This window comes from Microcaecilia unicolor, chromosome 1 (genome assembly GCF_901765095.1).
Source record: "Microcaecilia unicolor chromosome 1, aMicUni1.1, whole genome shotgun sequence".
NCBI lineage: Eukaryota > Metazoa > Chordata > Amphibia > Gymnophiona > Siphonopidae > Microcaecilia > Microcaecilia unicolor.
The window spans coordinates 762198068-762342246 of NC_044031.1; the positions used below are offsets into that span (position 1 = coordinate 762198068).

The 144179-nt window shown below is 45.6% G+C and overlaps 2 protein-coding genes across 4 annotated transcripts in view; one reads left to right on the forward strand and one right to left on the reverse strand.

Annotated features, from left to right (window-relative positions):
• The first annotated feature begins 10388 nt into the window (after positions 1-10388).
• On the forward strand, positions 10389-106356 carry LOC115459926 (methionyl-tRNA formyltransferase, mitochondrial-like). 3 transcript variants are annotated; one of them, XM_030189765.1, is made up of 10 exons: positions 68407-68963; positions 69051-69384; positions 80210-80419; positions 85647-85769; positions 88945-89047; positions 92319-92394; positions 94352-94443; positions 100375-100456; positions 100542-100609; positions 105774-106356. In XM_030189765.1, exons 1-10 carry the CDS (start codon positions 68750-68752, stop codon positions 105963-105965), a joined length of 1494 nt encoding a protein of 497 aa, XP_030045625.1. In that variant the 5' UTR covers positions 68407-68749; the 3' UTR covers positions 105966-106356. The 3 variants fall into 3 exon arrangements, with proteins under 3 accessions (XP_030045626.1, XP_030045625.1, XP_030045624.1); XM_030189766.1 differs by lacking the exons at positions 68407-68963; positions 69051-69384 and adding an exon at positions 10389-10696; XM_030189764.1 differs by having other exon boundaries at positions 68407-69384.
• Positions 106357-126116: 19760 nt separating this feature from the next.
• The window catches only part of LOC115460690 (uncharacterized protein HI_0077-like), an 86249-nt gene continuing 68186 nt past the window's right edge, over positions 126117-144179 (reverse strand). Inside the window, exons 9-12 of the mRNA XM_030190457.1 lie at positions 132353-132431; positions 131803-131956; positions 130290-130394; positions 126117-126592 (exon numbers count right to left, since the gene is read on the reverse strand). Coding sequence (XP_030046317.1) covers positions 126551-126592; positions 130290-130394; positions 131803-131956; positions 132353-132431 — 380 coding nt within the window. The 3' untranslated portion in view covers positions 126117-126550. The remainder of the gene's footprint in view (positions 126593-130289; positions 130395-131802; positions 131957-132352; positions 132432-144179) is intronic.

The window sequence follows — 144179 nt, forward strand, 5'->3', positions numbered from 1 at the left end:
GTAGGTAGATTTGTATTTGAGGCCGTTGCAATCTGGATAATGTAAAATTAAATAGGATCGGGAAAGACTGGAACTATTTCTGGGTGGTAGATCTATAAGATTTAACATGTATCCAGGAACTTCACCATAAATGATCCTATGAATCAAGGTGCAAATTTTAAAGGCAATACGTTCCTTGATGGGAAGCCAATGTAATTTTTCTCGAAGGGGCTTGGCAGATTCGAATTTACATTTTCCAAAGATCAGTCTATTTAAACCTACTCTTTATGAAACACTAGCACAAGAGGGCCAATAACATTTACACCAGTCTGCCCTGCTGAATAATCAATGCGTGGACTTGCTCACACTACCCACACCCTGCCCATGTGAACGTCCCAGAAAAAGTACGCGCCATGCAAACTGCGCATGTCCATTTACACTGGTTGGTATTTCATGAGGTTATTTACCAATCTGCCGTTTCTGTGCCTTCTTCATGGGCATCCCTGGGATGTGGCTTACGCTTATCTGCATGCTTTGAGATTTTATGAGTCTTTTATCTCTGGAAATCTAACTGCAAAATGAACAGGTGTAAACGAGGTGCTGGTAATTTTCCTGTGGTAATTTGCAAAGTGAAAGGGTGCTGCAAGCTTTCACTTTGAAAAATGGGGCCAAACCCATGGGCAATTAGAAAAATTACCCCTAAACATAAGAAGAATATAAGAACATAAGCATTGCCAGACTGAAGGAGTGTACAGTATTCAAATTGCACATTTAATATGACATGCTACAAAAGGTGGATAAAAGTACATAAGTATTGCCATACTGGGAAAGACCAAAGGTCCCTCAAGCCCAGCATCCTGTTTCCAACAGTGGCCAATCCAGGTCACAAGTACCCAATAGTAGCAACATTTCACGTAGAACCCCAAAGAATAGCAAGATTCTAGAATTCTAAAGAATAACAAGATTCCATGCAGAATTTCAAAGTGTAGCAACATTCCATGTGGAACCCCAAAGAGTAGCAAGATTCTAGAATTCTAAAGACTAACAAGATTCCATGCAGAATTTCAAAGTGTGCAAACACCCACAGAAGGTGAGCTCTCCACAGGAAAACCAACGATAGACAAAACACACAGTGGATCCAAAAAAAGCCCTCTCACAATGAGTGTCTTCCTGAACAAGGTCTTTATTAACAGTAGCAGAATTGACCCGACACGTGACGTGTTTCGGCCTTGAGGCCTGCGTCAGGGGTCTATAAAATGATATACATAGAAATGCATAAAAATACAAATGCAATTAAAAACATGAATAAAGAAACATGAACACAAAAATTACATTTTTGTATACATATTTAAATTATATTTTTATTAAAGATTTAGCCTTACATAGAATGCAAAAGTAAACACATAATCAAACAAAACCCCCCTTTTAAAAAAAAAAAAAAAAAAAAAAAAATTCGTTATTAAAAGGCAATACCTGGAGACAAATTACAGAGTTACACAAGTTCAAGTTCAAGGCGTGCTATGTGGCTCCTGACAAAAAAGGTCTAAACGAGCCCAGGTTTTCAAAACAGACCTAATATTTCGGCGTCTATGAGCCAAAATTATTTCATATTTTCTGATCACGCATACATAACTCCACCATTCATTATAATTCAGGTACACATTATTTTTCCAATTGGAGACAATTAAATGTAAGGCAACAGCTAGCAGTATGTTATACAATTTCTTATCTGACTCCAGAAGAGGGATAGTAGGACAAGAAGCTCGTAAGATCACAACCTCATACGAGATCGCAGTGGTCTCAGGCAAATGAAAGATACGACACATTTTTGCCCAAATTAATTGCCAGTAAGCTCTGACATTTTTACAGTAGAAAACCATATGTGCCAGTGAGCCATCTCTTTCCTGACAAGACCAGCAGTTGAAGTTGATACTCTTAGTGATTCTGGCCACTCGAGCAGGAGTCCAATAAGCTTTATGAAAGATGAAATATGAGGATTGAGATATTGCTGCTGACTTCGTGGGACGTATGGAGTTAAGCCAGAAGGTAGACCAATCAAATTCAGACGCATCCAAACCAAACTCCGCTTCCCAAGATATCCTCAATGGAGCAACTGTATCAGCATGTAGATTCTGAAGTTTTTTATATAGCAAAGAAGCCTTCTTACGACCTGATGAAATGGTGTGACAAAAGGAGATAAACTCTGAAGGGTTCGAGCTAAGTAAATTGGAGACCTGAAAGGTTGCAAAACATGTAGAGATTTCCTTCCATGTGTCGGAATCTAGCAAAGAAACATTATACAATGCAGACATAGTAGCAGGCGATAACAGGGTACCAGCAATATACAGTTGCGACAGCTGCCATACACCCCTTTCTTGCCATTCCGCTGTTTGAGACTGCAGGAGACCAGCTGGAAAACCAGAGTTATACCAGAGAGATATATCTTCCAAAGAGATAGCACGGATTCCAAGGCCAGCCCTAAACGTACGGATATCAGAGGCAGAGGCCTTTAACAGCCGAATGCGTCTGGTATAGGGGTACAAATCTGCATACGGGAGTAGGGATAAAGGGCACGGGTGCACCAACGCTGCCTCAAATCTCTGCCATCGAGGCGTGAGGTGAGATAATTCCCTTTGGAACCACCTTAAAGACTGGGCAAGCCGGAAAGCCTTGTGATAGTACTTAAAATCAGGAACATTAAGACCTCCCAGATCCTTTGGTAATTTAAGCTTCTTGAGCGCAATACGGGGAGGCTTCTGCCTCCATAAAAACTTAATTAGGAGGGAATCAATTTTGTTGTAGAATGAGTTGGGAAAGGAGAGGGGAGTCATACTAAAAATGTAATTTAGTTTTGGAGCCAGAACCATCCTGATAGCCTCTACCCTCCCCCACCACGTTAGATATAGCGGAGACCAGACATTTAGAATGGAAGCAGTTAAAGATAAGATTTGGTCCTTAATGAGGGACAAACTTTGATCAACCGATTTGGAATACCATACTCCCAAATACTTAATTTTGTGAGGCTCCCAGGAAAATGGGTATTGAGATACCTGAGCTCTATGCACGAAGGAATTGAGCGGCATTATAGCTGACTTAGACCAGTTTATCTTATAACCAGACAGAGAAGAAAAAGAATTGATTACTTCCAATACACTGGGAAGAGAATTTGGTGTGGTATATAGCAATATATCATCAGCATAGATGGAAAGTTTAAACATCTCCCCTCCAACAGAGACACCAGAAATATGCGAATGAGCTCTAATAGCTATAGCTAATGGCTCCAAGGCGATGTTGAAAAGGAGAGGTGACAGTGGACAGCCTTGTTTTGTGCCTCTTTTTAGAGGAAAAAAGTGAGAATTATTACCATTCACTGAGATTGAGGCCTTTGGATTAGTATACAATATTTTAATCATTTTAATAAAGGATGGGCTAAAATTAAACCAAGCCAAGATGTGAAACAAGTACTGCCATTCAATTCTATCAAAAGCTTTCTCAGCATCAAGTGAAACCGCTAGAAAAGGCTCCTGAGAGCCCTCAACATGCGCCAGAATATTCCAGAAAAGTCTAGAGTTATCGCTAGCCAGTCTATCTACTGTAAATCCATTCTGATCCCTATGGATTATGTCTGGGACAATATGTTGAAGGCGGAGTGCCAGGATTTTTGCATAAATTTTGTTATCTATGTTAATCAGAGAAATAGGTCTATAATTCTCAACTTTGGCCGGGTCTCTGTCTGGTTTAGGTATAACAACAATCGTGGACTGGTGGAAGGAGCCAGTTTGACCCTCATGTAATAAGAGAGAATTATAGAGGGCTTGCAGCTTGGGCGCCAGAAACTCCGCAAACCTTTGATAAAATTCTACAGTGAAACCATCATTCCCTGGCGACTTACCTGGCGAAAGAGAGTGAATGGCCTCTAGGATCTCCTTATGTGAGATTGATTGTTCTAAAGCTTGATTTTGAGAGACATCTATAAGAGGCCTATCAAGATGGTTCCCAAATTCCTCAAAAGGCCCCTCAGAAAATTGAACTTCAGAGTCATATAATTTGTTGTAGTACAATTGGAATTGCTGGGCAATGGCATCATCTTTGACGTGTATGACCCCGAGGAATCAACAATTTGCGAAATCCTATTCCTACTTTTTTTAGTTTTCAAGTACTGCGCAAGAAGGTGGCTTGCTTTATTACTCTCAGCATACAATGTGGATTTGTGAGCATGAATGATGTTCAACGCCTCCCTTGAGAGAGTGGTATTTAAATCATATTTTAATTTCTGCAAGCTCATAAGAGTAGCTGGTTCATTATCTACAATGAACTGACTTTCCAACAACTTAAGTTTGGCAGTTTTCTCTAGCAGGTCCATTCTGCGCCTACGATTGGCCATGGCAGAATAACTAATGATATGACCTCTGACAGTAGCCTTAAAGGCATCCCACCACAAGAGAGCTTTATGTTCCTCTAAGAGATTAAATTGAAAAAACTCTTCCATTTTGGACTGTATAAATTGAATAAAAACATCATCCTGCAACAGCATGGATTGAAATCTCCAATACGATTTATTCTGAACTGGTAAGATATCAGCTAACTGAAGAGATACTGGCGAGTGATCAGAGAGAACTCTACTAAGTATCTCAGAATTACATACATGAGGTAGTAAATTAGAGGAGATTAAAAAGTAGTCAATCCGTGAAAAACTTCCATGAGGAGGTGAGTAAAAAGTGAAACCCAGGTCTGTGGGATGGAAAACACGCCAAGGATCTAAAAGACCTAGAATCGTCTTGAGATCCTGTATCTTATGGAGAGCTTTCGATCCCCTAGAGGGGCACTTGGATTTTCTGTCCAGAATAGGATCTTGTACCTGATTGAAATCACCACCAAGGAGAATAAGGTCAGCTCCAAGGGAAACAATCTCAGAGATTACACTGTGAAAAAACGAGGGGGAGTCAGAGTTAGGGGCATACAAGTTTCCTATTAACAACTGGAAATCCCGTAGTTGTAAGTGCACCAATATCCATCTTCCCTCATTATCAGAACATTGTTTTATAATGGAAAAGGAAAGTGATTTCCGCACTAGAATTGCAACCCCATTCTTTTTAAATGCAGCAGAAGAAGCAGCAACAAGAGAATAGAACTGATCCTGGAATCCAACTACATCAGAGGCCAAAAGATGAGTCTCCTGAACTAGAACAATGTCAGCCTGCAGTCTCCCAAAGTACAGCAATACCTTCTTACGTTTTATAGGATTGTTTAATCCTTGCACATTAAGAGAAATTAGTTTCATTTATAATGAGAAAAATGCAAGTATGGTGGTAGAGAATATAAATTAGAACAGCAGCATAGAATAACTCATGAAAAAGGCAGTAAAGTAGTAAATGGTACCACTGAAAGTACAACCTGCCTGAAAAAACAGGGACCAACAGAAATACCATTTTGATTACATATGAACACATGCAATGACTATATTATTAACTATATTAGCCATATCGAGGTGGGACAATATGGGATACAAATACAGCAAATAAATATTGCAAGAGAGAGAATCCACCTGACCATACTCCATGGATGACAACACAGGCAAACTGTTGAAAAAAGACACCATGTTAAGCACATTATGGAGGAGAAAAGATAAATCAAACACAGAAACTCCAGCAGCTCTGCAGTAAAGACATAACGAGAGTATGAATGAGCATATGAAAACTCTAATGAAACCTTCCATCGAACTTGCTAGAGAAAAGACTTGTACTCACAGGTATTGCCATGGAAATTGCATAATAAAACCCAAATAAAACATAATTCAAACCCTTGAGAACAAAACAATAATAAAAACTACAAGCAACCATATAATAACAAGAGATCATGGGAGTGGAAAGGAGAGCTGAAGACCGCCCCTACTTCAAACAAGAAACTAAGAACTAACATCCAGCAGAAAGAATATGTCCACAATGTGTAAAATATAATTAAATACATTCAAGTCTTCAATGAGTCCAGAAAGGAAGCCAAAAGCTGTGGGTCATCAAAATTTCTGGTAGTATTGTGCACCGTCACTTTCATCCGTGCCGGGTAAAGAAGCCCATACTGCGCTCCGAGGGCTTTCAGACGATCTCTGAACTGCAGAAAAGCCTTTCTTCGTTGCACCGTTCCTTTATTCAGGTCTGGGAAAAGAAAAAGTTTCGCACCCTCATGAGTAAGTGGAGCCTTAAACTTAGCTTTCTGTAGGATTAGTAATGCTGTCGGGTACCGAAGAAATTTAATCACTATAGGTCTTGGCAATTGCTGATGCGACCGTTTAAAAGATGGCGTTCGATTGGCCTGTTCAATTTCCAACCGTTGTTCCGCATTAATGTCCAACAACTTCGGCAAAAAAGTTTCCAAGAAGGCGCTCAAATTCAGCCCCTCTGAGCCTTCCGGCAAGCCAAGCAGCCGAACAGAGTTTCTTCGTAGCCTGTTATGAAGATCTTCGACCTCTCTTTTTAAAAGATCCATGTCTCGGGCTTTCTTTTGTAGATCGAGGATCAGATTTTCCTGCCGCTCGGCTTTGCTCTCTAGCACCGCAGCACGAGTCTCCATATGAGAGAGATTCGCCTTAAGATCTTGTATCTCCTCCTTAATATCATTAAGGGAAGACTGGTTCTCCTGTAAGATATTTTTAATGGAGCGCAACTCATCCATTATTACACTGAGAGAAACCTCCGAGGCCGCTTCCGTCGTCACGGTACGAGGATCTTGCTTGTGCCGCTTAGGGGCTGGTAACGGTGTCGAAGTCGGGTCCACCTTTAAATTTTTCCCAGCCATATCGCGCCAAATTTATCTGCAAGCGACCCCACCGCCTCTGAACTTCCAAAACTACTGCTATGGCTCGACGAGAGTTCAGGAGTATGTAAACAGCGGGAGCTGTTAGATCAGGCAGCCATACTGCTCAAGGCTTAGCCACGCCCCCTTGTATACATATTTAAACCATTAAAACATCAGAATGAAAAATGAAAAGTGTGTATAATAAAAATGATAGGAATGTAAATATATGAATTTAAATCAATGAGGAATAAAATTATCCACATAGAGATAATGAGGACAGGGAATAAAATAAAATGCACAACAATATATGATATCAAAATAGAGAACATACCTAGTGTTATCTGTAGAAAAAAGTGCCTTGTAGGTCAGATGAAAAAATAGCACTAAAACTGCTAAAAGCGATATCTATAATTTGTATTTTTATGCCTTTCTATGTATATCATTTTATAGACCCCTGACGCAGGCCTCACGGCCGAAACACGTCACGTGTCGGGTCAATTCTGCTACTGTTAATAAAGACCTTGTTCAGGAAGACACTCATTGTGAGAGGACTTTTTTTGGATCCACTGTGTGTTTTGCCTATCGTTGAATTTCAAAGTGTAGCAACATTCCATGTGGAACCCCAAAGAGTAGTAAGATTCCATTCAGAATCCCGAACACATAAGTACATAACTGTTGCCACACTGGGACAGACCAAAGGTCCATCGAGCCCAGCATCCTGTTTCCAACAGTGGCCAATCCAGGTCACAAGTACTCAATAGTAGCAAGATTCTAGAATTCTAAAGACTAACAAGATTCCATGCAGCATTTCAAAGTGTAGCAACATTCCAAGTGGAACACCAAAGAGTAGCAAGATTCCATTCAGAATCCCAAGCACATACATAAGTATTGCTACACTGGGACAGACCAAAGGTCCATCAAGCCCAGCATCCTGTTTCCAACAGTGGCCAGTCCAGGTCACAAATACCTGGCAAGATCCCAAAAAAGTACAAAACATTTTATGCTGCTTATCCCAGAAATAGTGGATTTTCCCCAAGTCCAATTTAATAATGGCTTATGGACTTTTCTTTTAGGAAGATATCCAAATCTTTTTTTAAACCCCGTTAAGCTAATTGCTTTTACCACATTCTCTAGCAAAGTATTCCAGAGTTTAATTATTATTATTTGTTACATTTGTATCCCACATTTTCCCACCTGTTTGCAGGCTCAGTGTGGCTTACATTGTACCGTAGAGGTGTTCGCCATCTCTGGCATGGTAGGTACAGTTGGGGAACTTAGAGAGGAAAAGGGAGAAGAAGAGTCAGGTAATGTCAGTTATGGTCTTTGGTTATATTGTGTTGCAAGTGACCAGGTATTTTTATGTTGGGTCAGTGAGGTATGCTCTTCTTAACAGGTCTGTCTTTAGTGCTTTTAGGTGGTCGAGCGTAGTTTTTACTGCTTTTGGCAATGCGTTCCATAGTTGTGCGCTTAGGTAGGAAAAGCTGGTTGCATAGGTGGATTTGTATTTGAGTCCTTTGCTGCTTGGGTAGTGGAGGTTTAGATATGATCGTGGAGATTTTGTGGTGTTCCTGGTTGGCAGGTCGATGAGGTCTGTCATGTATCCTGGTGCCTCGCCGTAAATAATTTTATGAACAGTCGTGCAGATTTTGAAAGTGAAACTTTCTTTGATTGGCAGCCAGTGCAGTTTTTCTCCGAGTGGTTTGGCGCTGTCAAAACATGTTTTTCCAAATATAAGCCTGGACGCTGTGCTTTGGGCGGTTTGAAGTTTCTTTATGATTTGATCCTTGCATCCCGCATAGATTCCATTACAGTAATCTGCGTGGCTTACTACCATGGACTGTACTAGGCTACGAAATATTTCCCTCGGGAAGAATGGTTTTATGCGTTTGAGTTTGCATTTCTTGAGTGAAGAAATATTTTCTTTTACTTGTTTTAAATTTACTACTTTGTAGCTTCATTACGTGCCCCCTAATCCTAGTATTTTTGGAAGAGTAAACAAGCAATTCATGTCTATCCGTTCCACTCCACTCCACTCATTATTTTATAGAAACAGGATACTGGGCTTGATGAACCTTCGGTCTGCCTCAGTTTGGCAATACTTATGTAAGCTTGCATTTTGTAAAGGTCATTCTGTGCAGAGTGGTCTTTGCAGAATAGTAGCTTAGAGTGGATCTTTTCGATGCTTAACGTTGAGTACCATTTATTGAATCCCCCCACCATGAAATCTAAACCCCCTCTTATCTTTGGAGTACAGCCCTTCAAGTGCATTCCCTTGATGAAATGGGGAACATATGTAGATTTTAACTCATCCAGGCCACGCCCTAACCATGATCCCTTGCAATTGGAGAGCTGCTGGACACCAGCACATTTTCCTTTGCCTTGATGAGTACTACTACTACTTACTACTTATCATTTCTATAGCGCTACTAGACGTACGCAGCGCTGTACACTTGAACATGAAGAGACAGTCCCTGCTCGACAGAACTTACAATCTAATTAGGACAGACAAACAGGACAAATAAGAGATAAGGACAAAGAGTAACAAGATTCCGGAATCCCAAAGAGTAGCAACATTCCGTTCAGAATCCCAAAGAGTAGCAACATTCCGGAATCCCAAAGACTACTACTACTACTTATCATTTCTATAGCGCTACTAGACGTACGCAGCGCTGTACACTTGAACATGAAGAGACAGTCCCTGCTCAACAGAGCTCACAATCTCATTAGGACAGACAAACAGGACAAACAAGAGATAAGGGAATATTAAAGTGAGGATGATAAAATAAGGGTTCTGAACAAGTGAATAAGGGTTAGGAGTTAAAAGCAGCATCAAAAAGGTGGGCTTTTAGCTTAGATTTGAAGACGGCCAGAGATGGAGCTTGACGGACCGGCTCAGGAAGTCTATTCCAGGCATACGGTGCAGCAAGATAAAAGGAACGGAGTCTGGAGTTAGCGGTGGAGGAGAAGGGTGCAGATAAGAGAGATTTACCCGGTGAACGGAGTTCCCAGGGAGAGGAGTAGAGGAGCAGTTGAAATCCATTTTCACCCTCTCAGCACCAGCCCTTCAGTGAAAGAATCTTATAAATAACTGGCTGTGGTCTCAAGTCACATGTCACCTGCAGGGAATGACTATTAATAAATAGTCACTTTACTCAATCCGATGTCTCTGTGGCGGAGATAATCTTACACACAATCTTCAAAACCCACATCTGCAGAACATCAGCACAAACAAAGCTAAGTGCTGGGCATTTATTAAGCAATAGAATAAAAGTTCACTGCGAGTCACAAGGACAGTGCTTGTGTGCAAAAAGTCACTGCTTAGGTCTAAAGATTGACTCTCCTTGCCTAAAATTGTTGGTGTCAGGTTTTGAAGATTGTCATTAATAAATAGTAGATGACGGCAGATAAAGACGTGAATGGTCCATCCAGTTTGTCCAACAGTCTCACTCATTATCAATTCAAATGAATAAACTCACCTGGAGGAGGAAGCCTGGGTCCCTGTTTCCTCCTCTTGAGTGATCAGCGGTGTCCGTCTGCTACTTGCTCTGAATCATCTGCTGGAGTTCTTTGCATGGTTCAGCCAGTTTTGAAATTTCAGCTTCCAGAAATATGATCTGATTTTTTCCCCCCTCAGAGCTGCCCAGTAGCTTCTTTGGTTCATAAAAACACGCCTTTGCTGGCAGTTTCCCAGACAGCCCAGAGGTGAGTGAACTCTGCTAGTGTGGATGAACTCTCAGGCTTCTACCTACACTGCTCAAGCTCTGACCTGGCCTTAGCTGTATTTCATACATTATCAGTGAACCAACCTTGAATTAAAAAAAAAAAAATCACAGGCACAGCCTTGTGAAACGTACAATTTAGGACGAGCAAGAATCCAATCCAGTCAAGACGTCGCTGCAGGATAAAAAGTGAGAAGCATGATCAGGTATTGGCTGCTCTTATTACAGTTGTGATCACTTCTCCTCGCTTTCACAACTGAATTAACACCGAGTGAGTCATAAGTAAGCTATTGAAAAGATCTTTATTGAGGAGAACTGGAAAAGTGAATGACTTTTTATTCCTGGACAAACGAGAAACAAAGTTCAGACCCTTTTAATCCAACAGTTACATGTCACAGTTATGAAAAGAAAGTTATTTCTTGATTTATTTATTAGGATTTATTTATCGCCTTTTTTGAAGGAATTTTATTTATTTATTGCATTTGTATCCCACATTATCCCACCTCTTTGCAGGCTCAATGTGGCTTACAATTCATCATGGATACTGGCAGTAGAAGAGAATATACATTTGGTTCACAGAGGGTTAAGTGTTACATGGTGGTGAAATACATGATGGTGTTAAAGCAGAAAGACATTGAAAGACAATTCTGGAAGTTTTAAAGATTATACAGTTACACCTGTTGATCTTTGTGATATATCTTGTCGAAGAGAGAGGTTTTCAATAGTTTGCGGAAACTGGTCAGTTCATAGACCGTTTTCAGGTTACGTGGCAGCGCGTTCCAGAGCTGCGTGCTCGTATAGGAAAAGGTAGATGCGTGCATCGATTTGTATTTCAGACCTTTACACTTGGGAGGATGAAGATTAAGGAATGTGTGAGAAGAATTTTTGCGTTCCTGAGTGGTAGATCTATTAGGTCTGACATGTAGGCTGGGGCGTTGCCATGGATGATTTTATGGACTAGGGTGCAGAGTTTGAACGTGATGCGTTCTTTTAGTGGAAGCCAGTGTAGTTTTTCTCGTAGGGGTTTCGCGCTTTCGTATTTTGATGAGCCGAATATTAGTCTGGCTGCCGTGTTCTGGGCCGTTTGGAGTTTTTAAAGTATTTGCTCTTTGTGTAGAGTGAGTTACAGTAGTCCAGATGGCTGAGTACCAATGATTGTACCAGATTGCGGAAGACAGTCCTTGGAAAGAGTGCTCTAACTCTTTTTAGTTTCCACATTGAATGAAACATCTTTTTAGTTATGTTTGTCGCATGATTCTCAAGTGTTAGGTGTCGATCAATGGTGACTCCAAGAATTTTTCGGGTGTCCGAAACTGGTAGATTTAGTTTCGGTGTGTTAATAGTGGTAAATTTATTCTTATTGTATTGCGAGGTGAGTACCAGACATTGGGTTTTCTCTGCATTAAGTTTCAGCTGAAATGCATCTGCCCAGGAATTCATGATGTGTAGGCTTTGCGTGATTTCATTGGAGATTTCTCTTAGATCTTGTTTGAATGGTATGAAGATCATTACATCATCAGCGTATATATATGGGTTTAGGTTCTGATTCGATAGTAGTTTGGCCAAGGGCGTCATCATTAGGTTAAATATGGTTGGTGAGAGGGGGGATCCCCGTGGAACTCCGCATTCAGGTGTCCATGTAGCTGATGTGGTCGAATTTGATGTCACTTGATATGAGCGTGAGGTTAGGAACCCATTGAACCAATTGAGGACGTTACCTCTGATTCCGAAGTATTCGAGGATGTGTAGTAAAATTTCATGGTCAACCATGTCAAATGCGCTTGACATGTCGAATTGTAACAGTAGAATATTATTGCCGTTTGCTATCAGTTGTTTGAGTTTGGTCATGAGCGTGACTCAAATTGTGTGGACACAAGGTTTACTCCCACCTGATTCAATATCACTTAACACAAAGCATTCATAGTAAATCCTGTAGTATCTACGCCGTAAGAGATATAAGCTCGGATGTTATATTCCTACCATTTTCCTTGAATTATTATTTGATGATAAATCTTTGAATTGTGCCTTGCCTTAATTTGTGGACTTAAGGTGTAATTGTCCCTTAAAGATATATTTTGTGTAGTTACGCGACCCCTCGGCTAATTATTTGCTTTAAGATGGTGACATTACTCTTTCTGTACAAGGTTTTTCTTGTTAAATATTTTTGAAATTACATAGTAGATGACGGCAGAGAAAGACCTGCACGGTCCATCCAGTCTGCCCAACAAGATAAACTCATATGTGCTACTTTTTGTGTATACCTGACCTTGATTTGTATCTGCCATTTTCAGGGCACAGACCGTAGAAGTCTGTCCAGTACTAGCCCCGTCTCCCAACCACTAGCCCCGCCTCCCAACCACCGGCTCTGCCACCCAATCTCGGTTAAGCTTCTGAGGATCCATTCCTTCTGAACAGGATTCCTTTATGTTTATCCCATGCAGGGCCGCCCTCCCGCCGCCAACCCTTCCCCGCCGTCACCTACCTTTGCTGGCGGGGGACCCCAATCCCCGCCAGCTGAGGAGGTCCTATTCTTCCCGCGAAGGCTTCGTTCTGTTTCTGACGTCCTGCATGTTGTACGTGCAGGACGTCAGACTCAGAGAAACAGAACAAAGCCTTGCAGATCAGCCAGCAACGTTCTGTTTCTGTGAGCCAGCCGAGGTCCTCTTCTTCTGGCGCAAGCTTCGTTCTGTTTCTGTGAGTCTGATGTCCTGTACGTACAACGTGCAGAACACCAGAAACAGAACAAAGCGTTTGCGGGAAGAAGAGGACCTCCTCGGCTGGCGGGGATTGGGGTCCCCCGCCAGCAAAAGTAGCCCATGGCGATGGTGGGGGAGGGTTGGCGGTGAGAGGGGGGTCGAGAGGGTCGTCGGCAGGGGGGTCCAGGGCCAAATCTATGGGGGCCTAGGCCCCCCTGGCCCCATGTAGCTATGCCACTGCTTCATAGGATTTGTGTTTCAGTCTCCCTCACTCTGTGGACTACTGCCTATAAATGTTAATGTTAATGTAGGAAGTATTTTTTCACAGAGAGGGTGGTGGATGCTTGGAATGCCCTCCCGCGGGAGGTGGTGTAGATGAAAATGGTAACAGAATTCAAACATGCGTGGGATATGCATAAAGGAATCCTGTGCAGTAGGAATGGATCCTCAGAAGCTTAGCCGAAATTGGGTGGCGGAGCAGGTGGGGGGAAGAGGGGTTGGTGGTTGGGAGGCGAGGATAGTGGAGGCCAGACTTATATGGTCTGTGCCGGAGCCAGTGGTGGGAGGCGGGACTGGTGGTTGGGAGGCGGGAAATACTGCTGGGCAGACTTGTACGGTCTGTGCCCTGAAAAAGGCAGGTACAAATCAAGGTAAGGTATACACATATGAGTTTATCTTGTTGGGCAGACTGGATGGACCATGCAGGTCTTTTTCTGCCGTCATCTACTATGTTACTATGTTACTATCCTGCTTATAATCGAACGAGAAAAACGCCCAAGTTCCGACCTAAATCGGGAGATGGACGTTTATCTCACAAAAACGATTAAAGCGGTATAATCGAAAGGCGATTTTTGGACGTTTTCAACTGCACTCCGTCGCGGATGCGGACAAAGTTGATGGGGGCGTGTCAGAGGTGTGGCGAAGGCGGAACTGGGGCGTGGTTATCTGCCGAACAAAGATGGGCGCATTTCACCGATAATGGGAAAAAAGTATGCGTTTTTAGCTAGAATTTAGGACACTTTTCCTGGACCCTGTTTTTTCACGAATAAGGCCCCAAAAAGTGCCCTAAATGACCAGATGACCACTGGAGGGAATCGGGGATGACCTCCCCTGACTCCCCCAGTGGTCACTAACCCCCTCCCACCACAAAAAAATGATGTTTCACAACTTTTTATTTTCACCCTCAAATGTCATACCCAGCTCCCTGGCAGCAGTATGCAGGTCACTGGAGCAGTTATTAGGGGGTGCAGTGGACTTCAGGCAGGTGGACCCAGGCCCATCTCCCCTACCTGTTACAATTGTGCTGCTTAATGCTTATTAGTCGTCCAACCCCCCCAAACCCACTGTACCCACATGTAGGTGCCCCCCTTCACCCCTTAGGGCTATAGTAATGGTGTAGACTTGTGGGCAGTGGGTTTTGGGGGGGATTTGGGGGCTCAACACACAAGGGAAGGGTGCTATGCACCTGGGAGCTCTTTTACCTGTTTTTTTGGTTTTGTAAAAGTGCCCCCTAGGGTGCCCGGTTGATGTCCTGGCATGTGAGGGGGACCAGTGCACTACGAATCCTGGCCCCTCCCACGAATAAATGTCTTGGATTTATTCGTTTTTGAGCTGGGCGCTTTCATTTTCCATTATCGCTGAAAAACAAAAACGCCCAGCTCACACATTGTTGAATAAAACATGGGCGTCTATTTTTTCCCAAAATACGGTTCGGTCCACCCCTTCACGGACCCGTTCTCGGAGATAAACGCCCATGGAGATAGGCGTTTTCGTTCAATTATGCCCCTCTATATATGTTACTATGTTACTATGTTAATGTAGATAAGGGAATAGTTTCCCTGAATACTTGTTTCCTTTGTAAAATATGGCTGATTACTTGACAAAGTTCCCTTTGTAAATATGTTTAAAAATGTATAAATAAACAATAAAAATGGAATAGGATAATACTTCAGTGGTACCAAATAAAGGCGCTTTTTACAAAGGCGTATAAGGCCTACACTCGTGCGTCAAATCGTCATTACTGCCTAACTAAGCAAGTGTTGCCTGGCAGTAGCTCTGAGTTTGGCCTGCGCTGAAAACCCGCAGTAGAAAATCATTTTCTATTTTCTACTGTGGTGGCGTTCCCGGTGGTAACTGGCAGTTGGCGCGTGCTGGACGGATACCGTGCGGGTAACGCGTGAGCCCTTACCGCTAAGTGAATGGGTGGGGTTAAGGGCTCAGGCTGTAAATAGACACGCGCTGGTTTTCATTTTGCCGTACGCCCATTTCCTGGCCCAATTTTTTTTTTAACCTTTTTTCCAGACGCGGTGGAGAAATGGTCCAGCGTGTGTGCAATATAGGCACCCACACTACCGCAGGCCACTTTTTGGTGTTCTTTTGTAAAAGGGCCCCTAAAACAGTTACATTTATTTTATTTGTTACATTTGTATCCCACATTTTCCCACCTATTTGCAGGCTCAATGTGGCTTACATAATACCGTAAAGGCGATCGCCAAGTCCGGTATGGAAACAAATACAATTTGATATTAGGGTCGGGTAAGGTTAGTATATTCAGCTACGTAGGGATCGAAGATAGGAAGGAATATATAGTGTCCAATACAATCTATGGTTTTGCTGTGTTGCAGGGTTGAGGCATCGAAGTTAGGTCGGTGGGGAATGCTTTTCTGAATAAGTAGGTCTTTAATGATCTCCTGAAGTTTAGATGGTTGTAGATTGTTTTCACAGACTTTGGCAGTGCATTCCACAGTTGTGTGCCTATGTAGGAGAAGTTGGATGCATGAGTTAGTTTGTATCTGAGTCCTTTGCAGCTTGGGTAGTGGAGATTCAAGTAGGTACGTGATGCTTTGGTTCTGTTTCTGGTTGGGAGATCGATCAGGTCGACCATATATCCTGGGACTTCACCGTAGATAATCTTGTGGACCAGATTTTCAAGGTGATACGTTCCTTGATTAGGAGCCAATGCAGTTTTTCTCGGAGGGGTTTGGCACTTTCGAAACGTGTTTTACCGAATATCAGCCTGGCTGCTGTGTTTTGGGTTATCTGGAGTTTCTTTGTGAGTTGTTCTTTATATCCGGCATATATTCCATTGCAGTAATCTGCATATCTCATCACCATTGATTGTATCAGGTTGCGGAATATTTCCCTTGGGAAGAATGGTTTTATACGTTTAAGTTTCCACATTGAATGAAACATTTTCTTTATAGTGGAGTCTACTTGGCTCTCGATTGTAAGATTGCGATCAATTGTAATGCCTAGTATTTTGAGGCTATCTGAGATGGGGAGGGTGTGATCTGGGGTGTGTAAGGTTGTGGGTTTATAATTAATGGGATGAGAGGATGAGGCAGTGTGTTTTTTCAGTGTTCAGTTTCAACTGAAATGAATTTGCCCATGAGTCCATGATATGCGAACCGCCCTTGATTTCGTCGGTGATTTCTGTTAGATCGTGTTTGAAAGGGATGTAAATTGTGACATCATATATGAACGGGTGAAGGTTTTGGTTGGATAGGGATTTGGCCGGGGGGGGGTCATCATTATATTGAAGAGTATTACTACTACTACTACTTGACATTTCTAAAGCGCTACTAGGGTTACGCAGCGCTGTACAATTTAACATAGAAGGACAGTCCCTGCTCAAAGAGCTTACAATCTAAAGGACAAATGTACAGTCAGTCAAATAGGCGCAGTCTAGATTTCCTGAAAGGTATAAAGGTTAGGTGCCGAAAGCGACATTGAAGAGGTGGGCTTTGAGCAAGGATTTGAAGATGGGTAGGGAGGGGGCTTGGCGTAAGGGCTCAGGAAGTTTATTCCAAGCAATCTCCAATAGTAGCAACATTCCATGTAGAATCTCCAATAGAAGCAACATTCCATGTAGAATCTCCAATAGAAGCAACATTCCATGCAGAATCTCCAATAGCAGCAACATTCCATGTAGAAGTCGGCCCTTGCAGATCACCAATGTGGCCGCGCAGGCTTCTGCTTCTGTGAGTCTGACGTCCTGCACATACGTGCAGGACGTCAGACTCACAGAAGCAGAAGCCTGCGCAGCCTTCTACATGGAATGTTGCTAGTGGAATAGCAACATACTACTACTACTTGACATTTCTAAAGCGCTACTAGGGTTACGCAGCGCTGTACAATTTAACATAGAAGGACAGTCCCTGCTCAAAGAGCTTACAATCTAAAGGACAAATGTACAGTCAGTCAAATAGGGGCAGTCTAGATTTCCTGAAAGGTATAAAGGTTAGGTGCCGAAGGCAACACTGAAGAGGTGGGCTTTGAGCAAGGATTTGAAGATGGGTAGGGAGGGGGCTTGGCGTAAGGGCTCAGGAAGTTTATTCCAAGCATAGGGTATTGGTGAGATAAAGATGAAAACATGAAAGCATATTTAGTTTGGCTCTGTTCTAATAACCAGTGGAAGTTCTTAGATCAGAACAAATTGACACAGGCTTGTACTGTCAGAGAAGGAATATTACTGTAAACCGACAGGCTGAAATGCTCAATATAAAAAAAAAAACCCAAATCCTGTCCCTAATGAAGGGTTGTCTTTAAAGTACAGGCCAGGACTCAGGCTGCTCGTTTTTTTGATTCTGCTGCTCAAAGTCCTAGGACAGGAATGACTAGAGTGTTCTCGCCCTGGCACTTAGCCCTTGCTTATCATCCCTAGAAACTGCCTTTTGATTATTTCGGTGTCTTTGACCCCAGCGCTTCAGTTACACTGTAACCAGACTCTTTCTCTTTCTATGGAAGCACTATCTGGTTCACAGAAGGAGTATCATGACATTCCTTCACACACAAACAGATTTTCAGACATCTCCAAACAGAGAAACATTGCAGCTTTTTCCCATCTGTCAGACAAATCGTGATAAGCTGCAACACACATTATAGCCAGGTACCAGTGAAACGAAAGAAATCCTGTTATTTAAGGAAGAGATGAGGTATAATAATTAGCTCCCAAGCTTTTGCTGAACCTTACGATGCCTTTTCAACTTAATGAAGAAATATTGCTTCCTACCTTCTGTCCATTTGTAGCAGGGCCGCCAAGAGGGGGGGGGGGGGCAAAATTCCCCGGGCCCGGGCCTCCAAGGGGGGCCCAGCGCCGGGGTCAGGCCGCCGGCGCTGCAGTCCCCGGTCTCACCTGCCTGCCTCCTCGGCTCTGGGCTCCCTTCATTCGAAGCAGAAGTCGCAGATCGCGTCTCTTCTGGCCTTCCCTCCCTGTGTCCCGCCCTCGCAGAAACTGGAAGTTACATCTTATGAGGGCAGGACACAGGGAGGGAAGGCCAGAAGAGACGCGATCTGCGACTGCTGCTTTGAATGAAGAGGGCCCGGAGCCGTGGATGCAGGCAGGTGAGACCGCGGACTGCAGCGGCGGGGAGAGCGATGGGAAGCGGCAGAGGCAGGGGGAGCGACGGGAGGCGGCAGCGGCGGGGGTGGGGGGGGGTGGGGGGTGGGGGGTGGAGGCGGGGCGGCCTTGCCCCGTGCCTGGCCTAGTCTCTCAGCTGCCCTGATTTGTAGGCCAGTTGCAAAATGAACCCTCGAAAACTAGCTGACATCTTGTATATACTTCTGCTATCAACAGGCTTCTATGGGCAGGGCTGGTCTTCGCAATAGTGGGGCCCTGTGCAAACCAGTTCAGTGGGCCCCCCTGCCCCCATCTGCCACCATAAGCCACAATTTGTCAGAGTGTAAAAGGAGGTTTAAAGCTCTCGGAACCCCACCTCACCCCATACCTTGATGTGCATCCACCATCTTTCAGTAGAGAGCGGCAGAGGCTGGCAGCGATTTTCATATCCCTTCAGCTGCCGAGCCCAGAGTCTGCTCACTGCTGCATCCTGCCCTTGAGGAAGCAATAACATGAAAAGGGGGTGGGACACAGCAGCGAGGAGGATCTGGATGCACATTAAAGTACAGAGCGGGCATAGGCGGTCGGTGGCCCAACTGTTTGGGGAGGCTAAAGGGGGTGGGGTTAGGGGCGGGGTTAGGGGCAGGGCCGGGGTGGGGCTTACATCCATAATTGTCTGACAACACACAGAAAAAAATAAGTAAAAATAAAAGTTACAATTAACACCTTTTATTAAATGTAACATAACATAGTAACATAGTAGATGACGGCAGAGAAAGACCTGTCTAGATATTACATATGTATCATATGTCAAAAAAAGTGGTTGCTCAAAGGGAGGTGCGCTCCGGAGGGGGGAGGGTGCTGTGCTACACCTGGGGGGGGGGTTGCGCAGTGGCGACCCGCCCCGGGTGTCAGCTGCCCTCGCTATGGCACTGGATCACAATCTAAGTCAATTCATCACAAACAATATAAACCAAAAGCATTAGGGGCTTATAGCCCATTTAGTTATGTTTAAACAAAAGAGATGTGTCTCCTGAAATCCAACGTACATGCCAATTTCTGGGTGTGGAACGGAAGTGGGAGGGAACATCTTTCAGACTCTCAGTCTCTTTATGCGAACAGGAGTACATGGGACGGGAGTGAGCGAGCGCTCGAAGGCGGGCTCAAGGCTGACTGGCTGCCTGAGCTGAGGGCGGGGCGAAGAAAGAAGAAGCACTGCAGGTACACAGGACTGCGGCGGCGCGCCATGTGAGAGCCCGAGTGGTCGGAACTCGATAACTGCCTGCATGGGCTGAATCGGGATGGCGTGTCAGTGTCGGCCCGAAATAGATGATCCTGCGGAGCGGCGAGGCCCGGGCGGGCGGAACTGGGGGCATGACGTGTCATGTCGGCGGCGTCGTGTCGTGGTAGGTCCGACCTGTCAATCAAGATCCGATCCTTCGGCTGGGGAGGCTTAGCCTCCCCAAGCCTCTTATACCGGGCGCCTATGAGAGCGGGGATGTGTTCCGAGACAGAAGGACAGACATGCCAGAGATGTGGGGCCTCTAGGCAGGGCCGCCGAGAAGGGGGGGCAGGGGGGGACAAATTCCCCGGGCCTCCAAGGGGGGCCCGGCGCCACAAGCCCACCCGCCCTCCGTTGTCGACCGTCTGCCACAGGGCCAAGCCCCCTGCATTGAAATCACAGCACCTTTCACCTCCGTGTGAAAGCGCTGCAGGCAGCAAGGCAGCAGATCACCTCCCTTCGGGCCTCCTTCCCTCCCCGTGTCCCGCCCTCGTCTGACGTAACTTCCGTGAGGGCGGGACACAAGGAGGGAAGGAGGGCCTAAGGGTGGCGATCTGCTGCCCTGCTGCCTGCAGCGCTTTCACATGGAGGTGAGAGGCGCTGTGATTTCAATGCATGGGGCCGACTTATTTGTCCTGTTTGTCTGTGTTGATTAGATTGTAAGCTCTGTCGAGCAGGGACTATCTCTCTTCATGTCCAGTGTACAGCGCTGCCTACATCTAGTAGCGCTATAGAAATGATAAGTAGTAGCAGTAGCCTTTGGGATTCCGGAATCTTGCTACTCTTTGTCCTTATCTCTTATTTAACCCTCATCCTCCCCGTCTCATCTGCCCGCAACCTCGGAGTCATCTTTGACTCCTCCCTCTCCTTCTCTGCGCATATCCAGCAGATAGCCAAGACCTGTCGCTTCTTCCTCTTTAACATCAGCAAAATTCGCCCTTTCCTCTCTGAACACACCACCCGAACTCTCGTCCACGCTCTCATTACCTCTCACCTTGACTACTGCAACCTACTCCTCACTGGCCTCCCACTTAACCATCTATCCCCCCTTCAATCCGTTCAGAACTCTGCTGCACGTCTTATATTCCGCCAGAACCGATATACTCATATCACCCCTCTCCTCAGGTCACTTCACTGGCTTCCAATCAGATACCGCATTCAATTCAAGCTTCTCCTTCTTACCTACAAATGCACTCAGTCTGCAGCCCCTCATTACCTCTCTACCCTCATCTCCCCTTACTTTCCCGCCCGAAACCTCCGTTCACAGGACAAATCCCTCCTCTCATTACCCTTCTCCACCACCGCCAACTCCAGGTTCCGCTCATTCTGCCTCGCCTCACCCTATGCTTGGAACAACCTTCCCGAGCCCTTACGCCAAGCCCCCTCCCTGCCCATCTTCAAGTCTTTGCTTAAAGCCCACCTCTTCAATGCTGCGTTCGGCACCTAACTCTTACCTTTCAGGAAATCCAGACTGCCCCTATTTGACTGCCCCTATCAGACTGACTGCTCACGTGTCCTTTAGATTGTAAGCTCTTTGAGCAGGGACTGTCCTTCTATGTTAAATTGTACAGCGCTGCGTAACCCTAGTAGCGCTTTAGAAATGTTAAGTAGCAGTAGTAGTAAATCAAATGGGGCAGTATAAGTTTCCAGAATAGAAGTAGGTGGTTATGTGCCGAAAGCAATCTACACCTCTTCCCTGGGCGCCCTGATCTCATCTCATGGTTTTCAGTATCATCTCTATGCTGATGACACCCAGCTATATCTCTCCACACCAGACATCACCGCAGAGACCCAGGCAAAGGTTTCAGCCTGCTTATCCGACATTGCTGCCTGGATGGGTGACTTATACCGCACTAAATTTTACCAAATTAGATAACACGGCGTGGCCGACCATAATGGGGCTTGTATAGCTCTGCATGGCATGGGCGACTTATACCGCTCTCATTTTTGCTGCATTAAATCGAAAATCCGGCGTGGCCGGCCATAACGGGGCTTAAGGTCTGTCGCTGTAATGGCATGGATGGCTTATATCGCATTAATTTTTCGAATTAGATAACTCGGCATGGCCGGCCACAACGGGGCTCTTTTTTTTTTCTTTTGTTTTTTACCACGACCGCTACGTCGCCATGGCGTTCGCCGCGAGGTCTAAAACCCATATGTGCGCTGCGTCGTCATCACTGCCTGTTCATTCATCGAGACCCATGCTGCTTCAAAATACATAGTAACACAGTAGATGACGGCAGAAAAAGACCTGCTGATGACTCTATGCTGATGACTCCCAAATCTACCTTTCTACCCCTGATATCTCACCTTGCATCCAAACCAAAGTTTCAGCGTGCTTGTCTGGATGTCTCAACGCCACCTGAAATTAAACATGACCAAAACCGATCTTCTCGTTTTTTCCCCCCAAACCCACCTCCCCACTCCCCCCATTTTCTATTTCTGTTGATGGATCTCTCATTCTCCCTGTCTCCTCAGCTCGAAACCTTGGGGTCATCTTTGACTCTTCTCTCTCCTTCTCTGCTCATATCCAGCAGATCACCAAGACCTGTCGTTTCTTTCTTTACAACATCCGTAAAATCCGCCCCTTTCTTTCCGAGCACTCTACCAAAACCCTCATCCACACCCTTGTCACCTCTCGTTTAGACTACTGCAATCTGCTTCTTGCTGGCCTCCCACTTAGTCACCTCTCCCCTCTCCAACCGGTTCAAAACTCTGCTGCCTGTCTCGTCTTCCACTAGGGTCGCTTTACTCATACTACCCCTCTCCTCAAGTCGCTTCACTGGCTCCCTATCCGTTTTCACATCCTGTTCAAACTTCATCTACTAACCTATAAATGTACTCACTCTGCTGCTCCCCAGTATCTCTACACACTCATCCTTCCCTACACCCCTTCCGTGCACTCCGCTCCATGGATAAATCCTTCTTATCTGTTCCCTTCTCCACTACTGCCAACTCCAGACTTCGCGCCTTCTGTCTCGCTGCACCCTAAGCCTGGAATAAACTTCCTGAGCCCCTACGTCTTGCCCCATCCTTGGCCACATTTAAATCTAGACTGAAAGCCCACCTCTTTAACATTGCTTTTGACTCGTAACCACTTGTAACCACTCGCCTCCACCTACTCTCCTCTCCTCCTTCCTGTACACATTAATTGATTTGATTTGCTTACTTTATTTTTTGTCTATTAGATTGTAAGCTCTTTGAGCAGGGACTGTCTTTCTTCTATGTTTGTGCAGCGCTGTGTACGCCTTGTAGTGCTATAGAAATGCTAAATAGTAGTAGTAGTATGTCCAACCGCCACCTGAAACTGAACATGCCCAAGACCGAGCTCATCGTCTTTCCACCAAAACCCACGTCTCCTCTTCCTCCACTTTCTATCTCAGTTGATAACACCCTCATCCTCCCCGTCTCATCTGCCCGCAACCTCTGAGTCATCTTTGACTCCTCCCTCTCCTTCTCTGCGCATATCCAGCAGACTGCCTAGACCTGTCGCTTCTTCCTCTTTAACATCAGCAAAATTCGCCCTTTCCTCTCTGAACACACCACCCGAACTCTCATCCACGCTCTCATTACCTCTCGCCTTGACTACTGCAACTTACTCCTCACTGGCCTCCCACTTAGCCATCTATCCCCCCTTCAATCTGTTCAGAACTCTGCGGCACGTCTCATATTCCGCCAAAACCGATTTACTCATATCACCCCTCTCCTCAGGTCACTTCACTGGCTTCCAATCAGATACCGCATTCAGTTCAAGCTTCTCCTTCTTACCTACACATGCACTCAGTCTGCAGCCCCTCACTACCTCTCTACCCTCATCTCCCCTTACGTTCCCGCCCGAAACCTCCGTTCACAGGACAAATCCCTCCTCTCATTACCCTTCTCCACCACCGCCAACTCCAGGCTCCGCTCATTCTGCCTCGCCTCACCCTATGCTTGGAACAACCTTCCCGAGCCCTTACGCCAAGCCCCCTCCCTGCCCATCTTCAAGTCTTTGCTTAAAGCCCACCTCTTCAATGCTGCGTTCGGCACCTAACTCTTACCTTTCAGGAAATCCTGACTGCCCCAACTTGACTGCCCCTATCAGACTGACTGTTCACGTGTCCTTTAGATTGTAAGCTCTTTGAGCAGGGACTGTCCTTCTATGTTAAATTGTACAGCGCTGCGTAACCCTAGTAGCGCTTTAGAAATGTTAAGTAGCAGTAGTAGTAAATCAAATGGGGCAGTATAAGTTTCCAGAATAGAAGTAGGTGGTTATTGCCAAAAGCAATCTACACCTCTTCCCTGGGCGCCCTGATCTCATCTCATGGTTTTCAGTATCATCTCTATGCTGATGATACCCAGCTATATCTCTCCACACCAGACATCACCGCAGAGACCCAGGCAAAGGTATCAGCCTGCTTATCCGACATTGCTGCCTGGATGTCCAACCGCCACCTGAAACTGAACATGTCCAAGACCGAGCTCATCGTCTTTCCACCAAAACCCACGTCTCCTCTTCCTCCACTTTCTATCTCAGTTGATAACACCCTCATCCTCCCCGTCTCATCTGCCCGCAACCTCGGAGTCATCTTTGACTCCTCCCTCTCCTTCTCTGCGCATATCCAGCAGATAGCCAACACCTGTCGCTTCTTCCTCTTTAACATCAGCAAAATTCGCCCTTTCCTCTCTGAACACACCACCCGAACTCTCGTCCATGCTCTCATTACCTCTCGCCTTGACTACTGCAACTTACTCCTCACTGGCCTCCCACATAGCCATCAATCCTCCCTTCAATCTGTTCAGAACTCTGCGGCACGTCTCATATTCCGCCAAAACCGATTTACTCATATCACCCCTCTCCTCAGGTCACTTCACTGGCTTCCAATCAGATACCACATTCAGTTCAAGCTTCTCCTTCTTACCTACAAATGCACTCAGTCTGCAGCCCCTCACTATCTTTCTACCCTCATCTCCCCTTACGTTCCTGCCCAAAACCTCCGTTCACAGGACAAATCCCTCCTCTCATTACCCTTCTCCACCACCGCCAACTCCAGGCTCCGCTCATTCTGCCTCGCCTCACCCTATGCTTGGAACAACCTTCCTGAGTCCTTACGCCAAGCCCCCTCCCTGCCCATCTTCAAGTCTTTGCTTAAAGCCCACCTCTTCAATGCTGCATTCGGAACCTAACTCTTACCTTTCAGGAAATCCTGACTGCCCCAACTTGACTGCCCCTATCAGACTGACTGTTCACGTGTCCTTTAGATTGTAAGCTCTTTGAGCAGGGACTGTCCTTCTATGTTAAATTGTACAGCGCTGCGTAACCCTAGTAGCGCTTTAGAAATGATGAGTAGTAGTAGTCTTTGGGATTCCAGAATCTTGAGACTCTTTGGGAATCCACACAGAATTTTGCTACTGTAGGATTCCGGAATCTTGCTACTCTTTGGGATTCCGGAATCTTGTTACTCTTTGGGATTCCGGAATCTTGCTACTCTTTGTCCTTATCCCTTATTTGTCCTGTTTGTCTGTCCTAATTAGATTGTAAGCTCTGTGGAGCAGGGACTGTCTCTTCATGTTCAAGTGTACAGTGCTGCGTACGTCTAGTAGCGCTTTAGAAATGATGAGTAGTAGTAGTAGTAGATGCCTAAAACTAGGCCGTTCCTTATAAAATCACCCCCACAATGGACTACTCCATGGAAAGAGTTTGATTTCTCCGCTGAAATACATTATGTTGGTACATAGATCGGGTACTCGGAAGTAAAATGTTCAGTATTGATTTGTTCAAAAGGCCACTCTGGGCTTATTAACTAAGTCAGCACGGATTTAGTGAAGGGAAGTCTTGCCTCACCAATCTAATGCATTTTTTTGAGGGGGTAAGCAAACATGTGGACAATGGGGAGCCGGTTGATATTGTATATCTGGATTTTCAGAAGGCGTTTGACAAAGTGCCGCACGAAAGACTCCTGAAGAAATTGCAGAGTCATGGAATCGGAGGTAGGGTATTATTATGGATTAAGAACTGGTTGAAAGATAGGAAGCAGAGAGTAGGATTGCGTGGCCAGTATTCTCAGTGGAGGAGGGTAGTTAGTGGGGTCCCGCAGGGGTCTGTGCTGGGTCCGTTGCTTTTTAATGTATTTATAAATGACCTAGAGATGGGAATAACTAGTGAGGTAATTAAATTCGCCGATGACACAAAATTATTCAGGGTCGTCAAGTCGCAGGAGGAATGTGAACGATTACAGGAGGACCTTGCGAGACTGGGAGAATGGGCGTGCAAGTGGCAGATGAAGTTCAATGTTGACAAGTGCAAAGTGATGCATGTGGGTAAGAGGAACCCGAATTATAGCTACGTCTTGCAAGGTTCCGCGTTAGGAGTTACGGATCAAGAAAGGGATCTGGGTGTCGTCGTCGATGATACGCTGAAACCTTCTGCTCAGTGTGCTGCTGCGGCTAGGAAAGCGAATAGAATGTTGGGTGTTATTAGGAAGGGTATGGAGTCCAGGTGTGCGGATGTTATAATGCCGTTGTATCGCTCCATGGTGCGACCGCACCTGGAGTATTGTGTTCAGTACTGGTCTCCGTATCTCAAAAAAGATATAGTAGAATTGGAAAAGGTACAGTGAAGGGCGACGAAAATGATAGTGGGGATGGGACGACTTTCCTATGAAGAGAGGCTGAGAAGGCTAGGGCTTTTCAGCTTGGAGAAGAGACGGCTGAGGGGAGATATGATAGAAGTGTATAAAATAATGAGTGGAATGGATCGGGTGGATGTGAAGCGACTGTTCACGCTATCCAAAAATACTAGGACTAGAGGGCATGAGTTGAAGCTACAGTGTGGTAAATTTAAAACGAATCGGAGAAAATTTTTCTTCACCCAACGTGTAATTAGACTCTGGAATTCATTGCCGGAGAACGTGGTACGGGCGGTTAGCTTGACGGAGTTTAAAAAGGGGTTAGATAGATTCCTAAAGGACAAGTCCATAGACCGCTATTAAATGGACTGGAAAAATTCCTCATTTTTAGGTATAACTTGTCTGGAATGTTTTTACGTTTGGGGAGCGTGCCAGGTGCCCTTGACCTGGATTGGCCACTGTCGGTGACAGGATGCTGGGCTAGATGGACCTTTGGTCTTTCCCAGTATGGCACTACTTATGTACTTATGTACTTATGTAGGTCTACACTGGCCCAACTCGCAGAGTCATACAATAATGGCTCCCACGCATCAGGAACAGACTGTCCAGTACTGCCAAGTGACCCAGCTTCTGGGGTGAAACTTTAGCCCAGTCTTTGTTTCTGTGCTTTCCTTCTAAGTCAGAAATACAGGTACTGGGTTAGCCCTTGTGGTTCAGTGGCAATGCTATGGAACCCAGGCAGAGGGACTAATGGTCCAGGCCTCATGCATTAAGCATTAGACTCACGCAGCTGATTTTTTGACTAGACTGTTGGGGCATGACATACAAGGGACAATGGAACAATTTTTACTCGACGAACCCAGAGGCTTCCATCCCTTGCCCAAATACGCTGTCTTCTTGTGCCGCACATTAAGTCTGGTGGCCCGGAAAGGTCTTTTGCAGTACTGGACATTACCAGATCCCCCTGCTTTTTGGCACTGGAGGAATCAGGGGCATCTTTTGGCAACCTGGGAGGCTAGGGAGGCGAGGGGATCCCCCAGATCCCCAGTGTTTTACAATGAATTGGAACCCTGACCTACAAATTTGAAGTCCTTGGGGGGGGGGGGGGCGCAACCTCATTGTCGATACTCTATAAGCGACGATTATGGCACCTTTTAACCCTACTATTATCTAGACAGTTTCTACTGTGGGGAGATGGAGGGAGAGCGGAATTCTTCAAAGGGGAAGAACGCTAGGTCCAGAAGGGCTAGCAGAGTCCAGGCCCTTGGATCAGGCGCCAGGGTTTCTTTGGGGTAGGGGGTTGAGAAGTAGGGGGGTTTGGGGGGGGGGTGGAGAGTTTCTTATGGTTAGGCTGGGTTGTTGGTCATTTTTCTGGGACTATATGTATGTATATTCACCAAGTTTCAGGGGAGCAGTTGGGACGGGAAAGAAGGTGGGGTTAAACAAAAAGCTGAAGCTGATGGTTTCGAATATTTGCTGTATTTGCCTCTTTTATGTCACGACTGTGGTTGTGATCCCTCTTTGACTCACCTTATGTTCCGATGGTCAGCATCTGAGCTGGCTCCTGTCTGCATTGTTGTTTCTTTCCTGTGTGTTTCAAGCCTCACTTTGGTGTTCAGTGTGTTTCCTGCCTCTGTCCTGTTTATAAGGAAATGGTGGACTTTCATTCAGGGCCTTTGCAATGCCAAAGGTTTCCAGGTTAGTCCATGTGCAGTGTAGCACTTCTGCCTTATTCTAGTCTGTGTGCCCGTGGGCACTTCTGTCTTGATTTCTTGTTGCCTTGTTCATAGTCTGTGTGCCCGTGGGCACTTCTGTCTTGATTTCTTGTTTAGGGTGCCTGTGTGCACTTCTGTTTCTGTTCTTCTCTGTTTGTCTGCGTGGGTCAGCTTTGTGTCCTGCCTAGTCTACCTTGCTTGCTCTAGTCCCCTCTACCTTCAGCTTCAGCCTTAGTTCTGTTGTTTGTCTGTGTGGGTCAGCTTTGTGTCTGCCCTGTTTGTCTTTAGCTTCAATTCTCATCCTGCTTGTGTCTGCCCTGCAAGCCTTCAGCTTTAGTTCTGACCCTGCTTGTTCCCGCCCAGTTTGAGAATCCTGTATCTTGTTTGTTTGAGAATCCTGAATCCTGTTTCAGCCAAGCTTGTGTGGGAATCCTGAATCCAGTTTGTTTGAGAATCCTGTTTCAGCCAAGCTTGTGTGAGAATCCTGAATCCTGTTTGTTTGAGAATCCTGAATCCTGTTCCAGCCAAGCTTGTGTGAGAATCCTGAATCCTGTTTGCTTGAGCATCCTGAATCCTGTTCCAGCCAAGCCCATTTGAGAATCCTGAATCCTGCTTGAGCATCCTGAATCCTGTTCCGCCAAGCCTGTTTGAGAATCCTGAATCCTGCTTGAGTATCCTGAATCCTGTTGTTCCAGCATTATCTGCCTACAGCTTCAGCTTCAGTCCTGTCTGTTCCAGCATTGTCTGCCAAGCCAAGTCCGTTCCAGCATCTGATTCCTGCCAAGCCAAGTCTGTTCCAGCATCCAGTTCCAGCCAAGTCCGTTCCAGAATCCAGTTCCAGTCAAGCCAAGTCCGTTCCAGAACCCCGCTCCATCCTTGTTTGTTAGTCCAGTCCTGGTTGGGGGTTTGCCTCCTGCTGCCGCTCAAACACAGTAGGCCAAGGGCTCATGTTGTTCCAGAGTCCATGACTGTTTGTTTTGAGCCTGAGACCGTGACATTTTGTTAACTCTGTTTTGGATAATTTAGATGTTGAGTGTATTCTTTTTGAATGCCATCAATAAAAATGTTGAAATGTAGACTCGTGCAGCTGGAAGGTGTCTCATGCCATGAAAGCCTCTACTCATGCTTCCCAGACTCCAGGCCAAGGACTTGGCCAGCGTGTCCAGCAGTTTGAACAATATTCTTTTGTCCATGTTCCTTTGCAATAATTGTTACAAGCTTCTTCAGGAGTTCTCAAAAGCTCATATCTCAGTAAACTGGCTAGTCTTTACAGCAGTGGCGTAGCCACAGGTGGGCCCAACAGTAGCATAAGTTTAGCGGTAGCTGGTGGGGATCCCAAGCTCCGCCAGCGGAAGACTTCCGCCTAATGGTAACAAAAACGTTACTCTCAATGATACCGGAACCTGCACATGCTCAGTTTTCAGCGCATGCCTTTGCAGACTGTCAAGGTGGAAAGAAGCATTTTCCTGCCAGCTTAGATATTTTTTGGGAGGTTGGTAGTGGTGGGGGGGGGGGGGGGGGGGGGAGAACACTTGGTGCCCACCCACTTCTTGCCTAGGCACACCCACAATCTGTTGTCTGGCTAAGCCCCTGCTTTACAGTGCCACCTGTCTTTTTCATTCTTGCTCACTTGGAATGTCAATGTCTTTGATTGTTTCTCTGATAAATAGTTACTTCTCCCTCTTTTCTACCTATTCTGGTACATTCACTTCTGATTTTCATTGCAACCACATCCACGTCCTCTTCTACCATTTATGGTTCCATGTCAGTGAGTTTCCTGGATAGACTGTGAGCATTTGTATATATACCTTTACCTTTCCAAGTTGTTCCTTTATCTTCTTCTCTCATTTCCTGAGTTGTATCAGTCATTCAGTTCTCATTTAATCAGTTACCTTAATCTCCCTAAGTCACAGCCTTCCCTTATATATCTGGTGCTTCTATTGTTTTGATATGGATTCCTACTTCTTCAAGTTAACAACTATTAATACAGCATTTTCCCCACATGTTAACAACTACAACATTCTCTCCACCTTTCCTTAGACCCATTATTTCATTTGTTTTTGCACATACTGCTTACTTGTGGGCATTTGTCTCAATTCTCCGCTGAACTTAAAGTTTTCCTTATCAGGGAGTGTTGAAGTGGTAAATCTCACATTTTGGGATGGGTCATCCTTCACGTATCTGGAAGGAACTAGGTTAGGTCAGTTCTTCTGCTCCCTGGGCCAACCATAGCTGGGGATGCTGCAGACGCAGTACTGGCCAGGGCTGGTCTTAGGCAGGGGTGACAGGGGCGGTCGCACAGGGCCTCGCACTCCTAGGGGCCCCGCATCTCTGTCCTCCTGTCTCAGAACACCAATTTACTTCAGTTCTTTGAAGGAGTAAACAAACATGGACAAAGGGGAGCCGGTTGATATTGTGTATGTGGATTTTCAAAAGGTGTTTGACAAGGTACCTCATGAAAGGCTACAGAGGAAATTGGAGGGTCATGGGATAGGAGGAAATGTCCTATTGTGGATTAAAAACTGGTTGAAGGATAGGAAACAGAGAGTGAGGTTAAATGGGCAGTATTCACAATGGAGAAGGGTAGTTAGTGGGGTTCTTCGGGGGTCTATGCTAGGACCGCTGCTTTTTAATATATTTATGAATAGGGTTACCATATGGCTCCAGAAAAAGGAGGACACATTGATCCACTCCAGGTTTTGCTTCCATTGAAAGCAATGGAAGTAAAACCCAGACTGACTCAATCTGTCCTCCTTTTTCTGGAGTCATATGGTAACCCTATTTATGAATGATTTAGAGATGGGAGTAACTAGCGAGGTAATTAAATTTGCTGATGACACAAAGTTATTCAAAGTCGTTAACTTGCGACAGGATTGTGAAAAATTACAGAAGGACCTTACGAGACTGGGAGACTGGGTGGCTAAATGGCAGATGACGTTTAATGTGAGCAAGTGCAAGGTGATGCATGTGGGGAAAAAGAACCCAAATTATAGCTATGTCATGCAAGGTTCCACGTTAGGAGTTACGGACCAAGAAAGGGATCTGGGTGTCGTCGTCGATAATACACTGAAACCTTCTGCTCAGTGTGCTGCTGCGGCTAGGAAAGCGAATAGAATGTTGGGTATTATTAGGAAAGATATGGAAAACAGGTGTGAGGATGTTATAATGCCATTGTATTGCTCCATGGTGCGACCACACCTTGAGTATTGTGTTCAATTCTGGTCGCCGAATCTCAAGAAAGATATAGTAGAATTGGAAAAGGTGTAGCGAAGGGCGACTAAAATGATAGCGGGGATGGGACGACTTCCCTATGAAGAAAGACTAAGGAGGCTAAGGCTTTTCAGCTTGGAGAAGAGACGTCTGAGGGGAGACATGATAGAGGTATATAAAATAATGAGTGGAGTGGAACAGGTGGATGTGAAGCGTCTGTTCACGCGCTTTCCAAAAATACTAGGACTAGGGGGCATGCGATAAAACTACAGTATAGTAAATTTAAAACAAATTGGAGAAAATGTTTCTTCACCCAATGCATAATTAAACTCTGGAATTCGTTGCCAGAGAACGTGGTGAAGGCGGTTAGCTTGACAGAGTTTAAAAAGGGGTTAGACAGTTTCCTAAAGGACAAGTCCACAAACCACTACTAAATGGACGGGAAAAAATCCACAATTCCAGGAATAACATGTATAGAATGTTTGTATGTTTGGGAAGCTCGCCAGGTGCCTTTGGCCTGGATTGGCTGCTGTCGTGGACAGGATGCTGGGCTACATGGACCCTTGGTCTTTTCCCAGTGTGGCATTACTAATGCACTTATGCTCCGCTTAATGCGCATCCACATTTCAGTAGAGAGCATAACAAGAGAGGCATGGTGTGGTCCATTTTCAATATGGTAATACTACGGCCCAGCTAAGGAACAGGTTATTTTGAGTTAGTCTTCACTGGACCAAACTTGCTTTCCTTGTGCCATCACTATCCAGCAGGTATGCAGTGTCTTAAAAGGTGGAGGATAAAGGATTTTTATTTTTTTTTACATTTATATCACACATTATCCCAAGCAAAGTTAGGTTCAATGTGGTTTACCTTTGAAAACACAGTGAGACAGAACAGAATTCAATTATATCATGGGAACGAAGAAGGGCAACCTTCGAAAGCTAATCAAGAAATGTATTAAGTTATGTCCAATAAAAAAGGTATCATCTTATTTTCTTTTCCATGTTTTATTTTGTTTGATTTCTGTTGATAATTATATCATGGGAACAAATAGATGGACACGGCTGAAACATTTAACAAAGTTGGGATTAGCATATATCCCCAACTGGGCATTTAAAAGTTTGTCCTTTAATGATGCTGCATGTTCAGAAATCCATAGCCATTAGGATAGGCAGTTATTCACAGATTATCACAGTCATGCACACACCAGAAAAGGCATCCATCATATTGCAAAAGTAAACAACGACTTTTACAGAGTACATCCTGTTCTGTTCCCTGACAGCCTTGCACTAGTTCATAACGTGATCCTAAAATGTGAGTAATGTCTTTACTGTTATTCTCATTTCTAAGAACTTTCGCTGCTGCAGTCTCTCATTGTAAAGATATAAGAGCAATGCACTGTGGGTAATGTAGTTCACAGGCAATGCAACCACACTTGTTTGGCTGTGTAAGAACTGCTATCACTGGTTGTGAGGCTGCTCAGACCTTCTCTCTCTCCCTCTCCCTCTGCCAAGCTTGGCTCTTTTGTCTTCCTGTTCAGTCTTACTATCAGAGGTCAGCCAGGTATGACCTTTCCCTCCTATCTCTAGGACTACCCCTTGCTATCCGATAGCAGGTTCTGTCCCCCATTGGTCTCTGTCTGCTCCTCCCTGTATGAAGCCCCACCACTTCCTTGTCCTTTCAGCCACGTGGGGCTTCTTCCTCCATTATAGCCAGGGCATGGAGCCAACACCATCTCGCTCCAGACAGCTCTGTCCTGCTGAAAATCCCTGTAACGTCTAAGCCCTCGCACTCCCTGTAACGAACCTGGATTTTTTACCCTGTAAATATCTTCTTCCAAATGAGATATTGCACATTGCAGTCACCCAGCTTTGGACTATTTCTACCTGTTCAACTACTTGCCCCTCCCCCTGCAATACAACTACCTCTCTTCAGATCTCCACCTCCCACAGCCTCCAGATTCAGAAGTCTCTGTATCCTGAACATCTATCTGTGAGTAAATTATCTGTGATTTATTCAATGAAAGAGACTTTACAAAATAACAGAGACTTCAGGTAATTGCTGCGCCAGGGTTATGCTCCATGATATCGGGGCTTCTTATTATCAAGCCCCGAGAGTCATGACAGTAAAAAATCCAGTATTATAACTACTACTACTACTACTACTTAACATTTCTAGAGCGCTACTAGGGTTACGCAGCGCTGTACAATCTAACAAAGAGAGACAGTCCCTGCTCAAAGAGCTTACAATCTAATAGACAAGTGAACGGTCGGTCCGATAGGGGCAGTCAAATTGGGGCAGTCTGGATTCACTGAACGGTAAGGGTTAGGTGCCGAACGCAGCATTGAAGAGGTGGGCTTTAAGCAAAGACTTGAAGATGGGCAGGGAGGGGGCTTGGCGTAAGGGTTCAGGAAGGTTGTTCCAAGCATAGGGTGAGGCGAGGCAGAATGAGCGGAGCCTGGAGTTGGCGGTGGTGGAGAAGGGTACTGAGAGGAGGGATTTATCCTGTGAACGGAGGTTACGGGCGGGAACGTAAGGGGAGATGAGGGTAGAGAGGTAGTGAGGGGCAGCAGACTGAGTGCATTTGTAGGTAAGAAGGAGAAGCTTGAATTGAATGCGGTATCTGATCGGAAGCCAGTGAAGTGACCTGAGGAGAGGGGTGATATGAGTATATCGGTTCTGGCGGAATATGAGACGTGCAGCAGAGTTCTGAACAGACTGAAGGGGGGATAGATGGCTAAGTGGGAGGCCGGTGAGGAGTAAGTTGCAGTAGTCCAGGCGAGAGGTAATGAGAGCGTGGACGAGAGTTCGGGTGGTGTGTTCAGAGAGGAAAGGGCGAATTTTGCTGATGTTAAAGAGGAAGAAGCGACAGGTCTTGGCTATCTGCTGGATATGCGCAGAGAAGGAAAGAGAGGAGTCAAAGATGACTCCGAGGTTGCGGGCAGATGAGACGGGGAGGATGAGGGTGTTATCAACTGAGATAGAAAGTGGAGGAAGAGGAGAAGTGGGTTTTGGTGGAAAGACGATAAGCTCGGTCTTGGACATGTTCAGTTTCAGGTGGCGGTTGGACATCCAGGCAGCAATGTCGGATAAGCAGGCCGATACCTTTGCCTGGGTCTCCGCGGTGATGTCTGGTGTGGAGAGATACAGTTGGGTGTCATCAGCATAGAGATGATACTGGAAACCATGAGATGAGATCAGGGAGCCCAGGGAAGAGGTGTAGATTGAGAAGAGAAGGGGTCCAAGGACCGATCCCTGGGGAACACCAACAGATAAGGGGATGGGGGTGGAGGAAGATCCATGAGAGTGAACTTTGAAGGTGCGGTGGGAGAGATAGGAGGAGAACCAGGAGAGGACAGAGCCCTGGAACCCAAATGAGGACAGTGTGGCAAGAAGTAAGTCATGATTGACAGTGTCAAAAGCGGCGGATAGATCCAGGAGGATGAGGATGGAGTAGTGGCCTCTGGATTTGGCAAGGAACAGGTCATTACAGACTTTAGAAAGTGCTGTTTCTGTCGAGTGAAGAGGGCGAAAACCGGATTGAAGCGGATCAAGGATGGCATGAGAGGAGAGAAAATCAAGGCAGCGGCTGTGGACTGCGCGCTCAAGTGTCTTGGAGAGGAAGGGTAGGAGGGAGATGGGGCGGTAGTTGGAGGGACAGGTAGGGTCTAGTGATGGTTTTTTGAGGAGTGGCGTGACTACAGCATGCTTGAAGGTGTCGGGGACAGTTGCAGTGGAGAGAGAGAGGTTGAGGATATGACAGATGGAGGGGGTGATAGTAGGAGAGATGGTGTTAAGTAAGTTGGTGGGGATGGGATCAGAGGAACAAGTGGTGCATTTTGAGGAGGAAAGAAGGCGGGCGGTTTCCTCCTCGGAGATATCAGGAAAGGAGGAGAAGGAGGTCTGGGTTGGTTGGTTGAGGGAGAGGGTTGAAGGGTGAAGAGGAGGAGGTGGCTTGGTAGTGAACTCAAGGTTGATCTTTTGCACCTTGTCGCGGAAGTAGTCAGCCAGTGATTGAGGAGAGAGTGACGGGGGGGTGGGAGCGGAGGGCACTTTGAGGAGGGAGTTAAGGGTGGCGAAGAGACGACGAGGGTTAGAGCTGAGAGAATTAGTCAATTGGGTGTAATAGTCCTGTTTGGCAAGGAATAGTGAGGACTGGAAGGAGGATAGCATGAATTTGTAGTGAAGGAAATCTGAATGGGTGCGAGATTTCCTCCAGAGGCGTTCAGCAGATCGGGCGCAGGAGCGAAGGTAACGGATGCAAGGGGTCAGCCAGGGCTGGGGATTAGTACGCCTTGTGGGACGGGAGGTGGATGGTGCAAGGGTGTCCAGAGCAGAGGAGAGAGTGGCATTGTAAGCGGAGACAGCCTCGTCAACAGACTCGGAGGACATGATGGAGGGGAGGAGATTAGAAATACTAGATGATAAGGTGGGAGGGTCAATAATCTGGAGATTCCTGGAAGTAGTGGTTAATGTTGGGCGGGGCTGAGGGGGAGGGTGAAGAAGTGTGAAGGTGATCAGGTGATGATCAGAGACAGGAAGAGCTGAGGTGTGGAAATTGGAGGGTGAGCCGGAAGAGGAGAGGACGAGGTCAAGGCAATGGCCATCACGGTGAGTAGGGGTGGTGGAACAAAGCTGGAGGTTGAAGGAGGATGTTAGAGTGAGGAACTGAGAAGCGTGAGAGTTGGACAGGTCATCAACGTGTATGTTGAAGTCTCCGAGAATGAGGGATGGAGATGAGGGTTCAAGAAAAACAGAAAGCCAGGCATCGAAGTCGGTGAGGAAGGAAGGGAGGGATTTATCAGGGGGGCGGTAAATGACTGCCACTCTGAGTGGCAACGGGTAGAATAGACGGATGGAGTGGACTTCAAAGGATGAGAAGCAGTGAGACTGTGGTAGGAGGAGGGGTTGGAAGCTACAGGAGGGCGAGAGTAGTAACCCGACGCCTCCTCCACGGCCAACTAGGCGGGGAGTATGGGAGAAGAGATAGCCTCCATGGCATAGAGCCGCAACTGAGGCAGAGTCGTCAGGGGAGAGCCAGGTTTCAGTTAGGGCAAACTGAATAGCTGTGAGGAAAGTTTGGAGCAGGACAACTGTGCCTTTAAGAGAACAGAAGGGTCAGGTGTGTGGAAAAGAAAAGGAAAATCAGTAACTGCGCATTGTCTGGATGTTAATTGATCTGCATTCTAGTGAAGCCATAAGGAAAGCAATGTTGGATGATCTGTGAAAGTTAAAATGCATTTACTAGATAAGTGGAGCTTGTGAAAGAAGCAGAAAATCGTGGAGGTTTAAACTGAATCCAGTGTCTGCCTGCATTCTTGATAGTGATTAATTTAAATACCCTCTCCTGCACAGAAGGGACCCCTTCTCATCTGGCTCGCCAGTAAGCAAAGTAAAAAACCAGAATTAAAACAGCCATCTGCACTGTGTTTAAAGAAATCAGTGACTCTGCTAGCACTGCCTATGTTAATTGAAACGCATTTAAGTGAACTTGCAGCTAAAGGAAGCAACATTGTACTGTTTAAAGTTTAAAAGCATTTATCAGAAGGACTTAGTTGTGTGGATTTGCAGAGTTTTCAAAACCAAAGCTTTGAGAAGACTGTGCTAGCAATGGGTCACATTCCAGAGAGCCATTAAGTCAAAAGCACTATCCTATTGTCCTCTCCCGCTCGAGAGCAGCCCCCCCCCCCTTTTTTGGGTCATCAGTAAATGAAGCCAGTAGCTAAAGGGTCGGAGAGAGAAGAAAAATGTTTTGTGTTGACAAACCTGTGAACGTTTAACCTTCAAGCAAGACATCAGAGTGAGCCAAAGAATGTGCAGCTAGCTCTTTGTCTGAATATCACACCTCTGTGATTACTGAGGAGACTTGGAAGGTCCCCCTCCCCTCTCCCTCCAGCCTCAGAAATCTGAGCCCTGAAGGTCTTTGGGCAAGAAGGGCGGGAGGCAATCTGTTGCTAGGTTACTGCTTGAAGCCACAGCCATGACTCAGAGCTACTCTCTCCAGTCCCCCCTCCCTCCTCCTTTGCCCAGTGACATAACAGTGAAACTTGATCCAGTTGAATCCAACAGCTTGAAAGACAAACTGCTTCGTGCTGGGTAATCCTTACATCCCCAGCCCCCCTGCACACAAGAGTTAACTTTTCACTTAATAAAGACAGATAAGCAAACCAGTACATGATGGCAGATTTCAATGTCTCACAAATTGTACCGGAGGAAGCGTCCTCCGCGCCAGACACAAAAGAGGCCAACGCGGATGTGATAGACACCCTCTCCCTCCAGTCCCAACAAGGGTTCCAGCGCAGAAGAGCTCGCAAGTTAACCCAAAAGGCCCTGGAAGCGTATCAAGTGAAACAGGAAAGCTATGCCAGGAAACTGAACAGACTCTGGAAAGAAGTGGAAGAAAGTTTACGCCGCGCTTTAAAGGCAGGGGCGGACAATGGCGCCCGTCTGACGTCGATGAAAACCAACTATGCACGTTATCGGCAAAAGGCAGAAGAGTATTGCCAGTTCTTAGAGGAGACAAACACGGAGCAGAGTCTCATGGAAAAGGAACTCCAAGAGACCACGGATCATGGGCGCTATACAGAGGTAGCCAAAGCCGAAGAGATAACAACAAATGCAACTGCAGAACCACAAGACAGCATCTCCGTGCACTCTCACTCTTCCAAACATTCGTCCAAAAGCTCAAGATCCTCCAGGTCACTTACAACAAATCGCTCCAACCATTCTGTAGCTCCAGAAGACAGCATCTCCGTGCATTCTCACTCTTCCATACATTCATCCAAAAGCTCAAGATCCTCCAGGTCACACGCAACAAATCACTCCAACCAATCGAAAATCAGCGAGGTGACCTCCTAAGTGAAGGCCTTCATTCAACAAGAAACCGCCCTGAAGCTAAAACGAGTTGCGCTAGAGGCTGAGGAAGCACACAGAGAGGCTGAGGAAGCACACAGAGAGGCTGAGGAAGCACACAGAAAGGCCGAGGAAGCACACAGAAAGGCCGAGGATGCTCGTAAAAAATCTGAGCTAGACATCATGGTAGAAGCACTCCGACGAAATAGAGAATTGGTCGAACTGGAGGCGAGAGCTATCTCCCGCGAAGATGCTGTGGAACAGCATGATGAGGTCGAGCGACTCAACCACCTCGGGTTTGAAGACCCTGCTCTAAGAACCGAAACTTACGTGTCAACGCACTCCCCACTGCCTGTCAGGACAGCGGAACGGCTCGATTTCGATGAGCCCTCAAACACGGAAGTACAGCACACCAAGGGAATCAAGCCTCACCGTACCAGCTTACACACTCGTACAAGCTTCGATGCACCGCCGCTGGCTTATGCCCTGGGAGCAGCCGATGAAATGGATGTCCCACCCCAGCCACGGGCCCCAGTGCCATACAGCAGCCAGAGGCAAGGAGAGTCTGGGTCACCGTTTCTCGGAAGAGCGCCAGCTACACGCACTTTGTACAAACAAGAAATGGCAGGGTGGCCATATTCTGCACCTATTCCCACTGAGACCGAGACCAGCCAGCCCGCAATGGTTATGACTGACCAGCCCAGAACCTCAACCAGAGATGAACTAGTGAGATATCTGGCACGCAAGGATCTGGGGGGCTCAGGGCTTACCCAGTTCGACGGCCGTCCTGAGCGGTACAGAGCATGGAAATCAGACTTCAAGGATGCTATCGTGGACATGAGACTCACACCCAAGCAAGAGATGAACATGATGTTACATTGGCTGGGAAAGGGAACAGCCGCACGTGTGGAGGAGTTGAAGCATTCATACTTGAATAACCCGTCTGAGGGGTTAAAAGAGATGTGGGGAAGACTCGAGGAGTATTACGGCAGCTCAGAAGCCATAGAAAATTCATTGTTCAATAGGTTGGACAGATTCCCAGCGGTATCCGGCAGAGACAACCTCAAGCTGCAAGAGTTGGGAAACCTCCTTCACGAGCTGGAAGCAGTCAAGGCCGAGAACAGCTTTCCAAACCTCAGCCAGCTAGACACACCTCGAGGCACCAAGAGTATCCTGGGGAAGTTACCATATGACATAAGGGAGAAGTGGTCAGTAGTTGGCACACGTTACAAGGAAGAGAATCAGGGGAAATATCCTCCTTTCAACATTTTCGCAAAATTCATAAGAGACATAGCCAAAAGGAGAAACGATCCATGGTTCATGGTTGAGCCATGTGAATCAAGCCAATCCCTGGAAGGGAAAACAGCCAAACTAGGCCGAAGACCCATATCTGTGCACAAGACAGGAGTGTCGCCCGCAACGTCTACACCGGCTGACCCCTCTCTCACCACAGAGAACGTAGAGGATCCCAAAGAACCATGCCCTATACATGGGATGCCCCACCCACTCAGAAAGTGCCGAGAGTTCTTAAGGAAACCGTGGGAGGAACGTAGAGAACTGCTCACAAGGTACAGACTTTGCTACAGGTGCTGGGCTTCTTCAGACCATATCGCCAAGGACTGCAGAGCACCTAGCAAGTACACAGAACGCGGCAGTAGCCAGCAAACCAACACTTCACGCCCGGGTGATGCCGAACCACATCCCAACCCCGAAGCGAATCACGGCGAGGAGACGGGAGAGGTAGGGCCACAGGCACTCCAAGCCACGCCGAAGTGCACGAGAATATGCGGTAAAGGCCGCGAAGGGAGATCCTGCACCAAGATATGCCTGGCCAAAGTGTATCCCGAGGGACGGCCGGAGAAGGCAGTCAAAATGTATGTTATCATAGATGAGCAAAGCAACCGATCTCTTGCAAGGTCAGAGTTTTACGACCTGTTTGGAATCCAGCAGAGCTACTCCTCATATAGCATTAAAACGTGCGCAGGAGTCACACAAGTGTTGGGGAGAGTAGCAAGCGGCTACACGATAGAAGCAATAGATGGAAGCACCAAGTCAAAACTACCTGCACTAATGGAATGTGACCAGATACCAGATGACAAGGATGAGATTCCTACACCAGAGGTCGCGTGGAGTCACCCTCATCTGAGACCTATAGCCAACCAACTCATACCCTTGGATCCAGACGCTGAGATCCTACTTTTGCTGGGTCGTGACGCACCAGAACTCCTGGACATCCATGAATCACGCAGAGGCCCACGGGGTGCTCCCTACGCGCACCGTCTCGATCTGGGATGGACAATAGTGGGCGGCGTCTGCCTCAACCGGACGATAAGACCGAACATCCGTGCGCTCTCCACCAGTGTCTTAGAAGGTGGACGCGCCATGCTATTTGAATCATGCGCCAATCACCTGACTACCAAAGAGGTTCACGAACACAAAGAACATAACGTCGTCTCACGCCATAAAACCAGCTCCGCAGCAGGTTTAGGAGAACATCTGGGGAGCTCGGTGTTCCAGACCACTAAAGACGATGACAGACTCGCACTCTCTATAGAAGATAAAGAGTTCCTGAACATTATGGACAAAGGCCTAGAGAAAGACGAGTCAAACGGCTGGGTAGCGCCCCTTCCATTCCGTAAGCCCAGGGCCCGACTCCCAAACAACAGGAGTTACGCCTTCTCCCGACTCGCCTCGCTACAAAGGACCTTAAAGAGGAAACCAGAGATGAGACAACAGTTCACAGCCTTCATGCAAAACATGCTCACCAACGGCCATGCGGAGCTCGCCCCACCATTGAAAGATAACGAGGAATGCTGGTACCTACCTATCTTCGGGGTATACCACCCACAGAAGCCACGACAAATCCGAATTGTGTTCGACTCTAGCACCCAGTTCCAAGGGACTTCACTGAACAGCGTGCTGCTCACTGGGCCCGACCTAACCAACAGCCTACTGGGAATCTTAATCCGCTTCAGAAAGGAACCCATTGCCGTGATGGCTGACATCCAGCAAATGTTCTACTGCTTCACCGTCCACGAAGACCACAGGAATTACTTAAGGTTCCTGTGGTTCCATGACGACGACACCAACAGAGACGTGGTGGAATACAGAATGCGGGTACATGTTTTCGGAAACAGCCCATCACCAGCAGTGGCCGCCTACAGGCTCAGACGGACAGCACGTGAAGGAGAGAAGGAACACGGCGTTGATGCAAGGCAGTTCGTGGAGAGAGACTTCTACGTGGACGACGGGTTGAAGTCCTTACCCACTGAAACAGAAGCCATCGACCTGCTGAAAAGGACACAGATGATGCTAGCGGGAGCTAATCTGAGACTCCACAAAATCGCATCCAATAGCGCCAATGTGATGAGAGCGTTCTCTCCAGCAGACCACGCTACGAACTTGAAGGATCTGGATCTAGGAGTGGACACCCCTCCTCTACAGCGCAGCCTCGGCCTAAGCTGGGACCTAAAAACAGACACCTTTACCTTCCGAGTCTGCACGCAAGAGAAGCCGTACACCCGACGAGGCATCTTGTCTACGGTGAATAGCCTGTATGACCCACTGAGATTCGTAGCACCAGTCACCATCCAAGGGAGGTCACTGCTTCGCGAACTCTCCTCAAGCTCAACTGAATGGGATGCCCCATTGCCGCCAGGAAAAAGGCAAGAGTGGAACACATGGCGAAACTCCCTAAAGACACTTGAAGAACTCCACATCCCACGGACATGTGTCCCAGTGTCTCTCACGAACGCCCGCCGCAAGGAGGTTTGCGTCTTCTCTGATGCCTCGGAGAAAGCCATAGCTGCAGTGGCGTACCTGAAGACCATAGATGCTTGCGAGGCCATCCGTACGGGATTCATCTTCGGCAAATCAAAGCTAGCTCCGCAATGTGGGCAGACCGTGCCACGCTTAGAACTTTGCGGAGCAGTCCTAGCAGTAGAAATAACCGAATTGGTTGTAAGCGAGATGGATACCCACATAGACTCAGTCAAGTTCTACACAGACAGCAAGGTCGTACTCGGCTACATATACAACCAGAGCAGAAGATTCCATGTATATGTGAGTAACCGAGTGGAACGCATCCGAAAATCCACCAGACCTAACCAATGGCATTACGTGCCAACCGACCACAACCCAGCAGACCATGCCACAAGGGCTGTCCCAGCAACTCACCTGATGCGAACGACTTGGCTGACAGGGCCGAAATTCCTCACGCAACCAAAAAGCGCCACTACAACTACCACAAACTCCTTTGAACTGGTGAACCCAGAAGATGATGTCGAAGTCCGTCCAATAGTCAAGGTCCTCGCCACGAGTGTCTCACCCAAGGACACCCCGGGAACGCACCGCTTCAACCGATTCTCACGGTGGGTGACGCTGAGAAGAGCCATAGCCCACCTTATCCACATCACGCATTCTTTCCAGCAGAGCCCCGATAGAAGAACAGGCAAGTGTCATCACTGGCATCTCTGTTCCAAGCCCTTGGCTGTTGAAGAATTTGTCCGGGCAGAGAAGGTAGTCTTACGTTGGGTACAACAAGAAGCATACGCTGCAGAGTACATGTGCATCAGCAAAGGGAAGACGATCCCAAAGTACAGCCCCCTCTGGAAACTAGATCCCTTCAAGGATGAGGATGGATTGCTAAGGGTAGGCGGCCGCCTCACCCACGCCAAGATAGACAAGAGCGAAAGGAACCCTTTGATCACCCCAGGCCGGCACCCGGTATCCACCCTGCTCGTGCGCCATTACCACGAGCAGGTCAAGCACCAAGGTCGACACTTCACCGAGGGAGCGATCAGGGCCGCAGGAGTGTGGATCGTCGGAGTGAAGCAGTGCATCACTGCAACCATCCACAGATGTGTCAAGTGCCGGAAACTGCGAGGCAAACACCAAGACCAAAGAATGGCAGACCTGCCATCCGAAAGGCTGAGCACTGACCCACCATTCACCTATGTGGGACTGGATATCTTTGGACCTTGGCCAGTTGTCTCGAGACGAACCAGAGGAGGAAGTGCAAGCAGCAAACGATGGGCCGTTTTGTTCACGTGCATGAGCATACGCGCTGTCCACATCGAAGTCATAGAGTCGATGGACACTTCAAGCTTCATAAACGCTCTCAGGAGGTTCCTCTCAATCCGCGGCCCAGCCAAGCAGATTCGCTCTGATTGTGGATCTAACTTCATAAGTGCCTGCAAAGAGCTGAAAATACATTCAGAGAAGATCAACGCACCAGCTATCGAAAAGTACCTGAACGATCACCACTGCACGTGGATATTCAACCCCCCCCATGCTTCGCATATGGGAGGAGTTTGGGAGCGCATGATCGGGATTGCTCGTCGCATTCTCGACTCTATGCTATCTGAAGCAGGGGCTAATCGCCTCACCCATGAGGTGCTGACCACACTTCTGGCAGAAGTATCTGCTATCATCAATGCGAGACCTCTGATCCCAGTGTCCTCAGATTCAGAGTCGCCCTTGATCTTGATCCCAGCCACACTTCTAACGCAAAAGACAGGTGTGCCACCAAACCCGCCTGGGGATTTCGATGAGAAAGACCTATGCAGACGGCAATGGAGACAAGTCCAGAGTTTGGCCAATACCTTCTGGAGCCGCTGAAGACGAGAGTACCTCCCGACCCTACAGACCCGCAGCAAATGGCAGATCAGCAAGGGCAACATCCGCGAAGGCGATGTTGTCTTACTCAAAGACAACCAGGCCCAACGCAACGAGTGGCCCTTGGCGGTGGTTACCAGAGCTATCCCTAGCGAAGATGGAAGCGTCAGAAAGGTCGAGGTCAGAACTGGGAAACAAGGAATAGCGAAGAATTTCTGCAGACCCATCGCTGAAGTCGTGCTCCTCGTACCACATGAAGAGGCGCGAGCACTGTGATCTGCCACCTCCTGTGAAGACCAGAGACTCGAAGGCTCTCTCTCTCTCTCTTGTGTTGTTGTTGTCTGTCTCTCATTTCAGACCCTGTGCCTACCCGGCTCGTTGAAAGTCCTGGACCCCGTTCCTGCCAAGCTCGTTCGAGTATTCTGAAACCTGTTCCAGCCAAGCCAAGCTCGTCAGTCCAGTCCTGCCTGGGAGGTTTGCCTCTTGCTGCTGTCCGACGACAATAGGCCAAGGACTCACGCTGTTCCAGAGTTTGTGACTGTCCATTCAAGCTTGGTGTCACGACAGCCGATGGACAACCTGACTGTTAATAATGGACCTTGCATGCGATTGATTTAATAAATTGTGATAATGATGATGATATCCACCGATATCAGGCGAGGAGTGTTCTGTTCCCTGACAGCCTTGCACTAGTTCATAACGTGATCCTAAAATGTGAGTAATGTCTTTACTGTTATTCTCATTTCTAAGAACTTTCGCTGCTGCAGTCTCTCATTGTAAAGATATAAGAGCAATGCACTGTGGGTAATGTAGTTCACAGGCAATGCAACCACACTTGTTTGGCTGTGTAAGAACTGCTATCACTGGTTGTGAGGCTGCTCAGACCTTCTCTCTCTCCCTCTCCCTCTGCCAAGCTTGGCTCTTTTGTCTTCCTGTTCAGTCTTACTATCAGAGGTCAGCCAGGTATGACCTTTCCCTCCTATCTCTAGGACTACCCCTTGCTATCCGATAGCAGGTTCTGTCCCCCATTGGTCTCTGTCTGCTCCTCCCTGTATGAAGCCCCACCACTTCCTTGTCCTTTCAGCCACGTGGGGCTTCTTCCTCCATTATAGCCAGGGCATGGAGCCAACACCATCTCGCTCCAGACAGCTCTGTCCTGCTGAAAATCCCTGTAACGTCTAAGCCCTCGCACTCCCTGTAACGAACCTGGATTTTTTACCCTGTAAATATCTTCTTCCAAATGAGATATTGCACATTGCAGTCACCCAGCTTTGGACTATTTCTACCTGTTCAACTACTTTCCCCTCCCCCTGCAATACAACTACCTCTCTTCAGATCTCCACCTCCCACAGCCTCCAGATTCAGAAGTCTCTGTATCCTGAACATCTATCTGTGAGTAAATTATCTGTGATTTATTCAATAAAAGAGACTTTATAAAATAATAGAGACTTCAGGTGATTGCTGCGCCAGGGTTATGCTCCATGATATTGAGGCTTCTTAGTACTAAGCCCCAAGAGTCATGACATGCGTCACTGCAGAGGCCCAATTACAGCATTATTCTGTGCCAGTAAATGGGCCACTCTTGGCATATCTGCTGCAAATCTGGGATCAACAATGGAGAACTTCTAGTTCTGCTCATCTATCACATGTAAACATCAGGGCAAATAGGTGATGTAACTTACATACATATCCTTCCTTCACAAACAAGGATCACTGTGTCCTTTTCTGACAGAAAGGCATAATCAGGTGCAGGATACTGGAATCTGCACAAGGTTTGGTACCTGGACAGTTCCCAGGACCTCACAGATGAGAGTACAAGGTGAGTTGTCAGCTGAAATCCTGGCCAGAGAGGGAGGGATATTCACAGTATATATGTGACTCTGAGTACAGAGTTCTCTACCTACACTCCTTTGCGCATTGTAGCCATGAAGATCGCAGTTGCTTTCCTGGTGGTGGCTTTGAGCTGCTGCTATTATGGTAAGTAACCTTTAAATTATTACAGAAAGCTCCATATTTAGTAAACTCTGAAGATTCACACCTTCTCAGCTTCACATTTTATTCTGTGTATTAAAGTCAGCACAGAGGGAGATAACCCTTCCACATCTAAATTACATCCACAATTTACCACAACACGTGTAGAAGTGTGTTACGCGTTATCAAAGCTGATTCTGGAAGCCTATTATATAAACGGAGGTCTCTATCCAGCTCATTTTCGAAAGTGATCGCCAGCCATCTTCTGACACAAATCAGAAGATGGCCGGCAATCTCCTGAAACCGCCAAATTGGTATAATCGAAAGCCGATTTTTTTGACACCCTCGCTGGTTTCCCATTGCGGAGCTGGCGAAAGTTCAAGGGGGCGTGCCAGCAGTGTACCGAAGGCAGGAAATGGGCGTGTTTAAGAGATGGCTGGCTTCGCCCAATAATGGGAAAAATAAAACCGGCGATGACGAGCATTTCGCCGGTTTCACTTGGTCCCTTTTTATTCACGACCAAGCCTCAAAAAGGTGCCCCAACTGACCAGATGACCACTGCAGGGAATCGGGGATGACCTCCTCTTATTCCCCCAGTGGTTACCAACCCCCTCCCACCCTAAAAAAAAAAACACTTTACAACATTTTTTGCCAGTCTCTATGCCAGCCTGAAATGTCATACCCAGCTCCATGACAGCACTATGCAAGTCCCTGGAGCAGTATTTAGTGGGTGCAGTTCACTTCAGGCAGGTGGACCCAAACCCATCCCACCCCCTACCTGTTACACTTGTGGTGGTATATGTTGAGCCCTCCAAAAAACCCCAAAACTCACTGTACCCCCCTGCACCCCTTAGGGCTATGGTAGTGGTGTAGAGTTGTGGGGAGTGGGTTTTGGGGGGCCATAGGAGCCAACTTTTCAAAATTATTGGGGGTGCTAAGCCCAGTGGAAATAACCCCTCCCTGGACACATATAAGATATTTTCTCAATATTGGGGGTGCTCAAGCGCCCACAGAGTCGGCTCCTATGTTGGGGGGGGGATTTGGGGGGGGGGCTCAGCACCCAAGGGAAGGGAGCTATGCACCTGGGAGCTATTTTTATTTATTTATTTTTAGAAGTGCCTCCTAGGGTGCCTGGTTGGTGTCCTGGCATGTGAGGGGGGCCCCGGAGATGGCAGACCATAGAGATGGCCAGCGCCTTTCAATTATGCCCCTCCACATTACCTTTACAAAATAGGCTTTCCTAATTATTACTTTGAAAGGCGTGAAGCTTGTGAAAACTGAGATTGCTTTAATCAGTGGGATTTGAATTAGAGACTTGAGTATATGTATCGTTAAATAATTTCTGTTTTTTTAAAAGAGAGAGAATGTAATCAGATGTATTATTTCTAACTAAAACCTGGACAATAAGTATGTTCTCAATGAAATGAATGGACTATACACCGTATTTGGTCTTGAAGAAGCCAACCAGATGATCAATGTGGAATAATGAAGTAGACGAGTAATATCTGGGGATAATCAGGTTAATACCATGTTTTCTGTTTACTGTTTAATTGATCTCCTTGTCTTATCTCACGCTCCCTTTTTTTCTTCACTTTGTGGTCTAAGAAAGAGAAAGATTGTATATAATCCATATATCTAGTTGGGATTGTTTTCTTCTTATATTGTATTAATGTGCAATCATCTCTGTATTACTGTTTGCAAGTGACCCTTGGAAAACGAAAAATTATAAATAAATGATTTAAAAAAAATAAAAAAATATGCACTTTTTAGGCTTTTCCCATAGACCCCTGTTATAAGATCAGACCCAAAGAGGGTAACAGTATAACAGGGCACTAGGTGCATCTTTTATATCTGTCTTATAAAGATAACATATATAGCTACAGGCATACAAAAAAATTAGCCTAAAAGAAAGGAGAGACACATTTATACCTGCTCCAAAGGACATGCAACTGGGTGCAGGTATTTGCAAGTAAGAAAATGTACATTTTATCAAATGTAGTGTAAAAAAAAAGTAGTGATCATCTAAACACAGAGGTGATCCAAAAACCACTTAAACCCCTTATAATTAAACACAATATCAACTTTCATGTGCAAACAAAAAAATGTTATCATAAACTTTAAAACAAAAAAAAACAAAAAGGCACACAACTGCTTACAAAACAGTAGATGAAAAACAACAAAGCAGTGGAATCAAATGTATTTATTGGAACAATACCCGACGTGGCCACGTTTCGCCCTCAGGCTGCGTCAGGGGTATAAACTATTAAAAACAAACAAAACACAAGTATAAAAACATGTATAAGCATACATATTAACAATGTCATAAGCATGATTCAACTAATAAAAGGCAATTATATAAAAAAGAGATTCAACATATATAAAACAATCCTTTAAGAGTTCTAAAAAAATATGTATAGACATACATGATATCATCTGTAAAACAAATATTTATAATTATCATTAAAATCATACATCACATAAAATATTTTATCAGAACATCTACAATTACTCATATCACATTTATAACTCTCAATAAAAAATGTTAAGATCATACAATTAGAATCAAAACATTTCAATGAAGAGGGGAAGAAATTTCTTTATACATACCTATCAAAAGTGTATGTAAATATATCATACACACTAGTAGTTCCAAAAATCTAGTTCTACACAGATATAAAAACAAAAGATAAAAATATCATCAGACAAGAAGTATATCTAAATGTGCACAAAACCTTTAAAAGACTCTAGACATTCTAGTTTCTCCACTGATATTCTTAACACAAAACCAAAAAACCTCCTTAGAAATAAATAACCAGTCCACATTACTGCTAGAGGCAGGAAGCAGTTCACTAAATAAAAGACTTCTCACAAAAATATAACAACAGAGGAAGCACTGCAAGCACTCAATCTTCAAAACAACATCTAGTAGGTCTCCATCAGATCACAGCTAGACTCCCTACATATTCCAAAGATGTGCAAGATAGAAATAAAGCAAACACTTACCCACTTATCTGCTACTTCCAACTAAACTGATATGCATTAGCATTACTAGCTTCTGAGACCCATGACTCATATAGCATCATCATAAGGTTAAAGGTCATCTCCAAGCACATTGCAAGTATCTTAAAGGGCCAGATAGCTATTTTACATTGGAGAGCCAGATTTTAAAATAAACAGTGCTTAATTGTGAAATGTTCATAAAGATTACAAAACTGATGATCTAAATTAATAAAAGCTTACAAATGGGTATAAACACAATGCTTTCAAAACCGAAAACTCTAGGAATAAGTAATGTCCACATTACTGCTAAGGCAGGTAACAGTTCACTGAATGAAAAATTTCTCACAAAAATGTAACAGCAGAGAGAGCACTGCAAGCACTCAATCTTTAAAAACAACATCTAGTACGTTTCAATGAGATCACAACTAGACTCCCTACATATTCCAAAGGTGTGCAAGATCAACAGAGATAAAGCAAACACTTACCCATTTATCTGCTACTTCCAACTGAACTGATATGCATTAGCATTACTAGCTTCTGAGACCCATGACTCATATAGCATCATCATGAGGTTAAAGGTCATCTCTAAGCACATTGCAAGTATCTTAAAGGGCCAGATAGATATTTTACATTTGAGAGCCAGGTTTAAAATAAACAGTGTTTAATTGTAAAATGTTCATAAAAATGGTGATCTAAATTAATAAAAGCTTATCTAAACAAATGGCTTTATCATAGAAAAACCGAGTAGTCACTCTCTTGATTTAACCCATATGGTTTCACTGTATTAAATTTAAAAATAAGCCTCTGTTCTGCCTTTAACAGCAATTTGTTGACATCTCCACCTCTCCAATGTGTTTTGATTCTCAATAATACAAGAAATCTCAATTCTTCAAAGGAGTGCATAAAATCATGCATATGTTCTACCAGTGGTTTTTCAAACATCTTGTTTTTTATGGCACTCTTATGTTCTGCAATACGTTTGTTGAATATACGTACTGTTTTACCAATATATACAAGTCCACAAGGGCAAATAATTGCATAGACAACCTGAGATGTTTTACAATTCGAATATTGTTTTAGTTCAAATTTTTCTCCTGTCTTTGGATTTTCAAAAACTTTTGCTTTCAGATTTACTGTACAAAAACAACAATTCAAGCATGGGAAATGCCCCCAAACTGGATCTTTCCTTACAGGTACTGGTAATGCTGATGGTGCTAAGAAATCTTTTAAATTTCTATTTCTCTTAAATGCTATCATCAGTTGTTTCTCAGAAAAGCTCGGTATATTCTGAACAAATGTCCAATGTTTTCTAAGTATTTTAATAATATCATGTGACACATGGTCAAAATAAAAGGGTACACACAATTTTATCTGTATTCTTATCAGGAATATTATTATTTCTATGGAGGAGGTTACCTCTTTGATGTTCTTTTGTTTTTAGCATCCCTTCCTCTATGTATCTATGTGGATATCCCCTCTGTTTAAATCTATCAGCCATTACATGCATCTGTTTCTGAAAATCATTAGTATCTGAACATAATTTTTTAACTCTTAAAAACTGACTATATGGGAGGTTACGTTTCAACGGTTGGCTATGACAGCTATCATATTTCAAAAGTTTATTCCTGTCTGTTGATTTACGGTATATTGTAGTTTTAAAATTACCATGTTCAAATTGTATTTTTATATCCAGATATGGTATTTCTTTTCTATTAAAATACATTTGAAATTTCAAATTATTATCACGTGTATTCAACCATTCGTGAAACTCTCTCAGCTGTATTTCACTACCTTCCCATAACATCAGTATGTCATCTATGAATCTCCTCCATGTTAAAATGTATTTTCTCAAGGGACTAGTCTGTATATATTTCCTTTCAAAATTACCCATGAATAAGTTTGCCAACGATGGGGCTACTGTTGCCCCCATGGCTGTCCCTTTCACCTGTTGGTAGTAACATCCTTCAAATTTGAAAAAATTTTCTTTTAAAGCTATAGTAATTATTTGCATGATGAATTCTGTGGGTATTCTTCTATATGATTTCCTTTCAAGCAATGCTTCTTGAATTACTGCCAATGCTTCATCTTGTGGGATACTTGTGTAGAGAGACTCGACGTCAAATGTTACTAAAATAATATTGTTATGAACCAGACCCAATTCGTCCAAAATATTAATAATGTGCGTCGAGTCCCTCACATAAGATGGAATAGAGGGAATGAGGGGTCTAAGAAATGAATCCGTGAATACAGACAGTGGTTCTAAAAGAGAGCCAATGCCTGACACAATTGGTCTCCCTGGTGGATCTATAAGAGATTTATGTATTTTAGGCAATACATACAAAACAGGAGTACGTGGGTGATCAACTATTAAAAAATCTCTTTCCTTTTTAGTTAAATAACCAGCTTGTTCCCCTAATGTAATAAGAGAGTCAATTTTTACTTTCAAGTCAGTAGTGGGATCCCTAAGTAGTGGTAGATAGAAACTCTTATCCTTCAACTGTCTCCTGATTTCATCTATATATTTCTCTTTATCCATCACCACTACTGCTCCCCCTTTGTCCGCTTGTTTTATCACAATACTATTATCATACCTCAGAGTGTCAATGGCTTTTCTTTCTTCTTTTGTTAGATTGAAAAATGGATTCTTCTTATTTTTCTCCAAAAGATCTAGATCTTTAAGTACCATTCTCTCAAAGGCTTGTATCATCGGATTTATCTGGACCGGGGGGACCCATACACTATTTCGTCTGACTATTGATTGTTCCATAACACAGCTTTCATTTTTAGAGAAGAAGTCCATAATGCGTAACTTCCTAGTTAGTTTAAAAAGATCAACTCTAGTATTCAGGGCATTATAGCATGGTGTTGGTACAAAAGATAGACCCCTATCTAAAACTGCCTGTTCATATTGACTCAAATTCCTTTTAGATAAATTAATAACATTACTAGTCTCCCATTTAGACGACCCTATCATATGCATATCATTATTCACTGTAACTATTGGTTTGTTTTTCATTTCCAATAGTCTTCTATGGGCCTCATGTGTGAATACATCTGGGGCCTGTTGTTGAACTGTCTGCTCGTTACTTGTCTGGTCATAGAGTTCCCCCTTCCTCTCCTTCCTCCCCTCCCTCTTCCTCTCCCAATATAGTAAGGTAGCTGAGCCCCCTGGTCTTTCCTTACTGTAGGTATATCTGTAATTGAGCCTTTCTTCCAAATCTTTCCCAACTGAAAAACCTGCTCAGATAGGTTTGTTCTCGGGGGTGTAGTTAATAGAGGTGCTGATGGATCGAAAACCTCCTCATCGTCGCTCCTTATCCTTTTAGATCTTCGTTCGGCAGTGGGGCTCTTATGTTCAACAACATCCCTCATTCTATCAGGAATAAAATTTTTACTTCTATTGTCATAATATCTCTGTTTATAATTACTCTGATGCCAGGGATAAATCTTCCCATATCTATAATCTAATTCATCTCTTTTATATTTATCAAACTTTACGAATGGTTGAATACACGTGATAATAATTTGAAATTTCTGTTCATCTTGCACATCTTTGGAATATGTAGGGAGTCTAGCTGTGATCTGATGGAGACCTACTAGATGTTGTTTTGAAGATTGAGTGCTTGTAGTGCTTCCTCTGTTGTTATATTTTTGTGAGAAGTCTTTTATTTAGTGAACTGCTTCCTGCCTCTAGCAGTAATGTGGACTGGTTATTTATTTCTAAGGAGGTTTTTTGGTTTTGTGTTAAGAATATCAGTGGAGAAACTAGAATGTCTAGAGTCTTTTAAAGGTTTTGTGCACATTTAGATATACTTCTTGTCTGATGATATTTTTATCTTTTGTTTTTATATCTGTGTAGAACTAGATTTTTGGAACTACTAGTGTGTATGATATATTTACATACACTTTTGATAGGTATGTATAAAGAAATTTCTTCCCCTCTTCATTGAAATGTTTTGATTCTAATTGTATGATCTTAACATTTTTTATTGAGAGTTATAAATGTGATATGAGTAATTGTAGATGTTCTGATAAAATATTTTATGTGATGTATGATTTTAATGATAATTATAAATATTTGTTTTACAGATGATATCATGTATGTCTATACATGTTTTTTTAGAACTCTTAAAGGATTGTTTTATATATGTTGAATCTCTTTTTTATATAATTGCCTTTTATTAGTTGAATCATGCTTATGACATTGTTAATATGTATGGTTATACATGTTTTTATACTTGTGTTTTGTTTGTTTTTAATAGTTTATACCCCTGACGCAGCCTGAGGGCGAAACGTGGCCACGTCGGGTATTGTTCCAATAAATACATTTGATTCCACTGCTTTGTTGTTTTTCATCATAAACTTTAAAGCAAATAAACTGAATGTTAAAGGGATCTTATTTCAAAACTAGAGGCCAAATGAAACCTGAATTATAGGTTTTGACCAAATCCAAACCAGCAGCCAAATTTTACTGATTGGTTTCGGCCGAAAATGAAAACGGCACCTCCACCGCCTGCAGAGACTGGGTCCGAACAGGCCAGGCCGGCCACCCGCCCCTCCTAGCCCTCCCCCGCTGGAAGAAAGCGAGTGCTGCTGAGCCACACCCTCCCCCACCACTCAAAGGCCCTGCCCTGGTGGTCTAGTGGTCTCTTTGGGGCAAGAACTATAACAGCCACTGCTGCCCATGCTGGTTCCTCCATAAAAATGGCTGCCCAGAGTTCCCGCCTATCACCAGGACAGTTAAAGGGAGGCCGCGGTGGGCCTTTCAGTGGTTGGGGGGAATCAGGGTGGCTCGATAGGTCCCGCTCGCCTGTGGGAGGACGGGACGTGGTCTCTGCCGGGTGGAGTAGGTAGTGGCGGAGGCAACCTACTTCCAGTTTTGAGCTAAACTCCAACTTGGATTTCAGGCCGGTTTCGGTGCCAAAAGCAAAACTGAAATAACAAAAGTGTCAAAAGCGTTGTTTCATATTTTATTTTATTTATTTATTTATTTATTTATTTATTTATGGCATTTGTATCCCACCTCTTTGCAGGCTCAATGTGGCTTACAATTCGTCATGGATACTGGAAATAGCAGTGAATATACATTTGGTTTTACAGAGGGTTTTGTACCCCCTTAAATCAGTTATTCTTGAAAAAAAAGTCAACAAAAAGAAAGTATAATACAAATAAAGTCTTTCCAATGTAAATCAAGCACTTTTCTGAGCTCAGTCAGCTGATTCCGATTCTAGCATTTCAGTATAAAAATGCTTTTGTCAAGGGACAAGCCCAGCTTCCTTCAGAATTACTCATTCAACAGCACTGTATATCAACGCTCCTCAGATAACTCCCGGCTCCGTATCTAACCGGACAGTGCCACGTAGTCTCTGCTGATATTCCAGCAACACTCTCCAGTTCAGTGCCTCCGAATATCAGCGCTGGACCCAGTCTTCGTGATTTTACTGGGTCGGAGCCCTCCTCATGCTGAATATCGACCCCTATGTCTTTTGAACTGGCTTTCAGTATATGTTCTGAATATGTGTGGTTCGTGTGTCCAAATTATTTATTTCTTTTCTGTAAGCCACTTGGAAAGTAGACAGGCGGCATATAAATATTTTTAAGTATTTATTTAAATATTAATCCATTAATTGACTGTTTATTTTACCTCTTTATCATCTAGTTACCAATGCACGTCCTGTCCATGGAAAGGATAAAGCTGGGGCTACTCAAGGTTCTCCTTCATCCGATCTAGATGAAGATCATGTAAGTGAATAGGGGGGCTGAGGAGGAGTTTAATGGTTGGAGCAGTGGTCTGGGAACCAGAAAGTCCAGGTTCAAATCCCATGGCAGCTCCTAGTCCAGACACCTGGGATGTACCCAAGCTGTTCCTAACCTAGGAGGGAGGAAATCAGGGCTGCTCAGGGAATACCGTGGGCCATCCCGGCAGCTGTTGAGCTGGACCAATGGGCCTTTAAAATGACTGGATTATGAGGTCACATGAGACCCGGAGTACTGCCTTAACACTCTCCAGTCTCCCAGCTTAAGAGAGGACTAACTGTTCGACCATCCCTAATTTATACAACATAGCAGCATCTCCTCAGATCCCTACCTTCAAACACCAACACAGATCTCAGAACTAAGGAGTCTCTACACCCTGAAGCAGCACTTCAAGCTAACGGTGGCGAGACAAGCTCACACTCACCAACCTCTTGACCCCCTGGAGACAAGGAATCAAGGCCACCATGAGTTGAAAATAACTGTAAGCTCGCCCTCACAGACCCCTAGAAAACTCCTCACAAACCCCCCCCCCCCCCCCCAACATTCCCACATTAAAGAGAATCCCAAACAGACACAACAAAATGATCATCGCCAAACTAATTCTAATATCCTACACACTATCCCTAATTCACCAAACACTAACCACCCACAATACTCAACCTTTTCAGACTACCCAGGCACAACACACCTCACCAAAACAACAATAATCAAAACAATGAAGCTTTCCCTGTCTGCTGCGATCCACCCCCTCTGATGCAATTTCCTGTGCGGATCGTGGCAGAGAGGAAAAGCTTCAGTGCCGCCGGAGGATGACTGCTGCACCTGGGACCCCTCTGAGAAGGAAATAATTTTTTTTTAAGACCACAAGGTGAGGGGAAGGGAAGGAGACGGATTGTGATGGGAATGGGGGTAAGAAATGCCCAGACCACATAATAGCAATGCAGGTGGGGAGATTAGGGGAGGGGGGAGGAGAAGGGATCTGCCCTGAGCCTCACCATGTCTAAAACTGGCCCTGCTTGCAGCTGCTAGACAAAACAGGACTTAGCACTGTAAATTTCAGGGTAAACCTCACGTTGTGAGCTGGCTACAGTTATCTGGGGAGGGGGTCTCCATGGAACTTGTTACATTTTGTGTATAAATTTAAACACCAGGATGTTATCAAGGTGTGGAATCCATTCCCTAAGTATGTGAGGGAGAGATGATCAGGAATTTGGGGACTGGACAATATCTTCTAACATTTGTAAACAGTGATTGTAATGGGATGAAATACTGGAAGAGGTTGAAGGTTTCGTTCACTCTTCAGGTGCTGCAAATATAAAAATAAGAATTTGAGGGCTAGTGAGACTTTTTTCTACATTCTTGGATTTTAGGATGGGAGGGGTTTACACTTCCTGTTCTGTATTTGTGATTTACAAATTTTCTTCATAGTTTCACAGTGGAGCCTGGGGGTGAGGTGAGAAAGGGACAATTTTGAACCACAGGGTTTACCCAGATAGCTGCTGTATTCTGAGGACAACTTTAACTTTTAGGCTGAGGTGGGCAGCAGGAGCAGAGACAGACTGCTAGAGTCCCAGATGATCGGAGGGCCATAAGACCCAACATGGAAGCTGGGGACCCATAGGCAGTGGACTGGGATGGGTCAATCAACTTTTTGCCCACACAATATTAGCAACTAGGAAACTTGGGTGAAGGGGCAGAGATTGACTAGTTTGCTGTCTCCCAATCAAAAAGGTTTTCTGTTGCCCATTAAATTGTCACATAGGTTTGCACTTTGCACAGCACTGGCCCTAAGCCACTGGACTTGCAGGAGATTTAATTTTTTCTTTCCTTTATTTTTTTTTTTTGTTTTTATTCAAGAAATTGATTGAAACTGAAATGAAGGCTAATAAGGTAAGACTAATTTAGAAGTTTCATAAAACAAGCACAAGATTAATTTTATATATTGTAAATAATAATAATGTGTGTGTTTGTGTATGACATCTTTTAATATACTACTACTACTACTACTATTTAGCATTTCTAAAGCGCTACAAGGCGTACGCAGCGCTGCACAAACATAGAAGAAAGACAGTCCCTGCTCAAAGAGCTTACAATCTAATAGACAAAAAATAAATTAAGCAAATCAAATCAATTAATGTGAACGGGAAGGAAGAGAGGAGGGTAGGTGGAGGTGAGTGGTTACAAGTGGTTACGAGTCAAAAGCAATGTTAAAGAGGTGGGCTTTCAGTCTAGATTTAAAGGTGGCCAAGGATGGGGCAAGACGTAGGGGCTCAGGAAGTTTATTCCAGGCGTAGGGTGCAGCGAGACAGAAGGCGCGAAGTCTGGAGTTGGCAGTAGTGGAGAAGGGAACAGATAAGAAGGATTTATCCATGGAGCGGAGTGCACGGGAAGGGGTGTAGGGAAGGACGAGTGTGGAGAGATACTGGGGAGCAGCAGAGTGAGTACATTTATAGGTTAGTAGAAGAAGTTTGAACAGGATGCGAAAACGGATAGGGAGCCAGTGAAGGGTCTTGAGGAGAGGGGTAGTATGAGTAAAGTGACTCTAGCGGAAGACGAGACAGGCAGCAGAGTTTTGAACCGACTGGAGAGGGGAGAGGTGACTAAGTGGGAGGCCAGCAAGAAGCAGATTGCAGTAGTCTAAATGAGAGGTGGCAAGGGTGTGGATGAGGGTTTTGGTAGAGTGCACGGAAAGAAAGGGGCGGATTTTACGGATGTTGTAAAGAAAGAAACGACAGGTCTTGACAATCTGCTGGATATGAGCAGAGAAGGAGAGAGAAGAGTCAAAGATGGCCCCAAGGTTTTGAGCTGAGGAGACAGGAAGAATGAGAGAGCCATCAACAGAAATAGAAAACAGGGGGAGTGGGGAGGTGGGTTTGGGGGGGAAAATGAGAAGCTCGGTTTTGGTCATATTTAATTTCAAGTGGCGTTGAGACATCCAGACAGCAATATCAGACAAGCACGTTGAAACTTTGGTTTGGATGCAAGGTGAGATATCAGGGGTAGAAAGGTAGATTTGGGAGTCATCAGCATAGAGATGGTAGGAAAAGCCATGGGATGAGATTAATGAACCAAGGGAAGAAGTGTAGATAGAAAAGAGGAGGGGACCAAGAACAGAACCCTGAGGTACGCCGACAGGCAGAGGGATAGAAATAGAAGAGGATCCACCAGAGTGAACACTAAAGGTGCGGAGGGAGAGGTAGGAAGAGAACCAGGAAAGGACAGAGCCCTAGAATCCAAGTGAGGACAGGGTATCGAGAAGTATGCTGTGATCAACAGTGTCAAAAGCAGCGGAAAGATCAAGAAGAATGAGGATGAAATATTGACCTCTGGATTTAGCCAGTAATAGGTCATTGGAGACTTTAGTAAGCGCAGTTTCGGTTGAGTGGAGAGGGCGAAAACCAGATTGTAGTGGGTCAAGAATAGCATGTGAGGAGAGAAAATCAAGGCAGCGGCGGTGAACAACACGCTCAAGTAATTTAGAGAGAAAAGGAAGGAGGGAGATGGGTCGGTAATTAGAGGGACAAGTAGGGTCGAGTGAAGGCTTCTTAAGGAGAGGTGTGACAACAGCATGTTTGAAGGCAGCAGGGACAGTCGCAGTGGAAAGTGAGAGGCTGAGAATGTGACAGATAAAAGGTTTAAGAGCAGGAGAGATGGCATTAAGAAGGTGGGTGGGAATGGGATCAGAGGAACAGGTGGTACATTTTGAGGAAGAAAGGAGAAGTGTAGTTTCCTCAATAGTAACTTCAAGAAAGGAGGAAAGGGAATGAGGGGAAGGAGAGAGAGGGGAACGGACTAGTGGAGGGAGAGGTGGTGAGGTAGAGAAAGCAAGGTTTATCTTTTGAACCTTGCTGTGAAAGAATTCAGCAAGGGTCTGAGGAGATAATGAAGGGGGAGTTGGGGGAGGGGGCACCTTGAGGGGAGAGTTCAATGTGGTGAAGAGAAGTCGAGGATTAGAGCCAAGAGAGTTGGTCAGTTGGATATAATAATCCTGTTTGGCACGTAAAAGAGCAGATTGGAAGGAGGTCAGCATGAACTTAAAGTGTAAGAAATCAGCAAGGGCCCGAGATTTCCGCCAGAGGCGTTCGGCGGAGCGGGTACAGGAACGTAGGTAGCGGATATTAGAAGTCAGCCAAGGTTGGGGTTTTGTACGCCTTACAGGGCGGGTCATCAAAGGTGCAAGAGTGTCTAAGGCAGAGGATAGAGTATTGTTGTAAGAAACAGCCTCATTAACAGACGTGGATGGTGCCACAGTAGAGAGGAGGTTTGAAACATGGGAGGATAGAGATGAAGGGTCAATATCATGAAGATTCCTAGATAAATTAGATAAGATAGGACGGGACTGGGAGGGAGGAGATTTAAGTGTGAAAGTTATAAGATGGTGATCAGAGGAGGGAAGATCAGAGGCAAGGAAACTAGAGGGTGAACAGTTGGAGGAGAAGATGAGATCAAGACAGTGACCATTTTGATGAGTGGGGGAGGTGGAGCATAGTTGGAGATTAAAGGAGGACGTTAAAGCGAGTAACCTGGAAATATAAGAGTTGGAAGGATCATTAGCAGGAATATTAAAGTCACCAAAGATGAGAGAGGGGGAGGAAGGATCATGGAAGAAGGCAAGCCAGGCGTCAAAGTCACTGAGAAAGGATGAAAGGGACTTATCAGGGGGACGATAAATGACCGCTATTCGAAGAGGCAGAGGAGAGGAAAGGCGGATAGAGTGGACTTCAAAGGAGGAAAAACAGTGAGATTGAGGTGGAAGAAGGGGTTGAAATCTGGAGGAGGGAGAGAGAAGTAGTCCAACACCGCCCCCACGGCCAGCAGGGCGAGGAGTATGTGAAAATAGATAACCGCCATGGCACAGGGCTGCGACTGAAGCAGAGTCATCAGGGCAGAGCCAGGTTTCTGTTATGGCGAACAGATGGAGGTGACGCGAGATAAAGAGGTCCTGGATATAGGCGAGTTTGTTACAGATAGAGTGGGCATTCCATAGTGCGCAAGAGAAGGGCAGAGAAGAGGAGGGGAGTAGAGGAATAGAGATGAGGTTAGAGAGGTTATGGGTTCTCTTTGTAGGCCTTGTTGAAGAGATGTGTCTTCAGAGATTTGCGAAAGTTAGTTATTTCGTCAGTGGTTTTCAAGGCTGTAGGTAATGCGTTCCACAACTGCGTGCTCAAGTAGGAGAAGGTGGTGGCGTATGTCAGCTTGTATTTTAGTCCTTTACAGCTGGGGAAGTGCAGATAAAGAAATTTGCGGGCTGATCTTATAGCGTGTCTAGGAGGCAGGTCCACGAAGTTTAGCATGTAGATTGGGGCGTCTGCGTGAATGATCTTGTGAACAATCGTGCAGATCTTGAATGCAAAGTTTCTCTCTTAGGGGTTTTGCACTTTAATATTTAGCTTTTCCAAATATGAGTCTGGCTGCGGTATTCTGGGCTGTTTGGAGTTTTTTGATGGTCTGTTCTTTGCAGCCAGCATACAGTGCGTTGCAGTAGTCCAGATGACTTAGGGGAGTGGGAGTGGGACTTGATATGCCGCCTTTCTGAGGTTTTTGCAATTACATTCAAAGTGGTTTACATATATTCAGGTACTTATTTTGTACCAGGGGCAATGGAGGGTTAAGTGACTTGCCCAGAGTCACAAGGAGCTGCAGTGGGAATTGAACCCAGTTCCCAAGGATCAAAGTCCACTGCACTAACCACTAGGCTACTCCTCCACTCATTCCACCAATAAGAGCCAACCTCATCAGTGGTGTCACAATGGCTTGATTGCCCAATACTTGGCTCACTTCTGATATTGTGATGTCATAAGGGAAAGGGAACTGGGACTTGATATACCACCTTTCTGAGGTTTTTGCAACTACATTCAAAGCGGTTTACATATATTCAGGTACTTATTTTGTACCAGGGGCAATGGAGGGTTAAGAGGACCCACCAGTAAATATTGTTGGGATAATACACTGAGTAAAACACGAGTTATAAATATTGGAGTTTCATATAAAAGTTTATTGTTAATAGTTATGCAACTGCACAGTAATTATACATGTTCACATTATAGATATAGGAGAAGACAAGAAGGAAGGGATAGGGGAGAAAAGTTTGGAAAACATTGATGATGGACATTTCAGGTTTAGTAATGTGTACTAGACTTCGCTGTTATACGATTTATATTGGCTGAGATGGAATTGTATACCATGTGACCTCATCAATGAAAAATTGTTGAAACATAAAATGACTTTGCAAATCAGTGACCTTCCCATGAGAAGCTCTTCTCTAATATGACTGTTTTCATTCCTTCCTTTAGAAGGTTCTTAACATCTATTGCCAGATCTATCATTGTGTTACTGTCTCAAAATATTTCCTTTCTTACCCAAGTTTCTGTTTGCCCCTCTAGGTCAGGTCAAAAATCTTAATCAGTCTCACGGAGCTCATAGATAAAGGTAAAATCTACTTCATATTTTAGATATATTAATAGTTTATAATCAGAATGAATAATCTCGTGCATGTGGATTTCAGGCTGAAATCAAGCCTGGCTGTGTTCAATCAGTTGAATCTAATTATCAATAAAATTAGCTCCACAGGTTGATTGACTAACTAAGTTTACCAAGCAGTGGTAAAAGGGGCCCTGTGGTGGTGTCAGGCCCCCTTTTATTGCCGCCCAGTAGAAGCCCTTTTTTTTCTAGAAGGAAATGGCATACATAGAAAGTGCACAAACAAAAAAAGCAACACTGGGCCTTCAAGACTGAGACAACAGGAGTGTTTTATTGACAAGTGACCCGACACGGGCCGTGTTTCGGCGTCAAAGAACGCCTGCCTCAGGGGTCAGGGTCTGGATGTAATTTGTTTAGAAATATATATATGTGTCCACAGGGCCACCGAGAGGGGGGGACAGGGGGGACAAAATTCCCAGTCCCACCCACCTCTGCCACCGGGTTGGGCCCCTTCCACCCGAACGCCCGCCAGCAGAAGTGCTTCCTGTCTTCTGACTCTGGCATGCGTGGCCCACACAGACGTGCTCCTCTCAGCTGATCCTCGCTGTACGCTGCAGGGCTTCTGTGCGTCTGACGTCCTGCACAGAGTGTTGCTTTTTTTGTTTGTAAAAATTCTGTCACGCAGGAAACTGCAGGAGATGGGGGCGGGAACTCCCAAGGGAGCCCGGTGGTAGAGCCCAATTGGCACGTGGCAAGCCGTGGTAGGCTTGCAATGCCTTTGTAAAAGGGCCCCTAACAGCAGATACTTTCTCATATGGGTACTACTCTGGCTATCAAACAGTATACACAAAAAGCATACAGAAGAAAAAAGCACAACTGGGCCTTCAAGACCGAGACAACATGAGTCCTTTATTAAGATCAGACCCGACACGGGCCGTGTTATGGCGCAAACAGCACCTGTCTCAGGGGTCCAAGTTTAATATCAAGATACGCAGGTAGGGAGCTCTTTAAAAACTGTGAGGTCCTTTGATTATGTTGTTGTTTTAGACACTAACATGTGCCTAATGCAGCAAAACATGGAGTACTATGGGATGCACTCAAGCGTCCTGCGGTAACTCTGAAATCTGTGCAAACTATAAAAAAGTTTCTTTTGGTGGGTGGGGAGTCGGGGCAGAAAATGGGAATTCCTGCAATAACTATAACATGCTAACTGGTTGGTTCACAGATGAAGCAGGAGCCCTTATTGTGTATAAAATGGGTTGTGTGTAATTTTAAAAAAATGGCCATTAATGCAAAAAAATAGAAAAAAGCCATTTTTTTGGCTGCGATAAAAATGACCTTAGTGTTATATGTTTACTCAGGATTCCTTTGTCTAATATTACAGAAAATTGTATTAAGATAGTCCAATAATATAGGTATCATCTTACTTTTTTTTATATTACGTTTAAGCTCAGAATCCATTCAGGGGAAATCAGGAGGGGGGTCAATACTTTTCACATCACTGGACATTAACAGCCTGCAATCAGAATGATTAATCTTGTGCTGAAAGAGTAACAAACATCAAATGCAAACCAATTGACCCTTCCAGTCTACCCAGTGATATTCTTTTCCTCTTGTTTTCTACTACTTTGGGTTGATCACATTTATAAACCAACTTTTGCTTCCCCCTCCTCCTCTCAATTCTTCCCCACCACTGACCTACTACTACTACTACTTATCACTTCTATAGCGCTACAAGGCATATGCAGCACTGTACACACAAAGACAGTCCCTCTGGAATAATTTTACTGAAATCTTACTTCAGCATTGACAGGATGTGACAATTCTGTTCCATGAGCCTCCCAGTTCCACCTGTAACATTTTGCACTTTGGGTCAGTCCTGTGGTTCAGTGCCATCCCCATGTACACCAAGTGGGAGGATTCAGGAGAGACCCGAGCCTATTCTCTGACAGTGTGGGTCTAGAAACACTGCAGAGGGGGCATTAACTGTGCCCTGAGGGAAAGACTGGGGCACAGAAATGTCTCTCAGAGCATTAAATACTGGCAGTGTCCTCCCTTAGAGCTGGAGCCCTTTACTTTCGTTATATCAGAGAACAGACATGAGAGCATTCCTTATTAAAAAGGAAATATGAGCAATCAGATAACAAAATCCTCACTGGCTACCAGTATAATACAGGGCTAAATTAAAAACTCTCTCTCTGACCTTCAAGGCACTTAAAGGGAATGGGCTAGAACACTTGAAGAACAGATCTCCTTCTAGGTACCTCCAAGGTTACTAAAGTCCTTCCAAGGAATATCCCTAACCTCACCCTCTCCAAAGGATGCACCAAAGAAGCCTTCTCCGGAGTAGCCCCCTTAGAAAGGCTTCACTTAATGCAAGGTTATCTCTACTTCAGGAAGCAGGTGAAAGCTTGGCTCTTCTTCAAGCCTTTAAACGCAAGCAGCACCTAACTAGCTAGTCAGACACACAAGGACTGACACCAACTGCACATACTATAGCAGGACTTGTTTACTACAGGGCACCTTTTATAAATCCACATGCACCTTTTGTGTAAGTTAATCACCCTTATCTCCTATCTAAGCTCCAATCAGTGGCGTACCAAGGGGGGGGGGCGGTGGGGGCGGTCTGCCCTGGGTGCACGCTGCTGGGGGGTGCCGCGCGCCTGTCGGCTCTTTGTTTTCATGCTCCCTTTGCCCCGGAACAGGTTACTTCCTGTTCCGGGGCAGAGGGAGCATGAAAACGAAGAGCCGGCAGGCACGCGGCACCCCTCCCCCCCCAGCGGCGTGCACCCAGGGGGGGAGGTTCTTTCACCGGGGGGGGGGGGGCGTCGCGCTGTTCCAGGGGGCAGGGCACATCGGCGATTCGCCCCGGGTGTCAGCCCCCCTAGGAACGCCACTGGCTCCAGTTACTCATATCTTCTGTCTCTATGTTCAACACCCCCCCCCCCTTACCTCCTTTGCTGTCTAAGATGTTTTAATCTGTATTGTGCTGGCATTGTAAATGACTAAGAGACATATTTTCAAAGCACTTACACTTACAAAGTTACTCAGTAACCTATGGAACTTTAAGTGCTTTGAAAATGAGCCCCACAGTATGCTATAAAGTGCAGCTGTAATTATCCAGGTTATTCTTGCTGTACAGTGCCTTGGGTGAATTTATTCAAAAAGGCAATAAATAATGCAATAAATGTTAATAAACAGGTACAATCACAGCAAATTAGCAGCCAATTAGAATCCTTCTACTGTACAGTCACCACTAAATTGAGCAGCCAATGAAAGTCGTTTTATACTACAGTTAGAACTCTGCAGTAATCCGGATAATTCCATGATGCAATCATAACTAATGAGCAGCAGTGTTGCCAGATGGGCGGTTTTACTGCCCAATTGGGCGGTTTTCCGCGACCCGCCACGGGAAATTTTTGCCCGCGGCGGGTCGCGGTTTTTTGGGCTTCTTTTTTTTCTTTTCCGCGGTTTTCAGGCGGTTTTTTCGGCCGGGGGGGCGGGGTTAGTGACGTTTTGGGCGGGGTTAGTGACGTTCTGGGCGGGGATGATGGCGGGGGCGGGGTTGATGACGGCGGGGGTGGGGGTGATGACGCGGGGGTGGGGGTGTCAGCGGCGGGGTTTCAGTTTGGGCGGGTTTTGGGCTGTTTTTAGGCTGGATTGGGTGGGAAAAAAATTTTCCACCTCGCAACCCTGATGAGCAGCTAATTAATGTGCCCTGGAGGTGCCTTTACAGTACCTCCCTGCTTAATGTAGCTTACCGTGATCCGATCAGATGAATCTTTTATTTTTCTGTTAAAGATTGATTCTCTTTTGTATTTATTGGTCTTATTCAGTGATCAAGATTCTTTCAGATATGTACTTTCCATGAAGACAGCTGAATCCTGTCTGCTCCTTTCTGTTCAGCATAGGGATCTTCCTCCATTTCTGCTGGCACACGAAGGACCTCGCTCTCTAGACACTTCTCATGATTCTGCTGTCCCTTGTATCACTTCCTGAATAAAGTAAAAGCAGTGAAGTTCCTGGTTCTCCTACTTTCTTCTCTTTTCCCAGGAGAAAAGAGATTCTTTCTAGAGTACATAAGATGTAATCTGTACATTTAATTTATTTATGTATTTTGTGAACGTAGCCTGCCTGCAAACCTAGGTGGGTTACATCCAGGGGTATGCTGGTAAATTTTTAACAACGGGCTCTCTCTCCGGACATAGCTGGCCATGAAATTTGGGGGGAGGGGGGAATACATGCCTCTCTCTCCCCTCCCTTGTGCGGGCACGCTAGGCATACCTTTGCTGAGCCCCACCAGCCAATAAATGGACTGCCACCATTCTCTGCTGCTTGTTTCTGGCTCTGAGCAGCATGATGGAACCTTCTTGCGCTTGCATGAAAAGTCCCAGCCTGATGCTCAGAGTCAGAAACAAGGAGCAGGGAGCAGCAGCAGTCTATTTACTTGGCTGGCGGGGCCAGCATCACTGCCAGCAAAGTAAAAATGAATTCAGGAGGGGGCCCAAGCCCGCATTTTGGGAGTCAGCTGTTAAAGTAGCCATGGGGAGGTCTACTTTAACAACCGGCTCCCAAAATTCTTAAAAACTTAACAAACGGCTCTCTCGAACCCGTGACATCCCGCTCCAGCACACCACTGGTTACATCCTTTAAAACATATACAATATGATTAAAAAAACACAACTTATGAGGTAGTGGGTGGTCCATGGCTGGATTCCCATAGGATCACTCCGTAACTGAGACTGAGAGTGAGTCGCCTTAGGGTAGGTGGAGTTAACACATGCTGAGTCAGAGGGGCAGGGCTGAGGCAGGGAGGTGGTTAAATGCCCTGAAGTAGACTAGATCAGAGAGGCCCCAAGACAAGAGGTCTCCAAGAGAGAGAGGCCTGAGTCAAGAAGCCTCTGAGAAGCAGCCCTGGGAGAGGACCTCTCAGCAGTGGCGGATTTAGGGTAGGTGCGCAACTCCTTAAAGCCCTCTTGGCTCAGTCTTCACCCGGGCAATGACAGCGGCACTCATAGCCTGCTTGTAGCCTGTTCCAGGACTTTCTCGGTTCAAGGAGGAAGCCCCGGAACAGGCCGTGTATGAGTGCTGCTGCCCGGTTGAAGACCAAAGTCAAAAAGGTTTTAAGGTGGCGGGTGGGTGGGAGACAGAGACAGGGGTGGGGATGGAGATGGGGTGGCAGCAGCAACATGGCACAGGGGGCAGGGGAGATGCAGCCCTTGTAAAACGTTCCTGGCTATGCTACTGCCTGTTAGCATTGAGAGAGAGAGAGTCTACTTGATTACCAATATACCAGCTGTTGAGAAACTAGAACAAGCTGGTTTGCTGTTGATCTGAAGATGGAAAAACACATTAGCTTGCAGAAAAATGGCTGAATGGAGATTGTTCTGTCCTCCGACAGCCTCGCACTGTTGCAGGAATGGATGCATGAATTTGTGATACTTCAGGAGTCAGACAACACACACCAGAATGAGAGAGTAATCTTCTTTATTTGCCAGCAAACAAAGCAGGACATCAGCATTAAGTCTCTTCTTCTCTTTGTGTCTTTCTCTCAGCTCTCTGTGTCTTTGTCTCAGCTGCTTCTCTTCTTATGCTGTCTTCTCCTTCTTCTGTCTGTTCCTTCTGTCCTTCTCTTTCTTCTGAGCTCCTTCTGACGTAAACTGCTTCTTCTCCCACTTAAATACAGTTCTATCTAGCCTAGCCTAGCCTAGCCCAGCCCCCTTACTCTCCAATTGGTTAAGGAATAGATTGATTACCTTGCCTCAACCAATCATTACCTTAAAAATATCAGTTACATAGGTTTCAGACATCCTAAACTGACCTCTAACCTGGGGCCCCTCAAGCCAGACAATATGGCACTAGAACTCTTATATTCTCATCATGATTGATTTCTCATCTATAGCTTAAATTGCTTACTGGACTCTGGCATTCATTAAAGGGGTCAAAGGCTAATCTTACTTAATAGCATACGGCTATGGTCTGTTATTTCTTTCAGGAGGCCAGTCCTACACTTAGCTATAATTAATCAAGGAGAAGAGAGCTGACTAGCCCTGACCTCGTTCACCTATCAGCTTATACATTGAACCAGCCAGAACTATGGCTAAGTCAAACCACATGTTTGACCTCTTCACTGCAGTCCTTGCTTAGAAAATACAGCAGAGAGTAACATTAGATTTAAAAAGGTATTCTACATTTAACTACACAGAATCAGTATTTCTTATAAGACATATTCTAAATATCAAAAACTTGTAAATACTAATCTATTGCCTCTCTCTCTCTAAATAGTATTTTCTTCTAAGCATTTTAAACTACAATATATCTGGCTCATGCCAGAGCTTACAAAGGCTACTCAGCATGCCTAATAATGTACAGATGTTGAGCCAGCTTTCATCATTCACCAGGGTGAAAGAAATTCCTGTCTCTGACCTTTCTAACCCAGCCCGGCAAACGCTAGAGTTCAATATAATCTGAACCATCTGGCATACCTTCACTTCACTTACAGAGTAAAGAGTTGAAATTTGAAATAAGAATTCAATTCAAATACCAAGCTTTTAATATCATTTCTTATGTATCAGAGTTAACACTTTCTTTGCCCACTGCCTCAGCACTAGTTTATAACGTGATCCTAAAATGTATGTAATGCCTTTACTGTTATTCTCAGTCCCAAGGACTATCATTGCTGCAGTTTCCCCACTGGAAAAATACATGAGCAATGCACTGTGGGTAATGTAGTTCACAGGCAGTGCAACCACAGTTGTTTGGCTGTGTAAGAACTGCTATCACTGGTTGTGAGGCTGCTCAGACCTTCTCTCTCTCCCTCTCTCTCTGCCAAGCTTGGCTCTTTTGTCTTCCTGCTCAGTCTTACTATTCTGTCCACAGAGGTCAGCCAGGTATGACCTCTCCCTCCTATCTCTAGGACTACCCCTTGCTATCCGATAGCAGGCTCTGTCCCCATTGGTCTCTATCTGCTCCTCCCTGTGTGAAGCCCCACCACTTCCTTGTCTTTTCAGCCACGAGGGGCTTCTTCCTCCATTACAGCCAGGGACATGGAGTTAATAACACCATCTCGCTCCAGACAGCTCTGTCCGGCTCAAACTCCCTGTAACGAACCTGGATTTTTTACCCTGTAAATATCTTCTTCCAAATGAGATATTGCACATTGCAGTCACCCAGCTTTGGACTATTTCTACCTGTTCAACTACTTTCCCCTCCCCCTGCAATACAACTACCTCTCTTCAGATCTCCACCTCCCACAGCCTCCAGATTAAGAAGTCTCTGTATCCTGAACATGAGTAAATTGTCTGTGATTTATTCAATAAAAGAGACTTTATAAAATAATAGAGACTTCAGGTGATTGCTGCACCAGGGTTATGCTCCATGATATTGGGGCTTCTTATTATCAAGCCCCGAGAGTCATGACACATCCAAAATGTAATTTGTATTTCCTTATTTCTGTCCTCCAAAATTCCAGACAACAGATGTACAGATGCGTACACTGCACAAGCTGGTATGTTAGAAAATAGAGTGAGATGAATAAAAATGCTACCAGAAATAAAGGACGCAGCAGCTCTTTGTATTGAGTGGACGGGGATGACGACCGCGCGCGGGGAAGAGGAAACTTAGATTGCCCTAATTGGGTTCAACGTTTTGACGTCACTTGCTCTCCTGTCTATTAAGCCTCCTTAGGTTCACAGCTTCTCGCCGAGGCCGCGCACAGGAAGTGAAGTCAGCGCGGCCGAGGAGGGACGGAGAGCGCTGATTGGCTCCCTCCCGCTTTTCCACGTCATTTCCCTTGATATGGGTGCTCCTTGCAGCAGGACGTGGAGGGAGCTGTTGCTTCTTCCTGGCACGTTTATTCCTCGCTGTTCCGTCTGTTATGTGTCCCAACGCCGTCCCAGGGCTGGAGCAAGTGAGAGGCAGCGGGTTCCAGCATGGGGGATGCCTGCAAGGATGTGCACCAAGATACTGGCAAGAGAGCAGAGCCAAAGAAGCTTTGCAGAGACCCTGTCAGGGAGCCCCCCAGAGATCTGTACCAAGACAGACACAGGGATCTGCACCAAGATGTTGTCAAAGGGGGGCAGCCAAAACATCTTTGCAGGGAGAGGGAGGTGTCAGCTGAGCCCTGCAGAGATCTGTGCCAAGACAGACGCAGGACGAGGGAGCCACACATGGATCTGCACCAAGATGTTGTCAAGGGGGTCCAGCCAAACCATCTTTACAGGGAGAGGGAGGTGTCAGCTGAGCCCTGCAGAGATCTGTGCCAAGACTGACTCAGGAGCAGGGAAGGGGCGGGGGATCTGCACCAGCACACTCCCAGAGGGGGGAGGAAGACAGGGGATCAGAGCACCAAGAGACAAACCGCCTTGGAGGATTTTATTTTTTGGTACGGATGATTTTGCCTTGGAATCTCTGAGAATGCTGAATGAGTGCAGGTAAATGGTGGCTTCCACAGTAGCAGTGGAAAATCTTGGAAGTGCTTCCCCCCAGCAATGCCGGAGGTCAGTTTGAAGGACTTGATCTAAAGTAGAATGGGGAATATTAAAAAAAAAAAATGACTGTGCTAGATAGAGCTTTGTATATCTCATATTTTGCCTCCACCACCACCCATTTCCATGCCTAGCGTAGTGCTGATAATAATACACTATATTTTAATTTCAACGCTGAAGAAATACACAAAATAAAACATAATAAAAAGTGATGCAGGATGTTATTTAAAACCACAGAGTCTTGATTATTTTCTTAAAACTCTTTATTATGAGCAATGAATTCTAATACCATGGACCCAGGTGGAGAAAGTATTCTAGAAATGAACATCCGTCAAAATGGCAAGATAACATGAAAATAATGGCTGCAGATCTCAAAGACCTTCAAGGTTTATGAGGAAAAAAAATCCTACCCGATCCCTCAAATATTTTGTGTCCAGATCCCATAACCATTTGTGCATGAGTGACAAAATTGTAAACCTAACATGGTTAGCACCCAGCAACCACCTGCTTTGCAGAAGTGACAAGCACCCTTGCTGTAAGACCCTCAAGAACCTCTTTGTTTTGTGAAGCTGGCTTTTACTAGTTCTAAAGGAACTTACAATTGCATAGGTGTAACTAACAAATAACTAAGAACATGCCACCAATGTCAAGTGTAAACAAAAAAGAAAAAGGAAAAACCCCTATGTAAGTCAACCCAAGAAACAAAGGAGGAGGGGTGGACCCTTGGGCTTCCCAACACACACACACACACACACACAAATGCTGCTAAAAAAACGATGAAAGCCTTTTATTATATGAAAAGGGCCAAGAGGCTTTGATTTAAAAACAGGGCAACATTGCACCAAGAGGCTTGCTATTTATTTATTAAAAAAACTTATTCCACTTAATCCAAAGTTCTTAGTGGATCACAAGTTAACACACATAAATCATCTTAAACTAATTAACATATAAAGAATATATTAACAGACATTCTTAATACAACCATAACAAAACAGAACATAACCAAAAAGGGAGCTGAGATGTCATTCATTACCCCCTTTAAATGCTTGCAAAAAAAGTAGAGTTTTAAGTTCTTTTTTAAACTCTCAAATCTTGAATCTTTCTTATTTTGAGAGGCAGCTTATTCCAGCATAAAGGACCTGCAGTATAAAAAATTGTGTTCCTCAAGTCATCTGGTTTTATAAAAATGATGAGATGGAACATACACAACATGGGTCTGAGTTTCAGCTTAAACACCTGCATCAGGAGTCATACCATCTGGAGGATCTCAAAAACAGGCTTGGAGTGCCTCAGTAATTGCCTCAGTCGGGGTACAGAGTCCTTGTATATTGGTGAATGTATCTCCTCAATGCATGCAGTTATTTTGGCTAACTTGACACTACTGAGGATAGTTTGATCCAGTTTGATTTTTTACCAATTCTGGGATTTGTCGTTCTGATGGGAGAAATGTAGCAATCTGGACTGCAAGTCTCAGAATACTTTGTAATGAAAATAAAAAAAAAAAACAAATTAGCTTAAGTTGTCCCTGATAATATAATATTACACCTCAGAATCAATGTCTGTAAAGACAAGAACAAAGGAGGCAGAGGTTCAGTTGCTGCACAGAGGCGTCTTCACATACTATACATGTATGTTGTATAATGTTTTATGTTTAAATAATTTTTTATTGAAAATACTGACACATATGATCACAACAATTCGGTATTTTCTAATACAAAAGGTAATCAATAGAAATCAAACAAAGTAAAACATGGAAAAGAAAATAAGATGATACCTTTTTTATTGGACATAACTTAATACATTTCTTGATTAGCTTTCGAAGGTTGCCCTTCTTCGTCAGATCGGAAATAAGCAAATGTGCTAGCTGACAATATATATAAGTAAAACATCCAAGCATTTCATTGACAGTCTAACAGGGTGGGGATGGGTAGGAGGTATGCATGGGAACATCAAAGCATTTCAGAGATAGTCTAACAGGATGGGGGTGGATAGGTGAGAGGAGGGTGATAAACATAGCAATACAACTTTATGGTTTATAATGGGCTAGAAAACCCAGATCTTTGTTAAGTCCTGTCTGTTGGGTGTCAAAATAGTCAATCATTCTGACTTCATAGGTCTTACGTTCCTGTATTGTTTTAAAGTTACCTTTCAGGATTCTTATATGAAGGCACTGGTACAGTGATCTGGTTTTGTAAAGTGCTGGCCCACAGGGGTGGGAACCTGGCTGGCACCAGTATTCTTCATGTGATGTCTATGTAAATTAAATCTTGTCTTTAGCATCTGGCCTGTTTCTCCAATATAGCATCCTTCGTTACATTTTTTACACTGAATGATATATACCACATTGGAAGATGAGCATGTGAAATATTCCTTTATGTTGAATATTTTTCCTTTGTGAATGACTGTGGGGTCCTGTGAAATGTTTTGGCATAGCTTGCAGCAGGATATATTGCAAGGATGTGTGCCCTTCTCTTCTTTTTCAGTCTGTGTTGGGAGTTTACTTCTGAATAGCTTGTGTTTCAAGTTGGGTGGCTGTCGGAAGGCCAGCATTGGTGGGGCTGGGAATATCTCTTTCAGTAATTCATCCTCTTGGAGTAGAGGCTGAAGATCTTTTATGATTTTTCTTAATTTTTCCAGCTCTGGGTTGTATGTCACTATAAGGGGGATTCGGTCTGTGGCTTTTTTTTTTTTGTATTGTATCAGATTTTCCCTGGGTGTTTTTAGGGAGGAGGCAATATTTTTGGAGATTATTTTGGGGTTGTAGCCTTTCCATTCGAAGGATGCAGTACTGGCTATTTTTTTCCCTTCCATTTGCATCTTTGCTTTCCTGACTACTCTACCAGCTTCTCTTCGCTTTTCCAGATATTATCTCCTGTCTTCCTCTTTCTTCGATCTCTTGTATTTACAAAAGGCTAACCTCTATTTCCTTACCTTTTTCTTACCGTTTCAGCTACTACTTTTGAGAACCATAGCAGCCGCCTTTTCCTCTTACTTTTATTTACTTTCCTTACAAAAAGGTGTGTTGCCCTTACAATAGCTCATTTCAGTTTTGTCCACTGCATTCCAACTTCTTCCAGATGTTCCCATGCAGACAGCAATTCCTTGAGGTAATCCCCCATCTGAATAGTTAGTTTATTTGAAGTCTAGAACCTTCACTTTTGAATGAACCCTTTCCACACCTATCTTAATATTAAATCACATCATCTGGTGATCACTGGATGCCAGATAATCTACTACTACTACTACTATTAAACATTTCTATAGCGCTACTAGACTTATGCAGCGCTGTACAAATGAACATGAAAAGACAGTCCCTGCTCAACAGAGCTTACAATCTTAATTGGACAGACGAACAGACAGCTAGGGGTGGGGAAATTGCAGTGGTAGGGGTGATAAGTGAGGGTGTTGAGTAAGAGAGTCATGGTTAGGAGTCGAAAGCAGTTGCAAAGAGGTGGGCTTTAAGCCTAGACTTGAAGACAGCCAGAGACTGAGCCTGACGTACTGGCTCAGGGAGTCTATTCCAGGCATAGGGAGCAGCGAGATAGTATTACCTACTGTAATATCAAAAACACTGTCCCCATTACTAAGCACTAAGTCCAGTATGGCCCCATCTCTTGTGGGTTCCACTACCAACTGCTGGAATAGTTTCTCCTTAGAGAATCCAGGCCCCCCCCCTTGCTTCTAAAAGACCTCACAATAAGGATACCCCAGTCAACATCTGGCATATTAAAATCACCTATTAATAGTATTTCCTCTTTCACAGCTTTATTTTGAATGTCTTCAACTAAATCTCTGTCTATGAAGGAGGCCTGTATATTTATTTATTTAAGTGTACAACAAAACAAAACTCTCTCATGTAATGGCAAAAAATAGTAATTTCAACAATAGACTAATGATTCTGTGGAGTGCATCTGTTTTAAAGGGAATTAAGAGAAAAGCCTCTGAATTTAACCCAACCTCCAACCCAAGTAGTCATTTAGTAATAACAAGGGTTGAGAAAGCTTCTGCTGGGAATTATATCATCATAGGCAAAAACCCTTTTACTACTACTACTACTACTTGACATTTCTAGAGCGCTACTAGGGTTACGCAGCACTGTACAGTTTAACAAAGAAGGACAGTCCCTGCTCGAAGGAGCTTACAATCTAAAGGACGAAATGTCCAGTTGGGGCAGTCAAGATTTCCTGAATAGAGGTGTAGTGGTTAGGTGCCGAAGGCGACATTGAAGAGGTGGGCTTTGAGTAAGGATTTGAAGATGGGCAGGGAGGAGGCCTGGTGTATGGGCTCAGGGAGTTTTAGTTCCAAAATGAATGAAAAGATGCTAAAAGCTCAACAGAATCAGCTCAGGATCCATATAGCATGTGAAAGTCAAAAGAGTAACTTAGCTTTCAAGTGCAGATACAAAGCAATAAGTGGGTCATCGGTCAAACACACCGACTTCGGCCAAGGTTTCGCTAGTAACGCTGTGTCAAGGCGTGAGTAACCTTCAAAGACAAAAAAACCGTGTGGTAAAAAGTATATATAAAAGTGAAACAAACTGTGAAAGTAGCATAAAAACAAAAACCATGTAAACAGGATCCATAAACTTAAACATTAAAGCTTAAAATGTTCATAGTTTAAATATGAATACTTGCCATAAAGGTTCACAATATGAGCATGCTTCCTGGTTGCTTGCTAGTCTCTAATAAAATGGCGGCAGTGTCTCCTTTTTATGAGTGTGTTGTCTGGGATGTATGATGTCATATCCTATGAAGTTAAGCACATCAGCTGTGATATATTCAAGAACCTCTAAATAGAGCTCTCTGGGTCCTAAAGGGAGACCTTGTATGTCCCATGGTATTTGTCTTGTGTTTTATATTTCCTTGTGTTGGTTTTGTAGACTAGATCTTTGGAAAAAAAATAATAATAAACCAAAAAATTAAACTCTTGGGACATGTTAAATATTGTTGATCATTATTTATTACAGAAAACTTTTCCAGTCAGATTTCAAATTTAGCTCCATGGGTTCTTCTGTTTTGAGTGTGAAAATCCAAAATTCTTCTCGTTGTAGTAGTCTTGTCAGTCTGTCGGAAAAGATCATGGGGATATGATCGATCGCACAAATCCTTAGTGAAGAAAATTCACTAATGAATCTTTTCCGGAGATACGAAGGCGGTAGAACGAGAGGACATGAAATGAGATTGAAGGGGGCAGACTCAAGAAAAATGTCAGGAAGTATTTTTTCACGGAGAGAGTAGTGGATGCTTGGAATGCCCTCCCGCGGGAGGTGGTGGAAATGAAAACGGTAATGGAATTCAAACATGCGTGGGATAAGCATAAAGGAATCCTGTGCCGAAAGAATGGATCCTCAGGAGCTTAGTCAAGATCGGGAGGCGGGGCGGGGATAGTGCTGGGCAGACTTATACAGTCTGTGCCAGAGCCGGTGGTGGGAAGCGGGACTGGTGGTTGGGAGGCAGGGATAGTGCTGGACAGACTAATACGGTCTGTGCCAGAGCCGGTGGTTGGGAGGTGAGGATAGTGCTGGGCAGACTTATACGGTCTGTGCCCTGAAAAGGACAGGTACAAATAAAAAGTAGCACATATGAGTTTATCTTGTTGGGCAGACTGGATGGACCATGCAGGTCTTTTTCTGCCATCATCTACTATGTTACTATGTTAGTCAGTATTTAAAGTATAGACAAATAAGAGAAGATAGAGCAATGTAAATATGTTTGCAGTTCCCTCTTTCCAGATTGACCCACAGGGCCTCTTTAGGTCCTGCAGTTGTGTGGCTTTAATATTATCTTTAATGTATAATGCTACTCCCCCTCCCTTTACATAAGCACCGCCATACTGGGAAAAGACCAAGGGTCCATCAAGCCCAGCATCCTGTCTCTGACAGCGGCCAATCCAGGCTTCAAGAACCCGGCAAAAACCCCAAAACAAAAATTGAAATTAATAATGTTAAATGGACTTTTCCTTCAGGAATCTGTCCAAACCCCCTTTAAACTCAGCAAGGCCAACTGCTGTCACTACATTCTCCGGCAACGAGTTCCAGAGTCTAACTAGGCGCTGAGTAAAGAAAAACTTTCTCCTATTTGTTTTAAATCTACCACATTCTAGCTTCATCTTGTGTCCCCTGGTTCTATTATTGTTAGAAAGTGTAAACAAATGCTTCACATCTGTCCGTTCCATTCCACTCATCTTGTAGACTTCTATCATATCACCCCTCAGCCGCCTCTTCTCCAAGCTGAAGAGCCCTAACCGTCTCAGCCTTTCCTGATCGGGAAGTCCTCCCATCCCTTTTACCATTTTCGTCGCCCTTCTCTGCACCTTCTCCAATTCCTTTATGTCATTTTTGAAGTGCGGCGACCAGAACTGAATACAATACTCGAGGTGTGGTCTCACCGTGGAGCGATACAACGGCTTTATAACATCCTCGTGTTTGTTCATCCGGTAAATGAAGCACCAGAGGACTTTCAGTGTTCAGGTGCTGGAGAAGTAGCTGGTGTATATTACACTGAGGAACAGAATCGCTATCATTATTTTTGAGAGCAAGGACTACTACTACTTATCATTTCTAAAGCGCTACTAGACGTACGCAGCGCTGTACACTTGAACATGAAGAGACAGTCCCTGCTCGACAGAGCTTACAATCTAATTAGGACAGACAGAACAAACAAGAGATAAGACTATTACATAGTAACATAGTAGATGACGGCAGAAAAAGACCTGCACGGTCCATCTAGTCTGCCCACGATAAACTCATATGTGTATACCTTACCTTGATTTGTACCTGTCTTTTTCAGGGCACAGACCGTATAAGTCTGTCCAGCAGTATTTCCCGCCTCCCAACCACCAGTCCCGCCTCCCATCACTGGCTCCGGCACAGACCCCGTATAAGTCTGCCCTCCCCCATCCTAGCCTCTCAACCACCAACCCCTCTTCCCCCCGCCATCCAATTTCAGCTAAGATAAAATAAGGGTTCTGAACAAAGTAAATAAGGGTTAGGAGTTAAAAGCAGCAGCAAAAAGGTGGGCTTTTAGCTTAGATTGCAAACGTTTCCGCAATATCTCCAATCTCATCTCCATTCCCCTCCTCCCCCCTTCCTCCCTCCCCTTCTCGTGTGCCCTGTGGAATGCCCGCTCAATCTGCAGCAAACTTACCTTCACCCACGATCTCTTCATCTCCCATTCCCTTCAACTGCTTGCCCTAACTGAAACCTGGCTCACCCCTGACGACTCTGCATCAGTCGCTGCCCTATGCCACGGAGGCTATCTTTTCTCTCATTCGCCCCGGCCAGTTGGCCGCGGTGGCGGCGTTGGTCTACTACTTTCGCCCTCCTGCAGTTTTCAACCCCTCCTCCTACCACAGTCTCACTGCTTCTCATCCTTTGAAGTCCACTCCATCCGTCTATTCTACCCGCTGCCACTCAGAGTTGCAGTCATTTACCGCCCCCCTGATAAGTCCCTCCCTTCCTTCCTCACCGACTTCGATGCCTGGCTCTCCGTTTTTCTTGAGCCCTCATCCCCATCCCTCATTCTTGGTGACTTCAACATACACACTGATAACCCATCCGACTCATACGCTTCTCAATTCCTCACTCTAACCTCCTCCTTCAACTTCCAACTGAGCTCCTCCACCCCTACTCACAAATCTGGTCACTGTCTTGATCTCGTCCTCTCTTCTACCTGCTCACCCTCCAATTTCTGCGTTTCAGCTCTTCCTCTCTCTGACCATCACCTGATCACATTCACACTTCATCACCCTCCCCCTCAGTCCTGCCCAACACTAACCACTACCTCCAGGAATCTCCAGGCTGTTGACCCCCCCACCTTATCCTCTAGTATCTCTGATCTCCTCCTGTCCATCATGTCCTCCGACGAGGCTGTCTCCACTTACAATGCCACTCTCTCCTCTGCCCTAGACACCCTTGCACCGTCCGTTTCCCGTCCACAAGGCGCACTAATCCCCAGCCCTGGCTAAACCCTTGCACCCGATACCTTCGCTCCTGCACCCGATCGGCCAAACGCCTATGGAGGAAATCTCACACCCACACTGACTTCATTCACTACAAATTCATGCTATCCTCCTTCCAGTCCTCCCTATTCCTCTTCAAGCAGGACTATTACACCCAATTGACTAATTCCCTCAGCTCTAACCCTCGTCGTCTCTTCGCCACCCTCAACTCCCTCCTCAAAGTGCCCTCCTCTCCCACCTCCCCCCTCACTCTCTCCTCAATCACTGGCTGACTACTTCCGCAACAAGGTCCAGAAGATCAACCTCAAATTCACCACTAAACCTTCTCCTCCTCTTCATCCTATAACCCACTCCCTCAACCAACCAACCCAGGCCTCCTTTTCCTCTTTTCCTGATATCACCGAAGAGGAAACCGCCCATCTTCTCTCCTCCTCGAAATGCTCCACCTGTTCCTCAGACCCCATCCCCACCAACTTACTTAACACCATCTCTCCTACTATCACCCCCCCCCCCCCATCTGTCATATCCTCAACCTCTCTCTCTCCACTGCAACTGTCCCTGACACCTTCAAGCATGCCGTAGTCACACCACTCCTCAAGAAACCATCACTTGACCCTACGTGTCCCTCCAACTACCGCCCCATTTCCCTCCTACCCTTCCTCTCCAAAATACTTGAACGCGCCGTACTTAGCCGTTGCCTTGATTTTCTCTCCTCTCATCCTCGATCCGCTTCAATCTGGCTTTTGCCCACTACACTCGACGGAAACGGCTCTATCTAAAGTCTGCAATGACCTGTTCCTCGCCAGATCCAAAGGTCATTACTCCATCCTCATCCTCCTCGACCTATCCGCCGCTTTTGACACTGTCAATCACAACTTACTTCTCGACACTCTGTCCTCTTTTGGGTTCCAGGGCTCTGTCCTCTCCTGGTTCTCCTCTTATCTCTCCCACCGTACCTTCAGAGTACACTCTCATGGTTCTTCCTCCACCCCTATCCCGCTTTCTGTTGGAGTCCCTCAGGGATCTGTCCTTGGACCCCTTGTTTTTTCAATCTACACCTCTTCCCTGGGCTCCCTGATCTCATCTCATGGCTTCCACTATCATCTTTATGCTGACGACACCCAGCTTTATCTCTCCACACCAGAAATCACTGCGGAAACCCAGGCCAAAGTATCGGCCTGCTTATCTGACATTGCTGCCTGGATGTCCAACCGCCTCCTGAAACTGAACATGGCCAAGACCGAACTTCTTGTCTTCCCACCCAAACCCACTCCTCTCCCTCCACTCTCTATCTCGGTTGATAACACCCTCATCGTTCCCGTCTCATCTGCCCGCAACCTCGGTGTCATCTTCGACTGCTCCCTCTCCTTCTCTGCGCATATCCAGCAGATAGCCAAGACCTGCCGCTTCTTCCTCTATAACATTAGCAAAATTCGCCCTTTCCTCTCTGAGCACACCACCCGAACTCTCATCCACTCTCTCATTACCTCTCGCCTTGACTACTGCAACCTACTCCTCACTGGTCTCCCACTTAGCCATCTATCCCCCCTTCAGTCCGTTCAGAACTCTGCTGCACGTCTTATCTTCCGCCTGGACCGATACACTCATATCACCCCTCTCCTCAAGTCACTCATTGGCTTCCAATCAGGTACCGCATTCAGTTCAAGGTTCTGCTACTAACCTACTGCACTTGATCTGCAGCCCCTCCTTACCTCTCAACCCTCATCTCCCCTTACGTTCCTACCCGTAACCTCCGCTCTCAAGGCAAATCCCTCCTTTCAGTACCCTTCTCCACCACCGCCAACTCCAGGCTCTGCCCTTTCTGCCTCGCCTCACCCCATGCATGGAACGGACTCCCTGAGCCCATATGCCAGGCCCCCTCCCTGCCCATCTTCAAATCCTTGCTCAAAGCCCACCTCTTCAATGTCGTCTTCGGTACCTAACCACTACACCTCTACTCAGGAAATCTAGACTACCCCAACTTGACATTTTGTTCTTTAGATTGTAAGCTCCTCTGAGCAGGGACCGTCCTTCTTTGTTAATTTGTACAGCGCTGCGTAACCCTAGTAGCGCTCTAAAAAAGTTAAGTAGTAGTAGTAGATTTGAAGACGGCCAGAGATGGAGCTTGACGGACCGGCTCAGGAAGTCTATTCCAGGCATACGGTGCAGCAAGATAAAAGGAACGGAGTCTGGAGTTAGCAGTGGAGGAGAAGGGTGCAGATAAGAGAGATTTACCCAGTGAACGGAGTTCCCGGGGAGGAATGTAGGGAGAGATGAGAGTGGAGAGGTACTGAGGAGCTGCGGAGTGAATGCACTTATAGGTCAATAAGAGGAGTTTGAACTGTATGCGGAGAGAAGAGGTTGTGATATATTTATTAAACTGTTGCTATTTTGCATTGACTTCTCTCTTGCATGATAAATCCAGGACAGGGTATTTTTTAACTTGTTTTGGCTGGTGCAGTAGTTGTATAATGCACTCTTTACTTAGCTTTAAAATAATTTCTAATACAATCAGAACAAAACTCAGTTTATTTATTAATATTATTTATTTAATTACTTTTTTTTTTTTGCAGCAAAGAACCAGATAAAGCAACAGATCATTCCCAAACCTTTTATACTATATTCTATTATGCTCTCCTACAGCAGAACAGCAACTGCATAATCCTTTCTGTATTCAGCATAAAATGATACATCTGACGTCAGAATGGATAACACTGACAATTCTTGGCATGTTTGTAAAACCCCCAAACATATTCCCAATACAGAAATGACCCCAAATCCATGATTTGTTTTCTTTTTAACCTTGCTACAGAAGGAAGAGTAACGAGCTGATAGAGGCACTGGAAGTCGTCACATTACCCTCAGCTTTGCCAAAAGGATTGCCCGTGAGAAACTATGCTATCCAGTCTCAGCTCCCTTTGTACGAGTGGCCAGCTGTAGCTCCGAGTACTTGGTTTGATGTGGGCGTGGTGGTATCCTTCGGACGTCTTCTCAGCGAGGAGCTCATCCTGAAATTTCCATAGTATGTTTCATGACAGGGAGGGACTTGGGAGGTTAGGGTCTCTGAAGGCCAAAGAGGACGGTGGACTATGAATTTCTAAATGATGTAGCCATGCTGATTGTGTAGAGAGTTTTGACACAGTTATGGAAAATATATGTTAAACGGCCAAAACAGAAGGACAACAACTGTTGCAGTCACACAAACAAGTCAAACACAGCGAGGACGACAAATGATTGAACAGCAAACGATGTCCAATATATTGTAGCTTTATTCAACATGTGAGACTCGACACGAGTCGTGTTTCGGCCAAAAGAGACCTTCCTCAGGAGTCTTCTGTTGGGTGTATGGCATTCTTAGCTAGGTTCTATAAAATAAACTTCATGTCCTATACCTTGCTGTTTGCTCTTCGGATGAAAATCATGAACGCTTGAACTCTCCGGAGAGTGTCGGATGTCGCAATAAAGCTACAGTATATCGGACATCGTCTGCTGTTCAATCATTTGTCGCCCTCGCTGTGTTTGACTTGTTTAAATATGTGTTAAGACATTCCGGCTTTTCTGCTACAAAGATTGGGTTCAGACTGGCCTGGGGCCTGCTCTGGGCTGGGCACATTTGGCCACCAGCTAATTTAACTCCTGTTTTAGGTAATTAGAAAGCCTTTATACCTACCTAGCAAATATAGAGTGGCTGGCTAGCAAGGCCACTTGTAAATCAGATCAGAAAATGTATGAGACTAGTGAAGTAATGGTTCAATGTGCTGCATGAGTTTTTTTTGCCAGAAATCCCATTCAGATTTGGGATGTGTCTGGCTACTAGAACCAACAGCCAAATTAGTTTCTCTGGTTGTCACTTCTGAAGCTTGGTGATTATTTGGATACCTGCTAATGAAAAGCTACTAAAGATTATTATTAGCTTGAAATACTTTATTAATAATATATATAACAGGGATAGGCAAAATGGAACACTTGCCAAGAATGCAGTTATTGTATAGTATCTATATAGTTCTATTATTAGGTTTCAATTTACTGTTTTCAAGTTTACCTCATTTATTATGTTTACTTTATTCTTGGTTATTTTACTACTAGCCGTTAAGCCCGTTAAAACGGGCACGTATTGGAATGTTTTTTTTCCCAAGGCCCCCCTCCCGTTGCAGCTGCAAGGCCCCCTGCCATCTTCCTTCCCTGCCAGCTCCAAGGCCCCCTCTGTCCCTCCCGCCCAGCTCCAAGGCTCCAGTCCTCCCCCCTTCCCAGCTGCAAGGCCCCCCTGCCCGCCCTCCCTCCCTCCCTCCCAGTTCCAAGGCCCCAGGCACTCCCTCCCAGCTCCCAAGGCCCCCTTCCTCCCTCCCAGTTCCAAGGCCCCCCTGCCCCCCCTCACAACTGTAAGGGCCCCATTCCCTCACAACTGTTAAGGGCCCCCCTGCCCTCCCCCCCAGTTCCAAGGCCCCCTGCCCCCCCCGTGCCTTCTTCCCAGCCAGCTGGAAGGCCCCCTTCAGTCCAGCCCTCCCAGCTCCAAGGCCCCCCTCCTTCTGAGACCTCCCATGTCCCCTCCCCCCCAAGGTAGGCCGCTACCGCCCCCCCACCCCGGAGTCGCCCCCAGCCCCTCCTTCACCCGGCCCGGGCCCTCTCTTCGTTATTCAACTTACAGCAGCACCAAACAGCAGCAAGCAGCAGCTCCCGTTGGCCTTCCTTCACTGCCTGTGCCTCGCCCTCGTGTGACGTCACGTCGGCTGAGGGCGGGGCACAGGTCAGGGAAGGAAGCCGACGGGAGCTGAAGCCTGAGCTGCTTTGCGCTGTTTCGGCGCTGCTGTAAGTGAATAACGAAGAGAGGGCCCGGGCCGGGTGAAGGGGGGGGCGATAGCAGCTACCTTGGGGGGGGGGGAGCGGGCGGTAGCGACGTCAGCGGTTCCCTCCCTCCCCTTCCGCGCAGTTTCCCCTCTCTGTCCCGCCCCCCTCCCCCCCGTCATCACGTCTTGAAGCGGGGGCGGGACAGAGAGGGAAGTCTCTACTGCGCATTTGCAGGTGAGTCGGTCACTTGCCATTTATAGGTTTGATTGTTATGCTGTTAACAAAATTGTAAGTTTTATGTTAAACTGTATCTGCTGTACACCATCTTGGGTGATTGTCTTCATAAAGGCGGTTAATAAATCCCAATCCTCCTATATAATAATTCTCACCTCCAACGTTCTGACTTGCTGCCTGGGACCGTGGTTCATTCCGAGCTGGTCTGCTAGGCTCCGTAGATCAGGCTGACATCACCGTAGCCATTATGATGTCAACTTCAGAACCCGGGGGGGGGGGGGGGGAAACATGCCTCACAGCTGATCCATGTCCAGAGGAGGGTTCGCTGGACATGGTGGCTGAAAGGGGGGGGCAAGGGAGAGAGGAGGGTCACTGGACATGGGTGGCAGGCGGGGGGGCAGGGGAGAGAGGAGGGTCGCTGGACATGGGTGGCTGGCAGTGGGCGCAGGGGGAGAGGAGGGCGCTGGACATGGGTGGCTAGAGGGGGGCAGGGGAGAGAGGAGGGTCGCTGGACATGGGTGGCTGGAGGGGAGCCGAGGAAAACCTTGCTAGCGCCCGTTTCATTTGTGTCAGAAACGGGCCTTTTTTACTAGTAAATAAATAAGTATCCGAGATATGCAAATCAGATCCCTAATATTAAACCCTTTAATACAAACCCAGCTTTCCCTCTCAGTTGTGTAACACCTGTGACCAAAAAGTACAGCCAGAGAATAAACCAGAATTAAAATTATCAAAGACTGAGGTGTGAGTGAGCCCCCAAACACGAACATAAACAGTACATCCTCTATTAAGACTTCATATACTACAAAAAAAAAAATAAAAAAATAAAGACCAGCTTTATCATGCAAAAATATAATGGTGATATCATGGCTTATTTATAAACTTTCTATCAAATTAGGCCAGCTGGTACTAGGGAAGGGTATCGCCTCTTTATCTATAAAGATAGAAGCCAGGTATGACGATGCCCGTAACTGTTGCATTTCTTCCCAAACTCAGTATTGGAGCTTGAGAATTTGGACACAGCAGTATTATAATTTAGTATTGGGGAATCTTGTCCTCCCACTTTTTTTTGATAAAGATGAACAGAATTCTAGCATTTTACTTGGCCAAATAAAATTAGAGAAAATTCATCACATCACAAAAAAGAATTGTGTAGGGATATTTATGGACAACTTAGAAAAAAAAAAGAAAATTGTGGGGGAGATTTATCTTGGTTTGTTTATTTATTTATTAGGATTTATTTACTGCCTTTTTGAAAAAAACTCACTCAAGACGGTGTACAGTAAGAATAACTCAAACATGAGCAATAGACAATTACAGCAATAAAATATTCAAATAACAATACAAAGTATGGAATGGTAGACTACTTGCAAAGTCAACACAATATGTAATAGAACATTTTAATTGACAGTGAAGGGTATAAGCAAAGATGGAACATATAGATAGGTGAGAGAGTAAGAGGAGTTAGAAAATAAGGTGACTAATTTAAAGAAATTTGCACATGAGGTCAGAGAGATGGTTAAATATTATTTCAGCTAGGGTAGGAGTGGATAAACATGTCCCGCTGCAGTATGTGCAGCCCGAGTCACTCCTTGTATGTGTGAGTGAGACTAACAAGTTAGTTACTTCTTCCGTTAAAGGCTTGGTTGAAGAGCCAATCTTTCACCTGCTTCCTGAAGTACAGATAGTCTTGTGTTAAGCGAAATCTTTCAGGCAGGTCATTCCAAAGTGAGGGGGCTACTCTGGAGAAGGCTGGCTTGTGGGTATCACATCGTGTAATGTCTTTTGCAGGGGGTGTGGTTAGTGATAGTCCTTGAGAGGACCTTAGTGTTACATTAATTCTCCCTAAACAAGAGGTTGTCACGTCCTGCCATTCCAGGAGGTTTGATTTAACTTTTCCTAGTAGCTCATCTTAATTTTAGAGAAAAGAGTTGCATCAATCCTAAATCTGTAACTAAGTTTATAATAGAAGGAAAAGGAGCAACCAGATCTTTTACTTTGTCAAGATACTGTCTGTGTACAACACACAATGTGAAAAAGTATTGGGGGGAGAGGGGGAGGCGCTTGAAGATACTGACACGCACCATGCAGGATTGTTGCACTGTTTTGCTAACCGTGAGGTCAAGGGGTGGTTAGAGCAAGGCAATGCAAGAGGCGAGACCTCGCATAGCGAGCGTGAGACTGTCCATTCAAAAGGATATAAGCAGAGAAGTTGAGTATTTGCACCAAAAACCCTGTGAGGTGAGACTTCAGAAACTAGATTATGAGGGGAAATCGGGGGTGGAATAAGATAGTGACATTCAAATACCTCAAAAGTGCAAATAATGCACGTGAAGCAAATCTTTTTTGGAGGTCATGGTATGAGGCCCCCAAGGAGCAGACTGAGACATAGTGGAGAATATTTTACCAGAGAAAAGGTGGCATTCAGACAGTAATGGAATTGGAGAAAGTCTGAGGCAGGCGCAGAGGATCCTTAAGTGTGAAATGTGAAGGGAAAGCCTGACTCGGCACAGGGGAAGGGAAATAGGACTTGATATACTGCCTTTCTGTGGTTTTTGCAACTACATTCATAGTGGTTTACATAGTATATACAGGTACTTATTTCTACCTGGGGCAAGGAGATGCAGTGGGAGTTGAACTCGGTTCTCTAGGATCAAAGTCCACTGCACTAACCACTAGGCTACTCCTCCACTAGCAACATTCCATGTAGAATCTCAAATAGGGAAATGGGACTTAATATACTGCCTTTCTGTGGTTTTTGCAACCACATTCTAAGCAGTTTACATAGTATATTCAGGTACTTATTTTGTGCCTGGGGCAATAGTCACAAGGAGATGCAGTGGGATTTGAACCCAGTTCCTCAGGATCAAAGTCCGCTGCACTAACCACTAGGCTACTCCTCCAAGGATAGAGTTTGGACCTTACATGATGGTGGATTTTCATCTGGATACTTTACAGATCCCTCCTGTCTCTGGCATACCTCCATTCCAGCAGAGTGTCAGTACCTGTTTGGTACTGTGCATTCAGTGGATGGACCGAGGTTACCAGTTGTGCCTTGTTGTCGGCTGAATGCTGCCTGACTGTTGGTTGCTGTCTCAGTAGATGAGCAAACGCTGTTGCCGCTCAGCTCAGATTGAACTGTGGAATGGTAGAGAAATGATTTTTTTGTTTTGTTTTCAATCACATTTCTGATGCTTGTTTCACCTCCCAAATCTGATGCTCTGTTGCAGTGGTGTGCTGAACGTCCATCCCAGCTATCTTCCCAGGTGGCGTGGGCCTGCTCCCATAATCCACACCGTGCTTCATGGAGACACAGTGACTGGGGTGACGATCATCCAGATTAGGCCTAAAAGGTAGGCCAAGACTCAGCTCCTATCTCAGCTTGTCAGTAGACGATGCAGGTTAATAACTGATCGTAGTGAAGAAGGGAGGGGGGGGGGGGGGAATATTGGTGGCCAGTACAATCTCTTACGTTGTTGAGTAAAGCTACTCTGTCACATCTGTCTTAACAGTGAGTTTGAGTTGTTTGGTTTGACCTGGTGGCATTTCTTTCTTCTCTCTCAGCTCAGTCAGAACCATGGCTGGGGGTCTGGTGCTGTGGGTGGGGGAAATTCTGTGCAGTAAGAGTCTATTGTGCAGTCTAGCATCGGCACACCCGACTGCAGACACGTCTGCCGTAGACCTAGTGCAACTGCAGAGTGCTTAAATGCGCACTTCCTGATGTAAGTGGCAGCTCCCCCTTGCATTTACACACAATTCAGGTATAAAATAGTGCTTCGTCGATTTGGTGGCCCCTTAGTACGTAAATGCTAGTTTTCTGTAGATTTCCATTCACATGTGGCATCTAATTGTAACCACCCCACTATACAATTGGAGGAGTAGCCTAGCTGCAAGGGCAGGCTTCTACACAGAATGTTGCTAGTGGAGGAGTAGCCTAGTGGTTAGTGCAGTGGACTTTGATCCTGGGGAACTGGGTTCGATTCCCACTGCAGCTCCTTGTGACTCTGGGCAAGTCACTTAACCCTCCATTGCCCCAGGTACAAATAAGTACCTGTATATACTATGTAAACTGCTTAGAATGTAGTTGCAAAAACCACAGAAAGGCAGTATATTAAGTCCCTTGGTAACACAGAGTCTCAGATGTGCAGAATTCAAAGGAGCCAGTCTGAGTAACCACATATGACAACAGAGTTAGTGTCACTTCTAAATGAGGTCAGGATGCTGCAGCACCATATCCCTTGCACGTCCATGCAGAAGGTCCCCAGTTCGATTCCTGGATGGACTCTTCTGCACACACTGAGTTGGTTGAGTTTGGGGATAGCACAGAGGCCTGCTTTCGTAGCCCTATGAAGGTGCAGGACTCTTGGTCATCATTAAGAGCAACACTGGTGGCTGGGATTTAGAGCAGACTAAAGCCCTCAATCTGGATCTCTGCCACCAGCAAATGACTTATCTAGTGCTTTCAAAAAGAAGCAGCTGCCATTTCAGTGAATTTATTTCAGTCAAGAGTTTTTTTTTGCAACTTTTTATTGAAAGAAAACTGGAAATAGGCCAGTAATTTGGTAGTGGTAGACTGGGTAAATGCTGGTTTAGTTTATTTGTTACATTTGTATACCACATTTTCCCACCTTTTTGCAGGCTCAATGTGGCTTATATGTTAACCGTTAACGGCGTTAGCCGGTTCCGGTCTGAACAAATACAATTTATGAATTAATACAAGGTGATATTATGGTGGGTAAGATACATGTATGGTTGGTAGAATTGGGGGGAACTTAAAGAGGGGGAAGAAGAGTCAGGTAATGTCCATTACGGTTTTGGTTAAGTTGTGTCGCTGGTGTCCAGGTATATTTATGTTGGGTCGGTGGGGTATGCTCTTCTGAACAGTACTGTCTTTAGTGCTTTCCGGAAATTTAGGTGGTCTAGCATAGTTTTTACTGCTTTCGGCAGTGCGTTCCATAGTTGTGTGCTTAGGTAGGAGAAGCTGGTTGCATAGATGGATTTGTATTTGAGTCCTTTGCTGCTTGGTTAGTGGAGAATCGTGCAGATTTTGTGGTGTTTCTGGATGGCAGATCGATAAGGTCTGTCATGTATCCCGGTGCCTCGCCGTAGTTAATTTTATGGATAGTTGTACAGATTTTAAAAGTGATACGTTCTTTGATAGGTAGCCAATGCAGTTTTACCCACCTTTTGCAGGCTCGATGTGGCTTACATATAACCATTAACAGCGTTAGCCGGTTACGGTTTGAACAAATACATAGTATGAATTAATACAAAGTGATATTGTGGTAGAATGAGGTACATGTATGGTAGGTACAATTGGGGGGAACTTAGAGAGGGAAAGGGGGAAGAAGAGTCAGGTAATGTCCGTTGCAGTCTTTGGGTATGTTGTGTCGCAAGTGTCCAGGTATTTTTATGTTGGGTCATTGGGGTATGCTCTTCTGAACAGTACTGTCTTTTGTGCTTTCCAGAAATTTAGGCGGTCTAGCGTAGTTTGTACTGCTTTCGGCAGTGCGTTCCATAGTTGTGCGCTTAGGTAGGAAAAGCTGGAAGCATAGGTGGGTTTGTATTTGAGTCCTTTATTGCTTGGGTATTGGAGATTTAGGGAAGATCGTGCAGATCTTGCGGTGTTTCTGGTTGGCAGGTCGATGAGGTCTGTCATGTATCCTGGTGCCTCGCCGTAAATAATTTTATGAACAGTCGTGCAGATTTTGAAAGCAATACATTCTTTGATTGGTAGCCAGCGCAGTTTTTCTCGGAGTGGTTTGGCGCTTTCAGAACGCGTTTTTCCAAATATAAGCCTGGCTGCTGTGTTTTGGGCGGTCTGGAGTTTTTTTTATGATTTGATCCTTGCATCCCATTACAGTAGTCTGCGTGGCTTAGCACCATTGACTGTATCAGGTTGCGGAATATTTCCCTCGGAAAGAATGGTTTCACGCGTTTGAGTTTCCACGTTGAGAAAAACATTTTCTTCATGGTGGATTTCGCTTGGGTCTGTTGGGAGAGGTTACGGTCGATTGTTACTCCGAGAATTTTCTGGCTGTCTGAGATAGGGAGGGTGTATGCTGGGGTGTTAATGCTTGTGGGTTTGTATGTGTTGTATTGGGATGAGATGATGAGACAATGTGTTTTTTTCTGTATTGAGTTTTAGTTGGAATGCATTTGCCCAAGAGTTCATGATGTTTAAGCTGAGTTCGATTTCGTTGGTGATTTCTGCTAAGTCATGTTTTTAGGGGATATATAATGTAACGTCGTCAGCGTAGATAAATGGGTTAAGGTCTTGGCTAGTGGAGTCATCATAAGGTTGAACAGGATCGGTGATAGTGGTGGTGATTAAGCAGCAGTGCCGGTGTTCTTGTGAACGTTTGAATTAAGCAAACGGCCTGGCTCCTTTACCTCGTAGCGTTTCCAAAACGATCAGCTGCCTCAAGTCTAGAGCACGGCTGTGGAGCTGTCCCTGGGATAAGCACCACTGTGGGTTTCACGTGACCGAAGAGGTGAAGCTGCTGACACAGTCCTCTCTCTTTTCAGGTTTGATGTGGGTCCAATCATTATGCAGGAAGAATTCCCCGTTCCTTCACGCTGCACAGCGAAGGAGTTGGAAGGCATCCTGTGTAAGAAAGGAGCAGAAATGGTAAACCTCTAGCATGTAACCTAGGCTTAGAGCCAAGAATCTCTCTTATGGCTAAATACAGTGCAAATGTCCATAATCTCTGTTTATAGTGGAGTCTGTTCTTACATGGCCCCCTCTGACAACCTGGTATCAGTGAGGGCTGTAATTATGTGGGAATTATTTCTCTGATATTTCTACTTACCATAAGAAATATACAATTTGGAAATGTGGGGCAAATAGGGTTTCTACCTCCTTACATCCACCCCAAGATACCGTGACGGAAAAGATAGAAAAGACAGAAGCTATTTTCCTTCCAAAGGGATAGTCTTTATTCCAGTATAGATAACAACAAAGCAATAGGGCAATTAGGCAAAGTAATCAGCAGAGTAATCATGCAATAATGACAGGTAACAAATAGCAAAGAAATCAGGCTATAGCAATTTGTTACGAGAGGGAGAGAGACCACTGTGATAAAGAGTTACTCAGTTAATCATCTCACCCCTCTGACTAGATACAACACAACAGCGCCCTATATACAGTGGATTGGGCATCAATCCCCTCCCAACTTGCAATTTCAGCTGATTTCTGTGTTACTGTTTTGGTTACATAAAATGGAACACACTATCTAAACGTTATAGCACAGAGAACTTTTGTTTATAGAACATAGCATTTCTTAAGATTGTAGTGGCCATTCCGTTACAGGAGTTTTCCTAGCACCCATGTTTATCACAGTGTTATCTAAGTCCTCAACACTTCTTCGCCTTCAAACCTTGTGAAGTAGTCTCAGTGGCACTGACTCTGTCAGGGAGGGTGGAATAGTGCTCGTAAGAGTCAGCATGACCTAGAATTCACAGTTTCAGCAGATAGTGTGCTGTAAGAGCTCTGGCTACACAGAATGCTGAAGCAGAGCTTTAAGATGCAGCTGCCAGGCTTCTTAAGTTTGAGCCTTTAAACATGCAGTTCATGGGCCATAATCTGACTAGGAGTGGCCTAGTGGTTAGGGTGGTGGACTTTGGTCCTGGGGAACTGAGGAACTGAGTGCCATTCCCACTTCAGGCACAGGCAGCTCCTTGTGACTCTGGGCAAGTCACTTAACCCTCCATTGCCCATGTAAGCCGCATTGAGCCCTGCCATGAGTGGGAAAAAGCACAGGGTACAAATGTAACAAAAATAAAATAGATACTACTGGAGATTCTACATGGAATGTTGCTACTATTGGAGATTCTACATGGAATGTTGCTATTCCACTAGCAACATTCCATGTAGAAGGCTGCGCAGGCTTCTGTTTCTGTGAGTCTGACGTACGTGCAGGACGTCAGACTCACAGAAGCAGAAGCCTGCGCAGCCACATTGGTGATCTGCAAGGGCCAACTGAGGAACTGAGTTCGATTCCCACTTCAGGCACAGGCAGCTCCTTGTGACTCTGGGCAAGTCACTTAACCCTCCATTGCCCCATGTAAGCCGCATTGAGCCTGCCATGAGTGGGAAAGCGCAGGGTACAAATGTAACAAAAATAAAATAGATACTATTGGAGATTCTACATGGAATGTTGCTATTCCACTAGCAACATTCCATGTAGAAGGCTGCGCAGGCTTCTGTTTCTGTGAGTCTGACGTCCTGCACGTATGTGCAGGACGTCAGACTCACAGAAGCAGAAGCCTGCGTGGCCACATTGGTGATCTACAAGGGCCGACTTCTAGTGGAATAGCAACATTCCATGTAGAATCTCAAATAGTAGCAACAGTGGAGGAGTGGCCTAGTGGTTAGGGTGGTGGACTTTGGTCCTGGGGAACTGAGTTCGATTCCCACTTCAGGCACAGGCAGCTCCTTGTGACTCTGGGCAAGTCACTTAACCCTCCATTGCCCCATGTAAGCCGCATTGAGCCTGCCATGAGTGGGAAAGCGCAGGGTACAAATGTAACAAAAATTAAATAGATACTATTGGAGATTCTACATGGAATGTTGCTATTCCACTAGCAACATTCCATGTAGAAGGCTGCGCAGGCTTCTGTTTCTGTGAGTCTGACGTCCTGCACGTATGTGCAGGACGTCAGACTCACTGAAGCAGAAGCCTGTGCGGCCACATTGGTGATCTACAAGGGCCGACTTCTAGTGGAATAGCAACATTCCATGTAGAATCTCAAATAGTAGCAACAGTGGAGGAGTGGCCTACTGGTTAGGGTGGTGGACTTTGGTCCTGAGGAACTGAGTTCGATTCCCGGCACAGGCAGCTCCTTGTGACTCTGGGCAAGTCACTTAACCCTCCATTGCCCCATGTAAGCCGCATTAAGCCTGCCATGAGTGGGAAAGCGCAGGGTACAAATATAACAAAAATAAAATAGATACTATTGGAGATTCTACATGGAATGTTGCTATTCTACTAGCAACATTCCATGTAGAAGCCTGCGCGGCCACATTGGTGATCTGCAAGGGGCCGACTTCTACATGGAATGTTGCTACTATTGGAGATTCTACATGGAATGTTGCTATTCCACTAGCAACATTCCATGTAGAAGGCTGCGCAGGCTTCTGTTTCTGTGAGTCTGACCTCCTGCACGTACGTGCAGGACGTCAGACTCACAGAAGCAGAAGCCTGCGCGGCCACATTGGTGATCTGCAAGGGCCAACTTCTACATGGAATGTTGCTAGTGGAATAGCAACATTCCATGTAGAATCTCAAATAGTAGCAACATTGGAGGAGTGGCCTAGTGATTAGGGTGGTGGACTTTGGTCCTGGGGAACTGAGGAACTGAGTTCAATTCCCACTTCAAGCACAGGCAGCTCCTTGTGACTCTGGGCAAGTCACTTAACCCTCCATTGCCCCATGTAAGCCGCATTGAGCCTGCCATGAGTGGGAAAGCGCAGGGTACAAATATAACAAAAATAAATAATAAAAATGACTTGTCAGTGTCAGAAAAGAGCAAATCAATTCATCTCCCTGCTTGCTTAGAAGTCTTATCACTCTTGTTGGATTGTAGCACTATGTTTAGTGCTGTGACTTGTTGGAACGTTTCACCTTTGCTGATGCTCGTCTGTCTATTTTTTCACGGAGAGGGTGGTGGATGCTTGGAATGCCCTCCCGCGGGAGGTGGTGGAGATGAAAACGGTAACGGAATTCAAACATGCGTGGGATAAACACAAAGCAATCCTGTGCAGAAGGAACAGATCCTCAGGAGCTTAGCCAAAATTGGGTGGCGGAGCAGGTGGGGGAAGAGAGGTTGGTGGTTGGGAGGCGAGGATAGTGAAATCTTATGATCTTTATTCAAGTTTATTTTTTGCATTTCTTTGGCAGGTAATTTCAGTTCTGAAGAACCTGCCTCGGTGTTTAGAAAATAAGCGAGAGCAGTCCAAGGATGGCGTAACCTTTGGTAATTGCTGACTTCTCAAATAGCAACTTTGTAAAAATAGTTAGACTTAGAAAAAAACAGCAGATACGAAATGATTTATGAAAACTCTGCAAGCTGCAGTAATTAGAGGAAGCAGTGGGCGGGTGACCCCGGTGTTATTTTGTTTCTGTAGCCACTTTTTTAATCCCCTGGAGATGCCCCTTCCCCCCCCCCCCCACCTTCCTCTTTCCTGTCATGGATTCCCCTACATTTTCATCCTATGGAGGTATAATTTTTTATCATGATACACACTTACTAACACTCAGATCATTAACAAAAGATTGATTGGCTATAATGCTGGCAGTATTCATTTGTTTATAAGATTTTTAAACCACCTTTCCGAACTGGATGTACAACTTAAAACATAAAATCATTTAGCATACAATGTAAAATCAAAAACAAGCAGCCGCTAGAAATATTTAGTATATAAGAACATTAAGTTACTATCTAATGTACATTTTAGAGGGCAGGGCTCTGTTAACATAACAACATAACATCCAGTCTTGTGTCCTGCAAAAACCTTGCAGTTCTAAGTGGGTAACAGAGCAAAGAGTCTGAACATTCATCTGGGAGAAAAGAAAATCAAGTTAAATTAAAAATGGTCTCGTAGAATAAATTTCTGAAACAACAAGGTCTTTAGTAGCCTAGAGGTTAGTGCAGCGGAATTTTGATCCTGGGGAAGTGAGCTCGATTCCCACTGCAGCTCCTTGTGACTCTGGGCAAGTCACTTAACTGTCCATTGCCCCTGGTACAAAATAAGTACCTGAATATATGTAAACCGCTTTGAATGTAGTTGCAAAAACTTCAGAAAGGCGGTATATCAAGTCCCACTTTCCTTTCCCTATTTGAGATTCTACATGGAATGTTGAAACTATTTGGAGATTCTAGATGTAATGTTGCTACTATTTAGATTCTGTTGCTACTATTTGAGATTCTACATGGAATGTTGCTATTCCACTAGCAACATTCCATGTAGAAGCCTGCCCTTGCAGATCAGCAACGCGGCCGCGCAGGCTTCTGTTTGAGTCTGACGTACTAAGCCTGCGTGGCCGCATTACTGATTTGAAAGGGCAGGCTTCTACATGGAATGTTGCTAGTGGAGGAGTAGCCTAGTGGTTAGTGCAGTGGACTTTGATCCTGGGGAACTGTATTGGCAATCAAGCCATTGTGACATCACTGATGAGGTTGGCTCTTATTGGTGGAATGAGTGGAAGAGTAGCCTAGTGGTTAGTGCAGTGGACTTTGATCCTGGGGAACTGTATTGGGCAATCAAGCCATTGTGACATCACTGATGAGGTTGGCTCTTATTGGTGGAATGAGTGGAGGAGTAGCCTAGTGGTTAGTGCAGTGGACTTTGATCCTGGGGAACTGGGTTCAATTCCCACTGCAGCTCCTTGTGACTCTGGGAAGTCACTTAACCCTCCATTGCCCCAGGTACAAATAAGTACCTTTATATAATATGTAAGGCGGTATATCAAGTCCCGTTCCCTTTAACTTTCTTCCTAAACATCAAATAAGAAAACAAGAGCATCTCACAAATTCCTTCCAGTGCCAATGTCAGTTCAAGCATTCATAATCTTTTCCTTCCTTTAGGCAAAGGGGAAAAAAAACAAATGTGCACAATTGGAATTTCTAGCCCTTGAAGAAGCAGCAAATAGAAAATGAGAGTAAAGATAATTGGGAGCTGAGCCATGTTGTATTTTAAATGGGGAACAAACCAGTTTAAAGAGAATTGTGGCTTCAGTGGGCAGCCAGTGACGTTTAAAATAAAGAGGAAATGCTATCGTATTTTGCTAAACCAAAAATTAAATGTATTACAATATTCTGCACAGTTTGTAATCGTTTTGACATTTAGTACTCCTGAATGAGCAAGGTTCTATTATATCATTGTTTCTGATGTGATTACTGATATTAAAAGTGTCTGATGTTTCTTTCCTAGCTCCTAAGCTCAGTCCTGTCATCAGCTGTGTAAGATGGGAAGAGCAGACCCCAACACAGATAATGCAACTGGAGCGTGCCATAGGAGCCTCAGTAAGTTACCCCCACCCCAAATAGCATAAATAATACAGCTGGAGCCTCACTAAGTTACCTGCACAGCATGGATAATATAGCCGGAGCCTTGCTGAGTTACCCCCACCCCACACGGCACAAATAATAAAGTGGAGCCTCACTAAGTCACCCCCCACCCCCCACAGCACGGATAATATAGCCATTAGCTGGAGCCTCAGTAAGTTACCCCCACCCCACACGGCACAAATAATAAAGTGGAGCCTCACTAAGTCACCCCCCACCCCCCACAGCACGGATAATATAGCCATTAGCTGGAGCCTCAGTAAGTTACCCCACCCCACACAGTACGGATAATACAGCTGGAGCCTCACTAAGTTACCCACACAGCACAGATAATATAGCTGGAGCCTCAGTAAGTTACCCCCACCCCACACAGCACGGATAATACAGCTGGAGCCTAAGTTACCCCCACCCCACACAGCACGGATAATGCAGCTGGAGCCTAAGTTACCCCCACCCCACACAGCACGGATAATACAGCTGGAACCTCACTAAGTTACCCACACAGCACGGGTAATTCAGCTGGAACCTCACTAAGTTACCCCCACCTCACACAGCACGGATAATACAGCTGGAGCCTCACTGGGTTACCCTTTTAAATTTACTACTTTGTAGCTTCATTGCATGCCCCCTAGTCCTGGTATTTTTTTGAAAGAGTAAACAAACGATTCACGCCTACCTGTTCCACTCCACTCATTATTTTATAGACCTCTATCATATCTCCCCTGAGCCATCTTTTCTCCATGCTGAAGAGCCCTATGCGCTTCAGCCTTTCCTCATAGGGATGTTGTCCCATCCCCTTTATCATTTTCGTCACCCTTCTCTGTACCCTTTTCTAATTTCACTATGTACCCTTCTCCATTGAGAATACTGACCATTTAACCCTACTCTCTGTTTTCTATCTTTTAACCAGTTTTTAATCCAGAATTGAATCCTACCTCCCATGACTCTCCAATTTCCTCTGGAGATTTTCATGAGGTATTTTGTCAAACACCTTCTGAAAATCCAGATACACAATATCAACCGGCTCACCTTTATCCACATGTTTGTTCACCCCTTCAAAGAAATGTAATAGATTGGTGAGGCAAGATTTCCCTTCACTAAATGTCTCATCTAATATTTGATTTAGTCTGTTCCAGTACTTGGCCAAGAGATGGCCCTTTGGCACTGCAATAACAAAATATGAGTACAACATTTGCAAATGGTGTTTGCTACAGAAATGTCACAGATAATTGGTTTAAACAAGAGCTTTTAGCTCCGAGTCAGGGCAGAGAGAGACTGGATGGCCTTGATTGTGTGGAGATTAGCTGTTCCCTGAGAAATGAGTCCTACCTACGGGATCACTACAGAGGAGGAAGTGTCATGGGAAATCCTTGATAGGCGGTAATACAGAGTTAAGGTTAACTGCCTGGAATTAGTATGGAATGACGTCTGATAACTGGCAGTCCCAAAACTTCGTTCATGCAATACATTATTTGAAAGATGTAACAAACACTTCGATACAGAGCTAATGGAGTCTGATTTCTGCATTCATATAAGTGGATCCAAGAAGTGTCCTGTCAGGAGCCCTTCCAGCCACTTAACATGCATTGCTAATTTGCAGACAGGTGATCAAAAGCAAACGCCGGCGCTAGATGCTGTTAGCGCCATACTAGTGCCGGCTTTTGCTACCGCCCCATGATCAGAGCCCTCGAGCGCGTGAAACAACGCGCTGGAGGGCTCTTAACACAAGTAGCATGCAAATGCATGCTAATCAGCACTTAACGCATTCATCCTCAATGATCAGCGTCCAGCGCGCCAAAGATTGGGTTGCTGGCTGCGACAAACCCTACACCAGCTCCGAGCTGGCATTAGGGTTTGCAGATCATTGGGGAGGAATGGAGAGCCCTGTCCAGCATGCATGGTAGGCCCCCATTCCCCCCTACAGCAAACCTGCCAGCGAGGGCAGTTGAGGACGTCTAAAATTTGGACGTTTCTGCAATGGGCAGTTAAGGACGTCCAAAATTGGATGTTTCTATGAGAAAGACGTCTTTCTCATAGAAACATCCAATTTTGGACGTCCTCAACTGCCCCGACGCTATACCTCCGACACCCGCTTGAAACTTGGCCGTCCCTGCAACAGGGCAGTCTGTAGCCCAGACCTGTCAAACAAGTTTTGCACAATTCTCCCGCACTTCTACCCCATAATCAGAGATAATTACACTGCTTAAATTTGCATGCATTATCTCTGATCATAGGTCTAATAGCGCTCTGCGCTGTTCCAGCGCTATTTTTGAGCTTTTGGTTAACAGATAAATTAATGAGGGGGTCCTGTACTGACATAATGATTTCATAGGTTAAAAGTGTTAATTGATGCTTTAAGGGAATATATCGAGAGGGCTTTTCTCCAAAGCTATTTCCTAGGCATGTGGGCTGTGCAAAATTTTACCTGTGGAGAAAAAGAAGGTGGAATTAGGGAGAGGGTGGCACAAATTTGTCTATATTTTTACATTTTCAAAACTACACCTTTATCAAGGAAAAAGGTTTCGCCTAGAAAAGGCAGGTGCAAATCTCTGCCATTAATTTTTCCTGGGCAATTCTCAAAGACTCTCCCCTCGAGAACTGACCCAAACCCTATGGGTAAAAGTGTCTGTGCACATTAATACCTGCCTCCACAATTGTGGAAATATCCTCCAGTTGCATAACGGCAGAGTTGTTTGCTAAAGAAATTAATTGAATTAAGAAGGTTTTTATAAAAGAAATATTTAAGAAAACCAACAAAATGCCAAAGTCAGGGAAAAAAAATAGGTGGCAGCAAATGCCAATGAGTGGGATTGAAGGGATGGGTATGACAACGGACCAAATGCCAGTGAGTGGGATTGAAGGGATGGGTATGACGACGGACCAAATGCCAGTGAGTGGGATTGAAGGGATGGGTATGACGACGGACCAAATGCCAGTGAGTGGGACTGAAGGGATGGGTATGAAGGACCAAATGACAGTGAATGGGATTGAAGGGATGGGTATGATGGACCATATGCCAGTGAGTGGGATTGAAGGGATGGGTATGACGACGGACCAAATGCCAGTGAGTGGGATTGAAGGGATGGGTATGACGGACCAAATGCCAGTGAGTGGGATTGAAGGGATGGGTGTGATGACGGACCCAATGCCAGTGAGTGGGATTGAAGGGATGGGTATGACTGACCAAATGCCAGTGAGTGGGACTGAAGGGATGGGTGTGATGACGGACCCAATGCCAGTGAGTGGGATTGAAGGGATGGGTATGACTGACCAAATGCCAGTGAGTGGGATTGAAGGGATGGGTATGAAGGACCAAATGACAGTGAATGGGATTGAAGGGATGGGTATGACGACGGACCAAATGACAGTGAGTGGGATTGAAGGGATGACTGACCAAATGCCAGTGAGTGGGATTGAAGGGATGGGTATGAAGGACCAAATGACAGTGAATGGGATTGAAGGGATGGGTATGACGACGGACCAAATGACAGTGAGTGGGATTGAAGGGATGGGTATGACGGACCAAATGCCAGTGAGTGGGATTGAAGGGATGGGTATGACGACGGACCAAATGCCAGTGAGTGGGACTGAAGGGATGGGTATGAAGGACCAAATGACAGTGAATGGGATTGAAGGGATGGGTATGACGACGGACCAAATGCCAGTAAGTGGGATTGAAGAGATGGGTATGACGACGGACCAAATGCCAGTGAGTGGGATTGAAGGGATGGGTATGACGACGAACCAAATGCCAGTGAGTGGGATTGAAGGGATGGGTATGACGGACCCAATGCCAGTGAGTGGGATTGAAGGGATGGGTATGACGACGAACCAAATGCCAGTGAGTGGGATTGAAGGGATGGGTACGAAGGACCAAATGCCAGTGAGTGGGATTGAAGGGATGGGTGTGAGTGGGATTGAAGGGATGGGTATGACGGACCAAATGGCAGTGAGTGGGATTGAAGGGATGGGTATGACGATGGACCAAATGCCAGTGAGTGGGACTGAAGGGATGGGTGTGATGACGGACCCAATGCCAGTGAGTGGGATTGAAGGGATGGGTATGACGGACCAAATGCCAGTGAGTGGGATTGAAGGGATGGGCGCGAAGGACCAAATGCCAGTGAGTGGGATTGAAGGGATGGGTGTGAGTGGGATTGAAGGGATGGGTATGACGAACCAAATGCCAGTGAGTGGGATTGAAGGGATGGGTATGACGGACCCAGTGCCAGTGAGTGGGATTGAAGGGATGGGTTTGTGGGGTTGGAGAGAGGTGAGTAGTGTGTGACTGGACCCGAGTACTGACAGACCTGCATCCCCTGTTATCTGATTGGCCCATTTTTAGAGTGAGCATGTTTTTAGCCAGAGTACAATAGTGTTCCCTGCTTGTAACAAATCCTGCTTCTGAGGAACAGGGTAATTGTATTCCAGAGTGATTTATGAACTTTCCTGCATAAAATGGCTTTTATGAACTTACTGTGTGGGTTTTGCATGTAAAAGCACGTAAGGTATCCATATGGCACATATGTTTACATAACCCATGGGTAGCGTGTCCTGGGGCAGAGTTTGGTCAATTCACAGGTACCTACTGTCGTGCAGGCAGATGTATCCACCACTTCAGTCTGGTACAGATTTCTGCCAGTTTATCTAAAAAATTTTAGTGCTTTTATACAGTAAGCTAGGACTAGGCCCCTGTGAGGCCTTCACATATTTTAAGAGCAAATAATGTGGTAACCTTCAAAACTGTAGCTAACTGTTAGGCTGTTCATATGTGGTAACAAGCTTTGAGCTGTGTTAACTGCACAGCAGCCCTCCCAGGAGTGCTGGAAATACTTCTAAGAGTTAGTATAGAGGTTTGGCACCTGTGTAAAATCTTCCCACATTCAAGTAAATTAGGCCTTAAGGATACTTTTACCTGCGCCACAGATGGGTGAAAAAAAGTTAGGGGAGTGAAAGTATGTGGCAGAGATGAATTTCCTGATCTTTCCGTCTACTTTCATGTGCTGCCGTGTACCTGTGTTCTCTGCCCAGAGGAACCCCAAATGTGCTCTTTGCATGACCACGAGTAACATAGTAGATGACGGCAGAAAAAGACCTGCACCGTCCATCCAGTCTGCCCAACAAGATAAATTCATATGTGCTACTTTTTATTTGTCCTCTTCAAGGCACAGACCGTATAAGTCTGGCCAGCACTATCCCCGCCTCCCACCACCAGCTCTCGCACAGATCGTATAAGTCTGCCCAGCACTATCCCCGCCTCCCAACCACCAGCCCCGCCTCCCACCACCAGCTCTGGCACAGACAGTATAAGTCTGCCCAGCACTATCCCCGCCTCCCAACCACCAGCCCCGCCTCCCACCACCAGCTCTGGCACAGACCGTATAAGTCTGCCCAGCACTATTCCCGCCTCCCAACTACCAGCCCCGCCTCCCACCACCAGCTCTGGCACAGACTGTATAAGTCTGCCCAGCACTATTCCCGCCTCCCAACTACCAGCCCCGCCTCCCACCACCAGCTCTGGCACAGACTGTATAAGTCTGCCCAGCACTATCCCCGCCTCCCAACTACCAGCCTCGCCTCCCACCACCAGCTCTGGCACAGACTGTATAAGTCTGCCCAGCACTATTCCCGCCTCCCAACTACCAGCCCCGCCTCCCACCACCAGCTCTGGCACAGACTGTATAAGTCTGCCCAGCACTATTCCCGCCTCCCAACTACCAGCCCCGCCTCCCACCACCAGCTCTGGCACAGACTGTATAAGTCTGCCCAGCACTATCCCCGCCTCCCAACCACCAGCCCAAGTGGCAGCTGTTCCAGGTAAAGTGAAAGCTGGCTGGTAAACCTGCATCTTAGAAAAGTGACATGTAGTGAAATGATTTGTGTTGGCAGCTTCCCTTGCAGACGCTCTGGATGGGTACTGTGGTTAAGCTGCTGGATTTTGTGGACGTTCCTGATATCCCAAACCTTGCAGGTATATTTATGCTACAATTGTCGCTAAATGTCAACTTCGTTAAGATAAAAACCTAAAAGGGTGGCATGTCTCTGTTTCTTTGCAGTGCATCAGGTGACACCAGGAGCAGTAAGATATCACAGACAGACAAAGACATTGCTGGTTTGTTGTAAGGTAGGGTTTGCCTATGGTTTCCTAGGACAGCAGCGTTTTCACTCCATTATAACCATGACAGGCTTGAAGAGAGGTGGCAAAAGGACAGAAGATCAGTTTTCAAAATACTTTCATCCTTAAACCCATTAAGTCTGCATGGTGGATGCCAGGGGCGTAGCCAGACTTCGGCGGGAGGGGGGTCCAGAGCCCAAGGTGAGGGGGCACATTTTAGCCCCCTCCTAGCACCGCCGACCCCCCCTGCCATATTTGACCCCCTGCCGCCGTCGCCACCACCAACTTTGCCCTCCCCTGCCACCACCGTCACCGTCAGGTACCTTTGCTGGTGGGGGACCCCAACCCAGTACGTCAGACTCACAGAAACAGAACGAAGCTTTGCAGATCAGCAACGCGGCCGGGCCAGAGAAGAGGACTTCGGCTGGTGGGGGTTGGGGTCCCCCGTCAGCAAAGGTACCCGATGGTGACGGCGGCAGCGGGGGAGGGTTGGTGGTGGGAGGTTGAGAGGGTCGTCGGCGGGGGGGGGCAGGGCCAAAACTATGGGGGCCCATGCCCCCGTGGCCCCACGTAGCTACGCCCCTGGTGGATGCTAGAAGCTTCTTCCCCGGAGTGTACAATATTCAAATTGCACATTTAATATGACATGCTACAAAAGGTGGATAATGGATTTTATTTTTTTTGCTTGGAAATTATTAAATAACAAAAGTTTAATCTAGTTTATGGTTTGCACAAGGTGCAACTGATGAAAGAGCTGGTGCTCACTTCTGGTCTGCTGTTAAGCATTCCGGCAGTACTTAAAACCTAAGAGCAAAAGCATCACCGTATTAGCCCCATATCCTGTTTTGAGTAGTGGCCAGTCCAGGTCACAAGTACTTGACAAGATCCCAAAAGAGTAAAACAGATTTTATGCTTTTTTCCCCCCAAGAATAAGCAGTGGATTTTCCCAAGTCCATCTTAATAATTTTTGTTACATTTGTACCCCGCGCTTTCCCACTCATGGCAGGCTCAATGCGGCTTACATGGGGCAATGGAGGGTTAAGTGACTTGCCCAGAGTCACAAGGAGCTGCCTGTGCCTGAAGTGGGAATCAAACTCAGTTCCTCAGCACCAAAGTCCACCACCCTAACCACTAGGCCAGTCCTCCACTGTCTACCCTAACCACTAGGCCACTCCTCCACTGTTGCTACTATTTGAGATTCTACATGGAATGTTGCTATTCCACTAGCAACATTCCATGTAGAAGTCAGCCCTTGCAGATCACCAATGTGGCCGCAGGACGTCAGACTCACCGAAACAGAAGCCTGCGCAGCCTTCTACATGGAATGTTGCTAATGGAATAGCAACATTCCATGTAGAATCTCCAATAGTAGCAACATTCCATGTAGAATCTTCAATAGTATCTATTTTATTCTTGTTACATTTGTACCCTGCGCTTTCCCACTCATGGCAGGCTCAATGCGGCTTACATGGGGCAATGGAGGGTTAAGTGACTTGCCCAGAGTCACAAGGAGCTGCCTGTGCCTGAAGTGGGAATCAAACTCAGTTCCTCAGGACCAAAGTCCACCACCCTAACTACTAGGCCACTCCTCCACTGTTGCTACTATTTGAGATTCTACATGGAATGTTGCTATTCCACTAGCAACATTCCATGTAGAAGTCAGCCCTTGCAGATCACCAATGTGGCCGCGCAGGCTTCTGCTTCTGTGAGTCTGACGTCCTGCACGTATGTGCAGGACGTCAGACTCACCGAAACAGAAGCCTGCGCAGCCTTCTACATGGAATGTTGCTAATGGAATAGCAACATTCCATGTAGAATCTCCAATAGTAGCAACATTCCATGTAGAATCTTCAATAGTATCTATTTTATTTTTGTTACATTTGTACCCTGCGCTTTCCCACTCATGGCAGGCTCAATGCGGCTTACATGGGGCAATGGAGGGTTAAGTGACTTGCCCAGAGTCACAAGGAGCTGCCTGTGCCTGAAGTGGGAATCGAACTCAGTTCCTCAGTTCCCCAGGACCAAAGTCCACCACCCTAACCACTAGGCCACTCCTCCACTGTTCCTACTATTGGAGATTCTACTAGCAACATTCCATGTAGAAGTCGGCCCTTGCAGATCACCAATGTGGCTGCGCAGGCTTCTGCTTCTGTGAGTCTGACGTCCTGCACATATGTGCAGGATGTCAGACTCACAGAATCAGAAGCCTGCACAGTGGAATAGCAACATTCAATGTAGAATCTCTAATAGTAGCAACATTCCATGTAGAATGTCCAATAGTAGCAACATTCCATGTAGAATCTCCAATAGTATCTATTTTATTTTTGTTACATTTGTACCCTGCGCTTTCCCACTCATGGCAGGCTCAATGCGGCTTACACGGGGCAATGGAGGGTTAAGTGACTTGCCCAGAGTCACAAGGAGCTGCCTGTGCCTGAAGTGGGAATTGAACTCAGTTCCTTAATGGCTTATGGACTTTTCTTTTAGAAAACAACCTTTTTTCTTTTTAACCCTGCTAAGCTAACTGCTTTACAACATTCTCTAGCAACAAATTCCAGAGTTTCGTTAAAAGTTGAGTGAAGAAATATTTTCTCCATTTTGTTCTAGATTTACTACTTAGTAGCTTCATTATGTTCTCTTAGTTCTAGTATTTTTGGAAGGTGTGAATGTTTTACGCGTTCAGTTTCTGTGAGCAAGCAGAAACACTGGGGAAGGGGGGAATTCTACAACTGGATACCTCCATTTAAATACCCTGAGGATGTGTGGGAGGAGCCTATTTTATAATGGTATCTGGGCTCCTAGAGCTCGTGTTAGAATACCTGGTATCGTCATGCCGAACATTTATGCACCTGTAGACCTGGTGCTTAAATGTGACAAGGATATGCATAACTTAAAGTATTGTATAAGTTACACATGTGACTGGGAGCCCTGCCCCTCTGCATTTACCGAACAGTGCTCAGGCGCCCTGCTGGCACGCTTGCAGTAAATATACACTTATGTAGGCGCTACTGTTCTAGATTCATATGCGCACCTGATCATAGAATTTCCCTTCCCAGGCTTCGTTTTAATAAAGTACAACAGTGAGAATGCAGTATTGGATTGGTGGATTGACAAAAAGAGGAATTAGGCTGAACAAGTGGAAAGAGTTTGGATCTGTCTGCATTTACAAGAATTATAAGTGGAACCGCAGTTAATTGAGATCCATCTTTTGTAATTTTATGCTTCATCTGTAATGAGGCTGTATCAGGGTGAGAGTAGCCCACGATAGTACCTTTCAGCTTACTTAGATCTGAAGTGTTGGAACTGACAAAAAAATTATTAAACCGTTATCATCCGAGGAGGAGTGGCCTAGTGGTTAGAGTGGTGGACATTGGTCCTGAGGAACTGAGTTCGATTCCCACTTCAGGCACAGGCAGCTCCTTGTGACTCTGGGCAAGTCACTTAACCCTCCATTGCCCCATGTAAGCCGCATTGAGCCTACCATGAGTGGGAAAGTGCAGGGTACAAATGTAAGAAAAATAAAATAGATACTTTTGAAGATTCTACATGGAATGTTGCTATTCCACTAGCAACATTCCATATAGAAGGCTGCGCAGGCTTCTGTTTCTGTGAGTCTGACGTCAGACTCACAGAAGCAGAAGCCTGCGCGGCCACATTGGCGATCTGCAAGGGCCGACTTCTAGTGGAATAGCAACATTCCATGTAGAATCTCAAATAGTAGCAACAGTGGAGGAGTGGCCTAGTGGTTAGAGTGGTGGACTTTGGTCCTGAGGAACTGAGTTCGATTCCCACTATTGGAGATTCTACATGGAATGTTGCTACTATTGGAGATTCTACATGGAATGTTGCTATTCCACTAGCAACATTCCATGTAGAAGGCTGCGCAGGCTTCTGCTTATGTGAGTCTGACGTCCTGCACGTACGTGCAGGACGTCAGACTCACAGAAGCAGAAGCCTGCGCGGCCACATTAGTGATCTACAAGGGCCGACTTCTACATGGAATGTTGCTAGTGGAATAGCAACATTCCATGTAGAATCTCAAATAGTAGCAACAGTGGAGGAGTGGCCTAGTGGTTAGGGTGGTGGACTTTGGTCCTGAGGAACTGAGTTCGATTCCCACTATTGGAGATTCTACATGGAATGTTGCTACTCTTTGAGATTCTACATGGAATGTTGCTACTATTGGAGATTCTACATGGAATGTTGCTATTCCACTAGCAACATTCCATGTAGAAGGCTGCGCAGGCTTCTGTTTCTGTGAGTCTGACGTCCTGCACGTACGTGCAGGACGTCAGACTCACAGAAGCAGAAGCCTGCGCGGCCACATTGGCGATCTGCAAGGGCCGACTTCTAGTGGAATAGCAACATTCCATGTAGAATCTCAAATAGTAGCAACAGTGGAGGAGTGGCCTAGTGGTTAGGGTGGTGGACTTTGGTCCTGAGGAACTGAGTTCGATTCCCACTATTGGAGATTCTACATGGAATGTTGCTACTCTTTGAGATTCTACATGGAATGTTGCTACTATTGGAGATTCTACATGGAATGTTGCTATTCCACTAGCAACATTCCATGTAGAAGGCTGCGCAGGCTTCTGTTTCTGTGAGTCTGACGTCCTGCACGTACGTGCAGGACGTCAGACTCAGAAGCAGAAGCCTGCGCGGCCACATTGGCGATCTGCAAGGGCCGACTTCTAGTGGAATAGCAACATTCCATGTAGAATCTCAAATAGTAGCAACAGTGGAGGAGTGGCCTAGTGGTTAGAGTGGTGGACATTGGTCCTGAGGAACTGAGTTCGATTCCCACTTCAGGCACAGGCAGCTCCTTGTGACTCTGGGCAAGTCACTTAACCCTCCATTGCCCGCTGCATAGAGCCTGCCATGAGTGGGAAAAGTGCGGGGTACAAATCTAACAAAAATAAAAATAGTGATTTTGATGGAGTAACTGCTAAATGTGTGTTCGAGGGGAGACCCCACTGTACCGTAAAAGCTCAGCTCCACACTGTTTATTTCTGGGACCAGCATGGTGTGTCTGATAACACTGGTGTTCCTTTTCAGATCTTCGGAGCAAGCTGTTCTGCAAATTAGTTTTATGGGTGTTGGGGAAGTTTATTATTTCAGATGATTTCATAACCTCGCTAGGCTAATTTTTCACTGATGTCCTTTACATTTTTAGGACGGCTGGGTGGGCGTCAGAACTGTGGTATTAAAGAAGAAACTTTCGGCTGCTGATTTCTACAACGGTTATTTGCATCCCTGGTTCCAGCAGACAGCGCAAGCCCCGCTAGAGACCTGCCGATTTCACACGCTCAGACTAGCACCGAAGGTGAAGAAATCCTCCAAGAAGCAAGAGGGTGTTCACTTATGATGCAGCATACCTGTGACTGGGGGGGGGGGGGGGGGCAGAAGGTTCGACTGCTAAAATTTGCAGCAATGTTGCTGAAGAGAACGAGTGTTTAAAGGACTTGGTGATGGACTTTGCAGCTCTAACAGGCTCCTTCAAAAGGCTTCTTAGCATCCATTAATCTGTCCAATTCACGTTCGAGTCAATTCGTTTTGATTCAATCCGTTCGATTCAGAAAAAAAATCGGGAGTCCTGATTCAAGACATCCCCACCTCCCTCCCGCTGTCACCAAGCCACTGCTGCTTCCCACTCCCTCCCTCACGCTCACTGTCAATAGCAGCGGCGACAAGAAGATAAACTAACTTGCGAGACATTGGAAACAGGCGGAAGCGCCACCTGAGAGGGACTGGATTTTGAAGTTGGCCCTGATTGGAGAAGCTCACGGACAAAAGAATGGGCAGAAACATCTGAGTTATGGACTCAGCTTCGGGAACTAACCCAAATGACTTAAGAATAAAAAAAAAAAAAAAAGGACAGAGGGGGGAAGGGGAGGGTGGGGGGGGGGAGAGGGATGGAGGGAGCGGGAGGGGTAAAAGATTTTGTATATGGTTATATGTAATACAATATTAAGTTTGTTAATAAAAAATGTAAAGTAAAAAAAAAAAAAAAAAGATAAACTAACTCAGGGCTGGTATCTCTATTGGAGCTGGCTCTGCCCTGGCACAGGAGGAAGTGACAACAGGGGAGCAGCACCAAGCCACCAATGGATAGTCATTGTAGTCTCAGTTTCCCCTCCCCTGTGCAGCCGTCATCCCCATACACTCAGCGCAAACTAACCTATGAGCTGCTGCATCCATGTTGTCGTTCTTTATTTCTGGTAGTATTTTTATTTAATCTCACTTGTATTTTCAAACATGCCAGCTTCTGTAGCATACAGATGTACACAGAGGAAGTATAATAACAGAATAACTTTTCATAGGTAGAGTAGTCATTTGTTTTAAATGTGTCACAGTACCATTTGGAGGGGCTGGTTATAGAGACACCCTAGCACCTGTTATATTCGTGCAGAGATTTTCTTTCCATAATATGTATTTATTTATTTCTTCAATTCTTGGTTATAAAAGGCATGTTTTGTTTTTGGGTTTTTTTTGGGGGGGGGGGGTGCTGTTAATCTTTGTCTCCTGGTCGTGTGTTTATATATAGATGAAACTGAGTCGATGTCAAGCTCCCTATTATAATTTGATAACAACAGTTTCTCGGTTATTACCCAAATGCAAACGCGATTATGTTAATACGTTTTGGATAAGTCTTCAAACCAATGGACTGCATTAAAAGAAAAAGATGGCACGTGGGAACTTGCTCCTTTTGTTTTGTTGAATGTAGTGGTATATTATAAAAATGCACTTGCCTTTTTTTATTACTGCTAATTCATAGAGAGCTATGAATAGTGAGGGAAGGGCTTCCTTCATACAGAAGTTCTGCTCCTGATCTAGTCCTTACATACTTTTTTTTGTTATTGTTCTGTGTTAAAGAGTTTTTTTAAGAAAAAAAAAATTGTGGAGATAGTGTTGACATTTTAGAGAAGTTAGAGGCTGGTGCAGTTTAACCTGTCATCACAAATGCTTTCTTAAATGTTTAAAATGTTCAATTACTGCTGCCTGTTTGTGTTACTCTGTCTGTTGGATCTGAGGCTATGGTCTCCTATATTTCAGTTAAGCTGAATACCATCAAATTGAATGGAAAAAAATAATTCAGATGAGCAAATCGAATCGAAAGAAATTTTGAGTGAATCAGACAGCACTATCCTAGAGTTTTTGGCTGTGACTGAGATCTGGAAAACTCAAGACACAGGGAAACCATTTCTCTGACCTTGGAGCAACAAAACAAAACCTCAATCCTGAGCCACCACTGTGAGCAATTTGTTTCTGTGCTCTGAATACTGAAAAATGACCCTTCAGAAATGTGCAACTGGGCCTCTGCTGGTGAATAAATGAGTTTGCCAGAGCTATAGATCAGCAGGTACTGGTTTTCTTGTAACCTAATAGATGCTTCTTAATTGCTGAGTGCTTAGAGGGCCGTAAATCAAGTGGTTCCAGGACCTGCAGTCCTGCTGCTGCAATTTAACCACTGTTCACTTTTGGGCTAGCATTGAAGTAAAATACTTGCTGTAAGTCACGCACACAGATTTGATTATATAATCGCTGTGCATATTTTCCTTAGTCTGACCTCACTGTATTTCTTTGGCAGGTAAAAGTACACATCTGTACTTTGTATGTGCAGAAAAGGGGGCAATATATCAGCCCACAGTGTTATGTGGATAAATGAGTTTATTTGTATAGATCTCTTGACTGTTGCCTACTTAGTGTATGAAGAATATGATACTTTATACATAAGTACATAAGTAATGCCACACTGGGAAAAGACCAAGGGTCCATCGAGCCCAGCATCCTGTCCACGACAGCAGCCAATCCAGGCCAAGGGCACCTGGCGAGCTTCCCAAACGTACAAACATTCTATACAATCAAGCCATTGTGACATCACTAATGAGGTTGGCTCTTATTGGTGGAATGAGCCACTATGACATCACAATAGGTTAAATCACTGCTCTATGTAATAAAAGTGAGCCACGTAGAGGACATAAGTACATAAGTAATGCCACACTGGGAAAAGACCAAAGGTCCATCGAGCCCAGCATCCTGTCCACGACAGCGGCCAATCCAGGCCAAGGGCACCTGGCGAGCTTCCCAAACGTACAAACATTCTATACATGTTATTCCTGGAATTTTGGATTTTTCCAAGTCTGTTTAGTAGCGGTTTATGGACTTGTCCTTTAGGAAACCGTCCAACCCCTTTTTAAACTCTTCTAAGCTAACCGCCTTCACCACATTCTCCGGCAATGAATTCCAGAGTTTAATTACACGTTGGGTGAAGAAAAATTTTCTCCGATTTGTTTTAAATTTACTACACTGTAGTTTCATCGCATGCCCCCTAGTCCTAGTATTTTTGGAAAGCGTGAACAGACGCTTCACATCCACCTGTTCCACTCCACTCATTATTTTATATACCTCTATCATGTCTCCCCTCAGCCGTCTCTTCTCCAAGCTGTATAGCCCTAGCCTCCTTAGTCTTTCTTCATAGGGAAGTCGTCCCATCCCCGCTATCATTTTAGTCGCCCTTCGCTGCACCTTTTCCAATTCTACTATATCTTTCTTGAGATGCGGCGACCAGAATTGAACACAATACTCAAGGTGCGGTCGCACAATGGAGCAATACAACGGCATTATAACATCCTCACACTTGTTTTCCATACCTTTCCTAATAATACCCAACATTCTATTCGCTTTCCTAGCCGCAGCAGCACACTGAGCAGAAGGTTTCAGTGTGTTATCGACGACGACACCCAGATCCCTTTCTTGGTCCGTAACTCCTAACGTGGAACCTTGCATGACGTAGCTATAATTCGGGTTCTTTTTTCCCACATGCATCACCTTGCACTTGCTCACATTAAACGTCATCTGCCATTTAGCCGCCCAGTCTCCCAGTCTCGTAAGGTCCTTCTGTAATTTTTCACAATCCTGTCGCGAGTACTTTTCATCAGTACTATATAATATTTACGTGACAAGCTTCTTGGCTTTTGCTCTTTTTTTTGTACTGAGTTCAAATTAGCATTTTACTCTGAGAAACATATAGAAGCATTGGGCACTGATAAGAAAAGGCACCAAACCATCACACAAAGTTGTTCAAAGTAGCACAAGAATGAAATTTATTCTTACTTGTTAATTTCCCTTCCTTAAGTCCTGCTCGTTCAGTCCACACTAGTGGATTATGTCCCCCAACCAGCAGGTGGAGGTAGAGAAAGAACAGACAGTAGAACAGCAGATGCAGCCTGGACCTAGTCAGTATATCTGTAACCAAGCTTAAACAAGACTAAAGTCCAAACCCAAGAGAAAACCCTCTGAAACATTACAAACACAAAATAACCATGAACAACTTCCAAAGGCATGGCACAAGTCCATAGTCTCCCACACAGACACCAGAGAAATTCTTTAGTCTTCCAGGGTGGGAAGTGGCCTGGTCTAGCAAGACTCAACGAAAGGAAATGTAATAAGTAAGTGTCACATTCCTGCTAGACCAGTCCACACCAGTGGTATATATGAAAACACATACATCTGGGCAGAAAGAAGACTTAAAGCTTCCTGAACTACCATTCTGCCAAAGATGCTGTCCCCCTGGCCAACAAATCCAGCTTGTAGAACTTCACAAAGAAATGCAGAGAGAATCAAGTCGCTGCCTGGCTGATGTCCTCTGGAGAAACAGCACGAGCCTCCGCTGAGGAAGGAGCCTAGGCCCGAGTCAAATGAGCCCAAAGGCTCACTGGAACCACTTTGTTGGCTAGAATATAAGCAGCCTGGGCCACCACACTGGATGTATGAACGAGAGCTCTGGTGATTTCCTGTCTTGAGTTTGCCCCAAGGAGCGCTCCCCGTGAGAAATGGGGAAGAGGAAAGGAAAAACAGTGGCTCCTACCTCCTCGAGCGCTGTTTCTGGTCCCGCCTTGGTGCAACCCACGCTGGAAACATTTGGAATCCGTCCACCGGGACCGATAGAAACTGCCTCTAGAATCTCCAAAGTGGCAGCTACGGAGCACAGTACCGAGGGCGCTACTCTTAGCCCTCTTGCAGGACTGACCCCGCCACAACCTGGAAGCAGAGGCGGACGGGAGGTAGCGCTGCTGGAACAGGCGTCCGGTGAGGTCGACCTAACATCGGCGGTAGGAGGTCCGGTCCAGGCCTCTACTCCAGGTACAAATACAGCGTCAGGGGGATATTTTCCCCTAGCCCTAACCCATGAAGCGTTGTTTTCTGGGTTAGGAGGAGGTGGTGTCGAGAAGCCTGCAGTAATCACTATGGATGTGATATGGGAGGCCATAAAGGGACTGAATATATCCCTTCAACGTATGTTTAATGCTACTCAGACTGAAATAAGACAATTGAAGGAAAAATCTGAGCAGCACACCACTAGACTGGATCAAGAAAAATTTTCAAATGTTGATTCTAGATTACAGTCTATTCAAACAACAGTGGTGGCTACCATAAAAGAGAACAAAATCCAAGCTAGGAAATTGGAGTATATAGAAAACCAGAATAGAAGAAATAATCTTCGAATACTTAATTTTCCTACTTCTGCATTTATAACATCAACTGAATTATTGAAAAAATACTTTTTGGAAGTTCTGGATATTCCTGTCGAAAGCCACCCTATGGTGACTAAAACGCAGTATATCAAAAAATCTCCAGTTACTACTATTGAACCAGAAACTCCTCAAGATAATCTGACTGATTTTCTAGAGCGGTCTGAAATTTCAGACCGAGCTACATTGCTTGTGACATTTGCTTTGGACTCTGATAAAAGTTCTATCTTGAGGTCTTATTTCAGAAAAATGAATATTAATTTTATGGGCGAGAAAGTTCGTATTTTCCCGGATTTTGCTAAAGAAACTCAGTCCAGGAGAAGGGAGATATTATTGGCACTTAAGCCAAGAGTCCTTTCACTGGGTGGAACTTTTGTGCTTAGATACCCATGTAGATGTTTGATATCTTTAAATGAGGTTAATTATCTTTTTTTTTTTGTCCTGTGAAATTAAGAGATTTCATTATTGCTAAGGAAAGTATACGTGATACTCCTGTGATGACCTCCCCAACTTCGGTGTACTGACTAGGCTGCAGAGTCTTGACGTTCTTCCAGTTTATTTTTTTTTTAATATAATTATTTCTTGTTTAAAAAATTAGATTTCCTTATCTTGGCCCCATTTGTTGTGGACAAATAATTAGGATTCTTTTTCTTATATAAATATGTGTAATTATATTTCAAATCCATACATTTCGATGTGTTAACATTGTCTTGTAATATACTGTAAACTTATAAATAAAAAAATAAAAAGAATATAAGCAGCCTCAGTAGCTGCCTTGATCCAGCAAGCAATGGGAGCTTTGGAAACCACCTCCCCTCTTATGTGGACCATGAAAGAGAAAGCACTCAGCTCTGTAGAGCTCTGTAAATCCTGAACAGTTTTGCTTTGGAGTGCTGCCAGAGAGCTAAGCATTGAATTTTCAGATTATAGTTTGATTTGATTCAGAGATTCTAATATGTTCATACATGTGTGCCCTTCTCTTAATATTCCTTGATAATTTGTTAACTTTACCTCCATCTATCCTATAAGGAGGGGGGGGGGACCCCAAACCCCCTTTTCACTTGCAGAGGTTCTGGCCTCTGAAATGTTGCTAAATCTGTCTTCATCCTGACTTTATAGTCCCTCCCTACCCATCCCTGAGCGCACTTTCCCTATATAGGCAACTCAAGAGCCAAGTATCTTCAATAAACCCTATATATATATATACAGTGGGGGAAATAAGTATTTGATCCCTTGCTGATTTTGTAAGTTTGCCCACTGACAAAGACATGAGCAGCCCATAATTGAAGGGTAGGTTATTGGTAACAGTGAGAGATAGCACATCACAAATTAAATCCGGAAAATCAAATTGTGGAAAGTATATGAATTTATTTGCATTCTGCAGAGGGAAATAAGTATTTAATCCCTCTGGCAAACAAGACCTAATACTTGGTGGCAAAACCCTTGTTGGCAAGCACAGCGGTCATACGTCTTCTGTAGTTGATGATGAGGTTTGCACACATGTCAGGAGGAATTTTGGTCCACTCCTCTTTGCAGATCATCTCTAAATCATTAAGAGTTCTGGGCTGTCGCTTGGCAACTCGCAGCTTCAGCTCCCTCCATAAGTTTTCAATGGGATTAAGGTCTGGTGACTGGCTAGGCCACTCCATGACCCTAATGTGCTTCTTCCTGAGCCACTCCTTTGTTGCCTTGGCTGTATGTTTTGGGTCATTGTCGTGCTGGAAGACCCAGCCACGACCCATTTTTAAGGCCCTGGCGGAGGGAAGGAGGTTGTCACTCAGAATTGTACGGTACATGGCCCCATCCATTCTCCCATTGATGCGGTGAAGTAGTCCTGTGCCCTTAGCTGAGAAACACCCCCAAAACATAACATTTCCACCTCCATGCTTGACAGTGGGGACGGTGTTCTTTGGGTCATAGGCAGCATTTCTCTTCCTCCAAACACGGCGAGTTGAGTTCATGCCAAAGAGCTCAATTTTTGTCTCATCTGACCACAGCACCTTCTCCCAATCACTCTCGGCATCATCCAGGTGTTCACTGGCAAACTTCAGACGGGCCGTCACATGTGCCTTCCGGAGCAGGGGGACCTTGCGGGCACTGCAGGATTGCAATCCGTTATGTCGTAATGTGTTACCAATGGTTTTCGTGGTGACAGTGGTCCCAGCTGCCTTGAGATCATTGACAAGTTCCCCCCTTGTAGTTGTAGGCTGATTTCTAACCTTCCTCATGATCAAGGATACCCCACGAGGTGAGATTTTGCGTGGAGCCCCAGATCTTTGTCGATTGACAGTCATTTTGTACTTCTTCCATTTTCTTACTATGGCACCAACAGTTGTCTCCTTCTCGCCCAGCGTCTTACTGATGGTTTTGTAGCCCATTCCAGCCTTGTGCAGGTGTATGATCTTGTCCCTGACATCCTTAGACAGCTCCTTGCTCTTGGCCATTTTGTAGAGGTTAGAGTCTGACTGATTCACTGAGTCTGTGGACAGGTGTCTTTCATACAGGTGACCATTGCCGACAGCTGTCTGTCATGCAGGTAACGAGTTGATTTGGAGCATCTACCTGGTCTGTAGGGGCCAGATCTCTTACTGGTTGATGGGGGATCAAATACTTATTTCCCTCTGCAGAATGCAAATAAATTCATATACTTTCCACAATGTGATTTTCCGGATTTAATTTGTGATGTGCTATCTCTCACTGTTACCAATAACCTACCCTTCAATTATGGGCTGCTCATGTCTTTGTCAGTGGGCAAACTTACAAAATCAGCAAGGGATCAAATACTTATTTCCCCCACTGTATATATTATATCAGTCCTTACCTAATAATTTTCTTTCCATAGTCCCAACAGATCAATCCAGAGACTTGTGGGGTTATGTCCCTCTACCAGCAGGTGGAGATAGAACTTCAGAGGTTGCTATATGTGATCACGTGCAGCCACCTTAACCTCTGCAAGTGAAAAGGGGGTTCCCCCCCCCCCTGCAGGTCTAGATTGTTCTGGCTCCTGGCCTGTCCCCCAGGTTCAGGGTATATCTGGTGGTGCCTACTCCTATTATGTCGGGGACCGAGAGTCCCCCAAAATCTTTTCATATTCATGAGGCTATGAAAGTGCTCATTTCATCACAATGGGACGTGCTGGACCCTAGTCTACAGGATCTGTGGGATGCTATGGAATTTAGATTGCATGATAGATTCTTTTCTATTTTTAATGGAGTTCTTTTCTTAAATTTGTGTTGAACTGTTTTCATTGTAAGCTGCTTTGACCTCTTGGCTAAAGCAATATATCAAGCCTCTAAATAAACATAAACCACACTAGTCACGAGGACACAGACCACCATCAGAACGAAACTGGCAGCAGCATATAAGCAGTGTCAGACAGGCATATGGATTTGCCTCTCTGGTAATCTGGGTAAGAGAAAGTCACTGGGAAGCTTTTGTCAATAAATGTGTTCAGGTAGTGAACTACTGCCGGAGACCATCACATCTCAAACACCTTCTTTATTTTATTCAGTTATCACGTACCTTTAGAAATAAGAGAGACTGATATTCAAAGGGAGATAGGCCTTGGGCACCAGGTGGTAATTCACTCCGTATATTATTAAAACATATACAGTACGGTATGTATAACACTGGATTGTTTAAATTGCTAAACAGGCTCTGCCATCCAATCCTCAGGAGCTTAGCCGAGATTGGATGGCAGAGCCGGTGGTGGGAGGCGGGGATAGTACTGGGCGGACATACGGTCTGTGCCAGAGCCGGTGGTGGGAGGGAGGCGGGGCTGCTGGTTGGGAGGCGGGGATAGTGCTGGGCAGACTTATACGGTCTGTGCCAGAACTGGTGGTGGGAGGCGGGGCTGGTGGTTGGGAGGCGGGGATAGTGCTGGGCAGACTTATACGGTCTGTGCCAGAGCCGGTGGTGGGAGGCGGGGATAATGCTGGGCAGACTTAGACGGTCTGTGCCAGAGCCGGTGGTGGGAGGCAGTACTGGTGGTTGGGAGGTGGGGATAATGCTGGGCAGACTTACACGGTCTGTGCCAGAACTGGTGGTGGGAGGCGGGGATAGTGCTGGGCAGACTTATACAGTCTGTGCCAGAGCCGGTGGTGGGAGGCGGAGATAGTGCTGGGCAGACATAGAGTCTGTGCCAGAGCCGGTGGTGGGAGGCGGGGATAGTGCTGGGCAGACTTATACGGTCTGTGCCAGAGCCAACTGGTGGGAGGTGGGGATAGTGCTGGGCGGACTTATACGGTCTGTGCCAGAGCCAACTGGTGGGAGGTGGGGCTGGTGGTTGGGAGGCGGGGATAGTGCTGGCCAGACTTATACGGTCTGTGCCAGAGCCAACTGGTGGGAGGCGGGGATAGTGCTGGGCAGGCTTATACGGTCTGTGCCAGAGCCGGTGGTGGGAGGCGGGGATAGTACTGGGCGGACTTATACGGTCTGTGCCAGAGCCGGTGGTGGGAGGCGGGAATGGTAGTTGGGAGGCGGGGATAGTGCTGGGCAGACTTATACGGTCTGTGCCAGAGCCGGTGGTGGGAGGCAGGGATAGTACTGGGCGGACTTATACGGTCTGTGCCAGAGCCGGTGGTGGGAGGCGGGACTGGTAGTTGGGAGGCGGGGATAGTGCTGGGCAGACTTATATGGTCTGTGCCAGAGCCGGTGGTGGGAGGCAGGGATAGTACTGGGCGGACTTATACGGTCTGTGCCAGAGCCGGTGGTGGGAGGCGGGACTGGTAGTTGGGAGGCGGGGATAGTGCTGGGCAGACTTATACGGTCTGTGCCAGAGCCGGTGGTGGGAGGCGGGGATAGTGCTGGGCAGACTTAGTCTGTGCCAGAACTGGTGGTGGGAGGCGGGGCTGGTGGTTGGGAGGCAGGGATAGTGCTGGGCAGACTTATACGGTCTGTGCCAGAGCTGGTGGTGGGAGGCGGGGCTGGTGGTTGGGAGGCGGGGATAGTGCTGGGCAGACTTAGTCTGTGCCAGAACTGGTGGTGGGAGGCGGGGCTGGTGGTTTGGAGGCAGGGATAGTGCTGGGCAGACTTATACGGTCTGTGCCAGAGCCGGTGGTGGGAGGCGGGGCTGGTGGTTGGGAGGCGGGGATAGTGCTGGGCAGACTTATACGGTCTGTGCCAGAGCCAACTGGTGGGAGGAGGGGCTGGTGGTTGGGAGGCGTGGATAGTGCTGGCCAGACTTATACGGTCTGTGCCAGAGCCAACTGGTGGGAGGTGGGGCTGGTGGTTGGGAGGCGGGGATAGTGCTGGGCAGACTTAAACGGTCTGTGCCAGAGCCAACTTGTGGGAGGCGGGGCTGGTGGTTGGGAGGCGGGGATAGTGCTGGGAAGACTTATACGGTCTGTGCCAGAGCCAACTGGTGGGAGGCGGGGCTGGTGGTTGGGAAGCGGGGATAGTGCTGGGCAGACTTATACGGTCTGTGCCAGAGCCGGTGGTGGGAGGCGGGGCTGCTGGTTGGGAGGCGGGGCTGCCGGTTGGGAGGCGGGGATAGTGCTGGACAGACTTATACGTTCTGTGCCAGAACTGGTGGTGGGAGGCGGGGCTGGTGGTTGGGAGGCGGGGATAGTGCTGGGCAGACTTATACGGTCTGTGCCAGAGCCGGTGGTGGGAGGCGGGGATAATGCTGAGCAGACTTAGACGGTCTGTGCCACAGCCGGTGGTGGGAGGCAGGACTGGTGGTTGGGAAGCGGGGATAGTGCTGGGCAGACTTATATGGTCTGTGCCAGAGCTGGTGGTGGGAGGCGGGGCTGGTGGTTGGGAGGCGGGGATAGTGCTGGGCAGACTTATACGGTCTGTGCCAGAGCCAGTGGTTGGGAGGCGGGGCTGGTGGTTGGGAGGCGGGGATAGTGCTGGGCAGACTTATACGGTCTATGCCCTGAAAAAGATAGGTACAAAACAAGGTAAGGTATACACAAAAAAATGGCACATATGAATTTATCTTGTTGGGCAGACTGGATGGACCGTGCAGGTCTTTTTCTGCCGTCATCTACTATGTTACTATACAGTACAGTATGTATAACACTGGATTGTTTAAATTGCTAAACAGCCCAATACTATCCATATAAACAGCACCTGGCTTAGGGGGGGGGGGGGTGCAGGGAGACCCTAAAAATTATCAACAAAGCAGCGATGTTCAGTTATATGTTTAGTGACAGAGAGGACTCTACATCCATATATTCACACTGCTACAAATATACAGATTTCTAGAAAGAAACGTAGGCAGCTAAAGACCATTAGTCCCTTAGAGATCCTTTGTACCTGTCCTGAACTCTCGTTAATTCAGATACAGTTTTCATCACCACTTCCGCCAGGAGGCTGTTTCTCAAATTCGCCACCCTTTTCCATGAAGAAGTATTTCCTCAGGTTACTTCCGAGTCTCTGTCCCTATTCATCTTCATCCATGCCCCCTCGTTCCAGAGCTTCCTTTCAGTTGAAAGAGACTCACATCCTCTGCATTTATGCTGTGAAGGTATTTTAATTTCTCTATTGTATCTCTTGCCTTTCTTGCAAAGTATACATATTGAGATTTTTCAGTCTGCCCCCGTACATTTTGTGACAAACACCGCTGACCATTTTCGTAGACTCCCTCTGGAACATCTCCATCCTGTTTTATATCTTTTTGAAGGTGCGGTCTCCAGAATTGTACACTATATTCTACATGAGGTCTCACTGAAGTCATACAGGGACATTTATTTTTATTTATTTTTGTTACATTTGTACCTCGCGCTTTCCCACTCATGGCAGGCTCAGTGCGGCAGGCAATGGAGGGTTAAGTGACTTGCCCAGAGTCACAAGGAGCTGCCTGTGCCGGGAATTGAACTCAGTTCCTCAGGACCAAAGTCCACCACCCTAACCACTAGGCCACTCCTCCACTGGCATCTACATCATCTACTGGCCATCCCTCTCCCTCTGCAACCAAGTATCCATCTAACTTTCACTGGTGCCTTTTCTACCTGTTTGGCCACTTTAAAAATCATCACATATGATCACACCCAAATCCCACTCTTCTTGAATGCACAAAAGTTCTTCACCCACTAAACTGTACCGTTCCCTTGGGTTTTTGCAGCCAAAATCCATGAACCTGAAATTTTTCTAGCATTAAATCTAAGCTGCCAAATTCCATACCATTCCTCTAGCTTCACTAAGTCCTCCCTCATGTTATCCACACCATTAGGGGTATTTACATAAGTATATAAGTATTGCCATACTGGGACAGACCAAAGGTCCATCAAGCCCAACATCCTGTTTCCAACAGTGGCCAATCCAGGTCACAAGTACCCAATAGTAGCAACATTCTATGTAGAACCCCAAAGAGTAGCAAGATTCTAGAATTCTAAAGAATAACAAGATTCCATGCAGAATTTCACAGTGTAGCAACATTCCATGTGGAACCCCAAAGAGTAGCAAGATTCCATTCAGAATCCCAAGCACATAAGTACATAACTGTTGCCACACTGGGACAGACCAAAGGTCCATCAAGCCCAGCATCCTATTTCCAACAGTGGCCAAGCCAGGTCACAAATACCTGGCAAGATCCCCAAAAAAGTGCAAAACATTGTATGCAGCTTATCCTAGTAATAAGCAGTGTATTTTCCCCAAGTCCATTTAATAATGATGTATGAACTTTTCCTTTAGCAAACCGGCCAAACCTTTTTTTTAAACCCCACTAAGCTAACCACCTTTACCAATTCTTTGGCAACAAATTCCAGAGTTTAATTGCACGTTGAGTGAAGAAACATTTTCTTGAATTCATTTTAAATGTACTAATTTGTAGCTTCATTGAATGTCCCCTATTCCTAGTATTTTTGGAAAGAGTAAACAGACGCTTCACGTCTACCCTTTCCACTCCACTCATTATTTTATAGACCTCTATCATATCTCTCCTCAACCATCTTTTCTCCAAGTTTAAGAGCCCTAGCCGCTTTAGCCTTTTCTCACAGGGAGATCGACCCATCCCCTTTATCATTTTTGTCACCCTTCTCTGCACTTTTTCTAATTCCACTATATCTTTTTTGAGATGCGGTTAACAGAATTGAACACAATATTTGAGGTGAGGTCGCATTGTTTTCCATTCCTTTCCTAATAATATCTAACATTCTATTTGCAATATCTAACATTGAATTAAGTAGGACAGCCATGGGTTCAAATATTTTTATTTTTTATAGCAGGTATTACCAACAAATATCTGGTATAGCCATGGGGGCGACGTTTGCCCCCACTGTGGCGAACCAGTTAATGGCCACTTTTGAAGAGAAGTTATATCCATCTAGATATTTTCAATACATCCACTGTTGGAAGCGGTTTATAGACAATATTTTTTGTATCTGGACAGGTACTGTAGATACGTTGCAACAATTTGTGGGATATTTGAAATAATGTCATCCTCAGATTAAATTTGAAGCATCCAGTAATAATCAGATTTCTTTTTTGGATATATGGGTTGAGAAGAAACAAAATGATTTTTGCACTATGGTCTTTTCTAAACCAACGGATAAGAACTCTTTGAGGGGCATAATCGAATGGCGTTGGCCAAATAGATGGCCGGCCATCTTCGGGGCCGGCTCCACAAGGGGGCGGAGCCAACCGTATTTTCGAAATACGGTTGGGGCTGGTTAAATCAACCGCCAGGTTTAGAGGAGGTGGCCGGCTTCGTTTTTCAACCATAATGGAAACCGGGCCCGGCTATCTCAAACCCGGCAAAATGCAAGGCATTTGGTCGTGTGAGGAGCCAGCATTTGTAGTGCACTGGCCCTCCTCACATGCCAGGACACCAACCGGGCACCCTAGGGGGCACTTCTAGAAATTAAAAATAAAAATAGCTCCCAGCTGCATAGCTCCCTTCCCTTGGGTGCTGAGCCCCCCAAACCCACTCCCCACAACTCTACACCATTACCATAGCACTAAGGGGTGATGGGGGGCACCTACATGTGGGTACAGTGGGTTTTGGAGGGCTCAACATTAACCACCACAAGTGGAACAGGTGGGGGGGGGGATGGGCCTGGGTCCACCTGCCTGAAGTGCACTGCAACCACTAAATACTGCTCCAGGGACCTGCATACTGCTGTCAGGGAGCGGCTATGACATTTCAGACTGGCAAAAAACTTTTTTTATTATTTTTTTATTTTTGGGCGGGAGGGGGTTGGTAACCACTGGGGGAGTAAGGGGAGGTCATCCCTGTTTCCATCCGGTGGTCATCTGGTCAATTGGAGCACTTTTTTGTGACTTAAAATAAATGGACCAAGTGCAGCTGGCGAAATGCTCGTCTGAGCCAGCCATCTTTTTTCCATTATTGGGTGAAGCCGACTATCTCGTAACCACGCCCCCGTCCCGCCTTCTGTACCCTCCCTTGAAGGTTGGCCGACTCCGCGACTAAAAGCAGTTGGGGCCGGCTAAAATCGGCTTTTGATTATACCGATTTGGCTGGGATCAGGAGATTGCTGGCCATCTCTTGATTTGTGTCGGAAGATGGCCGGCGATTTCTTTCGAAAATAAGCTCATTTGTTGTATTTTTCAAGTATGCATCCTCCATTTGCACAATTCCTCCGTTATCGAAGAGTTTTCTCATCAGAAGATGAGTTTATGTTTAATCATTTTTATTGTCAACAAATGCTGCATAGTACATCACAGGCATGAAATAAAACTTACAAATTAGATCAGCCATGTTGAATTTTCCGTTAACGAATAACTTTTCAGATGATGAGTTTAAAAGGTGTACTAAAGAATTGAGCTGTAAATTTTTGCAACATGGGTATCCTAAACATCTAATAAAAAAAGTGGTACATGAAGATATTTTACCATTTGTGATTAAGTACAATGCGAAGACAACGATGCTCAGTAAAGTTGTGAGGTGACATTTTGAATTATTGAAAACACACACCACCTTTGAGCGAGCTACTATTTTGTTTTCTTATCAAAGAGGATGTAATTTGGGTGATCTGCTGAGTCCCAATGATGTCTGGTCGTGTAAAAAATTTAATAAAACTGTATCGAACCATAAGAAATGCGGTCATTGTTCAGTGTGCCAGATCATGTTGGAAGGCAGTGAATTTACTTACCCAAAAACTGGGGAAAAATATATTTTGAAATCTTTTATGAACTGTGAATCAGCGGGGGTTGTCTGTCTAGTTCAGTTCCCTTGTGACCTGGTGTATATTACCCAGACCACTAGAAGCCTTAAGACGAGACTGATGGAACATCGTTGCTGCCTCAAACTTTGTAAGCATGAAGCTCCCTTAGTTACACATTGTGAGACTCAGAATCACCAATTTCATATGCTACAATGCACTGTACTAGAGCAGTTGGAACAATCTCAACGGAGAAGTGATTCTGATCGCACTTTGTGACAACTGGAGGAAAAATGGATTTTCTTCTTTAACTCTGTTGAACCGAAGGGTTTGAATATCTGTGTTGATATTGCAGATTTTGGTATCATCTGTAAACAGGCAAATCTTACCAGACAGCCCTTCAGCAATATCATTTACAAAAATGTTAAAAAGAACCGGCCCAAGAACCGAACCTTGCAGAACACCACTGGTAACATCCTTTTCCTCAGAATGAGCTACATTTACCAAAACCCTCTGTCGCCTTCCACTCAACCAGTTCCTAACCCAGTCACTTTAAGGTCTATACTGAGGGCATTCAGATTGTTTATTAGTCTATGTGGAACCGTGTTGAAGGCTTTGCTAAAATCTAAATATGCCACAGCTAGTGCTCTCCTTCCATCCAACTCTCTGGTCACCTAGTTACCCACTGCTTTCCAACTTCTTCCAGATGTTCCCATCCAGACCACAATGCCTTGAGGTAATCCCCAATCTGAATCGTTTCTTTGAAGTCCTGAACCTTCACTTTTGAATGAACCTTCTCCACACCTATCTTAATATTAAACCACACCATCTGGTGATCACTGGATGCCAGATCACTCCCCATTAGTAAGCACTACGTTCAGTATGGCCCCATCCCGTTCCATAGTAACATAGTAGATGACGGCAGAGAAAGAGCTGCACAGTCCATCCAGTCTGCCCAACAAGATAAACTCATATGTACTACCTTTTGTGTATACCTGACCTTGATTAGTATCTGCCATCCTCACGGCACAGACCATAGAAGTCTGCCCAGCACTAGCCCCGCCTCCCAACCACTAGCCCTGAAATAGTTTCCTCTTAGAGATATCCAGGCCCCCTCCCCCTGCTTCTAAAAGACCCCAGAATAGGGATACCCCAATCAACATCTGTCGTATTAAAATCACCTATTAGTAGTACTTCCCCTTTCACAGCTATAGTAACATAGTAGATGACGGCAGAAAAAGACCTGCACGGTCAACCCTGTCTGCCCAACAAGATGAACTTGTGTATACCTTACCTTGATTTGTACCTGTCATTTTCAGGGCACAGACCGTATAAGTCTGCTCAGCACTATCCCCTCCTCCCACCACCGGCTCTGGCACAGACCGTATAAGTCTGCCCAGCACTATTCCCCGCCTCCCAACCACCAGTCCCGCCTCACAACACCGGATCTGGCACAGACCGTATAAGTCTGCCCACCACTATCTTCGCCTCCCAACCACCAACCGGCTCCGCCACCCAATTTCAATTTCGGCTATGTCTCTGAGGATCCATTCCTTCTGCACAGGATTCTTTTATGTATATCCCACGCATGTTTGAATTCCGTTACCGTTTTGCTCTCCACCACCTCCTGCGGGAGGGCATTCCAAACATCCACCACTCTCTCTGTGAAAAAATACTTCCTGACATCTTTTTTGAGTCTGCCCCCCTTCAATCTCATTTCATGTCCTCTCGTTCTACCGCCTTCCCATCTCTGGAAAAGATTTGTTTGCGGATTAATACCTTTCAAATATTTGAATGTCTGTATCATATCATATTATATATGTTGAATGTCTTCAATTAAATATCTGCCCATTTCTTCTGTAAATACATTTGCCTTTCCCTGTTTTCAGATTGACCCACAGGGCCTCTTCCTTACATTTTTCTCTGTTTATGTTAAATGCCAGCACTGGTGCCTGAAGCCAGCTGAATTCTGGGCAATAATTTCATTGGTTGTCACAGCACATAATATCATGTTGCCTTCCTCCTTTCTCATTATCACCCTAAACCTTAAATTGTATCCCAAGACATACTTCTCCTAAGCCTATTGCCTGGTTCTGTAAAAAGAAGCTTGCAGAACCTCCCCCCCTCCCCCTCTAACTAACAGTGTATCCGACTTTTAAAGAAAAAGACACAGGTAAAGTTTCTCATCTTTATTCCATACTCATTTCTCCTGAGCAGACGTGCAATAATATGGTAACAGAGGGCAGCTCTGTAGGGTGGCTAGAGATATACCTGCCTAGTAGGGTGGCTAGAGATATACCTGCTACTCAAAGACCTGTGACCTACACAGTGACACTCCAATTTCTTCACATGGCTTCTGCGTTTAAAGGACTCAAGACAGGATTCAACAGGTCCATTTAATAAAATACTTTTAAAATGTCTCAATGTACATCCTAAACATTTTGAAAGTCACTTTCAGAAAATAGCATGTTTTATCGTTTATTTATTTGCTATACCGCCTCTTTCGGGGGTTGAACAGTTTCCTAAAGGACAAGTTCATAAACCGCTACTAAACGGACTTGGAAAAATCCAAAATCCCAGGAATAACATGTATAGAATGTTTGTACGTTTGGGAAGCTCGCCAGGTGCCCTTGGCCTGGATTGGCCGCTGTCGTGGACAGGATGCTGGGCTCGATGGACCCTTGGTCTTTCTCAGTGTGGCATTACTTATGTACTTATGAATCGAGGCGGTTAACTTACAATTTATATATTTTATATTCACTTTTTCTTTTGGCCTGGTAGTTTGTTTCTGCCATTTTTGGGCTTCTAGTTCAACCTGAACTAGCCTCTTTTGGGCTGTAGCACATCAATTTTTATTCTCAACTTTCTGGGGATTTACTATTCCCACTCTTCTTTTTATATCCCTTCCCAAACTTACTTTAGCACACTTTTCACAGCAGTGGTCCTCAGATGCTGGTCATGCACCTGAGATCCTTCTGTTACACTGAAAACACAGGATCTAAGTCACATCACTAGGTGTCACCATTGAACAATGCGTGGGTCTTCCAAGCAGGGGCGTAGCCAGACTTCGGCGGGAGGGGGGGCCAGAGCCCGAGGTGAGGGGGTACGTTTTAGCCCCCCCCACCACCTTTGAATCCCCGGCACCCCTTCCCGCCGCCAACCCTCCCCCGAGTCCCCCGCCGCCAGGTACCTCTGCTGGTGGGGGTCCCCAACCCCCACCAGTTGAAGTCCTCCTCAGTCGGTCTCCGGGCCGGCGCGTTGCTGCAGCTGATAGTAACATAGTAGATGACAGCAGAAAAAGACCTGCACGGTCCACCCAGTCTGCCCAACAAGATAAACTCATATGTGCTACTTTTTGTGTATACCTTACCTTGATTTGTACCTGTCCTTTTCAGGGCACAGACCGTATAAGTCTGCCCAGCACTATCCCCGCCTCCCACCCACCAGCCCCACCTCCCACCACTGGCTCTGGCACAGACCATATAAGTCTGCCCAGCACTATCCCCGCCTCCCAACCACCAGCCCCGCCTCCCACCACCGGCTCTGGCACAAACCATATAAGTCTGCCCAGCACTATCCCCGCCTCCCAACCACCAGCCCTGCCTCCTACCACCGGCTAAGCTTCTGGGGATCCCTTCCTTCTGAGCAGGATTCCCTAGCATTCTGAATCTTCTGTGTGAGTCGTCCTGCACGTCCTCACACAGAAACTGAAGTTCCAAGAGCTACGAATTCTTCCTCTGGCTGACCTGATGCGCAGAAGTTCTGACTGGGGGAAATCACATGCTGGTCCTCTCCATGGCAATGGCTAGCTCCTTCATCTTCACTTCATTCTGCTCTCTCCTCCTCACCCCCTATAGGTGAAACACTATTAGACTGTGTGCTATCTGGAAGCAACACTTTTCAACACAAGGTTTCTGTGTGGGTTTGGGCACAGCTTGTGAGGGACCAGCAAAGAAAGTGGAGGCCTCTCACCCTGAGAGGGTCTAGTATAGGGTTACCATATTTTGTCCCCCAACAAGGAGGACACTTGCCCCACCCCTCCGTCACACACCCCGTCACCTCCTTCCCCTTACTACTGCCCTGGTGGTCTAGTGACCTCTTCGGGGCAGGAAAGAGCCCCCTCTTTCCTGCCCGGAGCGCTGCCCTGCATGCATCCTTCCTGTTGGTGATCCTCGGCACTGATTCAAAATGGCCGCCGAGAGTTGAAGTCTCGTGAGGTCACTTCAACTCTCGGCGGCCATTTTGAATCAGCGCTGAGGATCACCAACAGGAAGGATGCATGCAGGGCAGCGCTCCAGTAAGGAAAGAGGGGGCTCTTTTCTGCCCCGAAGGCGGAAGAGGTCACTAGACCACCAGGGCACTAGTAAGTAAGGGGAGGGGAGGCTTGTCTGGATTTCTGGACAAATGGGCACCAGCCTGTCTGTCCTATAGGACGGCCCGCCCACCAGCCTGCCCGTTTGTCCAGAAATCTCGACAAACGGGCAGATTGGCAAAACCCGCCCGGTTGCCCGGACATGTCCTCAAAAAGAGGACATGTCCGGGTAAATCCGGACCTATGGTAAGCCTAGTCTAGTAGAATATGTAAAATCTGAAAACATGTTTTTTTTAATAAGGAGAGAATGTGTGTATTAAAAGTTTTTTTTCCATGTATGTATATAGAGAACTGTTTGTTGTCTAAATGTTGTTTTCAAACTCTAGTAGTGAGTTGATTCTCCAAAATATTAAATCAATGAACTTTAGCAAAAGATGAAGCTAAAGATGCATAAGAGTGGTCTAAGGGTTAGTGCAGCAGACTGTGGACCTGGGTTCAATTCCTGCTACTGCAGTGGGTTGAGGTTCGGGGGAACTAGGTTCAATTCCCTCTGCAGCTCTGTGTGACTCTGGGCAAGTCACTTAGCCCTCCATTGCCCCAAGTACAATATACAACTTTGAGCCTATTAGGGACAGTGCAAAGTCCCAGCAGTAGAGATTGTAAACCACATAGTTGCTTCGGGATCACTTACGATATATCAAGCACTGAAAATAAATAAATAAATATCAAATGATGGTGTGTTAGATTTGCAAAATACCAATTCTAATAAGTAAACAGATAAATAAATAAATTTACAATCTTATGCTTGTCTGAGTCAGAATTCCTGCAAGCATAAACCAGCCTGCACGTTCCAATATTTTCACCTCGACAGCAGGGTATATTGTGAGAACCTGCTCTGAAAGGCTCTGTTTCTGTCAGCCATCCATTCCTGCAGTTTACAGCTGAATGTCCACGCCCACCACCCCTCAGCCATCTGGTCCTAAAACGGGTTTTATAAAGCTGAGCTCCTCTTCAGTCATCAAATCCTCGTTCAACAGTGTCAGGCTTCTTTGTGAGCAGGCTTCACCAAAGGAAGGTACCACTGGAACGGCAGTAACAGTTTGATTATAAGCCAGACAGTCAGGCAATGCTTTACTACTTATTATTTCACTCATTCCAATCAAGAAATGCTAAAATCTATTGGAGAAAATCTACTACTACTACTATTTAGCATTTCTATAGCGCTACAAGGCATACGCAGCGCTGCACAAACATAGAAGAAAGACAGTCCCTGCTCAAAGAGCTTACAATCTAATAGACAAAAAATAAATAAAGTAAGCAAATCAAATCAATTAATGTGAACGGGAAGGAAGAGAGGAGGGTAGGTGGAGGCGAGTGGTTACAAGTGGTTACAAGTCAAAAGCAATGTTAAAGAGGTGGGCTTTCAGTCTAGATTTAAAGGTGGCCAAGGATGGGGCAAGACGTAGGGGCTCAGGAAGTTTATTCCAGGCGTAGGGTGCAGCGAGACAGAAGGCGCGAAGTCTGGAGTTGGCAGTAGTGGAGAAGGGAACAGATAAGAAGGATTTATCCATGGAGCGGAGTGCACGGGAAGGGGTGTAGGGAAGGACGAGTGTGGAGAGATACTGGGGAGCAGCAGAGTGAGTACATTTATAGGTTAGTAGAAGAAGTTTGAACAGGTTGCGAAAACGGATAGGGAGCCAGTGAAGGGTCTTGAGGAGAGGGGTAGTATGAGTAAAGCGACCCTGGCAGAAGATGAGACAGGCAGCAGAGTTTTGAACCGACTGGAGAGGGGAGAGGTGACTAAGTGGGAGGCCAGCAAGAAGCAGATTGCAGTAGTCTAAACGAGAGGTGACAAGGGTGTGGATGAGGGTTTTGGTAGAGTGCTCGGAAAGAAAGGGGCGGATTTTACGGATGTTGTAAAGAAAGAAACGACAGGTCTTGGCGGTCTGCTGGATATGAGCAGAGAAGGAGAGAGAAGAGTCAAAGATGACCCCAAGGTTTCGAGCTGAGGAGACAGGGAGAATGAAAGAGCCATCAACAGAAATAGAAAACGGGGGGGAGCGGGGAGGTGGGTTTGGGGGGGAAAATGAGAAGCTCGGTTTTGGTCATATTTAATTTCAGGTGGCGTTGAGACATCCAGACAGCAATGTCAGACAAGCACGCTGAAACTTTGGTTTGGATGCAAGGTGAGATATCAGGGGTAGAAAGGTAGATTTGGGAGTCATCAGCATAGAGATGGTAGGAAAAGCCATGGGATGAGATTAATGAACCAAGGGAAGAAGTGTAGATAGAAAAGAGGAAGGGAGCAAGAACAGAACCCTGAGGTATGCCGACAGGCAGAGGGATAGAAGTAGAAGAGGATCCACCAGAGTGAACACTAAAGGTGCGGAGGGAGAGGTAGGAAGAGAACCAGGAAAGGACAGAGCCCTGGAATCCAAGTGAGAACAGGGTATCGAGAAGTATGCTGTGATCGACAGTGTCAAAAGCAGCGGAAAGATCAAGAAGAATGAGGATGGAATATTGACCTCTGGATTTAGCCAGTAATAGGTCATTGGAGACTTTAGTAAGCGCAGTTTCGGTTGAGTGGAGAGGGCGAAAACCAGATTGTAGTGGGTCAAGAATAGCATGTGAGGAGAGAAAATCAAGGCAGCGGCGGTGAACAACACGCTCAAGTAATTTAGAGAGAAAAGGAAGGAGGGAGATGGGTCGGTAATTAGAGGGACAAGTAGGGTCAAGTGAAGGCTTCTTAAGGAGAGGTGTGACCACAGCATGTTTAAAGGCAGCAGGGACAGTCGCAGTGGAAAGTGAGAGGCTGAGAATGTGACAGATAAAAGGAATAAGAGCAGGAAAGATGGCATTAAGAAGGTGGGTGGGAATGGGATCAGAGGAACAGGTGGTACATTTTGAGGAAGAAAGGAGAAGTGTAGTTTCCTCAATAGTAACTTCAGGAAAGGAGGAAAGGGAATGAGGGGAAGGAGAGAGAGGGGAACGGACTAGTGGAGGGAGAGGTGGCGAGGTAGAGAAAGCAAGGTTTATCTTTTGAACCTTGTTGTGAAAGAATTCAGCAAGGGTCTGAGGAGATAATGAAGGGGGAGTTGGGGGAGGGGGCACCTTGAGGAGAGAGTTCATGCTTTACAACCAGATACCTTCTTGTCCTGTTATTATATATAGTAAACTTTCCCTCTTCACACCAACACTGATCTGTGATTCACTTATGTTCAGACAATCTCAAAAGCTAGTCAAGAAATGTATCAAGGTAGTCCAATTAAAAGATATGGCCTTATATAACTGTTTTCAAACCTTTATTTCTTTGCAAATAGGCAGAAAACCAACATCTGTGTGTTACTACATAGAATAGTTACCATAGTGCTTTAAAATTTGCTGTGAAGGAAGACACTGGTACTTAGAAATATTACATCTGCATGAATTTTACATCTAGCTGCAATTCTTGTAAGGTTTTATCAGTGATGTTCTGTGCTTGGCTGACACCCGGGGCGGATCGCCACTGCGCGCACCCCCCCCCCTCAGGTGCAGTGCAACACGGCGCCCCCCCCCCCCGGCGTGGCATGGCACCCCCCCCCCCCCCGGCGTGGACCACGCGGTGCAGCACCTCTCACTCCCCCCCTGACAGTCCCCACCTGCCTATCAGCTGAGCTCCGTGCACCCGGCACCTCGAATCTGCAGCGCTGCTGACTGTACAAGAAAAAAACCATCTCGTCGTTGGCCCTTCACTCACTGAGTCCCGCCCTCTGATGTAACTTCCTATTTCCTCGAGGGCGGGACTCAGTGAGTGAAGGGCCAACGACGAGATGGTTTTCTTCTTGTACAGTCAGCAGTGCTGCAGATTCGAGGTGCCGGGTGCACGGAGCTCAACTGATAGGCAGGTGGGGACTGTCGGATGGGGGGGGGGGAGTGAGAGGCGCTGCACCGGGGGGGGGGGGGGGTCCACGCCAGGGGGTGTGTGGACGGAGCACCCCCCACCCGTTGACACCCGGGGCGGACCGCCCCCACCGCCCCGCCCTTGCTACGCCACTGGGTGTTATTTTGTATGAAATTTGGTGTACAGCAATTCAGTATGAACCTCACAACTGGTACTTGCATTCGCCTCTCTTCAGTTTGTGCAAACAGAATTCACAGAAAAAAGAACATAAGACCCGAAGGTTCATCAAGCCCAGTAAACTCTGGAATTTGTTGCCAGAGAATGTAGTAAAAGCACTTAGCTTAGCGGGGTGTAAAAAAATGTTTGGCTAGCTTCCTAAAAGAAAAGTTCATAAGCCATTATTAAAATGGACTTGGGAAAATCCACTGCTTATTTCTAGAATATATTTGTATGGCGCAGATATATTGATGACATTTTCATATTGTGGAGCGGTGACATAACTGAGCTTAGGAATTATTTTATAGACCTCTATCATTTCTCCCCTCAGCTATCTTTTCTGCAGCTGAAAAGCCGTAGCCGTTTCAGCTGAAAAGCCTAATGTAAGCTAGAGACGCTAAGGGACCTCATGCTTCTCTGCCAATCATTTGGGACTTGTAGAGTGTCTTATCCGTACAGGATACCAAAGTACTTCACAGTGCAGTAATTCAGACAGACATGTAGCCACTTCTGGGGTGGATGGCACTGCTGTGTATTTCTGGAATAGGATTGTATAAAGTTCGGTCTTCTTGTAAATCTGAATTCCAGAACTCATCACAAAAGGACACCATTGTGTGCTATATGAAAGCAGAAGCAAAAGTCCAGTAAATAAATCAGTGACGCTGAAAGCAAAGCCACCTACCTCCTCTGTCATCCCTGCACTTTGTCTGCCAGCAGCATTGAAAGGAGGCTTCAGATAGCCCTTGAAGTACATGGGCACAAGCTCATGGAACGTAGACACAGGATCCTAATCACAGGGATGGAGAATTACTGCTTAGCTTACGCATACAAGAGACAAGTGAACAAAACAGAACCCAACACAGACATTTGCATATGGTTATGATTCTGTAAAGGCAAGGCAACTTTCCAAATGCTCCAAAGTGCTTCGACCTCCCTGAACTTACATCTGTAAATTTACTGTCATGTAAATGAATAAACAACCAGGAATTTGAGGAATCCAGGTGTTGAGAACACATGAAAACTGTGAGCCCTGGTGCTCTATTCTCTGAAACTGAAAATGTAATGAAATCGGATGATGGACAGGTAGGGCACAGGCAGACAGGATGATCTAATAATGCCCGTATCCTAGTAAAAATGTTACCTTGACCTTAGATCAACTCCTATGTATTTGCTCAAGTAAATGCTGACTGTCCGAGAGCTGTCATGCACACACACAAGCTTTGTTTTTGTACAAAGCGTCTAGACACAAAGAAATATACAATACGCATTATCTGGAATCTGAGATTTCTTTACCGAGCGCTGCTGTTTTGGGCTGGCACTGTCTCAGCACCCCATGTTTGAGTCTCTTATCTAATGGGAGTGGTATGGTTGGGACACACTGCAGAGATGCTACCCTTGAGCTCAGGGAGGGAAGACAGCTGCTGGGATTTCCTGGACCCTGGCTGACTATGCGATATGATAGCAAGTTTTAAAGGAAACTTTCCTCTGTCCCTGGGACTGGAAAGGATACTGGAGGGGCCTGGGTGAGCCATCTTAGAAGGATCTATTAAAAAAAGATACTTTCTGTACCACTACTAGACATACACAGTGCTGTACAAAGCAGGGGCGTAGCTACGTGGGGCCAAGGGGGCCTGGGCCCCCGTAGATTTGGCCCTGAACCCCCCTGCCGATGACCCTCTCGATCTCCCCTCCCGCCGACAACCCACCGTCAACACGCCATCGCCGTCTGCTACCTTTGCTGGCAAGGGACCCCAACCCCCGCCAGCCGAGGTCCTTTTCTTCCTTCGTTCTGTTTCTGTACAACGTGCAGGACGTCAGACTCAGAAACAGAACAAAGGAAGAAGAGGACCTCGGCTGGCGGGGGTTGGGGTCCCTTGCCAGCAAAGGTAGCAAACGGCGACGGCGGGTTGACGGCCGGGTCGAGAGGGTCGTCGTCGGGGGGGGGGATCAAAGTTGTTGTTGTTGGTGGCAGCGGCTGGGGGGGGGTTGGCAATGGTGGTGGGGGGGGGGGGGTCGGTGGTGCCGGGGGGGGGGGGGAGGCTAAAATGTGCCCCCTCACCTCGGCCTCTGGATCCCCCTCCCGCCGAAGTCTGGCTACGCCCCTGGTACAAAGAAACACAGGAGACAGAACTTACGCACAAACAGGACAAATAAGGGATCGGGGAGTTTCATATTACGGAATAAAAATTCTGTACCCGATTCTCCTTGCTGCAGATATATGTGAACCACTTCAGGCCAGCGGCCACATGAGTTATTTCATCTGTGTAAATAATTTCTATAAGTTTGATGGACGCCTCATCTCCCTGTGTAGCAAATCGATTCCGAGTCTGGGGTTGAATGTCTAACCCTCTACAAGGAAAGAGAACAGCAGCGCCAAGTGTTAAGGCACAAGTAATGTTCTAATGCTGCTTATTAGGTGTATCATTAGCATTATGCTGACATCGTATTGGCAAGGGGGTGGAAGGAGGTGAGGAGCAAAAGCTGCTACTAGCATTATAACCCTCACCTTGCTGTTTTTAAAATAACTTAGGGAATCTTATATCCCAACCCTTCCATAGTTACAATAATGAGCATTAAGACAAGATGGGGTAACATGATTCTGTACTCACCCCACCCACACCACAGATCATGAAAGCTCAGGGAAGGGTGGTAACTCTGCACCTGTAGCGCCTGTGGTGAGTTCAAAGCAAAAATTCAGCCCAAAGAAAAGGGTGAGAACAAGTGTGTGGCTCAGATCATCTTTACCTGGCTTCATGGACCATATGTACGATGGCTAAGCGGGCAAGTAGGTCATGGGCGGTATCGGCTGCAGACTGCCACAAACCTGACAAAAGACAGACAGCATGAATAACCCTCACAAGCATTATTACTCTTTAGATTTATACAGAACTTTCCGGCCACCCTCGGGGTACAGAAGAAATTCAAAGGACACTAAGAAACACTAGGGTACATACCACCTTTCTAAAAATAATCTGTTTTGTTTGTGTCCTTTATAAGCATACACAGACCCACCAGCCCCAGCGAATCCACTACACCTTAAAATGCTGCTCCTGACCATCAGGACTGGTGAATTTTTTTAACAGGTTTTTATAAAAACTATAGCACCACCTTGAACAAGTCTTTACACCCTTGCACATTTTTTTACTTTCAGCCGTCTGAAAAATAAAATTCAGAATGCATTACAGTAGATTATTTCCCTGAACGCACAACATGCTTTGAACGCAAAAGAATAATTACAGAAATAACCCCCAGAATCGAAAAAGTCTCAATTGCATTAGTCTTCAACCCCTTGCCTCAGTCCTTGGTGGAAGCCTCTTTTGCATCAATAACAGCTATGAATCGTCTGGGACAACTGTCTACCAACTCTGCAGATCAGGATGGTTCAGTTTTTGTCCATTCTCCTTGGCAGAATAGCTCAAGCTCTCTCAGGTTGGCTGGGGATCGTCTGTGGACTGCAGTCTTCAAGTCTTGCCACAGACTTTCTGTTGGATTCAGGTCCGTGCTTGACTGGGCCTCACCTGGACATTCACTTTCTCCTTGCTGAGCCAGTCCACACAGACCCTTTAACTTTGTGCTCAGAATCTTCTCCCAATCCCAGGTCTATGGCAACCTGGAACAGGGTTTTTCCAGGATCTGCCAGTACTTTGCATCATCCATCTATACCTCAATCTTCCCAAGCCTCCCCATCCCCACTGCTACAAAGTATCCCGTCAACATGCTTTAGCGTAGGGACGGTGTTAGAAGGATGATCTTCTGGGTTTATTTTGCACCTTATATATTGCTTAGCACAGAGATCAAAAACTTCCATTTGGTCTCATCAGAACACAAAACAGAAAACCTATGAGATTCTTTGAAAGTGCCATGCGGCCTATCATAGGTCTTAAAGCTCTTTAGTAGTGGCTTCCTTCTTGCCATCCTCCTATACAGGCCAGATTTGAAGAGTAATCCTGAAACTTGAAGAAGTTTCAGCCAGAAATGACTGTAGTCCTTCTTAAAGTAATCTTAGCTCTCACGGCAGTGGCTAAGTTTAAATGCTGGACAACCACTACTCATTTCTATAGCGCTACCAGATGTACGCAGTGCTGTACACATTATATGCAGGTACTAAGTTTTGGTACCTGGGGCAATGGAGGGTTAAGTGACTTGCCCAGAGTCACAAGGAGCTGCAGTGGGAATTGAATTCAGTTCCCCAGGATCAAAGTCCACTGTACTAACCACTAGGCTACTCCTCCACTAGCAACATTCCATGTAGAATCTCAAATAGTAGCAACATTCCACGTAGAATCTCCAATAATAGCAAGTAGAATCTCAAATAGTAGCAAAATTCCATCTAGAATCTTAAATAGGGAACTGGGACTTGACATGCCGCCTTTCTGTGGTTTTTGCAACCTACATTTGAGGTGGTTTACATAGTATATACAGGTACTTATTTGTACCTGGGGCAATGGAGGGTTAAGTGACTTGCCCAGAGTCACAAGGAGCTACAGTGGAATTTGAAACTCAGTTCCCCGGGATCAAAGTCTACCACCCTAACCACTAGGCCACTCCTCCACAACCAAAGAAAATGTTGCCAAGGGCCCCCATATCAGCATAGGCGCCCGGTATCAGAGGCTTGGGGAGGCTAAGCCTCCCCAGCCGCAGGATCGGATCCCGACGTCACCGGTTTCACACAACGACGCCCACACGATTCAGTTCCGCCCGCCCGGGGCTCGCCGCTCGTCCCAACTGCCCGACCTGTTCTCTCTCCAAAGAAAGATCCCTTTCCTTTTTTTGTTCTTTTAAATTTACCTCCAGTCTGGCAGCGCAGCAACACCGTCAGTGAAAGCGCTCCCAGTGAAAGCGCTTCTCTTCGCTCAGTGACCCGCCTTCTTCTGACGTCATGACGTCAGAAGAAGGCGGGTCACTGAGCGAAGAGAAGCGCTTTCACTGGGAGCGCTTTCACTGACGGTGTCGCTGCGCTGCCGGACTACTGGAGGTAAATCTAAAAGAACAAAAAAAAGGAAAGGGATCTTTCTTGGGAGAGAGAACAGGTCGGGCAGTTGGGGCAGGGGAGAGAGGGACATGGATGGAGGGCAGGGCTCAGGGAGAGAGGGGAATTGCTGGATATGGATGACTGGAGGGGGCAGGGGAGAGAGGAGCATGGATGGAAGGACTGGGCCCAGGGAGAGAGGAAAAATTGCTGGACATAGAGGGGAGGGAAGAGAGAGGAAGGAGATGAGATGAGGGGAAAGGAAAAGAGAAGAAAAACTGCACATGGATGGAGAAAATAGACAGAAGCTGGATCCACTGGACAGTCAAGTCTGCGGAGGACCCAGCTTTTACTTACGGATGTAGGACAAGAAATGAAGAAGAAAGGTGGAAAGTAAAGAAATAAATGGAAAGGAAGCCCTGGAAACGGAGTTAAGAGGACAGATAGCAGCAGAATCGGATACTGGGCCAGCATGATCAGAAAAGCAGTCACCAGACAACAAAGGTAGAAAAAATCATTTTATTTTCATTATAATGTTTGGAATATGTCCACTTTGAGAATCAGGTACTCAACGATAAAAGTTTATATTTATTTACGGCATTTTATCCCACATTAAACATTAATTAGGGTGTTTTGTGGCTGTACATGAGAATTGTGGTATTATGATCCCTTGTTTCATATTGTTGACGGTCTGCATTTTCCGTATGGGTGGTATATTGATGTATTAGATTCTGCCCAGTGTAATATTTATGGTACAGTAAGGTTCTGAGTGTGTTTTTGCGCAAAGTTGTGCATAGTGTTTTGCAGTTGAGCGATTGTGGTTAGTATATGCTTTGAGCAACCACTTTATTCTTTGACATATGATACATATCTAATATCAAAATTTAATAAAAGGTATTAATTGTGACTTTTATTTTTATTTCTGTCTGATCAGACAATTATGGATTTAAGCTCCACCCATGGCCCCACCCCTAACCCCACCCCCTTTAGCCTCCCCAAACAGTTGGGCCACCGACCGCCTATGCATACCAGGGTAGGGGAACTAAGATAAATCCTTAGTAAGCCTGGCAGGAAGTGAGTGTGGCAAACACTACACTTACTGCAGAGCAATGTTGCCGTGCCACTTCCTCACCTGACAGCAGAAGAGCTTAAGTGCATCGTTTCCTATTGCCAAGGTGCCAAGTCTCATGATAACAGTCACAAAATCATGTGGCATCATGCACAAGGGTGTGGGGACTTTTACAAGGCAACCGTATGTCAGAGCCAGACAGTAACAGAATAAAATCTTATAGTGCTTACCATTGTGAACTGGAAGCGCTCCGAAAAAGCAGCCAAGTTCTACTAATCTTTTCTGCAGTAGCATGTAATGCTGGGGGAGAAAGCAAAAATGTTGTGTCGAATCTGGAAAGCGTTATTTACCTGTCATGCATAATGTTCAAGGGATACTGACCTTCGCCTCGTCCCCAGCCACCTTGACAAAGTCAGTAAAAACTCTCGCGGGAGACGGTCTCCATTCGGCAGCTGGAATGTTGCAAAGCGAACGATGATGTCCCAGGAGAGATCCATGGCCCACAGTTCAATATTTGCAAGCGAGTGCAACAGTGCTATCCTGCTGGCCTGTGTCATTCAAGAGCAGAAAAAAAAATGCATTCAATTACAGGTACAATCTCCTGGGAACAGGACAGATGCTGAGTTAACCTCTCGTTCTCCGGAAGATTCTATAAATGCTGCCCCAAATTTAGGCGTGACACTGAGATCCGTATGCAAATACATCAGTTAATGAGCCATTAACAATCATTGATGTTAACTGACTCTAATTTGAATTTGCAAGTGGATCTGGCCTGCTGCACGTGATTCTATAAAGACAGCGCCCAAATCCTCTCGCATGCAAACCAAAAGGGGGGTGTGGCTATGGAAGAGGCATGGACGGGTCAGTGTTGTAGAATTTGGGGGCTGTGTGGTAAGGCAGGGGTGTAGCATTAAGCCCGGGCCCCCTCTACATCTGACCCCCCCAGTCACTGACCCCCCCCCCCCAGCCCCCCGCCCTGCCGCGCTTCAGGTACCTTGTTTGCTGCCAGGGGTCCCCAACCCCCGCCAGCCGAAGAGTCTTCTTCAGCGCTGGTCGACTCCAGCGCCTTCGTTGTATGATAATCTGTTTCTGACGCCTTACGTCCTGCTTGGGGCTACATAAAGGACGTGCACGGTGCAGGATGTCAGGAGTTCGAAACAGATCATCACACAGCAAAGGCGTCCAGAGTTGACCGGTGCTGAAGAAGACTCTTCGGCTGGCGGGGGTTGGGGACCCGCCGCCAGAACAAGGTATTGGCAGCTGCGGTGACGGGGAGGGTTTTTGCGGTGGCGGTGGGGTCCAAAGTAGTGGGGGGGGGGGGGTCGGCGGCAGGGGATGCGGCTAAACAGTGCCCCACCCACCTCAGGCTCTGGCCCCCCCTCCCACCGAGGTCTGGTTATGCCCTTGGTGGTAAGTGCTCACGGGTGAAAGAATATGCAGTAACGATTTCCTATAAAGACAGCTCAGCTCAGAGCACCCTTCAAAGAATAGAACTGAGCGTGAATTCTTCCCGGTGCCATTCACTGATCCGGCCATCTGAGACTAACAGTGAAAATGAAAAAGGAAGCAACAGGAAGAGAGGTTTTGTATTGGTTGGACCTACTGCAACATGGAACCAAGTGCACTGTGGGGTGATGAACCTTTAGCAAAACCTGTAATTGAATGGCTGAGGTGACTTTGGTGGTATCATGCAACTACTGTAATGCCCCGTTACAGGTAACATAGTAAGTGACGGCAGATAAAGACCTGAACGGTCCATCCACTCAGCCCAACAGCCAGAGTCGTTATCAATTCAAGATTAAAATCAACAATGAATGTGAGATTATAGACTTGATCATGATCTTTCTTTGGTGTTTCTCGGACATAGAACGAAGAAGTCCACCCGGCTCTGTTCCAAATTACTGGAGTCTCCGTCGAAGCCCTTTCCAGCCCATCCTAAACTGGATTGCAATATGTGGGACAGTTGAAAACTAGCTCTTCCTATTATGCTTTTGCAAGGGTCTGAAAACGTATTTGTTTAAAAAGTATTTATTGTAATATTTTCTTTTTTTTTTCTTTTATAATTATTTATGTTTTGTTATCCACTTTGAATCTTTATTGGGAGTTGGCAGAATATAAGTATCGTATCTTGTCATAAAACTAAAATTCTATTCTTCCTTGTTATGACAGCTGCCTTTCATATTTATTTATTTATTTACTAGTAAAAAAGGCCCGTTTCCGAAACCAATGAAACGGGCGCTAGCATGTGGCTTTTTGTGTGTGTGTGTGTGTGTGTATGTGTCACAGAGTTATTGTGTGTGTGTGTGTGTGTGTCACAGAGTTATTGTGTGTGTGTGTGAGTGTGTGAGGGTGCGGTGTGTGTGCAGGTTGTTGATGTGTGTCTTGTTTTGTTTTGTTTTTTGCTTGGGGGTTGGGGGATGTGCTGTGCTATGCTGGCAAAGTGGGTTGGATTGGTGTGTGGCTTTGAGGGTGTGTTTCTGTTGTATTGTGTGTGTGTGGGTTTGTCTGTCAAGGAGGTTTGTGGAGGGGGGTCTTTCTGTTGGTGAAATGTAAATGTGGTTGTAGGGGGGTCAGCCTTTGTTGAGTGTTTTTTTTTTCCATGTTTTTTTTTTTTTGTGTTGTGCTGAGGCAGCAGTGTTGTTTTAGATGGGCGGAAGGTTGAGGAGCACGTTCTTTGTCTGTCGGTATTTTTTGGCCGTTTCAGGGCTGCTGTAGGGGAACACTGGAAGAGAAATGTGCTGTTGGAAGCAGCGCCATCTTTTTCCATTGGGCCTGGGGTTCTGGGCATCCTGGAGGGAGGGTGACGGCTTGCCTGAGGACGGGGAATGGTGTGTTTTAAGTTGGCGGAAGGGAGAAGAGGCAAGGTCTCGGGCCTGTCGGGGGGGGTGATCCGGTATGTTTGGTCCATTTCAGACCGGCTGCAGGGGAATGCTGGAACATTTATGCGCTGCAGGGAATCAGCACCGTCTTTTTCCGGGTGCTCGGGGAATCCCCGAGGTGGGAGACAGCTTGCCTGAGGCTAGGGGATGGTTGGGCACGTCCTTGGCCGCTTCGGCAAAAGGGGAAAAGGAAGGGGGTGGGGGTTACCTGCAGCCGCCTGAGAAACCATGTATTCTTTGTTTGTTTGTATATTAGTTTGCATTTCTGTTGAAGAAAGAGTGGATGCCTTTCGAATGATGGAGGTGGTGCGTCGGTGTGCGGTTGTTTCGTTAGTTTGCAGCCAGTCCTCCAGCGATTTCTAGGCAGAGAAGGAGTTGGGAAACACTCGGTTCCTTGGTCGCTGTTTGCTGCTGGCTGGGTTCACGGTAATCCTTCCAGCTGGGGCCGCAGCTTGTCCTGTTCGCCCACGGTCCCAGATGGTGACGGGCACGTTGTTTCCGCTCCTCTGACTCCATGTCAGCGATCCCAATATAGTCTGTGCTATAGGCCCTCTGGCACTCTTCAGTACTGGCATTAGGCATTTGAAAATTTATTCCCCCCACCCCCCCGGTCCTATTTGTGGCACCTACCCACAGACCAAGGAATATTCTTCTCATCGTTCCAGCGGTGGTTCTGTGCTCTCCGTGCTGCACAGATAATGAGCCATTCTGGGGGAATGCTCCTCCCTTATTGTCACGTAGTTTCCTCTGATTGGTCCGTCTTACGTTGCCTAGTGTTGCCTGGGAATGGTGTTGTGATGGTCCTTTGTGTTTCAGAATGTTGAGGGTGTTTTTTCTGATTGGTCCGTCATGCGAGGGCGGGGCAGAGAGACATGGTCAGTGTTGTGGCTTCACCACCATGAATCCATGAACCCTTCAGGGAGTGACTGAGTGACTTCAGAACGTTGTCTTCAGAATGTTGAGGGTGAGTTTTATTAAAGTAGATTTGTTGCATTTGTATCCCACATTTTCTCACCTATTTGCAAGCTCCATGTGGCTTACAATCTTCCGTCATGGCATTCGCCATTCCAGAGTAAAAAGGTACAGTTGATATTACATAAAGAACATGGATAACATAAGAGATCGCCATATCAGAGTAAAAGATACAATTGGTATTATATAAAGAACTAGTAAAAATGGCCCGTTCCTGGCGCCGATGAAACGGGCGGTGGCGGGCACGGGACTCCCTTCCCCTCCCTTTACGGTACCTGTTCCGTCGGCCCAGGAAAGAAAGAGCCCCCTCTTTCCTCCCGTAGCGGTGGCTTCCTTGCTGCATCGTGTGGGAGTCTGGCTCTCGGCGTTTCAAAATGGCCTCCGAGAGTTGAAGTCTCGCGAGACAGCTTGAACCCTCGGCGGCCATTTTCAAACGCCGAGAGCCGGACTCCCACCACATGCAGCAAGGAAGCCACCGCTACGGGAGGAAAGAGGGGGCTCTTTCTTTCCTGGGCCGATGGAACAGGTACCTCTAGACCACCAGGGAGACATGCGTAAGGGGAGGGGAGGTGACAGGGGGGGAGGGAGGTTGGTGAGGTTAAGTGTGTGTACCGTGGGCGGGGCGGTAAGTTGTAAGGGGCGGGGCTATGTGGCGAAAGGGGCCGGGTTCATGTGCACGTCGGCGGCGGCTGGGATTTGTTGGAAAGGGAAGAGTAGGGAAACACTGCTCCCCGTGCGTTAATTGTTTTCGTGTTCCGCCCTCGACGTCATCACGTGTGACGCAAGGGCGGGGCATGAAGATGTTGTGGCTTCACCACCATGAAACCACGAACCGGTGTGTGAGTGACTTCAGCGACGTCAATGTCCTCAGAACGTAGAGGCTGCGTTTATTATATAAAGAATATGGCTGATATAAAAGAATTAAGCAATAAGGTATAGGGAAAACATTCAGGGTATCAAGTAAGTGATGATGTGTTCCAGCTCCTATTATGGATCATTGTGGTATGTCTTGTTGAAGAGATAGGTCTTTAGTGATTTACGAAGTTGATTAGACTGTAAATTATTTTCAGGTCAGGTGGCAATGCATTCCACAACTGCCTGCTCATATAGGAGAAGCTGGACGCATGTGTTAGTTTGTATTTTAGTCCTTCACAACTGGGGAAGTGAAGATTTAGGAACGTGACTGCTGATCTTTTAGCATTCCTGAGTGGTAAGTCAATAAGGTCTGACGTGTGTTACTGCTCTATATTAACACACATTGTGCAGCCAGGGCTTCAGCTAAATTGTAGACATAATGCTTGAACTTTTAAGCAAGCTTCTTCCTAACTGAATTCTGTTTTCACTGAAAGCACTGGAAGCCAGACTTCAGACAACGCGCTATTCTGGTCATATGGAAAGCATTTCGTGAGAACAGCTTGTACTGGAGTTTTTCACATGCAGAACAGAATGTAAGACAAAGCAAAGGCTTTGCTTGTGATTAGACTGGAAATGTTTCCAGGTTTTGTTGGCTTGCTGCGGCTGTGATTTTTTTTTTTGTTACATTTGTACCCCGCGCTTTCCCACTCATGGCAGGCTCAATGCGGCTTACATGGGGCAATGGAGGGTTAAGTGACTTGCCCAGAGTCACAAGGAGCTGCCTGTGCCTGAAGTGGGAATCCAACTCAGTTCCTCAGTTCCCCAGGACCAAAGTCCACCACCCTAACCACTAGGCCACTCCTCCACTGTTGCTACTATTTGAGATTCTACATGGAATGTTGCTATTCCACTAGCAACATTCCATGTAGAAGTCGGCCCTTGCAGATCACCAATGTGGCCGCGCAGGCTTCTATATGGAATGTTGCTAGTGGAATAGCAACATTCCATGTAGAATCTCCAATAGTAGCAACATTCCATGTAGAATCTCCAATCGTATCTATTTTATTTTTGTTACATTTGTACCCTGCGCTTTCCCATTCATGGCAGGCTCAATGCGGCTTACATGGGGCAATGGAGGGTTAAGTGACTTGCCCAGAGTCACAAGGAGCTGCCTGTACCTGAAGTGGGAATCGGACTCAGTTCCTCAGGACCAAAGTCCACCACCCTAACCACTAGGCCACTCCTCCACTGTTGCTACTATTTGAGATTCTACATGGAATGTTGCTATTCCACTAGCAACACTCCATGTAGAAGTCGGCCCTTGCAGATCACCAGTGTGGCCGCGCAGGCTTCTGCTTCTGTGAGTCTGACGTCCTGCACGTATGTGCAGGACGTCAGACTCACAGAAACAGAAGCCTGCGCAGCCTTCTACATGGAATGTTGCTAGTGGAATAGCAACGATTGAACAAAACATCCAATTCTTCATCGGTTCTTATTTCCTCCCTTTCTCATTTTCAATCATTTTCAAGTAATTCTATAATAAATTTACTACAAAAACTTATCTTAGTTTAATGATTTTGTCGGACCCAGGGGATCAAACGTCCGACGTGCACGTTTCGCCCATAATAGGCTGTCTCAAGGACATTCCCCTAAAATACAAATAAACAGATATTTAAACCATTACCCCATTTTTGAAGTATTTCTACATAAACAGTATCTAGCATACATTCAATTTTAACCAACCAAACACACTCACCCCGTGCTTATCTTAGCGTCAGCTAGGCAAAAGTTATTGGCCAAGATGGCGCCCGCTTTTTTTCAAACTAATTAAATAGGGTGTACGTAATGACGTTTCTCCAATGTTACAGACTTGTAAGCCCCGCCCCCAAACAGTAGTACCTATGGGATTAAATATTGAAATTGAATGGACTTCGCTAACTTAAAAAAATCCCCCTTAACCACCGGTAGCGTGATTAGATCTTTAGGGCGGTGGGTGGAACGCCTTGGGGGGGCGGGGCTTACAAGTCTGTAACATTGGAGAAACGTCATTACGTACACCCTATTTAATTAGTTTGAAAAAAGCGGGCGCCATCTTGGCCAATAACTTTTGCCTAGCTGACGCTAAGATAAGCACGGGGTGGTGTGTTTGGTTGGTTAAAATTGAATGTATGCTAGATACTGTTTATGTAGAAATACTTCAAAAATGGGGTAATGGTTTAAATATCTGTTTATTTGTATTTTAGGGGAATGTCCTTGAGACAGCCTATTATGGGCGAAACGTGCACGTCGGACGTTTGATCCCCTGGGTCCGACAAAATCATTAAACTAAGATAAGTTTTTGTAGTAAATTTATTTATAGAATTACTTGAAAATGATTGAAAATGAGAAAGAGGAGGAAATAAGAACCGATGAAGAATTGGATGTTTTGTTCAATCGTTCCTATACTTTAAAGGACGATTTACATCACTGAGGTTCAAAAATAACTATATGTTTAAATGCTTGGATTGAGTATCTATGCGATTATTAATTAAGAGGTTAGAAAGACTTTGAAACTGGATTATTATATACTGTTTTGAGCTATAGAAAAAATCTGGTTTGAATATATATAAAATCATTTTTGCCGATTGATTAGTGTTATACTATATGACGATGGCATTTGAAGGATACACTGAAGATCAGATTCAGAAATTACTACAGCTACCTATGCTGCTGGATGAGGAGGAAAGCCCCAATCCCCATGGCTCCTGGGTGGATTTAGAAAATTTGTATAAAAGATTACTGAGAGCAGAATTGCATGCGAGTACTCTGGCACAATACCTTAGAAAATCATGGATACCTAGAGGACTGCGTATAATTAAAGAACCTAAAATTTTTGTAACAGATAAGGTTTTTGTTGAAAAATGGTCAGCTATTTTAAACAAATGTAGTCGTGATCTTATGGCTCTGATAGTCGAAACAACTATTCAAGCACAAACGGAACTGCGGGTTGACATCAACAATATGGAAGAAAATCTCAAAGGGACTGATACCATAGAAATTTACGATAAGAAACTGGAGGATTTGAAAAAAACGATGCAAACGATGAAAGATCTATCAAACAAACGAAAATTAAAAAATTGAAAAGAGATGAAAGAGACTATCAACTTGGTAGAATATATGTTTGGAATAGAAAAGAATAATAATATCCCTAACAAAGAAGGGTAGCGTTTGAAGGTTCCTCTGAAGATAGTGGAGATTTAAGTACAGGGAGTGATCGCGAACAGGAAACTCAATGGATGAACAACCTTATGATCTTCGGGATCAAAGTATAAGAACAAGAATGCAGAAACCTCAACTGAGACAACAACAACAACAGTTAAGAGGACAAAATAGATCGGGGGACTACAGAGGTCGAAGAGTACGGAAGCAATAGTGAATATATCTTTTCAGCTTTCAGAGGATCAATTGGATGTGCTTAATCTAGGTTTAGGTTTTGTGCCGACTACTCGTCATGATCCTTTTCATCTGCGAGTGGCTTTATATAGGTTTTTTAGAAAGTTACAATGTAAAATTTTTTTCATGGATCAACTATCAGCTCCAGATATTTCAATGTAAAACCACCATCGAAATGGTACCCACCGGGACCGATTAATCCGATAGTACTTACTTTTAAAAATCTGGTACTTCGAGAATTGGATGAATTAGAGTGTTCGTTAAGTTCTGGATTTGAAAACGAATATGACGACGAGACAATGGATAGCTTGGACAGTCTAATAAATGAACCTTCCATCATTGTTACAAGAGCTGATAAAGGAGGAGCTACAGTGTATGGGATAAGACCCAAATATG

Bases quoted from the DNA above. Each gene is read 5' to 3' on its own strand.
- LOC115459926 (XM_030189764.1), top strand. From the start codon at position 68,750: ATGGGTGCTCCTTGCAGCAGGACGTGGAGGGAGCTGTTGCTTCTTCCT. The intron at 89,048-92,318 runs GTAAACCTCTAG...TTTCTTTGGCAG, and splicing joins GTAAGAAAGGAGCAGAAATG to GTAATTTCAGTTCTGAAGAA. The intron at 100,610-105,773 runs GTAGGGTTTGCC...TTACATTTTTAG, and splicing joins CATTGCTGGTTTGTTGTAAG to GACGGCTGGGTGGGCGTCAG.